The sequence below is a fragment of the Cricetulus griseus genome, chromosome 7 (assembly GCF_003668045.3).
Source record: "Cricetulus griseus strain 17A/GY chromosome 7, alternate assembly CriGri-PICRH-1.0, whole genome shotgun sequence".
NCBI classification, from domain to species: Eukaryota; Metazoa; Chordata; class Mammalia; order Rodentia; family Cricetidae; genus Cricetulus; species Cricetulus griseus.
Window position 1 is genome coordinate 64,051,276 of NC_048600.1, and position 144,179 is coordinate 64,195,454.

The window sequence follows — 144,179 nt, forward strand, 5'->3', positions numbered from 1 at the left end:
TGGCCAAGGACTTACACACAGAATTTATTAAAAAACAAACAAACAAACTCCTTGGAGATCGATAAGAAAAACGACAGGCACTAGAGCAAAAGATTTGAAATCCAAATGGCCAGTTATAAAAAAAAAAAAAAATGTGTTCAGCTTCAGTGGCAGTTAGGGAGAAGCCCATTAATACCATAATGGAATTCCAGTACAAGCTAAATAAAAATGAACGTGGGTGCCCACGCTGAAGACAACATACGTAGCAGTTTCATTCCTATTCAGTTTGTTCGTGCTTGCGTGTGGGAGACTTTAAAAAGGTCATCATCATCATCATCACTCTGGCCTTGAGTTTTGGCAAGGATGACCGGGGGCTGGGAGGTGGGGAGCGTGGGAACAATGTGAACAGATTAAATAAAAGCAAGAGACGTTGAAATCGTCATTGTCATCCGAATTTATTTTGAAATAGGAAAATTCTAGCAAAAGACCACAAAGAGAAAGGAAGTCTGTGCGAGAGCGTTTGCCAAAACAGAATCACCTGATAAAAAAGACTTATGAATGAGCTCAGAGCAAAAGTATTTGGTGGGGAAGCTAAAGCAAAAGCCAGTCCTCCAGGGTCGGAGGGTGTGGGGAGGCAATTACTCAGGTGCCTGGCTCCATTCACACTGGAGAGGGTGAGAGGCTTTGGCAGGGTGCTCGCTAAGACTTAATGTAACCCTGTTTTAACCTTATATTCGTTGCCACTTTTCTCATTGATAGAAGGAAAATGCAAGGAAACACCACTGTCCGGTTTTGTTCACTCCCCAGCGCCACAACGTGCACAAGGGACAGTGAGGTCACCTGCGCGCATCGCCCGCTCGCAGTGGCCCTTGAGGGGGTGCTTGGTGGCTGCTACTTTGGAACTGGGCGCCCTTGGCGTAGGCTGCACTAAGTGGGCACTCGCTCTCCTTACCCGGGCTGGATTCTGCCGGGGCGGCCTGCAAGGGACAGAGAGGGGCGAGGGGCGGGCTGAGGCTACCGTAACCTCCTCCCCCCCCTTCCGAGCCCCGCCCAGGGCCGCCTCAGCCCCGCCCCCGGGCCGCTGCCCGGTCCGCGCCCCGCCGGCGCCTGGGCGCGCGCTCTCACTCACTCCCAGCCCAGAGCTGCGGCCGCGCAGGTCCCACCCGCGCCCAGGGGCCGGAGATGCAGCCGGGCGCCGCATTGAGCCTGCGCCTGTGGCTCTGCCTCAGACTCCTCCACGGTGAGCGCCCGGGTCACAACCCAAACCCCAGCACCGTTTAACAGCCCGAGGGCTGCGGCGCGCCAGGGGCCAGTGGTGAGACCGCACCGACGGGGCGGGAGGAGGGACGGGCAGCTTGGGAGCCTGGGTTTGCGGACGCCTTCTGGAGCCTGGAGAGCCAGGAGGGAGCTGGGAGTCCGGACTGCGGGAGCTGGGAGTCTGGACCGCGGGGAGCAGGAAAGAACGGGCGGGGACTGCAGCCGGGTCACGGACAGGGTGGCGGGGCTGTGACTAGGTCCCAGTCTTGGGTCCACGGTCCGGGGTGAACTGCATCCTTAGCCTGGCTCCTTTGGGTCCTTACTCGCTCCCCAGGGAGTCCAGGGCGCACCACCTCTGGGTCCCGATCCTCCAGCGTGAATCATTTCCCCATTGATCCCCGCCCGACCCCGCACTGGGTGCGCACTTCCCGACGCCCTGCGTCTGCGCTGGAGGTTGGTCCCCCGAGATCCCCCAGAGGGCGCTCCGGACGGGCGTCTACCTTCTCCTGGGCTGGGACTGAGGACTCGGGACACCCCACCCCGCGCCCCACTCCAGGGACCCGACACAAGAGCCTTCCCAGGTGATCCTAGGTGCAAGTTGAAACCTAAGGCGAATTTTGAGTTCCGTAACTCCAGACCGATCCGCGTCATGGTGAAAGGCCGGGGCTCCTGGGATTTGAGGGGATCTCCGAGTTAAAACGGACAGGAGACTTGAACCATAAAGCAGGGGCTGCAAAGGAGTCTTGGGCAGGTTCAAGTTTGTGTTGAGAGCTTGGCTCTGCGGTGCTGAAGAGTAGCGGAGTGGCTGCGGCTGCGAGGAGGGGCCAGGAAGGAAGCACTGGGGATAAGGCATGGGATGAGGGGGCATCCGCTCAGGATCCGCTGTCCCTGGAAATCCAGGGTGGTGGGGTCATCACCGAGCCCCTGATGCTTGATGGAGGAGTGCTGAGAGGCCTCGGAGAGAGAGAAAAAATTCTGTATGCCACAGAAATTGACTTTGCATGTTTCATCTCTTATTCCCACAGAGTGTGGGACCTGTTTTATATATGGGGAAACGTATAACCTTACAAGTATAACGTATAACCTCAGGCATGGGCAGGATGGGAACTAATCAATGCCAGTCAGCTCCACTCTGTACCATGAGATAGAGAAGTCGAGGGAAATGCGATGGAGCCTGTGTATAGACAACGAAGGATGACGGGCCCTTTGGCTGTTTCTTGCTCCTCTGTCCCAACCCTGGGCCAGGCTTTTCACCTATGTCCTGAATGTGTTTGTGAAGAGTGTGTGGGAGAAACAAATGAGGCTCTGGCTGGACAAGAAGAGTGAGGAATGAGACTTCCCTGTGCCCAGGGGACACCCACCACCACCACCACCACCACCACCACGTTCAGCCAAGTGAGGTATCTGAGACTCTAGGAGGTTAGGTTAGCTGGAATGTAAGCTGTGCAAATTCTCCTCCCAACTGCTGGGATCCTGGGGCAAGAGGCCTGAAAGGAGGGGGGTGTCTTGGCAGACAGGTACTTTGTAAAGATGTGAGGACCAGTGGGGGCCAGTAGGAATGGGGGAGGGTGATGCTGTCCACTGAAGAAGCACCCATGACTCTGACCATGTAGGCTGTGAAGGGAAGGAGAGGAGATGGCTCCATAGGATGTCCTAGGATGGATGGGAGTGTAGGAAGGGGCTGCCAAAGGAAATAGAGACCATGCCTCCCTGAGCCCTGTGCCTAGTTCCACTCACTGTTGGGTCAGAGAGGACCCAGAAGCTCCCAGCCTGGTGGGGGATGCTACTGCAAGGACATATGCAGAGGGCAGAGTAGACAGTTCAGTGGTATAGAAAGAGAATCCCCTAAGAGCAGGCAAGCCAAAGTGGGAGACCTGTGTGAAGCCTGGGAACCCTAAAATGAAGCCCTCAAAGGCTGTGGACTCACACTTTTGTCTTATCTATGCCCTGAAGTCCTCAAGCTATGGCCTGAGCCCTCCTTTCCCCACTCAGCACCAATGTTTCTGCATATATTGTGGGCACAAAAGTAGACATGGAGGGGCTTCTTGGACTTGGGATGGACTTGGCTGCTTGGTGTCCTGATCCAGTCCCTTAAGGCTGACCCCAGAAGTGCCCTCTGTAAAAGGGCAGATGCCAGCTTCTCATTCCAGGACTTTAGCCTAGACGGAAGCTAGCTGGGGACCAGAAGACTGCTAGGCAGCTGTGCTGGCTACACCTAAGGATCCTCTGCCTTGCCATGGCCATATCAAACATGACCACCTATCCTCTCTGATGTCCCTGCTCTTAGGTATGACACAGGTCCAGGACAGTGAGGTCTGCAAGTGCCTGTGGCCTTTTGGGCCTAGCTCAGAGCTCCAGGAGCTGAAATGCAAGTGTCTCTCAGAACCAGTGTAGCAGAAAGGGCCCTGATCCCTCATCAGAGCCAGGCCTGTGATCACATGGTGGACAGTCTGTCGAACTCCCCAGTGTCTCAGGGAAGGAGACTGTAGCTCTGTGCAGCCACAGCCATATATCACCTGCTCAGCATGGCAGAAAGGACAGGCGCCCATCCTGCAGGGGTTTCCCAAGTGCCATACTGGTAGGAACTCTGATGTAGCATTAGGTATCCATAGTGTGGGGGTGAAAGTATTCAGAGAGACCCAGCTGCTGCCTATGGGCTGTACAGGAAGGCAATGTCACTTCCATCTAGGGCAGTGGTTCTCAGCCTTCCTAATGCTGTGACCCCTTAATACAGTTCCTCATGTCGTGGTGACCCCAACCATAAAATTATTTTTGAGCCTACTTCATAAGGGTAATTTTGCTAGTGGTATGAGTCGTAATGTAAATATCTGATATGCTGAAGGTCTTAGGTGACCCCTGTGAAAGAGTCATCGCACCTTCACAAGTAGAGAACTACTTATCTAACGGCTTCTCAGAGGGATCTAATGCCAGGAAAGGGAATTCTAAGCAGGGTGAGGAGTCCAGAGATAGGGATGCCCAGATGAAGACAAGTGAATGGCCGGTCAGAGCTTGGGATGGCTGGGGTAGAGAGTGACAGAAGAGATGCAGGAGCCATCAACAACAGATGACTGTCCAGGTGAGGCAGGGACCTACAAATGAATGGGACACTAGTAAGTGGGAGTGGGGAGATGGTGCTCCAGGGCTCTGGCTGGCTTAAGCAAACAGGTGAATGGTAAGGTCATCCATCTAAGGGGGACCCCAGGAGGAGGAAAAGGCATGGAGAAACATGGTCTCCAGATAGAGGCATCCAGCTGACTTTCTGGAACATGCCATTTCATGCAGCCAGGTCAGATTTGGAAGGAAAGTTGGGAGAACCTGAGTGCAACACTGAGGAGGGAAGGAAGAAAGTTCTCTGTCTAGCTTATTGTTCTGTGTTTTCCTCTACTGGTCGGGTGTCTCTCCAACATGGCTTGGCTTGCACCCCCACAGCTTCTGGGAAGTTTCTGGGAGTGAAAGGCAGGTGGGGAGATGTGTCCAAAGACCCTCTTGCCCTCCATCGGGACATCTCTGATAGAGAAGCAGCCGGCATGTCCCAGCCAGAGCCAGGGATTGCTGAGTTTTGGTCCTTTTCAGACACTGGCTTCCTCTGGGATCTCAGTTTTCCGGTCACACTGAGGGGACACGTCTGGGAGCAGGAAGGTGCAGGCACTCTACTGGAGACAACTCAGAGGCTCAGAGCTCCTGCCCTGCCCCTCTGGGCGGTGCCAATAGCAGTCACACCCCCTGCCCTGGCTCCTCAGCTGCCACCCTGTCTCTGATGGCCAGGCCTGGGCAGGCAGCAGGTTCTGGTGGCAAGTCGGGGAGCCCCCTGCCACGTGGCCGGCAAGGTCAGCAGGGGTTCATGGGAAAGGACTTGTCGGCCACAAGAGAGGACATCCTGCCTGCATTTCCCTCTTCCTGAGGCAGGAGCTGGTGGCCCCGATTTAGCAGCACTGGGGAGCCACCTCTGAGCCAGCTGGATTGTGTGATAAAGTGACTTGTCTTACCAGCCACTGAGCAGAGACCTGGCCCCAGGGTGTCCAGCACAACTAGCTGGCACAGCTGGCAATACCACAGCCACCCAGTGCTCAGAGCTCAGGACTTGATAGAGTTCCCTCCATCTTCTTCAGCACCCTAACAGAATATAGAGACAGCCTGCACTCCCAATCTCATCCCTGACTCTTTATGTCCAGCACCTCCCAGATGTTTGCCATGGTGCTTTTCCAGGGGACATCTCTGAAACATAAATCTAAATCTCCCAGAAGCCCCCAAACATAAGCACCAGTGGAGCAGACCCTTCCTTCTGGATTCCAAGGGCACCTGGCCTAAGAGACATCTAGCCTTCACCCACCTAGCCCCACAGATCACAGCCTGTACACACCCAGCCCCACAGATCCCAGCCTACACCCACCTAACCCCACAGGTACCCAGACTACACCCATTGCATCACTAACTCAATACTGACAATCCTTTCCTACTCCAGACAGGCCCCTAGAGGGTTACTAGAAGCTCTGGGAAGACATCTCTTCCACTGGAGGGGTCCACCAGGGTAGTGGGTTCATTCCTATTTTCTGTGTGCCCAGGAGTACAGATTCCAGGCTGCCAGGTGGGGCTTAGAAAGAGCCCAGAGTACCAGCTCAAAGCTTCCGTAGCTTCTCCCAAGTGGAGGTTCATCTGTATTAAACCACATGCCAATTACACACGAGTGTTCACAAACACACACATACACATTTATAAACACACACACACACACACACACACACACACACACACACACACACACGTCTAGGAGTGTCTAGGAGTGAGCTATACTTACACACCTCAGAATAAAATGATTCATCAAATCACCTCACATCAGAGTGTATGGAGCGAGTACCCTAGTGATATAGGTATCAATGAACCCCTTTTTGGAGATTTGAAAATTAAGGCCACAAGAGTGAAATGGATCACTAAATGCTAGATGCCAGGAGTAAATTGGTTACAAGAAAGTGACAGTTATCTGGTCCCAGATGACATAGAGACAAAATTGATAAGGGGCAAGCAGAGCACATAGGACAGCATTGGTGAGGGAGGCTGTTGGACTCCTAAGTGTCTGATCCCTCAGACATTGTCACTTTGATGTCCTCAGCATGTCCCCAAACAGTGCTGGGGATTATATTTCCCTCAGGTCTAGCTCTGGTCCGAGGTGCACTTTGGCCGGTACTACCTCCCTCCCCTCTGCATGTGCCCATGTGCCCGTATCTTACATAGTGTCCCCCAAAGCCAGCCATGGGTTAATCATTCAAAAAGTACATTTCATCTCGCAGGAACACTCTGAGGCTGCCACAATGAAGACAAATGAAAGCCCCCAATCTTGAACTAAAGAATTGTCAAGTGTGAGAAATCAAACTTTCCAAGAAGCTGCAAATGAGTGTGGGGACCCTGTGAAGGGAGCCTTAGGGAGGGGCGGGGGTATTGGGCTAATACATCAGAGTAGAGGAAGAGATTGTTACACAAAGATGACACAGGGGAAGATAGCATCTCTGGGGCTGGAGAGGGACAGTATGGGTGACTGGGAAGCCAAGAGCACCCATATTGCACCCAGCAATAGGGAGTCATGAGATAGTTTCATCTGGAAAGGGAGTTGTGTTCCAGAAAGATCCTCTGGCCATTGAAAAGATGAGAATATGCTGGTCCAGGGCTGGTGCCCTAATCTAATCCAGACAGCATAGTGGACAGGAGGGAGGATGGAGAGGTCAGCCCTACAGGCGTCTGAACTCTGAGTGTAAAATTCAATGTCAGCATAAGGGGAGGAGGGATCGGGACCTGGTGTTCCTGTCACGCTATCTTTGGTGTCCTCTTCCTGGTCTACAAAGCCTACTTCAGCTCTGAGAACAGGTGTGGTATAGAGACCCATTAGCTGTAGGAGATGTACAGTTACTAACAACTGGTAGAATGACCATCACTGGGCCACCAGCCTAAGCAGAGGATGAGTAGTGAGGCCACAGTTGACGGGAGAAAGCTGGTTCTCTCTCATAAACTGCAGAAGTACAAGTAACACAGACATCCGTGAAAGTTGACATAATCCTGTCCCCAATGGAAATCATGACTAGCTATGAAATTTCAGGGAAGTGCCTCAGCTTCCCCTTTGTACAATGGTGATAACTGTACCTAACTGGCACAGGGAGCATAGAAATTGGAATATAGTGTGTGAGCAGTGTGGTGCCGCACTGGTACTCAGAAAGTGCTAAATACGCATTTGCTTTTTATTGTTGTAACAGGATGTATTGGTATAAGCAGAATTTGGGGGTCAGAGTGTGTGAACATTTATTATTGCTGTGTGAGCCACTGCTTCTTCACATCCTTGCCAACCCCAGGAAGTGTGGGCTTTCAGTTCTTGTTCATCAGATGAGTGGACGCTCATGTGTTCCCAGGCTCCTGTGTGTCCTGCTGCTGTTAGACGTGGCCTGGGGCAGATGGCTGAGGGTCCCACTAGGACAGAAATGCAGGAGAGCTGTCAGGGAGGGTTGGGGAGCATAGAACAGGGTTGATGTCCCAAGGTATGCCGTTGTCCAGAGGACAGGGTGTATCCAGTAAGCAGGGCTCACCCACATCATACTCTCTGTCTCTCTCCCATCCACCTGATTTTCAAAGTTACCATGTGGACCAGTGCAAACTGCAGATGAGCTCACACAAATACCCTCCCTGGCCCCTATTGAGCAAGGCCCCCTCCCTGTGTGCTCCAACTCAACACAGAATGACTGGCAGGCACAGCAACCATAAGCCAAGCACTCAGCAGTCAGATGGTAACAATGAGTCAGTCACTATTTATTCTAAACTTGTAGTGTTTCTGGGCATGTATTTTGATATTTGTGGTCTGCCACTCAGTAATCTTAAGAGGAATCCACATCTCACAGGGAGACAATATGGAGCTTGGAGAAGGGAAGTGAAATCTGGTCCAGGCTGTTGTGGTAAAGAACCAGCCAGCTCCAAGCATACCCAATACAGCACCTTCTAGCCCTGGCAGCTTCAGTCTTACAGGTGGGGAATGGGAGACTGATGGCAACTTGACCCTTGATCTCAGAAGGCAAAAATGTCAGCCAGCTCAGGATGGAATATTCCTGCCAGGTGTCTGCAGTGCCAGGGTGAGCACAGGGGCAGCCCTGAGAACAGTGTCTAGAACCTGAGCTCCAGGCAGCCAGATATGCCCCATTACATTCCACCACAGCTTGTCAGTGGTCAACAGCCTGGCCATCTCTGTCCTCCTGGGCATACCTGCATCAGAGAATGCATGTCACTCTGACATGGACAAACCTGTTTTCCAAGTCAGCCAGGGGCAGAGATCCTGATATCGGCCCGTGTCAGTCATACTGGACCTGAGGACATATATCCACAGCTCCATATGGCCTATGGGAGCCAGGGACAGGGCTATGAAGCAGCGATGTCCCTCTGTACTTAGAAGCAAGCTAAAGGCCAAGGAGGCTGCTGGGCATCGAGGAGTCAGGCCAGTGCTCAGAGTGACAAGAGAGAGAGGGCAGAGGTTTGTGGAGGAGCATCAAAGGGTGCCCATTGGTACCAAACTCCATCATACCAACGTTCCTTGGCTGTATCCCAGGAACTGTGCAGCAGCTCTCCCAAATCCCTCAAACTCCAAAAGCCCCTGCAAAGAAGACCAACACTTTTCACACTCTGAAGTCCTAGGGTAGCTCCTGGCACATTCATCAAGTAAATGACTGTCCCCTCCCTTGGCTCCAGGCTTCTTTGTCTCATAGCCCTTTCTATAGAAATCCTAAGCATTCTTCATATTTTCTCAGCATCCTCTCTCTGGTCCCGCCTGGGTAGAACTCGGGGATATACCCAGCCCAGGGACAACCATGGTAGAGGAAGAATCCACAATAGCTCTCAGCAGTTCTTGTGTTTCATTGAGTTTCTCCTGTCCCTCTGGGCAGGTGCTTTTGAAAACGTGTCTTGACCAGGGATGGAGGTACATGCTGTAATCACAGCATCTGGGAGGCTGAGGCAAGAAGATAGAGAATTTAAGACTAGACTTGGCTACATGAAACCCTGTCTGAAAAGGAAGGGGAGGGAGTGGTTGGTGATTTAAAAGGATTTGCTGGTCATAAACTGGGCTGTGAAAGTAAAGAAATAGATGAACAGAAAGCAGAAAAAGAGAATGAGGGGGATGCTGTCAGCTCAGGACCACAAGGCTTCCTGCATAGGCTTTCCTATGAGGGGGTCTCTAAGTCTTTAGGTGAGGGCTTCAGAGGAAGGGAAAGCACTAGTTTCTGGCCAGAGGATCTTTGCCTGCCTTGGGCTCCAAAGCAGGATGGCCCTAGGCTCAGCCAGATTTGAGCTACCTTAAAACTATAACCTGCTACCTCAATCTCCTCTGTCTCCTCATTACTGACTGGATTCAGGGTCCTCTTCTCCCTCTAAGGCTGTTGTGAGTACTAAGTGAGATGCAGATAGACACGCCAGCTGCCCATTTGCCTGGCCAGTGCCCAGCACTTATCTGCTAGAAGATTTCCGTACCACCTGCTTGACCCTCAGCTAGATGCCAGCTTTGCCCTGGGAGTGGCTGCACTACAGTCTCTTGAGCCTGACGCCAGGGTCTCCATGACTCAAGGCTGGAGGGTGCCCCCAGGACTGCTGACAGCACAGAGAAGAGGAGGTATGCACTCTGGCCTTACTGACCCCTGTCTGGCGTCTGCCTCTACTGCTCTGCTGCAGCCTTGGGGGCCAGGGACCTGCTGGCCAGGGAGGAAGAAGCCAGTTCCCGAGTCAGGAACAGGAAGGCAGGGGGAGCGCAGCAGAGGCCAGGATGACAGTGCTTCCTGCTGCGGGAAAGGAAGGACAGCAGAGACTGACAACAGCCAAGCAGGAAGGATGCACCCTTTTCAGGGTTGCATGTGGGGGTTGGGTAGCCACAGAGCCTCTGGACACAGCAGTCCTCAGGCCTAAATGGGCTGAGTAATCTGGGGCTCTCTTACCCCTTCAAACCTGGAAGCACCTCTTGCAAAAGAGCAGCAAGGTCCTACATAGTTCCAGCCCCAAAAGAATAAAGCTGAGATCTGTTTAGCCATCTTCCATCCACCCATCCACCCACCCACCCACCCACCCACCCATCCATCCACCCATCCACTCTTTCATCCATCCATCCATCCATCTACCCATCCACCCTTCCATTTATCCATCCACCCATCCATCCTTCCATCTACACACCCATCTATTCACCCTTTCAACTATGCTTTTCAATCAATGTACCAGGCCATCTATCCATCAACCTGTCCACCCTTCCATTTATCAGTTCACCCACTCATCTATTCCTACAACAAACCATGTCCTTCCATCCATGTACCATCCATCCAATCATCTGTCCATCTACTCACCCATCTACCCTCACTTTTGCCTGTCTGTCTGTTCATCCATCTGTCCTTCTATTCACCCATCCTTCCATCTACCCATCCACTTAGTCATTCAGCAAGTGTTTATTTTGCCAGGTGCTGAACTAGGCATGGGAGGGATAGAAAGGAGAATTATCTTGTTCCTTACCCATTGAAACTTATTTCAAATGGAGGACCATGGAAAGCAGGGACAAACAGATGTTCACAATTTGTCATAAGCAAGCACAGGACTGAAATGGAACCCGAAGAAGGAACTTGGGTTTTGTCACATCTAAGCTGTGACCTGGAGATAAGCAGAGCATGAAGAGAAAACTTGTGTAGAGGACAGACATAGCCCTAAGGTAGGAATGAGCCTGGCACACTGCTGAACAGCATGGTGGTTGGAGGATGTGGGTGTGAGGCAGGAATGAGGTGTGAGTGTGTGTGTGCAAAGGTGAGCAGGCGCCAGGCCTCCGTTAGGAGTTTGGATTTCCCCCAAAAGGCAGTATGAAATCACAGAAAAGATTCAAGGGCATGTGTGATGTGGCTTCATTGTGATACACACACACACACACACACACACACACACACACACACACACACACACACACCAGAATATGTTATATTATAAAGTATATTTTATATTACATTTAATATATGTCATTTTTATGTGTAAGGGTGTTTTGTACCACTTGCATGCCTGGTATCCACAGAAGGCAGAAGAAGGTATCAGATCTCCTAGAACTGGAGCTGTGGATGGCTGTGAGCCAACACGTGGGTGCTGGGAATCAAACCCAGTACTCTGGAAGAATAGCCAGTGCTCTTGATCACTGAGCCATCTCTCCAGTCCCTCATTGTATGCATTTTTAATATTACTAACATATGCATGGAGGAAATCTTGAGAAAGACAAGAGCATGCCCAGGAGACCACTTTGAGGCAAATGTAGCTGGCAGCCTCCCAGAAGGTGAGCACAGACCACATATGTAATGCATGGGATCTACCAGGCATTATGGTATATGAAGTAAAAAAAATAAATAAAAGGAGGTGGCCATCCATGATGATTCCCATTTGGAGACATTGAGACTCTAGAAAAAAGGAGCCTTTGACAGGGATAGAGGAGTCTGAGTCTGGCCTTTAGATAAGGAACATGGAAGTTGGAGTGTCTGTGGAGCCAAATCCAATGTGCATCTGGACACCTTTAGCTGAGTTGAGAGAATGGTCTGAGCTGAAGATAAAGATTTTTTTTAATTATCTGGAGAGTAAAAGCAGGCAGCGGCAGACAGAGGAGACTAAAGAATACGAGGAGAAGGTGAAGTCAGGGGAGCCACCAAGTGTCCTGAGTGACCACTGGATCTGAGGTATGGGACTCCTAAGTGGTGGGGCTTCTCCCCAGAAATGCACAAGAGGGTGTGAGGGGGAGCTTTGGCCACAAAGGAGAATATAGAAAGGAACAGTAGCCAGAAGCAAGTGGAGAATTGCTTCGCTGTTTCTTGTATGAAGGTGGGAGGTGTTCCCATAGACAAAGACTGGTGATCATAAGAGAAAGGAATTATCTGTGACATTTGGGTCTAGGGACTTAGAGTTTGGAGCACACCAGTGAGTGTGGTTTGAGAGCAGAAGTTCCAGAAGCCCTTCCGTAAGGCGGGTGTGGCTTCCGATGAAGGACAGTAAAGCATTCCGTCTGGTGTCTTGTTTGTGAATGCTGAGAGTGGGGGGAGGAAGGAATATTCTGGAAATATTAATCTGCTTGCTCTGCAAAAAGTAAAATCAATGGGACATGACCAGTGTGAGGGGCTTCACCTAGCAGGGTTGAGTTTCTCTGGAATGTGGTATCTTGGCTTGGAAGAGAGGACAATCAGAGTGATGGGCTATGGACAGGGGCAGAGCAAGGAGAGGAGATGGAGCGATGGATGTTTTTGATGAAGACAAGAATTTATTAATGGTGAATAAGAACACCTGAGCAAGAAAGAAAAGAGGAAGTAAAACAAAGGAAACCTAGGGTAACAGGCATTCGGGATGGCGTGGTTACTGGTGGTGACCACATCCAGGGTGTGCCCCTGGAAGCCAGTGGCTGAGGGGGAGAGGAGGAGAGGATCTCAAAGCTGAGGGGGGGGTGGGTGAGTCATCCTGTGGATGTTGAAGTCATGGAGAATGGCATGAGTTGGGGTGGGGAGGAGGATGGTGAGCCAGGAGCTATAGCCCACAGAGAATGAAAGGAAGTGAGCAGGAGAGAAGCCGATGACAGCTTTAGTGGAGAGAACATGGTACCATCAAAAGCATGAGCCTCCAGGGGTGGCTACAGGGAGGGGAAATGGCCAAAAGGCATTCTCCATCTGGAATATGGGGTGGGGAGGAGAACCCAACGGAGGAAGCGGTGTCCTCACTCAGGTTTCACATAAGCAAGAGGAAACAGGATAGATAATCTTAATTAGGATGAGTTCCTACTCTGGGGATACAGTATGGATGGGGAAGCAGCTCCTTCGGGCTCTATTCTTTCCTTCCATCTATCTACCTGCATTCTCCATTCATCCATCCATTCATCCACTCATCAATCTATGTACACCATCCGTCTATCGGCCTAATCTCCCACCCATCCCATTTATTCACCTGATGACCCATCATGTGTCTTATCTCTTTCCATCTGTTACCCACCAACCACTCTTTGGTCCATCTTCTGAATCTTTGCTTAGAGGAAGATGAAAGCTGCAATTCAGGCTAATTACTATTCTAACAGCAGGAGCCCTGAGGAAGACAAGGCGGAAGCCTGAATGATGATGACCACTCCCTAGGGAAGGGGCATATTGAACTCAACTAAAGAGGGATATCCCCAGAAGGGAAGGAAATGGGAATGTCCTAGACTGCAAGACAAACTAGCTGCAATGCCTGTGCCTCTTAGGAGATGAAGCCAGAGGGACAAGGAATAGCCAGCAATTTGGCTGCTCCTCTACTGTCTCAGAAGCTTACATAAAAAAAAAAAAAAAACCACCAAAGAAAGCTGAGCTTCCAGTTAACCACAGTCCTGCAACTGGCAATTGCCAGGAGTGTGCACAGATGTACACTCCCAATTTCACTGGGGAAATGTCCTCTCTCCGAAATGGGGTTGAGGTAGATGGGCACTGGCCATGGAAGCTCTCTTCATACACCACATGTCACCTTCACCCTGACCTCCATCAGGGGCCATCAGTAGGGAACAGTTCTCTCACTCCCACAGCTCAGTGGGACATGCCCAGCACACCACCTCCTTCTGTAGCTCAGATTATAGACCACTGTCCACTCAGTCATCTACGTGTTTGCCCAGCTGTTTACCTAGCATGGCCTTATTCATTTTTCAGTGCTTAGCAAGGGGGAAAAAACTACTTCAAAGCCTAGCTCCACAAAGACCCTCTTGGGATTCCTTCAAGCCCTGAAGTTGAGCCTTCTGCAAGCTCTCTCCCCAGCACAGTAGATGTCTCCTCAGACTCAGACCCAGCTGACATGCATAGAAGGTCAGGTACCCACTCGTTTAGAGAGCAATCTGCGGAGTCCAGACCCTACTCGCCTAAGAACCTAGAAAGCTGTGTCCCAAGGCCAGGGCTGCTGGTCTGCCTGTCAAGAGCTGAGCACAAAAGGAAGGCCTTGGCAGCAGTCACAGCAGCTGGCAAACAGGCAAGCAGCTACCTTCACAGGACAGAACTTCAGTCCAGTGGAGGCCTCAGTTTCCCTGACTGCACCATGGGACTAGATACTTAATAAGGTCCCAAGCAAATTTGACTGGGAGGTGATGGGGATAGAAGAGAGAAAATAGTTCCAAATTGTAACCAGAAGGGAGGGACCAGCAGGTATTGACTGGTGGCCCTGCTGTCTGCGTGATGCTGAAATGAGACCATGGTGTGTGGAGTGTGTTTTCCTGGCATCGTACCACTGGGTCAGGTGACTTGTCGTCAGGGTGTGTGGAACCATCCATAGTGGGATGCTCCAGGCTCTCTTCTCCCTCCCAACTAGCTATAAGGCAGGAATCTGGGATACAGAACCAGCTGAGGAACCAAACAGTCTGAGTTGCTGCTCCAAACCCCAAGGGCCTGTAGGACTAAAAGGGGCTAAGGGCAGGAGAGTGGGCCTTGACCACCATCCCTGGAGGACAGGGAATGGGGGGAGGGACAGGACACAGCCCTGGGCCTCTAGCCACACAGTCCTCCCTTCCTGTTGTCTCAGGATGATCCTGGCAGGATACATCTGCCGAAGTTCCAGGGCCAGATCTCCCCCAGGCCATGCTCCCCACTGCCCCCATCAGGAATTCACTCCCTCAAGTGCGTGTATATGCAATGGAGAACCTGTCAGAGATACATAACCATGCACACTTGCGCACACATCACTCAGAGATATGCGTATCAAGACACCCAGGCCCACAGACACAAATGGATGTGTTTACACAGAAGACGCCACTTGTACACATGTGCAGACACACGTATGTGCATGTCACATACACATCCTCCTAAAAGATGGATTATGGGTACAGAACTGTGTGAGCCACAGAGGTGGGATCCTGTAGAGCAGAGAGCCCTCACCTAATCAGCGTAGCCATTGAAGGCAGAAGGTGGGTTTGCAGGCCAAAGCAGGTTCATTTGCATATCCAGAGAGGAGCACCATGGGAAGGCCTGAGGATGTGGAAGAGACCTGGGCAGGCAAAACCCAGAGGAAGCTCAGATGGGCAGAGTGGAGAGAAGCTGGCAGAGCCTAGAAACCGTGAAGAAAGGAACCTGGGAGAGGGCAAGGTCATGGGCTGAGCATGGGCCTAAGATACATGAACCCCTCATTAGCAGTAGGTATGGATGTCGGATTCAGGACAGAGTGGGATCTCAGACAAAACTGGGGGGTTTCCTCACTCTTCCCCAGTTCTCTGCTACCCCCATCCCATAGGAGGAGACCTGGAGGTTCCTCCTCTTCCTGCTTCCTGCTAGCAGCTTAGCTCATTTAGGGTCAGTTTCCCTGACTGCACCATGGGACTAGATACTTAATAAGGTCCCAAGCAAATTTGACTGGGAGGTTTTAGGGTCAGAGGTCAGGGCAGCAGTCAAAGTTAGTTGGGATTGGACTCCATTTGTGGACAGAGACAGGGCTTTGATGAGGACCAGTGGCCTTGACCAGAGTGAGGGACAGTTTGTGGTGGAGATTGACAGTTGTTGTGGAACCTTTGGGTTGATGCTGTAGTCAGAATACCCTGGGGAGACAAGGCTATGCTGACTGAAAGCCACTCGGCTAACCCTGCCTTGGGGAAACATCCCAGAAGGCCCAACTGTGCCTGGACAGTGTGGGAGCTGTCACGTGAACCCATGATGTAGCACCCCTGTAACCTTGTCTTTCACCCCAGATTTGGCAAATGGCTACTCCATGACCCCTCCAACCTTGAACATCACAGAGGAGTCATATGTCATTGACACCGGGGACAGCCTATCGATATCCTGCAGGTATGGCTCCTCCCGACCTGGCAGTCAGTCCATGAAGCCTTCCCTAGACTGGGACAAGAGGCGGCTGGCTGAAGAACCACAAGGCCCCTTTTCCACTGAACATAGGCCTAGAGATGTGGTCTCCAAGAAGCCCTCAGAAAGGCACCCTGCACTCATCCAGCCTCCCCTAAAACCTCTTCCAGGTCACCTACATCCATCCTCAGCCACCTGTCACTAGCCTCTGAGGTCCCAGAGCCTCCTCACAGTACCAGCTATTGGAGAAGGCTTGTGTTACTAGCCTGCCCATTTATAACTCCAAGAATTGTGCAGGGAGCCAAGGGCTGAGGGAGTGGATCTGTGGAATATACCCCAAGCCTGGGTTGCCATTCTCTGGGAAGAGATAATGATGGGCAAAGCTCTTAGCACTCCAGGGAGGCTCCTTGGAGACTAGAGCTCTAGGCTAAAACTGGGGCGGAGAAATCCTTACTTCTGCTATCCTCTGCTAGGGGGCAGCACCCCCTTGAGTGGACCTGGCCAGGGGCCCAAGAGGTACTGACCACAGGTGGGAAGGACGGTGAGGAGACACAGGCTGTGCAAGACTGTGAAGGCACAGAAGCTAAGCCCTACTGCAAGGTGCTGCTGCTGGCCCAGACTCACGCCAACAACACGGGCAGCTACCACTGCTACTACAAGTACATCAAGGCCAGAATTGAGGGCACCACAGCTGCCAGCACCTATGTGTTTGTAAGAGGTGAGGCAGGGTCCTGGAGGGAGTAGCTGGTGCCTATGCACTGCCTCCAGCCTGCTGACGCCAGGCTGGCAGGAGTGAATATGGGGCTGTACTGTGTGTGCTCCACACAGAAGCAGGAGACTAAAGCTTCACCACCCTGGCCCATGAGGCTCCCCTAAACTTCCCTCACCCCAGCCCTAGCCAGAGTCACCCTGGGCCACATGGCCTTACCCAACTCCTACTCCATCTCCTCAGACTTTGAACAGCCCTTCATCAACAAACCGGATACGCTCCTGGTCAACAGGAAGGACTCAATGTGGGTGCCCTGCTTGGTGTCCGTCCCCGGCCTCAACATCACACTGCGATCGGTACTGTTTCCTTCCCTAACCTCACCCCAGGTTCTCACCCTCCTGTGCCATCCCTGGGAAAGGCAGCTGACAGTTACTATGTCCCTCCAGCAAAGTTCAGTGCTGCACCCTGATGGGCAGGAGGTGCTATGGGATGACCGCCGGGGCATGCGGGTACCCACAACACTGCTGCGTGATGCCCTGTACCTGCAATGCGAGACCACCTGGGGTGACCAGGACTTCCTTTCCAATCCCTTCCTCGTGCACATCACAGGTAAGGGTGGCCACTTCCATCTCATCCCAGTCACCACTCAGCACACCAGAACAGGGCAGGCGTACTGTAACTCTGTGTCACTAGTTCCCAGTGGCAGGGCTGTCCGTAACACAGGTGGTCTTATTACCCACTGCTCTGCACTCTGTGTGTGTTGAGTGTGAGGAATGAGAAGTGTGGGAGGTGACACTGTGTGTGTCACCAGGCAATGAGCTCTATGACATCCAGCTGTTCCCCAAGAAGTCACTGGAGCTGTTGGTTGGAGAGAAGCTGGTTTTGAACTGCACGGTGTGGGCTGAGTTCAACTCAGGTGTCACCTTCGACTGGGATTATCCAGGGAAGCAGGTAAGGTCAGCGGCTCTGCCAGGTAGCTTCTTCCCACTGTCCTGTCCTCAGCACCACCCCTAGGACTCACCATGCCCATGCTACCTGTACCTGGCCCATACTGGGCCCCTGTGTGGAGGAGATACAGACTCAGGAACCCAAATGTGATAGGGAAGTTTTCCATCCCAAAGCCAACTCAGGCTGGGCATCCAGAGCTACTTATGTTTGGGCAGGGGTGTGTGCCTTTGCTGGGTTGGATCTGCCCCTGCCTGCCTGCCTGCTGATCCTGGGCTTCCCCTGGGTGTGGCAGGCAGAGCGGGGTAAGTGGGTACCTGAGCGGCGTTCCCAGCAGACTCACACAGAACTCTCCAGCATCCTGACCATCCACAATGTCAGCCAGCATGACCTGGGTCCCTACGTGTGTGAGGCCAACAATGGCATCCAGCGGTTCCGGGAAAGCACAGAGGTCATTGTGCATGGTATGACCTGAGAGACTGAGGTCATTGTGCCCAGCATGGGGTGGGATGGGTCTAGAATCATGGAGCCTGGAGAACAAGGGTCCTTGTGCAGTGTGGGTCAGAGGTCATGATGCACCTGAGCCGCAGGGGCCAGCCAAAAGGAAGGAAGGGCTGTGAGGGGAAGCCCTGCCCAGCTTCTACCAGCTGGACAGCCAGGCAAGCTCCAGTCTGCAGGGGAAGGCTGGGAAGCCTGGTGGATGGTACTCAGCCCCACATTTACACTCTTACCTCCTGTTTGGCAGAAAAGCCCTTCATCAGTGTCGAGTGGCTCAAGGGACCCATCCTGGAAGCCACCGCCGGTGACGAGTTGGTGAAGCTGCCTGTGAAGCTGGCAGCATATCCCCCACCAGAGTTCCAATGGTAACATCCTGGGCCCCCTCCCCTTGCTGCCCTGCCAGGCTTAACACAAGGACCAGCCAAAAAGTGAAAAGAACATGTCCTTCCACATTAGATCATTAGCCCTGGGTCTCAGAAGGGGCTCGGTCCCTGCCCATCAGGCCCTGCATACCCTGAAACCCAGGTGGAACCCTTACAGAACAGGACCCCTAAAGGGAAAGCACATATTCAGCTAGAAGGAAGGATCACCTAGGAGTTGCTAAACTTCAAAATGTTTAAATACCAGGTTCTGATATGTAGAATGCAATGGACAGTATGGGGTTTTATGTACCTGCTTCCTGCATTCCCCCAGACTTCTCCAAGTCCTGGCCAACTGGATCTCCTCACTTAGCAAACTCAGAGCCTGCCCTGTAGTAGCTTGTTCCCTGGGCTCCTTCCTATAAGAGTTCCTCTCTGAGGACTTTTCTGACTCACAAATTTGAGATGTCTTGAGACTGATAAACTGTTATGGAGCCTGGCTCTGAGATGCATGGTAGTGAGAGGCCTGCAGGAGAACTGAGAGCTAGGCTTTCCCTACAGTGTGTGCCCAGGGCACAGGAAAGGACCCTCAGTGATGGCTGCATCCTTCTAGATGCTCCCCAGGAGACTACAGCATCCTCCCAATCCTCCCTTACACTCTGAGCTAAGGCCTTGATTCAATCATGATAGATCCTACTGCAGCCTCTGTCTACATTGTACAGATACGGAAATGGGCCAAAAGAGAGACAAACATTCCCACCTGAGCCCCAGGGCTCCTGGGAGGAGTCCCTGTTTTGTCTTTTCTTGTCATTCCAGAGCAGCCCTGCCCTTCCAAGCTTGAGGCACCTCACACCTGGTAAGAGGTTCTCAGGACAAGCAGAGGCCCCAATGTCCTCAGCCAGGACCCACTAGCCATAGGCAAGAAGCTGGCTTCTGGGAAGGCTCAGGGTGTCCCAGTCATGCGCCTTATGGCCCTGAATCCTCCTCCATCTAAGGCCATAGCTTTGGGCCATGTAATACTACATGCCATAGTACCAGAAGCCTCAAGGGAAGGTCCAGAGGCACTGATGAAGTGAGGAGCATGTCTTGCATAAATGCAACTTTTAGAGTCTTCTGACCTCCAAGGCCAGCAGCACTGAGCCTGCTCTCAGTGTAGCTTTCCACAGGAACGAACGTCCCAGGGCACTTGTGTTCATCACAGTTCCACAGGTGACCACTGTTCAAGTGGCATAATGATGGAATTTCTAAGTCAGTGAATGATGGATGGTCCAGTAGACAGACAGACAGGCTGGGTATTTGGCCTAAGGTGCCCAGCAAGGTGCTGGCACTGTTTGAGTGAGCCTTTGAAATTCCTGCAAATATAACGCTCCAGTTTCCAGATGAAGACGTTGAGGCTTGGGACAGTTAAGGGATCTTTCCAGGGTCACACACCTGACAAACTAAAAAGCCTGGGGTACCAGAAGCCTTCTGCAACACAACAAGGCAGATAGCATGGCCTTGATTCTGTTCCTGTCCTACTTGCCCTGCTCTGTGATCCCAGGCAAGTCACATTCCTCTCTATGCCCTGTTTGCTGTCACAGTTGAGCATGGGAACCCTAAATCTGTATTACCTTAGGTCTTTACCTAGGAGACATGCCTTTTCAGGGCTGTAGAGTCATGGCTTAGCCTATCCAGAGGGGAGGGACCTTGGAGAACCAGCTCCAAGCCCAGGACTCAGGCTGCAGAAAAAGTACAGAGTATGAGGCATTTGCTTGCACATGCAGCAGAGGTCTGGAGTGATCACACATGCCCAGTGGGGCATTATGTAAACAGGATACAGTAATGAGTTGTCACTGTCCTCACTGAAACCCACAGCCCAGTGAGAGGAGAGTCAACCAACAGGTGGTGCACACCTTTAATCCCAGCACTCAGGAGGCAGAAGCAGGTGGATCTCTGCGAGTTCGAGGCCAGCTTGGTCTACAGAGAGAGTTCCAGGACAGCTAGGACTGTTACACAGAGAAATGCTGCCACTAAAAAGCCAACAAGAAAGAAAGAAAGAAAGAAAGAAAGAAAGAAAGAAAGAAAGAAAGAAAGAAAGAAAGAAAGAGAAAAAAGAAAAAACTCAGTATGCCAGATAGGAGTGTAACTGAGTGGCAGAGCACTGGCATGGGGTGTGGAGGTCCTAGGTTTGATGTAGAGGAGAAGGGAGGGAGGGAGGGAGAGAGGGAGGGAGGGAGAGAGGAAGGAAGAGAGGAAGGAAGGAAGGAAGGAAGGAAGGAAGGAAGGAAGGAAGGAAGGAAGGACAGGGAAGGCAGGGCCAGATGACAATCATCTTTGAAGAACCAGTACCCCAGCCCCAGTGAAGGAAGGAGAGAGCCATACAAGTTGCCATCTACAGAAAGACCATTCAAACTAATATAATAGTAAGCCAAAAGCCCTGTGAAGGCTCTGTGTCTGGAGAACTAACTCATGGAAGCATCCAGAGCCAGGTGTCAGAGAACCAGGCAATTGCCACTCCATGTGCTCGGTTGTGGCTGTCCCTTCACTCATCGTCTTGCACTGTGAGAAAGAGGAGGGGCCCACTGAGGACATTGTAGTCAATCTCTGATGCTCAAGGCCAGCAGATGTGGAGGGATGTCATGGGATGAATTAGCAAACTGCCTTCCTCGTCCCTAGGCCAAGCTCACAGACAGGATGAAGAGAGGGTAGCTGCCCTAAGCAGAAACTGGTTGCTGGGTACTGGGGGGATATCAGAGAATTTAAGGGTGAGTCCAAAAGTGCCACCGCAGATCTCATAAAGATCAGTGACATTGCTGAGCTGGCCACATAAGTTATGACAATGGGTTGATTCGGCCTAGTCCAGAGCTTGTGTCTGCCTCTCCTGAGACCAGGGACTTCTGTCCACCCCATACTCCTGCTGCCCTCCTTGGTCTGGTGCAGGAGAGGCCTCTTGCTCTAGCCTGACCTATCAAGACAGACCACGTGGCCTTCTCTTCCCACATCTAGCTGTATTGTGGGCCCTTCATATATGTGTATTCTGCAGCCACAGAGCCAATGAACCTTGGATGGAAAAATATCTTTTCAAACGTGTAGCAAGCAGAAAGACAGTCTGGGCCTTTTGTGTTTGACACAGTCCCTGAGCATGTGAATATCACAGCCTTTTATGTAACACAGTGTCTTGAGTATCAGATGTCATCTCAAGATGATTTACAGTATATAGAGGGTTGTCTATAGCTTATTGCAAATTCTATAGATGTCATCTCAAGATGATTTACAGTATATAGAGGGTTGTCTATAGCTTATTGCAAATTCTATGCTACTTTACAGAAGGGACTTGAGCTTTGGGTATTTCTTGTTTTACTTTGTCTTGGTTTATTTATTTTTAATTAGCATATACAAAGTATAGGATTCATTATGGCATCCTCAGACAAAATTTGTTCTTGTTGATGTGATCAGGTATTTTAGATTGATCATTAAAGATTTTGGTGACCAACAGGAAACCGAGAACCCCTCTGATTGGGGGGCTTGCAAATGCCAACACAGAGCTGGCATGGGGTCCACAGAGCTTCTGAATTCCCTTCCTTTGCCAGGTTCAAGGACAGAAAGGCGGTGACTGGACGCCACAATCCACATGCTCTGGTGCTCAAAGAAGTGACTGAGGCCAGTGCTGGCATCTACACTCTCGCCCTGTGGAACTCTGCAGCTGGTCTGAGACAAAACATCAGCCTGGAGCTGGTGGTGAATGGTATAGACTGGAAGGATGGGAGAAGGGATGGTCCCAGGGTGTGTGGGGTGGCGATGAGAGCCAGCTGACTGGCTGTTTGCCTATGCCCTCAGTGCCTCCCCACATCCATGAAAAGGAAGCCTCCTCACCCAGTATCTACTCCCGCCACAGCCGCCAGACTCTCACCTGCACCGCCTATGGGGTACCCCAACCTCTCAGTGTCCAGTGGCACTGGAGGCCCTGGACACCGTGCAAGACATTCGCCCAGCGCAGCCTGTAAGTATGTTCCCCCACCACACCCTATTCTCCTCTTCTACACACAAAATCTTAGCTCATCCATGTCATCCATTTATAGGTGAGGAAACAGGACCAGAGAAGGGAGACAAATTTCCCAAGGTCAAAGCTGTAAGCAAGAGAGCCTGCCCAAATGCTGAGCCATGTTCCCTATACCCAGCTCAATGTCAAAAGGACAAGAGCTGAGTGGATGTGGTGGCACATGCCTGTATCCCAACACTTGGGAGGTAGAGGCAAGAGGATCAGGAATTGAAGGTCATCCTTGGCTACATAGTGAGCTCAAAGCCAGAATAACAGAAAACAAAATGGACAGGGGAACCTGGAAGGACATTCCGGGCAGAGACCAATTAGACATACAAAGAACAGGAGAGGAGGAGGGTGCCACATGAGCAGGAACTTTGAAGTCATTAGGGGAGCCAGTGAAGGGCATTCAGCAGGAGAATGACAAGTCAGATTTGCCATTTAGTGAAAGACTCTGTGGTCGGTCACATGCTAGAGAATGAACAGAAGCCAGGAACCTAGGCAGGAAAGGAGTCTAGCCCCACCTGCTGGCCCAGTAGCTGTGGCTCCAGAACAATCAGTGGGAAGCCTAGAAGTGACCTGTGGGCCTGGGAGAGCCTGACATATGCAAAGCTCTTAAGGGACTCTTGTGAACCACATGGCCTGCAGGTCACCCTGGTACCTCTATCTTTGCCCCTTCTAGTAAGCCACTATTATGCTCTGTGTCCAATGACACAGTGCTCCCTCCCCACTCTTCAGATAGGGGCAGACAAGATCTCCTCTTGCCCCCTTGCCTCATCTCAACAGAAGACTGAAGCACTGGGCATGCCTAGGAGGAGATGGGGTTCGTGGGGCTGAGTGTTGGCTGTGGTCCTCCTGGAAGCTGAGTGAGCACATCCAAGCTGGACTCTGGAGGAAGGCACACAGCAGTAGTAGGACAAAGCAGTGTTGTTTGAAGGAAGGATTGCAGGGCTGCAACAATGGTCCAGCCCCTCATTGCCCTTGTTCCCAGGCCTGAGGGCTGTCTCTTAGTCACTGTGGTGGGAGACAATGTCTGAGGATAGCAAAGGTGTAAACCCCCCTCACCCCACCCCCGCCACTTTAGGTCTTTCCTGTCCTTATTCCTGATCTACGCTTGTCCCTCTTGATCCTCGGCAGCCGGAGGCGGCAGCAGCGGGATGGCATGCCACAGTGCCGAGACTGGAGGGAGGTGACGACTCAAGATGCTGTGAACCCCATTGAAAGCCTGGACACCTGGACCGAGTTTGTGGAGGGGAAAAACAAGGTACAGACCACATGGAGAGAAAGCCCCAGGTGCAGAAAAGCTTTGACAATGAGAGTGGACTAAGAGGAGGGAGGCTAGGTGTGCTCCTTCTGCTTGGGCTCAGTTTCCACCTGACCTGCAGAGCTTGGGGAGCTGCAGCTGACAGCCAGGTGACTTTTCTGGCCTCTCTGGGCCCCAGCTTCCCTGCCTGCATGTGAGCCAGGCCTTCCCAGATAAGGAAACTGAGATCCAGGAGGAGAACCCAGCTGCCCACAAGTCCCAAGGCTGGAAGGGGATGGGGCTGGGGGCTGACTAGGTCTCCATAGAAGGCTGGTGAGCTGTTGACCAGGAGGGGGAGGGGGAGTGAACAAAGGCACCCACTTCCTACGGTCACTTCCTGTTTTCCTACACACCTCCAGAGCCTCTTCCTGTTCCAGGCCTGGCCAGGAAGTGCCCGGCTTGGGGTGGGGGTGGGGGTCTTTGGATGGTAGGCAGGGCCTATGGACTGCTCTTCTCTCCTACTTTTCAAATTTCCTACTCCCTGAGGGCAGAATTTTTCTAGAATCCTGGGATACCTCCATACACATACATATACACTCCTCCTCTACTACCCTGGACCTTGAAAAAATGTTATGTGCCTTTGGACTAACGTGGGCACATCACAAAGACCTTGAACAGGGACCAGATACTAACCTTACAATTAACATGTACAATTTAAAGAAGCTGGTCCTGTTGTGACTCATTACAGTCTGAATTTTAACTCTTGCTTAGAGAGTCCCAGTTGCCGAACTGGCTCTTGACCCCTCAACATAGCCACAATCTGAGACATAGCACAGATAAGTCCCTCTGCTCCGGCCAGCTGTCTACACATTGTTTCTTGGCTTTTCTGAGGTGACACCTGTCTACTGCCAAAGGACCTTGCCTTATCAGTTGTGCTGTCCCTAGACTTTGGCCACTGTCAGCCCAAACCTGTTTCCCCATTACTAGTGGGCACGATAGCCTCTTTGAAGAGGAGGAGGGTCTGGGTAGGCAATGGAGCCTTTTGCCTCTGTTCTGGGTAGACGGTGAGCAAGCTGGTCATCCAGGATGCCAACGTGTCAGCCATGTACAAGTGTGTTGTCTTCAACAAAGTGGGCCAGGACGAGCGTCTCATCTACTTCTACGTGACCAGTGAGTAAACAGGCTGTCTCCCAGGGAGTACCACTTCATCTAGATAGGCCTGGGTGCCAGGAATGAGCTTATGAGTTTCTGGTGATCGTGGGAGCACCCAGCCCATGGGACTACCACCACCATGACACAGAGTGGAAGAGAGAAATTTAGGGACGTTCAGCCTATAGACTGGGGCTGGTGCAGTGGGATGGAATGGCACCCTGTACCCCCAGCAAAGAGAAATCCTACCCTTTCTCAGTTTAGAGTACTGTGATTCGTGTGTGCATTTTGGAAAAATTCCCATCATTTACTCAGATTTTCAAAAGGGCTGGTGACCTCTAGAAAGAAGGGGTCACAGGAGGTGACACTTACTGGGTTCAGGAGTATGGATGAAGTCACCTGAAAGGGCAAGTGGAAATCGAGAGAATGGCGCTGGCAAAAGCTAAAGAAATCATTCCAAGGAAAAGCCAGGGTCAGGATGTAGTTAGTAGCAAAAGAGAATGAGGTCCACTGGGTCTGGTGATGAGAGTTTAAGAACCTGGAAGTGTGTGGACAGCTCCCTGATTGGACCATAGCTAGAAGAGTCCAAAAGGTAGGGATGCAAGAGGAGCTCAACCCTATGGGTGGGGCTGATTTCCAAAACGTAGGTGGCTCCTTTGACCAAGGAGGGGAAGAAAAAGGAGGGGAAGTGGGCTCTAGACAGTGTGAAAACCTGGATACACACTATGTACACCCTTGATTGAGAACTGATTGCGTTGCAAGGTCAATAGTGAAGAGAGAGACCCACACTATAGCTGGGGTAGGTGAGCAAACACGGAGATGGTGTCTCTCGGGTTCCTCTCTCCTCCCCAGCCATCCCGGACGGCTTCAGTATCGAATCAGAGCCTTCCGAGGATCCTTTAGAAGGCCAGTCCGTGCGCCTCAGCTGCCGGGCGGACAACTACACTTACGAGCATCTGCGCTGGTACCGGCTCAACCTTTCCACGCTACACGATGCTCAAGGGAACCCCCTATTGCTCGACTGCAAGAACGTGCACCTGTATGCCACGCCCCTAGAGGCCAACTTAGAGGAGGCGGAACCTGGGGCCCGCCACACCACCCTCAGCTTGAATATCCCCCGAGTGGCGCCTGAGCACGAGGGTGACTACGTGTGTGAGGTGCAGGATAGGCGCAGCCAGGACAAGCACTGCCACAAGAAGTACCTGTCCGTACAGGGTGAGGTGGGCGTGGCAAGCCAGAGAGGGCGGGGCCACGCTTCTCAGCATTTGCCTCTTCTACCTTTGCCACCTGGTCCAACAGAAGCCTGCAGCCCAACCTAGCCGTAGAAGTGCTCAATCCTTCGCATGCTCAGTCCCTCAGCGCCATACCACCCGTCTCACCCTTGCATCTGCCACTACCCCTTCCCTACTTCCAGCCCTGCAATGCACCATCCCGAGGTACCTTCTTAGTTTCTGCGCCCTCATTTAGTTCCCTCTCCACCCTGCCCCAGCCCTGGAAGCTCCTCGGCTCATGCAGAACTTGACCGACCTCCTGGTGAACGTGAGCGACTCTCTGGAAATGCGATGCCCGGTGGCCGGAGCGCATGTGCCCAGTATTGTGTGGTACAAAGATGAAAGAATCCTGGAGAAAGAGTCTGGTAGGGGAGGTAGCCTTAGATGACAGGCAGGGTCCGGAGGTCTGCATGGCTGATGTCCCTATACCAACCTGAGCTGGAACCTTCATCCTACCGCTTGCAGGAATCGACCTGGCAGACTCCAATCAGAGGTTGAGCATCCAGCGCGTGCGTGAGGAGGATGCGGGTCGTTATCTGTGCAGTGTGTGCAATGCTAAGGGCTGCGTGAATTCCTCTGCCAGTGTGGCAGTGGAAGGTGCGTCCCTGCCTGGCTCTGTTCAGCCCACCTCACACACCCAACTGTGGCCACTTAGTGAAGTGGTACCCAAGCACGAGGGGCCCTTCCTGTTGGGTACATCCTCCCTCTCACCCAGCCACTATCTATCCACACAGGCTCCGAAGATAAAGGCAGCATGGAGATTGTGATACTCATTGGCACTGGCGTCATCGCTGTCTTCTTCTGGGTCCTTCTCCTCCTCATCTTCTGTAACATGAAAAGGGTGAGGGTCTTCCCCCTGCCGAAGTTCTCTCCACCACCTAACGGGGTTTCCTGTTTCCCCATTCCATTCTCATCCCAGCAAACCCTTAAGATTCCCATCCTGGTTTACCTTTCAATGTCCTGCCCTGGGAATCTTCCCCACCCTTCCGCGCTGGGCTCCAAACCCAGCAGAGGTTGTCTGTTGGCCTGCCCCCCTCCTTGATTGAGAACTCAGAAGCAAGTGCCATTTGCCCTAGGCAAAATATATCCAAGCCACAGTGGTATGTCCAAATCAATGAGCTGTCTCCACCCCCACCCCCAGCCTGCCCACGCAGACATCAAGACGGGCTACCTGTCCATCATCATGGACCCCGGGGAGGTGCCTTTGGAGGAGCAGTGTGAATACCTGTCCTATGACGCCAGCCAGTGGGAGTTCCCCAGGGAAAGGTTACACCTCGGTGAGGCCAGCACCCAGCTTGCCCCACCCAGCACGCACTGCCTGGCAGAGACAGTGTCAGCTGCCATGGGGTCAAGCAGGCTGAAGTGACAGAAATCCTTCCATTCTTAGAACTTGTGCCAGGATGACCCTCCTGGTCCCCACCTGGCCTGACCAGTTCCAACTGGGCCTGAGTCCCCAGAACCACAGCCAGGGCTCCCAGTTCCCAGGCCCCCGGGGTCATTTCCTGCTGCTCTGAGCAGGGTGGACCTGTCCCACCTGCCTGGAGAGGATGCTGGGGCCTTCCTGTCTGTCTCTCCTCTGTTCTCCAGCTTTCCTTCTCTAAGACTCCACTCCCTATTCCCTTCCTGTTTGGCAGAGAGGCTTCCATTCTCCTCCTGCCCCAAGCTCTTGGGACAGGTCACCCCTGCTGTCCACCCTTCTCCATCCTCACCCCTCAACCCCTGTACAGCTCACCTGGAACTGGCCCCCCTGCCTCCACAGGGAGAGTGCTAGGCCACGGGGCTTTCGGGAAGGTCGTGGAAGCCTCAGCTTTTGGCATCAATAAAGGCAGCAGCTGTGACACCGTGGCCGTGAAGATGCTGAAAGGTGTGGGGCCTGGCGGGCAGAAGGGGTTGTGCAGCTAGAGGGAGGGCCAGGAGCTCTGGATGGGACAGTGATGCAAGAGCAAGAAAGAAAACACTCCGAGCTACAATCCCAGCCATGATTCGACAGAAAAGCATAGGGAATCAGACCCAAGCCTCTACCTCTGTAGGATCAGCAGCATGTGCTAGGGACCCAGCACAGCCGGCACTCGCAGCACCAGGGCTGAACATGCCTTTGCTAAGTTAATGTCTCTGGAGGGTTGAGCAATTTGGGAAATTATCAGGGCAGTTTTGGCATCGTGCTGTGCCCCCCTTTATCTCCTCCAGAGGGCGCTACTGCCAGCGAGCACCGTGCTCTGATGTCAGAGCTCAAGATCCTGATTCACATCGGTAACCACCTCAATGTGGTCAACCTCCTGGGGGCGTGCACCAAGCCCAATGGTATGGAAATGAGATACCCTGGGGAAAGGACCGGGCAGTGGGCGCTGGCACTCTCACTACGGGTGGGAGGAGCCATGCGGGTTCTGGGGTGGGCCCATGTTGGAACCTGGCAGGGTGTAGGAAGGATGGACCGTAGACACGCGGTGCCGCTGAGCTGCTGGCATCACCAAGTGCCTGGCTTCTGCTCCGCGGTGTCATAGGCCCCCTCATGGTAATCGTGGAATTTTGCAAGTACGGCAACCTCTCCAACTTCTTGCGTGCCAAACGGGAGGCGTTCAGCCCCTATGCGGTAAGTGGGCACACCAGCCTGTTGCTGGAGCGCAGTTACAGAGCGGGTGGGCAGCAGGGTTGGCTAGGGATGGAAGTCCCAGAAGCGGTTAAGAAGAGAAGCAGGCCAGCTTTGTACTTCGCTTTGGCAGGAGAAGTCTCCCGAGCAACGCAGGCGCTTCCGCGCGATGGTAGAAGGCGCCAAGGCTGACCGGAGGAGACCTGGAAGCAGCGACAGGGCCCTGTTCACTCGGCTCCTGATGGGCAAGGGAGGCGCACGGAGGGCTCCCCTTGTCCAAGAAGGTAAAAGCCCGGCTTCCTCTTGCCAGTGTCTATCTGGCCCAGTTACAGCCTCGCAATTGGCACCCAGGGATAACCTAGCCTGCCACCCTCGGTGCAGGGGCTTCAATGAGATTTAACTTGCCTATTACAGGATAAACAGCAATGCCTTGCAGACAGGGTCAGGGGTGGGGAATATAAAGCCAAATAGCAGGTGCAAAAGTGGGTGCCTCAGAGAGCATGAAGGTAACAGGTATAAACAGGGGGCATGGTGTCTGGGGTCTCCGGGGCCTGGCCAGGAGAGCCGCGGCCAGGGGTGAGTGAACAAATGTTAATTTTGGAGCTACTGTAGAAGCACCTCCTTAGCTCCCCTCCTTCTGTGCAGCTGAAGACCTATGGCTGAGCCCACTGACCATGGAAGACCTTGTCTGCTACAGTTTCCAGGTGGCCCGGGGAATGGAATTCCTGGCTTCCCGAAAGGTAGGTTCCCAGAACCCTATCAGGCCCTTTTCAGAGAAGGGTACACACCCTTGGTATAGATGTGCCTGGTCATAATTTTACTCCACAGTGGCCTTGGGATCAATTCAGATATGTCCCATTTTGGAGAAAACTCAGTCCAAAGCAAGGAATTCCCTGCTCCAGGTCTCGAGGCTAAGCCTTGGCCATGGAATTAGCATGTCTGAGTCCCTAACTCACTGCATTGTGGTCAATTCATGTGTTTTCTTCCATTAGTATCTCTCCAAATGAGCAAGATGCAGGCAAGGCAGGATATTCCCTAGGACACCTCTGAGCTCTAGGCTGAGATGTCACCCTGGGGGTTGAAGCTAAACTCATTGTAATCTCTCCTTTCACCCCTAGTGCATTCACAGAGACCTGGCTGCTCGGAACATCTTACTGTCAGAAAGTGACATAGTGAAGATCTGTGACTTTGGTCTTGCCCGGGACATCTACAAAGACCCTGACTATGTCCGAAAGGGCAGTGTGAGTGCAGACAACGAGGGGCAGAGGATTTGGGGTGGGTGTCCACTTGGTCTGCCAGGCTCCATGCCCAGCTACTGGAAGACTCACTGTTCCTAGGTGCTCACCAAGTGTGCTGGTTGTTTGTCTTATTGCTTTGATGAAATCAACTTGAGGAGGAGTTTATTTTGGTTGCAAGCTCCAGGGCATAGAGTATATCGTGGCATAGATGGCATAGGGTCAAGAACAGGAGGCTGCTGCTCATGTGGTGTCAGTCAGGAAGAAAAGAATGATATGTTTGTGCCCAGCTCAGCTTGGCTTCCTTCCACTCCTCGACGCATGTCTGGCTTCTCTCCTCTCCTCTTATTCAGCTTGAGACCCAAGCACACAGAATAGCACAGCCCATATTTAGGCTGGGTCTTCCCGTCTCAATTAGCCTATTTTAGGCAATCCTTCGTGGACAGGTCCAGACACAGTGGTGGGGCTACTGGCAGAGCTCAGAGAAGGATGCTTGAATGAGTGACCATAGCTGAGTAAGGGCTTATGCCAGGGAAAGGAAGAAAGATTGGTGGAGAGAGGAAAAGATCAGGGTGAGTCCAGGGTGTGGTATGATAGCCACCCTACCCAGAGTCATCACCCTGCAGATGGTTTTTGTCCTTCATGCTGACTCACAGGTGTGGGAAATCAATGCAGGTAGGGAATAGGTGTGCATTTCTGACCCCCCCCCAGAAGCTGTTAGAAGAAGGAACTAGGTTGGAAGCAGAGGCCAGTCTGGACGGGCTCCCAGATGAGGCTATAAGATGGAGGGGGACAGATAATGGGGGAGCATCATTAAGAGTTTGAAGGCAGGAGAGGGAATGAGAACTCTCCTTCCTGTGTGGAGACAAATGGAGTTGATAAGTGTTTGTCAAGAGGAGATGTCGGTGGTATGCAGGGATGCGTTACCTCAGGAGGCTGAGTTAAGTCTCTACAATTGGAGGCACAGATCTAAGATACATCCTCAAGAGCGTAGGGATGCATGTCTGCGCTAAAGAGGATGGGGCAGGAAGATCACAAGTTCAAGGCCAGCCTGGGATGCACAAGAAAGGAAGAGGTGGGGAGAAAGAGGAGAGAAAAAAAGAAGAGGGGAGAAGAGGGGAGAAGAGGAGAGGAGAGGAGAGGAGAGGAGGGGAGGGGAGGGGAGAGGAGAGGATGGGAGAGGAGAGGAGAGGAGGGGAGAGGAGAGGAGAGAAGGAGGAGGAGAAGGAGATGGAAAGGGAGATCTGGGCACCCAGGACAACTACAGGGAAGACACTTTAAATCCTCACAGAAGGAACTTGGGATTGTGGGTATCCTGGTGTCTAGCCTTAGCCCTCTCTCCTCCACCATCAGACATATCTCTTTCTGCCACTCAGGCTCGACTGCCTCTGAAATGGATGGCCCCTGAGAGCATCTTTGATAAGGTGTACACCACGCAGAGTGATGTGTGGTCCTTTGGAGTGCTGCTGTGGGAGATTTTCTCCCTGGGTGAGTCAGGGGCAAAGTGAGAAAGGGGGAGGGGATCTCCTGCCTCTGGGGGCTGGTCACACAACTGTAGCTGTGTATAGATATATTAACCCAGGGCCTTCTAGGGCAAATGACGGGTCACAGAGAACCCACCCACTCACCTGCCTCTGCCCAGCCTGGCCTAGCTGTCCAGAGGACTTTGCCCACAAAAGAGGCTCTCTTGGCACTACTTTGGTGCTGAGCAGGGCAAAACCTTCATTCACATGGCAGCCTCTCCACCATGGATCCCAAATGGAGTTCAGTACTCATTCAGTCTTAATCACTGTTCTGTTGCTGTGAAGAGAAACCATGACCAAGGCAATTCTTACAAAGGAAAGCATTTAATTAGGGGCTTGATTACAGTTTTAGATGGTTAGTCCATTATTATCATGGCAGGGAGCATGGCAGCATGATGCCAGGCATGGCCCTGGAAAAATAGCTGAGAGCTACATCCCGATCCTTAGAGCAGACAGAGAAAGAGTGGCATGGGCCTTTGAAACCTCAAAGGCAACCCTCAGTGACACACTTCCTCCAACAAGGCCACACCTCCCAATCCTTGTAATCCTTTCAAAGAGTTCCACTCCCTACTGACCAAGCATTCAAATCTATGAGCCTTTGTGGGCCATTCTCATTCAAACGTTACACCTGTGTCCACAAATCCCACACAGAAACAGGATGAAGGCCTCATGAAGGGCAGAAGAAGACAATGAACAAAACATAAATGTCACCAAATGGCAGCCACGAAACACTGTTACTAAAAACGGGGGCAGGAAGATCCTAGGAAGCTCAGGGGCCCCTGGTCTGCTGGGTGAGCCAGAAGGACTGGGAAGGAAGCAGGCCACATGAAGAGGGGCTGGAGTGCAGCTCAGTGGCTTTAGCATGCATTAGGGGATTCTATTTCTAGCAACACAAACAATTCACAAATAAACAATAGACAGGTCGGGTAGAGGCAGGTGGCCTAGAAGGATCAACGGGACACCAAGACAGTGGTCCCCATGAGTTGGAAGTGGGCAAATTATGAGTAGGATGATCAAGAGTTGCAAAGGGACTTTGTTGGACAGGTTCTGTGAGACTGTACTCCTGTCCCAGGAACTAGTCTCACAAATGCACGTTGGTGATTGTGGTGCCCTAGCAAACGAGCAACTTCACCAATCCTATTCTCAAGATTTATTTTTTTAATTTGTGTGTGTGTGTGTGTGTGTGTGTGTGTGAGAGAGAGAGAGAGAGAGAGAGAGAGAGAGAGAGAGAGAGAGAGGATTTGCCCAGCTGTGTGGGGTACATGCACCTGTGTACACGCACTTGGCGGCCAGAAAATGGTGTCAGGTGCTCTGTTTGTTCCTCCAAAGCAGGGTATCTCCCAGAACTGAGGCTGCCACTTTCTTGGCTATTCTAGAAGCCAGCAATCCTCAGTGATTCTCCTGTCTCTGCCCTGATGGCATCTGGGGTTACAGACATGTGCCAGATGTCCAGCTTGTCACATGGGTGTTGGGATGGGAATTCTTGCCCTCATGACTGCACAGCAAGTGTTCTTAACTGCTGAGATATCTCTACAGCCCCATTCAGCCCCTTTTAATTAGATGAAGAACTAGAGTGGGGGAGGGGCGCCCTGCAGCTAGCCCAGCCCCTGGGTAAGGACATCATACTGACACTAGTAGCAATGTAGAAGAGAAGAGGGGACAAGTTAGGCTGGACTGAACACAGGGCAGGCTGTTCCCCACCTATCCTACCACCTTTCTTCCATCAGGGGCCTCTCCATACCCTGGGGTGCAGATCAACGAAGAGTTCTGCCAGCGGCTGAAGGATGGTACTCGAATGAGGGCCCCAGAGCTGGCCAGTCCTGCCATGTGAGTCTCCGGGCTTGCCACACAGTTGTTGGGGGACAGGCATCGAGAGATAAGTGTGCAGTCCCAGGGAATAGGGAGAGGTGGTACAGACCGTGAGATGGAAGGCAGAAAGCGGAAGTCTACATTTATGGAGGAGGGTCTCAGGGCAGGCATGGGGACACTCAAGGGAAGGGGGTCATGGAGTTGTGGGGCAAGAGGTAGAAAGAGCAGGCAGGCAGGAGATGGCACAGGGGCATACCATCTGTGGTAGACACTGTCTCACTCCAACACTGATCCATCCATTCATCTACTAACATGCCCGAGATCTGGATCTCACTGCTGTGCCATCCTCAGGAAACCCAGAGCCCATAAAGCAGGCCAGGTCCCTGCCGCTGAGTGTACACGTAGATGGTAGTCACATAATGAGATGAGACACAGACACCCTAGAACACCTGAGAAGCACTACAAAGTCAGGTGGTCAGGGGAAGAGAGGACACTGAAGTGACACTTGAGGGACTGGAGACAGCTAGAGAATGATGGGGGACAGGCAGGAGGGACAGCCAGTACTAAATCTGAAGTGGGAACAGCAGAGCAAGTATGAGGGACAGAGCTTTAGTCCATTTTGTGTTTCTGTAGTACACTGGACATGGAACACTTTATGGGAGAGGGGAAAGTTTGTTTAGCTCAATTTCAGAAGTTCAAGAACAGACACCCTCCTCTGTCTACTCAGCCCTGGTGAAGACCTTCCGTCTGCACCCCACTATAGCAGATGGCATCATGTTGGGAGCACATGAAAGGGACAGTATCACATAGTGAGACAGGAAACAAGGGAATTTATATACAACAGCCTCCTCTCAAGAGACCCCACCCCTCAAGATCAGCATTAATCCAGTCATAAACCCCCTTGGCCTGTCAGTGGGCCCCATCTCTGACAAGTCCATGACCTCAACAGTGGCCAACCACTCTGAGGACCAAGTTCCCATCACATGAACCTTAGGGAATAAACTGCCATAGTGATCCAGGCAATACAGGAGTGATGGGACTGACTGGTGGGAGGGTCATGGTGCACTCAGACAAAAGGTCAACAACCAGCTGCACCCCACAGACGTCACATCATGCAGAGTTGCTGGTCTGGAGACCCTAAAGCAAGGCCTGCCTTCTCTGAGCTAGTGGAGATCCTGGGAGACCTGCTTCAGGGCGGAGGCTGGCAGGTGAGCCCCATCTTTGTCCTTGCCTGCTGCAACCATGGCCCAATCCTGGGTTCCTGCCTTGTCGGTCTTTCCAAGTCCCTCCAAGCACTGATCACCTGTCAGCTACCAAGCAAGGGTCACAATGTCCGACCACTGGCCCACGAGCCTATCCTCCCACTGTCCATGCTCCATCTCACGCAGTATGAAACTGGCCAAACACTACCAGTGTCTACTCTAGCTGCCATACAGATGGTCAGAGGTCACCTTTACCCACAAGGAGTCCCAGGCTAGCCCACACTGAGCCTGTAAGGCAATATACTGTCTTAAACAGGATGGCAGTACATTCCTTCACCTTCCAGCACTAATGAGAACAAAAACACTGGACTTGTGCATCCTCCATATCTCCCTTCCCAGGGGTACTTCCTGAGGGTAGCAGCTCGGGGCTGATACCTCATGCTCTAGGAGCTGAACTGAGGATGCTCAGCTGAGGCCTGTCCTGTCCCACTTGCCAGGACCTGGTAGGGTGGTTGGAAGAACTGGACAAGGCCAGCCCAGCAGGCATTTAGCAACCTTCATGCTTGGCCTGCTGTGAACATTGAAGTGTGCTAAGGCATACCATGGGCCCACTAAATTCTCAGAGTACTCGATCACACACACAATCCATCCTGACCCTATGGCCAGGGTCGGGACCACAGTAGCCCTGAGTGCAGCATTAAGACTGAGGATGGGCATGTGGTCATCTGACGCTGGAAATTTCTCCCATTCCTGCCAGGAGGAGGAAGAGCACATGGCCCTGCACAGCTCTCAGAGCTCAGAGGAGGGTGGCTTCATGCAGGCGTCCACCACAGCTCTGCACATCACTGAAGCTGACGCTGACAGTAGTCCACCCAGTGTGCATTGCCACAGCCTGGCAGCCAGGTCAGTTTTCCTCTCCCCCAGGGCTGGGCACAGGTCTGATGGTGACAGCAGTTTGGGGATGGCATCTTTTATGAGTCCTCAGGGAAACGCAACTTACTTGAGAGATCTTTTCCCAGGAGTGTCTTAGCCCATTGCTATAACAAAATACCTGGGGCTGAGAGCTTTAGAAAGAAAAGAGGCCCATTCAGTTCACATCAATGGAGATTCAAGAACATGGACGGTATCAGCATTCGCTTATCTCTGGGGAGAGTATTGTGGCAGGTGGCATTATGATAGCAGAAGTACGTGAAGAAGAAAGCATATGGTGAGAACAGAAGCCGGAGGAAGCCAGAGGCCCTCACTACTCTTCTTACATCTCAGTCTCTTGAGAACCAACCAGGGTCATTAGTCCATTCTGAGGTGGATGCTCCCATCCACTAAGCCTCAGCTCAGTGTCCTCACGAGGCGGATGAAGCTTCTAGCACATGGACCTTGGAGACACACTATAACCATATCCAAACCACAGCAACCAGCCTCCTGCAAATCTCTGTGCCTCTCTCTCCTTCACTCCACTTTCAAGGGAGTACCCATCCTTAGCACTTTTCCTTTGGGGACACAAAGTAGGATAGGCTGTGTCTGGGCCAAGACCCCTCCCAGGGTCCATCGCCGTTTCATCTCCAGAGTATGTCCCCAGGACCACAGGCAAGGCCCTAAGAGCAGTGAAGACCACACACTCACTATATTCAGGAGTGAAACAGCCTGTTTCTAAAATCCTGGATCCAGGGCTCTCACCCTTGGCAGTTTACACATCTAATGTATTATACCATCCACATTCTCACCAACATGACAGAGAGACTGGAGCTCCAGGGCTCCTGTCCCATGTGCATCTCCTGTCCCATGTGCTCAGGGCAGTGACATGCCTGGGACAGAACAACAAGCTGGTCCTTGCCAGGCTGCTTTCACCAAGCCCCCAACACACTGCACACTGACACTTGTGCACATATATGGGCAGGCCAGTCAGTGGTTAATGGCCAGCCTTGTCTCAGTGGTCCACCCTGAGGAGAAGGTCATACATGCCACTCTGCTTCATGCCCCATGCCATGCTCGGCCTGGGGATAGCTACCCCACTCTCCTTCTACTGCAGAGCCCCAGCAGAGGATTTATAATTCTCTTATGCAGCAGAGAAAATGCAGTGCAGGGAAGGAGCCAGGAGGGGCATACCAAGGTCAGCTGAGCTGTGTGATGGACACCAACGTGGGATCTGAGGACCAGTCCACACCTTGGACCCAGGCCCCACCCATACTCTGCCACCCGGCTGGAAGACCTTCCTCATGAGGAAGAGAAGCAGCCTGAGAGGTAGGAGAAGCTAGGATGAATTCATCAGAACCTCCTGTGTCCTCCCCACAGATATTACAATTGTGTGTCCTTTCCCGGATGCCTGACCAGAGGGACTCAGACTCCAAGTTCCTCCAGGATGAAAACATTTGAAGAATTCCCCATGACCCCTACAACCTACAAAGCCTCCGTGGTAAGAAAAGGTGGAGGGAGGAGGGATGAGCATGGTAGATGGGGCCAAGGGAAGCTAGGAGGTGGGGCACAGTATCAGGTATTCCAACACAAGTAACAGAAAAGCAAGCAAAACTTCTAAAATATTTTTGTTTAATTTCTATCAATGTGTAAATTGTACGTATTAATGGATGCAATGATATTTCAAGACATGCATCTAAGATTCACTAATAAAATCCAGCCTCCCTTTATCCACTTCATCCCCCCCTTCCCAATCTCTACTAACGGCTGTTCTACTTCCAAGTCAACCATTTTCTAGCTTCCACCTGAGAGACCCTACCATACTCATCTTTCCATGTGGCCTATTTCACTTAATGTGGTATCCTCCAATTCCATACATTCCCTGCAAAGAACAGTGCCTTATTCTTCTTTGCAGCCAAATAAAATCCCATTGTATGCATACACCACATTTTCCTGTTCCTTCCTCTGTTGACGGCACCTAGGCTGGTAGTTGCTCACCTACTGTGAGCACAGTGCACAGTACCTACTGTAGGCCACAATACACAGGCATGAAGGTGTCTCCTTGGGAAAGTCCTTGAAAATCTCAAGTCCAGGGAACACCTTAAGCTCTTTTGCATCTTGGTGATCACTCCAAGCTATCCTCCCGCAGCTGCTGGTCATTCTCACATGTGGCCTCCCTGCCTATTTTATCCCAGCTGTGTAGAAAACGTAGCTCTTAAGGAAAGAGACAGACAGACAGACAGACAGACAGACAGACAGGGAGAGAGAGAGAGAGACAGAGACAGAGACAGAGACAGAGACAGAGACAGAGAGACAGAGAGAGTGCTTGGAGCCAGTGAGACAGCTCAGTGGATAAGCTTACAAACTGGGTTCAATCCCTTCCACATGGTAGGAGTTGAGTCCAAGTTGTTCTCTGACCTCCATCCCATACTGTGACATTCATGTATATTCATATATATACGTATATATGAGTTGTGTGTCTGTGGAAGAGAGAGAGTGTGCTTACATTCCAACAGCCTAAGCCACAGTTGACACTGTGGGTGGTGGTTGGCATCAACAACCCGGAGAGTACGAGTGTCATTGAAAGAGGTTAGGATGTGGGAACAGGAAGCTTGCAGGGGGCCACTCAGTTGCAGACCCCTAATGTCCTCAGATCAGGTCACACATAGCAAAACTCGGTGAAGCTCAGCAAGTGTGTCTGTAAGTGATGAGACTGGCTCTCCAGGCCTGAGCTCTGGTGGCCAATGGCTTGGAGTCAATGCTATAACTTCAGATCTAAGTCCATCCAATAGGGGGCATGGATCCTGGACTCAGTCAGTGAGCTGTGACCCAAGGAGGGTGGGTGATAAGGTCATCAGGGAGGGGCCCTTGAGCAGACCACAGATACCTAGGCTTATGTCTTCAGCACTCAATGAAGACCTTTGGGAACTGGAATCTCAGAGCCTATTGCCTTCCAGTCTGGAGTGTCCCATGGCCTGACACAGCTCCTGCCTTCCAGACCTCCACCATCAGGCCACAGTGTCTCCCTTTATGTAAGAGGTGTGGCCTTCTCTGCACATTCTGATGGGCTGGAATCCACTCCCCTAACTGGTCCCCATGGGTATAAGGCCAGTAAGGCTCAGGTTCCTCGACACCTGGCCAGGCTGGGACACAGCTGCCCTGCAGGATAGCCTCACATGTGGCCGACAGGCTTGGCTGGTTCTCTCCCCACAGGATAACCAGACAGACAGCGGGATGGTGCTGGCCTCGGAGGAGTTTGAGCAGATAGAGAGCAGGCATAGACAAGAAGGCAGCTTCAGGTAAGGACCTCCAGAAGTGGGCACACCATCCTCGGGAGGGCCCTGAGCGGGAGCCTGCTGATGGAACCAGGGCCTGGCACTCAGAAGAATTTGTGCTTCCTATTTTCTCTGTGTGTTCAAAGTGAGCTTCTCCACCCAGTGCTCTGCCCCACTACCCACTACCCACCATGCACCACCAAAGGTAATGTTGACTGCTATGGAAAACCAAATCTCCACTCTTCCTTAAAAAAACAATTCCTTGAAAAGCAAGGTGTGTGTGTGTGTGTGTGTGTGTGTGTGTGTGTGTGCGTGCGTGCGTGCGTGCGTGCGTGCGTGCGTGTGTGTGTCTGTGTCTGTGTCTGTGTCTGTGTCTATGTGTCTGTATGTATGTGTGTCTCTGTGTGTGTGTGTCTCTGTGTGTCTATGTATATGTCTGTGTGTCTGTGTCTAAGTGTCTGTGTGTGTGTGTGTCTCTGTGTGTCTGTGTTATGTCTGTGTGTCTGTGTCTATGTGTCTCTGTGTGTGTGTCTCTATGTGTCTGTGTCTGTGTATGTGTGTCTGTGTCTGTGTGTCTGTGTGTGTGCCTCTGTGTGTCTGTGTATGTCTGTGTCTCTGTGTATGTGTATCTATGTAAGTGTGCCTCTGTGTGTCTGTGCATGTGTGTCTGTCTCTATCTGTGTATCTGTGTCTATGTGTGTGTATACGTGTTTGGGTGTGTGTTCTTGACATATCGCTCCGAGCAGAATCAAGCCTGAGCCACAGCAGGAGAATTAGTTGGGGATAGTCCCATGAAAGCAATGTGTCACTGTGTCACACAGTCAGTAAACAATGGAGAAGGCTACGCTTAACAGAGAAGAGCAAAGACCCTGGCACAAGTCTGAGGCTCCAGAGGCAATTATCTTGGGAAGGAATTGCTTCTGACAGGTTGGTAAGCTGGAAGGGGTTGCTGCTTGGTGATAAGGAAAGAAGAAAATTCTAGAAGATAATGACCCTACAAAAGTAAGATAATGTCCATAATTCAGAGAAAGCTAGGGAGAGGAAGAGGCTAGAAGAGAAGGAGGAGAAAGCATTGCAGAAACAGCACCTCACCAGGAGAGCAGCAGAGGGTGCTACTGTTTGCACCGGTTTCTCTGGAAATGCATTATGATAAGCCATTGAAAGGAGCAGCAAATCACAGGGCAGGTGCTGATGAATAGCAGGCTGAGGATGGGCAGAGTCTGTAGGGAGGAAGAGTGAGTTGACTTGCCCAGGTCTTTCCTCCCTCTTTTAACCCTTAGGCTATACTCTTCCCATGGGACATCAACTCTTCCTCACTTCCAATTATATCATTTTTTTCAAGCAACCATTCAGGATACAGACCCCACACTCTGCAGAGCCATGTTCCTCCAAGTCTGGGGGGTGGGGGGAATCTTGAACAGTATAGGTTTGGATTGGGCAGCATGACTACAGGGAAAGTGACAGGTTGGCTGTGGGTATTGATATAAAGCAGGACAGGGTAGAGGCTTTGGAAGGTATGTGATCAAGGGGACCAGAGGTGACACCAAAGATGTGGGTCTGAAATGATGCTTTTGGATGAGGAAACCTAGGAAGCCATCAGCATTAGTTTACCTTCTGCTGCTGTGACAGCAAACCTAAGCCTGGGTGACTTAGAGTGAGCAAAAGTGTAGTTGACTTGTGTCCCTCAAGGCTGAGAAGTCTGAAAGTAAGGTGCTGGGGTCTGGAAGAGCATGACCTCACAGCAATGGTAAGAGTAGGATAGAGAGCTGGAGAGATAGCTCAGAGGTTAAGAGCACTGGCTGCTCTTCCAGAGGTCCTGAGTTCAATTCCCAGCAACCACATGATGGCTCACAACCATCTGTTATGAGATTTGGTGCCCTCTTCTGGTGTGCAGATATATATGGAAGCAGAATGTTGTATACATAATAAATAAATAAATAAATAAATAAATAAAATCTTTAAAAAAAAAAAAAAAGACATGAATGCCGAGGCTAGAGAGATGGCTCGGTGGTTTAGAGCTCTTTCTGCTCTTACAGAGGACCCAGGTGTGATTCCCAGCACCCACATGGTGGCTCTTGAGAATCTGACACCCTCTTCTGGCCTGTATGAGCATTTCACATACATGGTATACACATACACATTAAATAAAACAAATAAATCTTAAAGGAGTAAATCAAACACAATATGTCAATGAGAATGAAATATGTAAAGAAGCAAACACCAAGAATCAGAAATTCTATAGCTCAAAACACAAATGGGTAACAGAGGAAAGAAAGTGAAAGATAAATCCTCTTAAAATGAAGACCAAGGTACTCCAGGACAATATAAATGACCAGATGTATAATGGAAGAAATAAAAAGAACCAATAAGCCAGGCAGTGGTGGTGCATACCTTTAATCCCAGCACTCAGGAGGCAGAACCAGGTGGGTTTCCATGTGTTTGAGACCAGCCTAGGCTAAAGAGAGAGTTCCAGGAGAGCCAGATCTACACAGGAAAAACCCTGCTTCAAAGGAAAACAAAACAAAAAGAACCAATAAAATTAAACTAAACCAAATAAAGAGATAAAAGGATCAGAAAAAATAGGTGTAGAAAATAGGCGGAAGTGTGGTGGGCAGTGTGAATAAATTAATATTTCTCTTAAACTTGTAAGCCAAGAACAAGTTTTCATTTTTATATAAATAAAAGAGGACATGAATCTGCTTATTAGAAGTATGTCTGGGTGCTGGAGAGATGGCTCAACAATTCATAGTACTTACTGCTCTTCCAAAGGACCTGAGTTCTCTTCCCAGCACCCACATCTGGCAGCTCATAACTTCCTGAAACTCCAGCTCCAGCGGCTCTGAGGCCCTCTTCTGAACTCTGAAGGCATACACACACATAACATACATAAACATACATATACACACACTACACACAAACTTAAATTTTTAATTTAAAAAAATTAAGTGTATCTAAATAAGTTGACCTAGAAGAAAGAGTAAACTCTAATTTCCTATCAGAACAATTCAGTTTTAAAGATAAATATTCTGGGGCCAGGAGATGACTTAGTCAACTAAAGCACACTAGGCCCAAGGACCTGAGTTCCATCCTCAAGACCCACATGGAAAAGAACATAGGTTGTCCTCTATTATCCACATGTGTATGTCTGTGTGTGTGTGTGTGTGTGTGTGTGTGTGTGTGTGTGTGTGTGTGTGTGTGTGTATTTCTCTCTGTATGTCTGTCTCTGTCTCTCTGTCTGTCTGTCTCTCTCTCTCTCTCTCTTCTCTCTCTCTCTCTCTCTCTCTCTCACACACACACACACACACACACACACACACACACACACACACACTAAATAAATAAATGTAAAAAAATAGAGACCAAATTACTATGATGAAGAAGAGATATCAAGATTTTCTTTTACAGGAGGATCCAAACTTTGGTCCTCATACTTGCACAGCAAGCACTTGGGGCCCTTCCCCCAGGCCCCAAAGCTAGGATTTTATCCCAAGAGTGACCCTTGGAGGCATGGCAGGAGGAGACCCCAATGTCACATCTAACCTTAAAGATCTCTCTGAATCCCTTCCAGGAGGGAAGTGGGAATTGATGTAGAGACATATGCCAGGGGAATTACCACCGAGTAGACAGTGATGCTAACCCTGGAGTAGGGGTCTGAGGGTAGATGAGTGTCAGTGGAGGTATTTTTCAGTTAGAATGGAGGGTCTCTGTACGGACTGGATATGAAGACTGAGGACAATCAAGGACCACACTCAAGTGCTTGGCTTGACCTAGAGAGAACACTAACAGCATTTGTTGAGAAGAACAACACAGGGACAGCTGTCTTGGGAGCCCACTGCTTCAGAATAGGTTGGGAGCAGGAAGGCTGTGCTACACCTTAGGTGCTTTGTGGTGAGGTAAGAAAAGAGTGGAGGGAAAGTAAGAATCCTAAGGAAGTGGGTATCAAAATTTCAAAGACAAAGAGGACTTTTCCCTAGAGGTGGCAGCAGAGAGCAATATTCTCTGTACTGGTTTTCCTAAAACCCATCAGAAGATGAATGCATGAGGTTCACCTGCCCACGGCAAGTAGATTCACTTAGCCTAAAGAAGCAGGGTTGAGGGGATGAAGTTGGCTATTTCCAACACCCTGTGCGGCTTGCGGCTTGCGGCAGCAAAGTTGCCCGTCGCATCAGATGATTCTGCTGCGCGACTGATGTCAAATCTGTTTGCGTCTCAGAGCCTCTGCGCATGCGTCATGCTCTGCTTGTGTCTGGTAATTCCAATCAGACCCTGACCCAGGGTCCTCTCACTTTGTTTATTAAGACCATCCTCCCTGTCTTGGCAGCTGTAAGAGTCCTGGCCAGCACATGGATATTCCCAGAGGACACCCTGATCCCCAGGGGAGGCGTCGGCGGCCCACCCAAGGGGCACAAGGAGGCAAAGTGTTTTACAACAGCGAGTATGGGGAGGTCTCCCAGCCATGCAAAGAAGGCGACTGTTCCCCGTCTGCTGTCTCCCCCTTCTTCACAGACAACAGCTACTAAGGAAACACTCCGAAAGGCCTCCTGTCCCTTGCTGAAACCAAGATCTGGCAGCTGGGCAGGAGGTACACCCTCATCGGGGCAAGACTGGAGGCCCAGGCTGAGAATCCATCTCTAGCTCCAGCCCTGGAGGAGTTTTCCATTCCCCTTTACAGCATCCCTAGCCAGGAAGAGTCAAACTCAGACACAAGGGTTCCCTTGAACTCTTCACCATTCCTGTGCCCCTTCATCAGGCAGTCATCCTCATCCCCACATTCGGTTGCCTGGTAGCAGCGTTCACAGATGCTGGCCCTCAAATAAGCACCCTGGCAAAGAACCTTCTCCAGCACTTGCTTTCGCCACCCTGGTGGGTAACAGGGTTCTGATAAAGAACACATGTGTCTGAGAGTCACACAGTAGAGCCAGGTAGAGTTAGACCACAGTCTCCATGTCCTGCCCAAACCCGATCCCATCCACTTGAAGTCCCCCACTCCCTTCCGTGTTCCTGATTCTTTCTCCTGGTCCTCCGGGGCTGAAGAGAGACCATTTCATTTCCATCTCAAAGCCCGGAAGTGGGAATGGAAGAGTCCTCGAAACACCTAACTAGTTCCTGGCAGCTGTTTGTATGCAACAACAAATCACAAGGAAGCAACAGCACCTCCCCAGGTGTTGAGAAGACCCATGTTTTATCAGAAGATCAGGCGCTGCTGTGAAGAATTTACTCATTGGAGTCCTGTGGGAAAGAAGCCCAAGGACAACCCTTCTGAATCTCAGTCCCCAACAACTGAAGGGCAGTCACAGCACGCCAGTCACTACAGCTCTTGGCCCCTCTCTTGAAGGCTCCCAGGCTCCACATGCATGGCCTAGAACCTGAGAAACCAGCTGCTGTTCTGGACCTCCCTTGCTTGGGTCTTTCCTCTAGAGTCAAGATCTGTGGGTTCTGTCCAAGGAAGGCTTCTGGGGCTGGCACAGAGGACACATGGCCTGATTCATCCATCACTCCGTGTCCCCAGGCTGCCCCTGCCTTCTGCTAACCCTATATTTGTACCTGAAACTGACCCCTGAATAAATCAAGCTTTTGTCCTGAGAGACCTCTCCATGGAAGCTGGAGCCTTTCTGCCCAGAACCCCTCCAGCCCAGCTCACACTGCCCAACCATCAGTACCAGAAGAAAGCTGCACAAAGATGAGTCCCACCAATCCCCAGACTCACCCCACTCCCAACAAGAACGCTTGCAGGACAGGCGACCAGACAGCAAGCAGGGGCTTGCTCGGCAGACCCTCCCCACTAAGTGTATTGTTCTTCTATGATATGTTGAATGCATGTATGACTCTAGTCCTCTTTGTTCCCTGTGGCCCTCCACCGCCCCATTCCTACACATCTAACCTGACTGTGGGATTGAGTCTCAAGCTCGCCTCATGGAAGCAGAGAGACTGTTCTCTCAGAGGACCAAAGGCTGCAATGGGGGTGCCGAGTCCTCCTCAACTCTCCCCCACGTGTGTATTACCTGTCTGTATCACCTCTCTTGACTTGTACACACATACGAAATGGGGAAGAAAAACATACTCTACCCTTTTAGGCAGTGTTCTCTGAAATGATCTAAAATATTTAACGAAAGATAATAATAAATTTGATGCCAGTCTTTGAGGTATAATGAATGGACTCTAAATAAGCTGTCTGTCAAATTCTGGTCCTAACCGTACAGTCCAAGAAGACCTCTGGGCTCAAAGGAAACATGGCTTGGTCCCCTTGACAAGGCTATTGAGCCTAGATCCCCATCCCTCCCTAGTTCAGTTCACATTCCCCAAAACTGACAGCAGAGGGCGCAGAGGAGACATCAGGGTGCCTGCTCAGCTTTCACCTAGTCTGTTTTCACCAGCTTGCTACACACATGTTCTCCTAATATTTACTTCATCTATAATGTAAAGCAGTGCTTTCTTGTCACCTACCGAAGTCACGAGTAGCTCCCTGAGCACCAGCAGTGGTAGACATGGAAGGCTCAGCTCCAGACAAGTCCTCTGCACCTGCTCCCTATGTACTCTTCCGTTCACACCAGGGAAGCAGGCCCAGCACACTCCTGGAGGTTGTCTCCAGGTCAGATGTCTCAGGGGCCCAGGAGGGAAAGCCAGTGATGGCAGCAGGCCTGTCAGCTGGGCCAGGCTGGAGGTGGACTTAAACACCCAAGAACAGGCAAACAACACAGTCAGATGGGCCTCTCTCCCAAGAGGACAGAAAAGAGCCCGACAGAGGACAGAGACAAGGGCAATACCTTGGTGGGCCAGCTGCACATTCTGGGCCTGCGCCGTGATTTTGTTGTCCACTGGCTGTCATCACTCTGGTGGGAAGAGCCCACTCCCATGGAGGCAACTGCTAGTGGTAGGGGTGCTTTGTTTTGTCATGGCTTCTATAATAAATCTAAGTATGAACAGAGAAAAAAAGCCACACTGAACACAAATATTTTGACACTTATTGTGCTATAATCAATTGCATTTGACCACAGAATTGGAGACACTAGCCTATCCCTAGGACTAGATCTCCTCTCTCACTAGCCAGAAAGGCAAGACCAGGCTGGACTGTGGGGTTGTGCAAGGCTGAGAGTGGAAGACAAGTGACCAATAAGAGATGCTTGTAACCAAAAAGCTGCTACTGAACTATTACATTCTAAGCTCTTATATCATTCTCACTTTGGGACAGCAGTGACTCCATCTTGGATGTGAGCAGGACACTGGGCTGGGGTTTGGGATGGAATTTCCCCAGGTACCTAACACACCAATTCGAATGACTCTAGGTCCTAGTGTGTGGAAACAGCATAGGGCAGTAGCTAATAGGGAACCTTCCTATGAGGGTACTGGGCATGAGACAAGCTTAGCCCTGATGTAGACCCTGTTCAGAGGACCTCAGGCATCTCACTGATATTTGCTGAGCTTTCGTCTACATAGTAAGGTAAGCACATTCACTCCTCACCACTCCCCATTCCAGTCAAGGGGCCACTGTGAGCCCTACCTTCAATCCAGGAACTCAGTAGGACTTCATCCTAGCCCAGTGTGAGCTCTACCTTCAGTCTATGAACTCAGTAGGACTTTATCCTAGCCCACTGTAAGCTCTACCTTCAGTCTATGAACTCAGTAGGACCTCATCCTAGCCCAGTGTTTTACCTTTAGTCCATGAACTCAGTAGGACTTCATCCTAGCCCACTGTGAGCTCTACCTTCAGTCCATGGACTCAGTAGGACCTCATCCTAGCCAACACAAAAATAGAACACAGGCCTTCAGAGCAGTGAGAGCCCACTGACACCTCCAGGGAGGGCCCTGAAGATGGAAGTCTGTCTTGTTTCCCTCAGCCTGAATCACTGTCTCTTGTTTGGCATCGCTAGCTGTTGACTTGTCACCCCAGAAAGGACAAATGGAAAAACAGGAGCAAAGAGATAGCTGAGAAATGCAAGGTCCTGTTGAAATCAGCTGAGCTTGGCTCAGTGGCAGAACCGTCCTTGGAATTTCAGTCACTGCTTATTGCACATGTATCAGCATTTCTGCCACCTTCAGCAATACCCTGAGCTCTCCCAGCAAGAACCATGCTCACAGTGTTGTCCCACTCTCTCCACTACAGGGCCCTTTGTAGGGGGCCTTGGGAAAGGAAGAAGAAAACTGAAGTGCTTGAAAAAGCCAGATCAATATTGACCTAAGTGAAGGCGTCTGTAAAAGTGCCAACAAGACACATTGCAGACACAGCTGTGAACCTCAATTTGGCTAGGCTATGAGGAAGGAGGAAGGAGGCCACTGAGGAGGGCATGCTGGCAGAGATTCATGAGTGGCCTCTGAGGAGGGCACGGCACATCTATGTACCTGGTGGTGAGCCAGGGATTCTGGAAGAGCTCAGCAACCCTCACTGCTCTGGCCCTGCTAGTGGCCCCAGCCATACCAGATAGATCCTGGCTTCTTCCTCAAGCCACCTTTACCTGGTAGTAACAGAGTCCAGGGCTCTGCTGTGGTGACCTCATCTTAGCTGCCAGTAGAGCCTGGATGTGCCCACCTGGCCTTGTAGTGATTACTCAAGCAAGAGAGAGATAGAAGGATCCAACCCTTGGCCATACAATTATCACAACCCAGGAAGGTGGCCATATTGGTGGGAAGGAAGGAAAGCTGAGATCAGACATCTCCATAGACTTAAGAAGGGGCCCAGGATCTTGGGAAGAGGCTACACACTGGCTCACTCCAGAGGCTGTCCATCCATCACCACCTCCTGGTGAGAAAAGAATGCAGAAGGAATGAAGAGAAACTCAATACAGCCCATTTGTAAGCTTCGGCCTTCGTGGGCTTTACACAGAGATGGGAGTGACTTCTATAAGACCAGTCATACAGTACATAATGATCACAAAACAGAGGTCTCACCTATCTAGTCCACAGCAAGGCAACATGGCAATGAGTCATGGTAAAAACTGAAAAGGTCATCATGAAAGTCTCACACCCACCCCCAGACAACTCCCATGATGAGTAATGATCAAGATGCCTGGTCTGAAGGTCAGAGAAGCTGGTCTGCCTGCTCAGGCAGGGCAACCATACTCCTCATTGAGAGATGAAATTGGATCCATAGTTTAGCTAACAATGTACTTAAGCCTGGGTATCAGAGGGCTCCAGAGTGGCAAGTCTTAGTGACTGGCAAAATTAAAGTAGAAAAAATAAGAAGAGGCCTTTTGGGACCCTCCTGACCCAGGTGTGCAGGGAGCTGCTTTGCTGGCCGTCTCAGCCCACATCTAAGCTCCATCTCTGCATGCCCATGACAGCCACACTTTGGGCCCAGGTGTGCACACATGAATGGAGGGGCACCAAGTGTGGAGACCCTGGAGCCAGACTGGGCATTGGGTTGGGCCTGGGATAGGAATCTGAGCATGGGGAAAGAATGATTGGGCCCGGGGGCTTTTCAAACGGGGGACTGTTGATAGACCTTGAAGGAACAGACAAGCCTCTGTCATTGTTACAGGTTCAGTTCCCTGAAACCTGCTGTCTTTGTTTCCTGGGGCACAGCACTGAGCATCCTGCCTGGACAACCTCCCCCTGGTGCTTCTTGAAGCCAGGAACCATGATAGATGCCCCATCTGCTGGAGCACCCCATTGGCTGAGCACCCAGCTTTGAGGTCTTCATGCTCCTTCCACAGTTCCAAAGTGGATATTTGGCTCATGCTCAGAGCCTTCAAAGTCACTGTTTACGTCTAGCACTTCCTGAATTCCCAGAGGATAGGCAAGGCATGAATGTTTGTTTTGGCCCATAGGATGTCCTGCAAACATGTCCTGGGACAAGCTGACCCTGTTATCTGAAGAAGTGCCAAGCACTTCCTTAGTATCATAGCCAGCACTCTGCCACCAGGGGACAGGCATACAGGAACTGGGTGGAGAAGGTCCAGAGTGGATGCTGGCCACCCTGTCCATCCCCCTCCCTGTCCCAATGCCAGGTAGGCTTTGACACCCACTGGAGACACTCCACTGGCCTGTGAGAGAACAGCACAGATATTGAAGGACAAGGGACATGGTAAAACAAATCGCCAAATCTTTTGAATGTCACTTTCTCTGGAGGGTTGGCAATACAATTAAGCTCATTATTTTGAGACAAGCCAATTCTCCTGGGTTATCTAGGTCAGTCCTAAATGCAATCACAGGTAGTCGTAATGGAATGGCAAAGAGTTCACACACACACACACACACACACACACACACACACACACACACACACACAATCTGATGGCAGAGACAGGCACTAGAAGGATGTAGCCAGAGCCAAGGAATGCCAGGAGCTAGAAGAAGCCAGGAATGGAGCTTCCCATAGAGCCCCTGAGGGAATGCAGTCCTGACAACACTTGGCTTTCAACCCAGTGATACTGGACTTCTTGGCCTCCAGAAGAGTGAGCAAGGAACTGTGCACTGTTTTCAGCCACCAGGGATGTGTTGATAGCAGCCTCCAGATAATTCAGAGGCACTTCATCTGGCCCCATGATGTACACAGATCTCAACTATCCCCATGGACTAGCCCTGAGGGTGGTCACAAGGACAGTGCTAAAAGCCAGTGTTAGGTGAAGGATTGGGTCTGACTGGGATAAGTCCTGGCTTGGATGATTGCAACTGGAGAAAGTGTGTGGGAGGGGGCTATAATGACAGACATGTTGTGAGGACATATCTTGGTGGTCATGTGAAGGCCTGTGGTCACACTGCAGGCTCATGGGAAGTCAGAAAGAAATCACTCAATCTATTGAATCAGGAAGGTGGAAGGAGTTGGGGGTGTTGCTGGTTTTGCTTTGTTTTATTTTGTTTTTTTGTCATTTTTCAGCATTGGAGATCCAATCTGTGGCCTTCCTCTTGTGAGGCAACTACTCTGCCAGTAAGCTACCGTTCAGCCCCAGGAAGGTTTGTTTTGTTTTGTTCTGTTTTGTTCTGTTCTGTTTTACACGGGGTACTATTATGAAGCCCAAGCATGCAACACCACATCCTGCTGGAAGAACAAGACAAAGAATGCCAGGAAGGGTGTGCAGGGAGCCCACTGGACTGACACCAGGAGTCCACGAGCTGTTGGAGCCTCATGGATGACAGGCCTATACCTCCTCTTGGTCTTTTAGGTCATTCGGGGCTTTGCCTGAACTTGGTTGTAAGCCAGCATGGTGAAAAGTAGAGCCAAGTTCAGCTCCTAGATGCCCAATCTGATCACTTGGGCCACTGGAATTCTGCAGGAAAAGAACACAGAGTGCCAACGAGGATATATATGCACCGATTTGTGGAAATGCAAAATGGCACAGCAATTGTGGAAAAGAATGGTGATTGCTCAAAAATGACAAACAGGATGATCCAACAACCCCACTTCTATTTACAGCAGCCCCTGATTACCTGAAGTCTTGATCCATGATATTAAAGCAGGATCTAGAGCTACCTAGGGACAAGGACAGCATGGTGATTTCTGACAACCATGAAGAAAAGAGGAAGAGGAGGCACGGGTTTCAGCTTTGTAAGATAAAGGGTTCTAGAGACAGGTGGGGGCAATGGTTGGAGTCATACCTTCAAAAGTCATGTAAGGGCATTCACAGATACCTATGTGGTGTGGATTAGATCTATGGTAGTTTTTAAAGTTAATTTTTAGATTAGCATCCAGAGTCACTATACATATGGCATCTTTATACATATGTGTCATTATACAGTGCCACTGCACATCCATCCTTCCCCCCCAGCCGTTTTCCTTTTCTCCTCATTATGCTCCCCTCTGCCTTATTTGCCTGTACTCTGTTACACTATGCTCACCTCTCAAGATAGCACCCTCCCTGTCATGATCCCTCTTCCAGTTTCCTGACAGCTACAGCCACCCTTCCCCAATACACATGCACACACAGAACACAGGTTTACATCTGGGATCTGCATATGAGAGAAGACATGCAGTCTTTTCTCCATCTGCTTATTTCACTTAACGGTGATTTCCAGCTGCATCCAGTTCCTGAAAACGTGACTTCACTTCTCTCTATGACTGCATAAAACTAGAAAGGATCTTTTACTTTTCTTTTTCCTTCGCTCTTCTCTTTTCTCATTTTTATTCCTGTTGACAATTTTGTTTCTTCCTTATTTTTTCCCCACTAACATTTTTCTTCATTAGTAACAGTATTACTTTAACTTTTCATTTATTCTACATTTTGTAGCCTTTCTTTAATATTATCAGTGGAAAAGTAGTTTTTAAATTTTAAAAGTAAATTACTGTATCTGATTTTTAATAATTTTTTATATTTACTTGTATGTGCATTGGTGTTTTACCTGCACATACATCTGTGTGAGGGTGTCAGATCTTGGAGTTACAGACAGTTGTGGGCTACCATGTGAGTGCTGGGAATTGAACCAGGGTCCTCTGGAAGAGCAGCCAGTGCTCTTAACCGCTGAGCCATCTCTCCAGCCCCTTGATTTGTTTTGAATGTGGTTGTTGTTGCCACTGCTTCCTCTTTGGACAGTACTGGGCATGGAGTTCTCCAAAGAAGCTAGTCACTGAGACCACCACCAAAAATTCGGCGTTATCCACCCTGACATACGCACAAGTCTCAGCAAAGAAACACAAGAAACATGGTGTGGGGCTAACATGACTCTTCCAGAAATTCATAGCTTTTCAGTAACCGAGAGTTCAAAGATACCAAAGTGGATGAGATGCTGGACAAAGAATATTTTTAAATGATCCATGAATTTAAAAAAAAACAAATGATTATGATTAGTCTAGTGAATTAAGGAGGTCAATACAGTATATGAAAGATGTTATTCTCGGCCTTCTTAATGCTGTGACCCTTTAGTACAGTTCCTCGTGTGATGGTGACCCCAACCATAAAATTATTTCATTGCTGCTTCATAACTGTAATTTTGCTACTGTTATGAATTGTAATGTAATATCTGATATGCAGGATATCTTGTATTCGACCTCGGTGAAGGGTCATTCAATCCTCCAAGGGGTCACAACCCCGAGGTTGAGAACCACTGCATTAGATGAACTGGATCTAACATTACAGAACTTTCCATCCAGCAGCAGCAACATACATGCTGCAGTTTTTTCAGCTCCTGAAACTTTTTCCAAAATAGATTTTTTTACACTCTAAAGCAAGTCTTAACAAATACAAAATAATTTAAATAATCTCTTGCATCTGATCAGATCAGAATGGAATAAAATCAGAAACCAGCAGCAAGAGACGTAACAAAAAATATACAAACACAGACTAGATAATATGCTTTTTCATGAATATTGCAGGCTTTCTCTTATACAGGGAATCCAGAATTGCAAGACACACAGTTGAAAGCAGAAGAGGCAATACTAGGGTACAGCAAGGGGGCTTGGGTGGAGGAGGACGGGCAAGAAAGAGCACTGGAAGAGTTGTGGTCAGTGCATCATACATGCTATATGGAAATACCACAGTGAAACCAGTATGACAATCTGTATTTATAATTACAAATTTAAAGATTAAAAAAAAAGAAGGAGAAAAGCAAGGCAGGTTCACCTGGCAAAAATCCTAAAAAAGCTGAGAACTGTTACTCGTGGAATTCTCTGTTTAATGTTCTCAGACTACAGTTACCCCAGCAAGTGAAGCCACGGCTAAGGTAGACACTGCTGTCCAGCCAGTTGAGTTAGGCTTTTCAGGAAGGTGGCTGGTCAGAGCAATGTCCATTTCCCAAATGTGACCCTCCAAGAAAGAGGCTCAGGGTATTCTGGGGGTGGCAGTGGGGCTCACTATCACAGTAACACAGATGGTCTTGACACAGACTCACAAGCATTCCTCCCAGGAAACCGATCAAAATGAGGTGTAACCTCACAAGTTCAAGACTCATTTCCCACTGAAATTATGTCTATGGTGACTAATAAAAGCCTCCCAGTTAAACAACAAGGAAAGATATAAGGGATGAGCAGGGCAGTGTTAAAGAGCCACAGACTGAAAACAGGTGGGATTTTACCACTGTGGGTCTTCACCCCAGCTCGGGGGCAGCTGGAGACCAAGGCAAGCCTCAACAGTTGTGGTAGAGACATTAAAAAATCCTGGAGCCGGCCGTTAGTGGTGCACGCCTTTAATCCCAGCACTCGGGAGGCAGAGGCAGGTGGATCTCTGTGAGTTCGAGACCAGCCTGGTCTACAAGAGCTAGTAACAGGACAACCTCCAAAGCCACAGAGAAACCCTGTCTGGAAAAAGCAAATAATAATAAATAATAATAATAATAATAATAATAATAATAATAATAATAATAATAAATAAAAATAAAAAATCCTGGACGTCAGAGCTCCCCATTACTGAGCCTATTGGAAGGGTATCAATACTTTGTTCTCTGCTACATTTCTGCAGGTGGCAGAGAAGAGAGGGCTTTTAGAGAAACTCTAAATACTCGAAGCTCATATGTCACCTTTGAGAGTGATTTCAAAGACAGAGAAATGTCCCGACCCCCCACCCCGTTTTTTTGCAGCATCAGCTACCTGTGGCCCAACTAAGGGAATAATCAAGAGTAAGGACTGGTCACCCAGCCAGGCTACTAGGCTTTGCTTTCCAGCTCCAACACACCAGGGCTTCCAGACCAGCAGAAACTTAAAAGACTGCCACTGTGACATTTCCATAGTCTAGGACCAGGGACCAATAGCTCCTGGGGTCCTGGGGACCTGCCGATTTACACTGTGCTCTTTAGGCTTCCAGCCCCAGAGCCTGCATAATGGTTTGACACTTTCACACCTTGGGGAGCCTGTTCCCACCAAGCATGGGCCCCAGACCTGGACTGTGGTGACATTGAGGTGGGGTCAGACCACAGTATCTAGGTGTAGGCCTGGGTGGGTCCTATGGAGACAAAGCACATCCCCAGTTCCCGCTCTCAGGAAGAAAGGCTCAGCACTTGAGTTCGGGAGACCCTGCCAAGAGGAAATCCCCAGGACTGAGGTGGGATGTGCAGTCCTCCCAGGGTCTACTGCCCAGAGGAGGAAGTTGGCTGAAGCTCTGTCTATTAGTTGAACAAACAAGACATTTCTCAGGAGGGTGAGGTTCCACCACTGGATATATGAGGAGACCCTCAGAAGCAGGCTCCAGGAAGAGTGTCTTAGGAGCATCGTCTGGGTATTGTTCCGCCATGAAGCTTACAGCCATCTTCCTAGTGTTCTGTGTGGCTCTGCTCAGTGACTCTGGTGAGTTCCCTTGGGGCTTGGCATCTCCTATGGAGAGACTTGCCATCGGAACCTGCTCTTTCCTGAGCCCTACCTACTCTAGCTGCTTTGGGCCTTATAGCCCCCTACTCTTGTGCAGTAGGCTGCTGATGGTAGTTTTTGTAGCAGCAGTGCCTCCAGAGGAAGCCAGACACTCCTCTACCTGCCCCTTTGAGGGTTTCCTCTCTCTTTCCTGTGGCCTTCAAAGCCTTCTGCTATCAGACCCACCCGAGCCCTCCAGCTGCCTCTCACATGCCTACTCACCTTTGGCAGCTTCTCTTCACCCGCCAGCCAGATGACTGAGGCAAAGGCCAGCCCTGGCTTGAGAATGCCCATCTCATCTGTTCTAAGCCTGATAAATGTCCCCTCATTCATTAAAGGCACAGTAGGAATGGACCCAACTCTGAAATCCTCCATCCTCCATGGCTCTCTCTGCAGCCATCTCCTCTCTCTGGGCCCATTACAAGGTCCTTTCCTCACTTCTGTTGGTGTCCCCTTTGACACAGGGCAGTCACCAATCAGGAAGTAGGTGGGTGGCTGTGAAGTCTTCCTTGGCTACCCTCCCTGGAGGAGTTGGGTCTTCAGGATCCTTGAGAAGGCCCTGGACTCTGTTTGTGTTTGCAGGTTTTGCTTTCTTCATGAACTCAGTGGCCAAATCTGTGGTGGAACCCGTGGCTGACCTTGCCCCAGCTGCAGAGGCTGTGGCCGGGGCTGTACCTAGTCTACCATTAAGTCGCTTTAGCATCCTGAGGTTTATCCTGGCCAGCCTGGGCATTCCAGTGGATCCCCTCATAGACGGTTCCAGGAAATGTGTCACTGAGCTGGGCCCTGAGGCTGTAGGGGCTGTGAAGACACTGCTGGTAATATGGGCATCTTCCCTGCATGGCTCTCCCTCCCTGTGTGGGTACCCCTCCCCAGTCACCTTCATAATCATATAGGAGGCAGCCCAGGCTCTATCAGGGAATCCTGGCTTCCTGCTTTGCTCCAGCAAGCCATATCCTAACCAACCTGCGAAGAGCCCAAGGAGTTCATCAGGGCAGACCTTTCACACATGGCTGCCAGCAGGCCATGACACTTGTCCTAGGGCCCCTTCCCCATGGGCTTCACAGGAACTCTCCCCAGAATCAGCAGTCATGCCTCTATGTCTTGAGTAACCTTGTGTGCCCAGGTCCTCTCCTCAGCAATCCTTGGTAGCAATAAGGGCACTCTGAAGCTTGGCTTCTCTTTCCCAGGGGGCCCTGACAGCATTCGGTTGAGGTGAGCCTGGAATGACTCTGCCTGACAAGATGTACTCTTCGATGAGAGATGGAAACCCTAGTGCTGGCAACTTTCCTCTACCTTAATAAACATGGTCAGAGCAGCTTTGCAGTTGGTGTCTTCTCGTCTCAAAGTCAATCCTTATAGGAAGGCAAAAATATCGTGTGTGGTGTGTGCGTGTGCGTGTGTGTGTGTGTGTGTGACACACACGTGCAGAGAGAGACGGAGATGAAGATGGACACACACACACACACACACACACACACACACACACAGACAGAGAATGTTTTTGTCTTTTGTGGTTTCTGGTGTCTTTGCTCAGATATCCTAATGTCTTTGATTTCCTCTATTCTACCAAAGAGACCATGATGGTCTGACCCTAATGTTCATGGAAAGGCCCCACAGAACTCAGACACTGATACCCACATCAAGGGAAATGCCCCAGTAAACTTCATTAGTAACAGCATTATGCTTCCTGGGAAGAGCTTCACTCATTTCTTTGACTACCTACAAACTGAAGCTACTTAGATTTTTTTTTTTTAACACTAAAACATAGGGCTTGAATTTTTCCATTCCTATTATGATAAGAATAATCAGGGATTTAAACTTTCCAATTTGGGGAGACGATGAGCTCACAAAGTAGAGTAGAGGGAAAGGCTACCTGGACACAGATGAGGTTTGAATCTCATTTTCAATATATTGTCCCTACGACCATCAAGGGGTATGGATCTTTGTGGAAGACAGTGGTCTGAATAGTCACCAATGGTAATGAGTTTTTCATCTCTGGTGAAGGGGGTGGAGACACCCTGACATGTCCCTGGATAACAATAACATGTCCAGACTCTGTAGACTGACTGATAACCATGCCCCGAGTTACATGGAAACACTGTATACTACAGAAGCTCACTAGAACTGGGGAGTGGGCAGGCTTGTACCAGATAAAAGAGCCATTCTGGGCCAGATCTGCTACCCTCCTTAACTTGTGGATTCTCCCCCAGGACAATGAGAAATGCTTAGAAGTGACCTTAGGACTGAAGCCCAAGATCAGCTCCTGCAAATTCCTAGGGAAATGAGACCAGCATAATCCTGAAGAGGCTGGTCCCCAAATGGGTTAGTTGAGAAGCATGGAGAGTACAAAGGGGTGAGCTGTACTGGATGCTGCAACATGTCACTCAGTTTCCCCTACAAGAGGTCCTTCCCATAGCACTTGAGAGTGTTGGCACTGACAGCACCTAGCTTAGTTGCTTTCTGAGAACTGCCCTCAAAGAACTGCAAGGTCACACTCTGATCCAAAGGAAGTCTGCATTCTGTTTGATGTGGGATCTATTTATTTCTGTGTCACCAGCTCTTTGGAGTAGGTCATCAAGACCTGGACTCTTGGCTTCGAGGGGGAACAAATCAGAAGGGTCTTCACAGGACCAGGGTCTTTACACTCCCATGGAATACTCTGAGAACTTTGTGATTCCATTACCTCGAAACTTCCCCTTTGCCCAATATTAATTCCTCATTTTTCTCCACACCACCACAGAATTGTTATTAACGTATTCTAGAGGCTGGCTCCCCATTCATACAGGTGTCATCTGTAACCTGGTGCCTGAATTTCATCTTTCCCTTTTTCCTTATAAATGGTTTGTTTGTTTGTTTGTTTATGTCAGTATGTAAACATTCATGCATGTGACAGTCCAAGGAGGACTGAAGGAGACATCTGATTCTTTAGAGCTGGAGTTGCAGGTGATTAAAAGCTGCCTGACCTGGATGCTGGGAAATGAACTCAGGTTCTCTGTAAGAACAACAAGCACTCTTAACCATCTACCTTTCCAGATTCCAATTTTCATCTTTCAAAGGTTACACCATTTCATCTTCTCCAAAAGAATTCCTGCACACAAACCTGTGTTTCAGAGAACTCACTGTGAGACAGGTTCTATTTGTTTAAGAAAGGTGTCTCTGTTAAAACAAACAAACCAAAACAATACAGGCTAAAACAGAAACCTACTAAAATCAATCAGGAAGAAAGAAAGAACTAAAAAGCTTTGTTTTCTTAAGTAAAACTTATGTTGCTAATTTACCATTGTAACCATGAGAGTACTATAGAAGCCAAACAAATACTTTTAAAACCATCTCTAAAACTTGACATTAAGAAGTAAATCTAATTTTGTTTCTGAGGATAACAATAGAGATAATCCATATAATAGAAAGATAGCAGGAAATGTAAGAGAAACAGCTTTTCATATAAGATAGGAAGTTACCAATAACTTCCATAACCAACTCAAAATACATGAATGTTAATAGAAATAATTGAAACAAATACCTCACCCAGTGTTTAAATTCATGTTCTTATTAGATAACCTTTTGTCAAAGGATTCAGGGAAACCTATTATTTTGAAAATGGATAAAAGAGATAAGAATGTGTCTTATCTTTCTGAATCCAACACAAGAAATTATTTGGTGAGGGAAATGTTTTTACAAAATGTAAGCAAAGCTACTATGGGGTAAGCTTTTCTTATTTTTATGCTACTATATATTTACTTATTTATTAACAAATGCTGGATATAGGATTTGAGATAGGGACTCACTGTGTAGCTTTAGCTGGCCTGGAACTCATTATGTAGACCAGGCTGGTCTCAAACTGAGAGACCCACCTGCCTTTGCCACTGAGTGCTAAGGTTAAAGGCATGTGCCACCATGCCCAGTTAATTGTAGGATGTTATCAATGGCTGTTAATATCACAAAAAGACAACTATCAGAAGCTGAAACAGTAGAACTCTTGTTTTGAGGTATCATTGTCTGTTTTTCTTTTAAACTTATATTTTATGTGTATAAGTGTTTTGACTGCACCACATGTGTGGTGTCTGGTGCCTTGAGAGACCAGGTGTTGGTTCTCTTGCTGAAACTGGGTATACAGTCAGCTATGAGCTACCATGCTGGTGATGGAAACTGAACCCAGGTCCTCTACAAGAGCAGCCAATGCTCTTAACCACTGAACCGCCTTTATGTATGTGCACTCATATGAGTGCAGGTGTTCTCCAAGGCCAGAAGTATCAGATGACGCAGAGCTAGAGAAACAAGTGGCTCATTTGATGTGGGTGCTGGGAACTGAGTTTGGGTCCTCTGCCAGAGCAGTCCATGCTCATAACCGCCAAGTCACCTCTGCATCCTATTTCGTCTGTTCTGATACTAACTCAGTGCCATTATTTGTTATATATATCTATTCAGACTTTAAGTCTCTCTTAAGAATGTACAACATTCTACAATATTCCACAGCAATCCTCTCTTTTCTGTAAGGTTGGTAGTAATGTCCATTTAGCACCTAATTTTGATATGGGATAATGCTCTTGTTCCCTGTATAGATTTGTTACTCGTTTGGGTTTAATAAAATGCTGATTGGCCAGTAGCCAGGCAGGAAGTACAGGCGGAGCTACCAGACGAGGAGAATTCTGAGAAGAGGAAAGGCAGACAGGCAGTCACCAGCTAGATGCAGAGGAAGCAAGATGAAAATTCAGTAAAGGTACCAAGCCACGTGACTAAACATAGATAAGAATCATGGGTTAATTTAAGTTTTAAGAGCTTGTTAATAATAAGCCTGAACAATAGGCCAAGCCTCTTTGTGTTTATTTGGGACTGAACGGATGTATGATGGGGTGGGACAGAAACTGTCTATATAATTTTAGTTAACAACTTTTTTCTCTTCTACTGACTTGGACATTCATGAATTTTACACATCTTTCCAAAAACACAGCAAATGCAAATTTTTATTTTCCATTTTCTATTCCTTATTCCATAATTCTCTGTTCTACTCATTCTTTGCTACTTTCTGCTTTGGCTCACCCTGTTATTAGATGGTTTTCTTCTTTAATGTCTTTGCACAGTAACTTCCCTCTATGTATTATTCTCACTGCATTCCTTGCTCCAATGTTATTTTTTTCATTCATTTCAGAGGATGTTGCTTTCCCTTTTCCTTGATCCACTGGCTATTTTTGGTGTTAAGTTTCACTTATTCAACTCCCCAACTTAATTTCATGTCACTAACTACAGACTAAATTTTGCATTAACTCAAACTATTCCGTGTACAGTTGAAAAGACAAGTACTCTATTATTACTGTCTCATGCATTTATTAGATCTAGTTGAGTTACGCGCTGTTCAATTTCCTACTACTTTATATTCTGCCCAGTTTTGTTTTTGACATGGAGCCTTGCTGTGCTGTTCAGTAACTGATGGTGCTGCTGGCCATTGGCAGCCCAGCACTTGAACATTCAACTATGACTTTCCCATCGTGTTGATTTTAGTCCATTAGTTTGGAGCTCTGTGGTCTGATGTGCTCATTACAAGCAACCCTTTAGTTTCTAGTAATGATTTAAGCCTGTTTTGTCATGATTGGCATGGCCACTTGCAACTTGTTTATGTGACCTTTTCATCTGCTTGTTTTCAACCTCCTTGTATCTTTAAACCTCAAACAGCTCCTGTTGACAGCATGTAATATGAGCCCTGTGGCTCTGAACTGAGGTCCTCAAGCTTTCCAAGCAAGTGCATTACTCACCGAGCCATCTCCCCAGCCATGTTTTCATTTTTTAGCATAGGAATTCATTTTTTTAAAACCTGTAGATCTCTTTAAAGCAGAACAAAGTGTAAATTGGGCAGTATATACACGATGTGCATGAGTGTCCTTGAAGAGCATTGTTCTCCCTGAACCTGGAGTTACAAACAGTTGAAAACCACTGTGCGGATGACGGGAATTAAACACAGGTCCTCTCCAAGAGCCCCTAACTGCCAAGCCATCTCTCCAGCCCGTCAATCAACTGACCCGTGGCACTAGGAGTCTTATGCTCTACAGAAAACTGCTGGACTAACTGCAAACATTGCACTTTCATAAGATAACCTGGTCTTTTCATAATTTTGCTGCAAAAATTTCCCTAACAAACCACTTTTCACCAAACCTACCATTTTCCTCCGGTTCAATGAGCCCTTTTATAAAGCTGGTTGACCTAGAAGCGCAGATCTTCAGATTTTTTTTTAAGCTTTGTAGGGAGAGACCCTGGATACCTGTACTGCTGACCACACCTGTTTGGGCCTGGCCACAGGGTATGTAGGATAGAGAGGAGGCACTCCTCCTCTCTCGGGGTTTAGGCCAGGTCTTGGAGGCATCAGAGATTGAGCTTCTCGGAGGACCAATCTGGTTATCGGCTACACATGTGAATTGTTCTCATTGTTATCATTTATAATATACCATCAATAACCATATCTTATGTACAGTTGTGCTCCTTTTCAAAGCTTTCTGTTGACTATCCTGATTTCATACAATTACCATCTACTTCTTGTGTTTCTCACAAGACAGTGTTTCTCTGTGTAGCCCCAGCTGTCCTATAACTCACTCTGTAGACCAGTCTGGCTTCAAACTCAAGAGATCCACCTTCCCCTGCCCAGGATTAAAGTCTGGGATTAAAGACATATACCACCACTGCCCAGCATCATCTTCTTGACCATTAAAGTTTTATAATATATATTTTGGTGAAAATTATCAATACTGTTCACATTAATGCCTGTAATTCTACCATTTTATACAACAAAGCTTTTTCTTTTACTCTGCTATAGTAAACTGTCATCCCTGTATATTTTTGTGACACACTATTGCTGTTGTAATTAATAGCTCTGCACACCCAAGTTCTATATCAGAACTCCAACTTGCCCACAGTTATAAAAGACTTAATACAAAGATAGCTACTACCGTACCTTATACTTCCCCTTTACTATACTAGGTATCTGCAGTGCCACCTGTACAAAATACTCAAATCAACTTTACAATGCTTTGGCTGGTAGCAATACATGTCTAGAATTCAATTATTTGACAGTGATAAATGGGATGTTTGTGTGTAATATAGATCAGCAACACGGTAGTTCCCTACCTTGCACAATGCAAGGGGTCCCATAAAGATGAGTCAAGGAGCCAGAGATGGCCAAGCAGTTCAAAGCATTTACTGCTTTCATATCAGGAAACACACAATTTAGCAATTTTTATTTTTGTGTTTTCAGGTTTCTCTGTGCAACAGCCCTGGCTGTCCCAGAACTCTGTAGATCAAGCTGGCCTCACAGAAATCCACCTGCCTCTGTCTCCTGAGTGCTCAGTGTGAATTTTTTTTAAATTAAAATCTTTTTAAAAAGTTAAGCTTCATAAATAACAAAACCTATTTCATGGCTCCCATCAGGGTCAGATTTCAGGTGCAGAATAAAGAGTTTCAGGTGCTTAAAAGCCATGGGTGGTTAAGGCTAAGAGCTAAACCCTTGCAGAAGAAAGTACATTTGTTTGATTTTGTGTGTGTGTGTGTGTATTTGTGTATGGCAGCAACATTTATTGCAGCTCATCATCTTCCAAGTGAACCATACTGGCCACTAATTTGTCTCATAATTCATCTCTCCTCCACAGTGCTGCTTATAATGTTTCCAGAATAAAAATCTGGCAACACTACTTGCCATTCAAACCTCCATGGGCTCCATATACCACTCATAAGACAAAGTTCAAACCTTCCATGTGATTCACGTTCTAAAGACACCATCATGTCCCAGCTGTTTTACTAGTGCACTCCACAGCATATGCCAAATCCACCCATTGTGGCCACAGACAGTCCATAAAGATTTTTCATAGAACTTCTGTTGTTCACGTGGGAAACAAGCTCTCAGTCCTTTAAAATGTAGCCAGAGTCACCTCTTGGCCCACGTTGTCAGTTGCTCCTTGGTGTATGGCATTTATAGGTTATAAGGACCAACAAGGTACAGAGATTGTACTGCAAATCTTCAAAGTGAGCATTCACCAATGCAATGAAAAATAGCCTAACTCCATAATTCATCAATAACACAGATTCCTCCCCACCCTGTTTACTCAGTTTGAGCCCAGAGGCTTAGACTCACTCTGCCTGCAGGCTGGAGAATAGTAGCAGTAAGAGCTGTTGAAGTCTGCCTCAGGTCATAGTTGACAGAAAAGCAATTTGTTCGGACAGACCAAAATAAATTGAATAGCTATGGAGTAGATTTAAGTTTGCAGCTCTAGGAAAATGAGAACACTGACATTCATATTAGAAGTGCTCCTGGAGACAGGGTTCTGACACCACTGTTACCCAGCAGTTTCCCCATTTCCTAGGTACAGACAGACTTCCAGGTTATACACATTCTGAGAACTAAGAACCTGACTTGGGACAAATGTACTTACAGTCCCCAAATCTTCCAAAAACCAATAAGAGCTGTCTTTTACAATACATATTCTTCTAATATGTGTTAGGTTAAACTTGTCTCTGAAGCCAGGAGTGGTAGAGAGCACCTTTAATCCCGATGGCTCTGGAAGGAGGCAGAAACAGATCAGGGGACCTCTACAGAAAACCTCTGGAGGATTTCTAACAGCTTATCTTAAAATCAATTTAAATCTGAATCTTGGATATACATTAACACTGCTACTTAAAACCTGAAAATGTTGTATTTCCAATTCATATTTTAGATAATTGTTCCCCAAAACCCACTAGGTTAGAAATTATAAAGTATACTTAACTTTTACACTTATTTGCTTTTTGCAAATATTAGACATAAGATTTATGAGGCATATTGATGTGAGATAATGCTCTTGTTCACTGTAAACATTTATCACTCATTGGCTTAATAAAATGCTGATTGGTCAGTAGCCAGACAGGAGGTATAGGCAGAGATATCAGACTAGAAGAATTATGGGAAGAGGAAAGGCAGAGACTCGGTCATCAACAAGATGCAGAGGAAGAAAGATGAGAATGCCATACTGAGAAAAGATACCAAGCCACTGGCTAAACATAAGTAAGAATTATGGGTTAATTTAAATCGTGAGAGTTTGTTAGTAATAAGCCTGAGCAATAGGCCAAACAGTTTATAATTAATATAAGCCTTTGTGTGTTTATTTGGAACTGAATGGCTGAGGGACTGGGCAGGACAGAAATTTCCATCTACATGTATGCTTACTCTAAGAACCTAACATCGTTTTCTCTAGCTGTCTGATTTTAAACATTTGGTTTTTTTAGTATGTATGTGAAGTTTATGGAAGTAGTCCTTCCTTCCTCTTTTTTAAGACTGGAACCCTGATTCACCTGCCTGAGCCTCCTAAGTATCGAAATAGAATGTCTAATTTCTGAAAAGAAAAATCAATGTTTTGTTTTTAAATTATAAACCCACATATGAAAACTTGGGAAATCAAAATTTTTAAAGGTTGTATGTGCAATGAAATTTAGAGATGTAACAATAAGACCCTTAATAATTATCATAACCCCAACACAATGTCTGCTACTGTATTTAAAAGCATTTATTTAAAATATATGTCAATGTCCTTCCATATCATGAGCCCATTTTTTATATCATGAGGTATATGGTAACAACAAAACCCCTAAATGCAAAAGGACTATCTGTAACCTAAATAGAAAACTGAACTTTGGCAGAGATGAGTGTTACACAGAGTAACACAGCCAATGAGGAAAGGTGTTCACACCATTTCACTGCACCATGCCCTGTCCCCACTCACTCCTCACCCTGTAAGAGTGAGCTGTAAGCAGCCCCAGAGAACTCTCAACTGTAATGTGCGGTCTCCTGATTAACACCTGCTTTGAAGCTTCAGCATTACAGCTGTACAAATTACACTTTTAAAGTATTTGAAACAGATATTGAATTTATTGGTTGGCTATGAGTAGGAAAATACATTGGTAAGGAAAAGAGACCCTGTATATAAATATAATACTAGCTAGTTACAATTTAACCAAGAAGATTCCACTGAAAAGAACAGTAAAAGCCCTTGTTACCACCAGTCTATATGGTGTAAATTCAGCTTCTCATCACCCTTATCAAAGAGCTGCCTAGGCAGATGTGACATTCTTGAGCTTAGTGCAGATAGTGTGCTGGGTTTTGTTACATGAATGGTAAACAAGAGTTAGTCCAGTACATTACGTAATATAATGTACTGTGAATAAAGACTACTCTATTTTAGACACTACATCAACATACCAGTTTTTAAGATTTATGTAACCAAAAGGAACAAAGTGAACACCTTAAAATACTGCTTATGGTCAAAGGACACCTGCTTATGTCCTCTGAATTATCTGCAACACCTGTACTGGATTCTGTGACTGAATCATCTCAAGACAAACTCCTGTAATTATCTCGCCTGGGTTAGATTTGTCCTATGACATAAACACCAAACTTAAAAGTCATGATGGAAATGGGTTCTGTAGTTTAAATAGTGAAAAAAATGGAACTCTAAATCATGAATGTTACTATTGGAAAATGAAATCTTAGATGTTTCAACTATAATTTAAGATTTGGAAGTGCATTCTACCCAATTTAATTATGTCTTTAGGTTTCAAAGTGCTAATACAAAATAAGCTTTCCTGTTTGTCAACAAATCAAGTAAAAGCACAAGCAAAAAAGCCAATTTCTTGGAGATGTTCTTCTTCCTGTGTTCTAGGATTATTAAAACTGCAACCAACAATTTACTTCTACAACTTCAGTTTATACTATGCTATAAATTAATTCCAATGAACATTATTTAAATTCTCAAAGCATAAATAATACCAATACTGTAAACTGTGCTTCAAAAGATTTACAAGGATTTGAGTGCTTCCAATTTTCTCATCTTTAGAACAGGAAACATATTCCAAACATTTTGTGAAACAATCCTAAAATGTATTTATCAGCAAGAACACTGAAATTACATTATAGCAAACATTACATATATTTATTACAGAATTTTCCAAAAATAATCTACATTATGAAAACAGACTAGTTTTATGCATTTTAAGGAGTATAGGTTCTTGGAAATTATTTTGGACACAAAGCATTTAAAACATAAAAACTTGCTTTAACAAAAGTATCAGTCTATTTTGGTGTGAACATTTATTCTCTATAGATTCAAAATATTTTTCTTTTGAAGGTTACACTTGTAAATCTACACTCTCGGTCAACTTATCACTATCTAAAGAAGGTGGAGGAGATGTCCAAACTGACCCACAGAATGCAGTATGCCCAGAAGAGGCAAAACAAGTACTTTCAAGACATAATAGGCAATTATATCTTACTATGCTGCCCCCAAATGCAAATATATTGTAGACAATAATGAATACAGATGAAACGTTTTGTGTAAAGCTCAAACCTTTAGCATCTAACAAGTGCACTCTAGTTCCAGCATCCATGGAAAGATTACATCTTCCATTAACAAATGCAAAAATGAGTAAGTGCTCCTCTCGGCTCCTCACACCACGCTCTCTGGACCTGTGGTTCTCTAAGCAGGTCACAGGAAAAGTGGCTTCCTCAGTCCCATCAGTCCAACCAGCTCCAGTTCATTCTCACTGGAAATTGTCATGATGCACACTACCAACACAGTGTTTATGAAAATCAAGTCAATACATCTTATATTCACACTTTACAAGAGAGAGACAGAGAGACACACAGAAGAAACAAAAAGCCATTTGAAGTTACGTACTGGTTCTACACCAGTGTTGATTACAGACTGGATGTGTTTGGTGCCAGCACAACTTGAACAAAGAGAAAACCCACAAACAAACAAACAAACCCACCATCATAATTAAGATTAAACAAACAAACAAACAAACAAACAAACAAAACAAAAACCTTAAAGGAAAAACAAGGTCCAAGACAGAGTCAAGATCAAGACCTTTTACAGAATTTCTTAAAAAGAGAAAAAAATTCATTTATTTAAACAGTATGTAATTTTATTTCCTCTTAAAAACAGCATAAGCAATTAAATGTTTTCTCATAAAATTGAGTCATCCAAAATGGCTCAGTCTCTGTATAAAACTGTTACTATTCAACAGTTCATTTTAGTGCCATACGGCGTCCTTCTGCTCCACTGCCTGCAGTTGAAACAAAAGCAGCCAGACAAGTTCCCTCTGAATTCATTTGATTTTGAGAGAACCAATGACTGAGAACAGAACATATACAAGTTAACTTTGTAAAGTTAAAGGTGACTTTAATTTCTAATATACTAATGGCACTATGGGCAAAATATAGGGTACAGTATAACTTTCATCTTGGTTGACATATTAAAATTCCTTAGTCACTTTAAAAATGATCTGAACAATTGTCTTAGGGAACCTGTTTTGAAAATCCATCTAATTTATACTGCTTCATAAACAGAAATTACTCTTCTTTTAAAAAAGGAATGATTTTTAAAAACATAGGAAAATAAGGAATACACATGATAGTGGTACTCTGGGTGCAATGGCACCAAGAAGCAGTGCTTGGATCTATGAGCAAAGACCCAGGACCCAAGAACATGTTCCAGAATGTGCTATCCAACGCTTCACAATGAGGAAAAGCCACAGCTCATACAAAAGCATTTCCATAAAAGTCTCACAAATGTTAGTTTTTAAAAAATATAAAAGATGCACAGATTTTCTCTGCATGCACAGGCAGTGCTTGGTGAGAACAAATTTAGGCAGGCACAGTGGAGACAGAACAGACATTGTCTCAGAAAGGACTTAGAAGCTGTACCTAAGCAGCTGTAATTTTTTTTTTAACTTAAAAAGTTAAAGATTTAAAAATACCAGAATGTACACATGTCAACTATCATATTCAGTTCATAAATACCTACAGATCAGCTTATCTGTCATGGTAGAAAGTTTCCATAGAAATTCAGGAATTCATACATAAGTTGCCTCTGGTCCAAGAAAATATCCCAAGGTCTAAGCAAACACATTTAAAGAGTAATGTTCTCAATTTAAAAATAAAGTAGTACAAAAGGGCTAACAAAACCCCAACAGTGCAAATCACTGCAGAGAAAGTCTGTTGCAACTTTGTTACCAGCTGGCCTTCAGAACATAGGACACAGGTTAAAAACAAAAACAAAAAAACAAACCCTAGCTTACAATTGTTTTCAAATTTGTTTTTTCTTTTTAGTACAAAATTTCATCAATCAGGTCTTCTGTGGATCATATACAATCATAAAGGCTAAACTCAAATTCTACAGTTTACAAACAAGTCTGAAAAAAAAGAGGAGAGGAGTAAAGTTTGGAAGAGTGGTCTCTGATGTGACTACTGGCCTCAGAAAACAGTGCTGCGATTTCTGTGCAAACAGCACACTGCTCACACGTCTTCCTATTTCAAGGCATGACAATATACATCAGAGAGAAGAAACAGGAAAATTACTGGTAACAAATTAAAAGATAGGTGTAAACACACCAGTCCCTGTCTAGCAGTATATAAAGCATACTGGGCTCAGAATTTGTCTGTTACTAGCACCTGGCTTTCATACTATATCCTTTATCAAATAATCAGACTGAAAATTCAAATGATCATTGAGAAAAATTCCTAGTGGCCACACCTCACTCCCCTATATTCAGATTTTCATGAGTTTACAAGTAAATCTGAGGTCCTCTGAAAGTACTTGACTACCTCCTGCCAGGAAGGTGAATGCCATTAACTTGGGGCAGGAAAGGCAGTAAGAGCTCCAATTGTGCAAAAAGTGAGAAGTGGTCGGAGGGAATAAGTGGATGTGGGCAGCAACTGATATTATTTTCAACTAGCCAATGGTGGTCCAGAGGTCCCAGGATGGCTAAAGTATTCAGCTGAGGTTTAGAATAGAAGATGTAGTCAATTATACCCTGAAAAACAACAATAAAAATGGTTAAGGCCCAAGCAAGAAAACATAGAAATCACAAGTGTTTTCAAGTCATATCCTTAGAAGTCATATTTGGTAAACAAAAGCAGTTTGCAAGTTTGAAGAAACAGCAGTATGTACAACCCCCAGTGCCACATAAGAAAAACTGAAAACAACCCTGCCAAACTCAAGCTCAGCATAATCAACCAGTTATAATGTGCTTTTTCAAACTGCCAGCCCCCAAATCATGGCATGGAGACTTATTAGTTATCAATGCTTATGCTCATTTTTACCTGGCTCTTATAACTTAACCTGTTTGCCTTTATTGATGTTTTGCCTCAGGGCTTTTTACCTTTCTTTCATTCTGTATGTCCTATTTTCCTGCTTCCTGTGTCCATCTGTCTGGCCCCTGGCATCTCCTTCTCTTTCTCCCCTCACTCCTTCTTTCTAGGGTCTAAATTCCTACTCCTCCTTATTCTCTCTGCCAGTCCCGTCTATCCCTCCTCTGCCTAGCTTTTGGTCATACAGCTTTATTAGACCAAATAAGTGCCATAGGCAGGCAAGGTGAAACAACAACACATCTTTACAGAGGTAAACACATACAGCATAAATAAATGCAACACATCTTTACACAGTTCTATTCCACAACAACTAGCCCTGTTTAAGTAAGCTCTTTCCTAACAACTTACACATACTCATATTCTTCTTGTCAACTGGCTAACTCCTTATCAACCATCAAACACTACTAAGTCCTGCAGTAATCTCTTAATAACCTCCTGCCCTGTCCTCTTCCCTTGCTAATGCCCACACTAAGATTTAAGGGCATAGTCATCTATATGGCTGAGATTGACTATAACCTTATTAAATGTCCCCCCCAAAGTCTGAGTGTTAAAGTAGTGCTACTGGGAGATGCAAAAGAACTTTCAGAAGCTGGAACCTTCTGGGAGGTCCTTAGGTCACCAGAAGTATACCCTTAAAAGGATTATGGATACCCAGCCTCTCTTCTTCCTTTTTCTTTTTTTTTTCTTGCTGGCAACTGAGGTGAACAATCTGTTGTCAAATGCTCCCAATAGGGAGGCCCAAAGCTATAGTAGTATGACTTGATAATGTACAAGAACCTTCAAAACTGAGAGCCAAAATAAACCTAAAAAAAAAAAAAAGCCAGGTGGTGGTGGTGCACAACTTTAACCAATCCCAGAACATGGGAGGCAGATGCAGGCGTATCTCAAAGTTCTAGGCCAGCCAGAGGTATTACACAGAGAAAGCATGTCTTGAAACCCACATCCCCCCAAAGAAGATAATCACAAGCATTTTGTTGCAGTAACAAGAAGCTATCCTATAGTACGCATGCTTTTTAAAGCCAAGTATGGTGATGTACACCTGTAATACCATCACTTAGGAAGCTAAGAGGACTAAGAATTTGAGACAAGTGTGGGCTATGTGGATGACTCTGTCTCAAACAAAAATAAGATGTTTTCTCCATTCGATTGGAGCTGCACAAGCACAGGGTATGTCTGTTTTACACATCTTCAGAAGTGCAAGGTACATCTAGCACACAGGAATTGATTTGCTGATTTGGGGGGTCTTTGCTGATTTGGGGTCTCTCCTCCATTAACTTCACCCTCCTTTCTCATGTGTTCTTATTTAAGGGCACAAAAGCATATGCAAATACCTTTTTCTATTTTTGCATCAGCATTAGAAATGGGGGAGTGGGTAAAAAAAATCCAACAATTTCTTCTCTACTTTGGCCACTAACTACCTTTATCTTCCTGTCAATCAACCTGCCCTTAAGAATCTAAACAATCATCAGTACAAAAATGATAGTCACTGACAAAAGGTGGCCATGCTGCAAGCTGTTAACTATGTAAGACAGCACATGACATACTTTAGAAACCAAGACAAGGGACAAGCTTAGAAGAAAACTTGCCTAGTAAACACTGGACCATAAATTCAATTCCCAGCACAAAATGCACGCATGCACGCACGCACGCACGCGCGCGCGCGCGCACACACACACACACACACACACACACAATGGCAAGACAGCTCAGTGGGTAAAGGCACTTGTCACTAAGCATGACAACCTAAGCCCAATTCTCAGGGGCCTATATAGGAGAAAACTGACTCCTCCAAGCTGCCCTAACATTATCACAGCATTGTGGCAACATGAATACCACCCCCGCCCTCCCCAAAGAAATAAGTAATGCTTAAAAGTGGCTAAGATAGGGGCTGGAGAGATAGCTTGGAGGTTAAGAGCACTGGCTGCTCTTCCAGAGGTCCCGAGTTCAATTCCCAGCAACCACATGGTGGCTCTCAACCATCTATAATGAGATCTAGTGCCCTCTTCTGGCCTGCAGGAATACATGCAGACAGAACATAATAAATCTTAGGGGACAAAAAAAAAAAAGTGAGCTGGGCAGTAGTGACTCACGCCTTTAATTCCAGCACTTGGGAGGCAGAGGCAGGCGGATCTCTGTGAGTTACAGTTTAACCTGGGCTACACCAAACTACACATCACAATATCTAGCTTTTAGTGAAACAAATACCAAAAAGGATAAAGAATAACCAAGAACTGCTTTACTGTCATATTTCACCCAAACTTTTCATTATAGAAACCATTCTGCTGGGTTATCTAGGATACTAACACCAATCATGTGGTTGTTTATGGAAGAGCAATGACCACTGCTGCTGGTAAATTAAGGCTGCTCAGTTCCAGCCAAAACATACACTGTTGTTTAGGACTTAAAAGATTATATGACTTGCTGATAAAAATAAGGTTTTGAAAGCTTACCAATTGTAAGACATACCTTGAAATCAAATGTGTAATTCGTGTAAGGCATCAGGCCATTCTCATAGGCACTCTTTAACTTGAAACCATGAGTGATCCTTCCATTGGTCATACCATTCTTCCCATTACAGCTGAAGTTTGTAAGACTTTCATTGTACCTCAGTTCCTTAAAGTCCTTATGATTTGTTTCTACCCCACCAGTGCTCAAATACTCTACAACACCTAAACAAACAGAAATGCACTTGTATTTGTCAAGCATACAACACAGCAAACAAAATATAATTTTAAAAGAACATGCAATAATTCAAAAAGCCACACAAATTCCTATTCTCTAAAATGTTTTTCCTATGTAATTACAATTCCCAAATATTATACATTTTGGTTTGTTTAAAACTATCTGACAGGGGCTGAAGAGGTGGCTCAATGGTAAGAGCACTGACTGCTCTTTCAGAGGACCTGGGTTCAATTCCCAGCACCCACATGGCAGCTCACAACTGTCTGTAATTCCAGTTCTAGAGGACCTGACACCCATGGCAAAACACCAATGCATATAAAATAAAAATTAATAAATTAAAAACAAAACAAACAAAAAACTTTCTGACAAAGATATGTGTTTACCCAAACCCTTCAATGGTTAAATAAAACAGCTGGCTGGGATATGCCTGCTAAACTTCAGGTTACTTCCACTTAAAGATGATATCACAATCAAAATAACATGCAGGTTTCTTTATATCCTCAATCATCTATAGGGCTATGCAACATTTTTTTTTTTTTTTAGTTTTATGTGTTATCTTACCATACTACCAAACTACAGAACAGAAAGCCATCAAGTGGGAGAGTAACTTAACTATTTTCTTAAATTCTTAATCAGAAAGTAGGCTCTACAAACAGACTTTAGCTTTTATTACATTACTTAGCAAGATCGAGCATTTCCTCCCAATGCTATTACAAATCTTCCCCCATCCCTCCAATACTTTGTATCTAGAGAGTAGAACAGCATATGGAGAGTCAAGAGTCTCCTAGCTGTTCATCCATCAGCAGTGATCCCCAGACAGCCTGGTTGCATGGGGCTAAAGAATTAGCTACCCTAGGGACTTTTTGTTGCCCTTGAAAACAAATTGGCTCTATCTATTGTGATAGCAATAAGGTTCACCAAAAGTCCTTGTGATAAGAAAAGAGCTGGAACACAGATGGACTGTCTAGTCTGCTACTGAAGGGATCTGGTTTAGTCTCTGTACTATTCACAGAAAAGTATTTAAGATTAGGCTTTCCAAATCATTCTACTTTATGACAAAAATCAAGACCCTTGCTCTTTTTGTTAAGATCAGCACACTTGTGTGATAGGTCTTATTTTCTACCTCAGATGTACTTTGTATTATTTTATAAAAGTCACCAGAAGAAACAAAATTTGGGATTCTGTAATATATTGTTGGTCAGATTTGACTGTGATCATATTTTACCACAAGCTGGAATCCCAAAGTTATCTAAACATCTTTTTAGATTATAAATGCCTTGGGGTTAAATTAAAAAGAGAGAAAAAAATTAGGCTTGTTAAAAGTTATTTCAATTATCAGCCTGGAGCTGAGGGGTATGGTGACATGTATCTTGTGGTTGGTTCCACCTACTCAGAGTTCTTGAGTCTAAGATCCAGCCTCAAAAAACAAGGGTAGAGTGAGGAATCAGGGAAGGGGACACACACAGGAAGAATGAGCAATATCTATCATCACCTCCCTAGGTTTCTAGACTCTTCCCCCTTGTCCACCTTATAAAAGAATTATAAAACTTGTTCATGGATGCCACTACTAAATGAATTTTCCTTTAGACTAAATTCTGAATTACCAAAACAAAACAAAAATAATACAGCAGGTGAAGGTGCTTGTCCTCAGATTACCCAAGTTCTATCTCCAGAACCCATGTAAAGGTAGAAGGGGAGAATCAACTCAATAAAGTTGTTCTTTGATCCCCATGCAAACTGTGACATGTACACACATTTGTACAAGTGCTTAGTATATGTGCACTTATACTAAGTTTTTAACAAATCACAGAAAAAACTTAGAAAGTCAGAAAGTACCTACAACAAATAAAATATTACTTTTCTCACCAGAGTCTGGCAAAGAATTCAGATCTGCACATAACACAAGCGGAATAGTTCCACATTCTCCCAACACAGTGGATTTGAGGCTCCGAGAGGCTTTATCAATAATATTCTTCACTTCTGAGAGGAACATCATAGTTTGTACCAACTTCACATCCGAGTATTCAGGGTCCCAATGCATATGAGCATTAGCCACAAGAATAAGCTGTTTTTCTGTTCCCAGATGTGGTTTTCCAGCTATATTAGATGAAAATAATACAGACAAAACCTGCATTGGTCTATAGCTTCTTACAGCATCTGAAAGCAAGTGAAATTTCTCAAAAGCACCTAAAATGTATCTAGTGGGTTCCTATCCAATCAATGAATCCCAAGAATTCTATCTCTAAATCTTTTTGAAACTTCCAGCAGCAAAGCCTACTTGGACAGAGACAGCCCATGACCATTATTTTTAGATATCCTAAAACAAATCTCTCATTTGAATCTAAACTCTCTTAGATATATGCTTTTTAGCAGTTATTAATTCTTTGGCTTTTGTTGTTTTTTGTTTTGTTTTTGCAGAATTAGAGACCGAATCCAGGATTTGTGCATACTCTGCAAGTACTAGCACTGGGACACAATTCCCAGTCACTAGGTTTTATCACTATTTTTATCTGTAAAATGAAATATCCCAAATTCCACAAGTGATAGAAGTTTCAGTTCTCAGCATCCAAGTGTGTGTATATATATATTCTTAATTTTTAAAAAGTCACCTTCCCCAAACTCAAGACCCTTACATAATTATTATAAGTCAGTCAGGAAAACTGACATAAAGTTAGCTTTAACAAACACCCTTGCTGACAAGAAATCACGGAAGTATATTGAATTCTTATCCCTGAGCAGTTATTTCAATTACTATTTACCTCAATGTCTCAAAAATATTTTTTTATCTTTATGCCTGTACAAGGCAATAACTTTTTTGGGCAATGGTTTCTTTTCTTTAGCTTTGCAGTAGAGAAAAAGATGTATGATATTTTAGAAAAGAAAAATACTCACTGAATTTCTGTAGGTATTAAACCAGACCATTAAATATGTAGTGAGATTTCTGTTTTGAAGATATCTAATCGGAACTATTAAATTGAGGGGGGGAGGGATGGGGGAGACCACTCACATGACATTTCAATCAATTCCTTTCGAAGTTCTAGCAGTACTGCAACTCCAATGTTATCTTTTGTCATGACTCTGTTCAGCATAGCTTCAGACCCTTCCGAATTCGCCATTGCTAGTTGGTTAAATTCAACTGTGTGTTTCTGAACCAAAGTAAATCTGAAACAAAGCATGTAATTGAGAATATAAGACATTAGTTCTGAGGGAAATGTCTTTCTCCCAAACTTCGTTACCAAATAAAATCACTTTTGTCATACCACAGGAAATCCTCCACAGTACCAAGCTCCTTAAATTCATTTAAGGTTGTTTCTAGTCTAACTTGGCCTGTGGTACTGAGGATCGAACCCACGGTCTTGTGCATGTTAGGCAAATTCTCTACCATTGATGCATATCACCTGACCCGAAACACTGATGTAAATACCTTAAAGTTGTTTTCAGTTTAATTCCTAGTACAAACAAAACCTGGAAATACCCTTACAACATAATACAGTATAGTCAGTCATCTTTACCATTAGTTCTGGAATATTTCATTTCATAATTTTTAAACAATTACCTTCCAAAGCATAGGTTTCTTAGAGGGATGTTACCTATATAATGTTTCAATAAGCAGTGGGAATTAAAGCCCTAGTAAGAAACCAAAAAACCCCAGCACTGTTAGCATGCCCCCAAAACAAGTTATTTCAAACAAAAGCAAAACCCTTTAAACTTTAAATAGTTGTGTTTTCTTGAATAATATAGCACTTCATTCTCTTATTTACTAATTAATTGCTACATCCTTGGCCCCGCCCTGCAAATACTGAGGACATTATCCTAAAAAAACAAACAAAAACAAACAAAAAAAGAAAGATAAAGAAAAAAGTAACAAAACATAACAACAATAACAAAAACCCAGATAGGCTTACTTTTCTGTCTTGAAGAATATTGCACAGCCATCAACATGCTTTCTTTCTTGTTCCGACATTGTCCTAGCTCTAGACTTAGGGCTAAAGAATCCATTATAGCCACGTTCTTTCAGTTCTACCAGAAAAAAACTATAATACTGCTCCGTTTCGACCTCCTGAAAAATCATAACCAGCAAAGTTACTTCAAAGACAAAATTCTGTCCTATACATTAACCCAGTCTGAGATAATATTTTTTCAAGAGACCAAGCTACAGATTAAAGAACAGAACATCTTGAAAATATAATTTATCTAAAACTAATCAGAAGACTTTATTGTACCAGATGCCAATGCCAGTTCTTTGTAGTTTAAGAGTAAAATGAAAGACATGTATACCTACACATGTAGATTTATCTTAGAACTGATGGAATGAGAAACATACAAGAAGAAATTACGTTGTCACATATTTTAATTCCAGACCCATGAAGAGAAACAAATTGACCAAAACTGTGTAAGTTATTATGAAAGTTGGGCTAAAAAAAACCTAGGTTACTGTGCAGACAGTCCAATCTTTTTCCATTTCACCCTACTTTTACTAGTAACAGTGCTGGTAAAACAAGAATATATCCAAATAGTGCCACAATTTTAGTGACTTTGCCACCCAATTCAAATACAGTAAACAGAGACATTGAAGGAAGAATAAAAAGTTACTGTCAATTTTTAAACCTAGTTGAACCCCTTTTGCTTAATTTGACAGCACAGGGCTGCAAAGCAAGATAGTTACTATTCTCAGAATTCACCTAAACAAGGTCAGATTTTTTTTTTTTGCTACATATTTCTTTCATTTTTCTTTTATTATTTTTTACATTCCAATCCCAGTTCTCCCTCCTCTCCTCTCACTCCCCCCCTCCAATCTGCTCCATGGAGAGGGTAAGAAAAGGCCAGAATTTTAAGAGCTAGCAACTGAAGCAAGGATTTCAAATATAATAGCATAATTTATTCTAGTATAATTGCTTTTTGTTTTGTCCTGGTTTGAAGGGTCATGAAACCTGAAGTCTTTTGCATGACTTACCTGAAGACTTATAATATCAGCATTGCAACTCAAGATTTCTTGAATAATGGCCTTTTTCCTGTAGTCCCAATTAAGTGCCCACGATGGACAGTAGCCGTATAACTGCCGGGTCGCATATTTATCACAAAGAACATTATAGCACATGACAGAAAACAAGGCTGTAGGAAAGATAACTGATTCACACACGTGGCAGAAAAAAACCCAACAACCTTAGTTATTTCAGAAATAGTCCTCACTACGTTAAGTCTGACTTCAACCACTCAACCTATCATCACTGAAAAGCTATTACTCTATGCCAGCTTGGAGACAAAAAGAAAAATAAGTAATGGAAGAACAGCTAAACGAACCAATTAGGATATAATGTGCTTGTATCTATAGCAGTTAAAAGACAAGTTCTTGAGTCTTAACTCCATAAACCAAGACTCCTTATTTCTTCTACACCACCAACTGTTAATGTAGGATGTGGAAACTTTACAGTTTCCATAACAGGCTGCCCAACTTTCTTTTTCTTATAGAGCAACTACAGACTAACTTGAAGATGGACTGTAAGTTTGGCTTCAGAACACTAAAATAGTGAGTACTGCAACAAAGCAAATCACAGAGGTTATTGTTAGCTTCCTGGGGCACAAAAAAAGTTTTTCATTATAATCTATAGAACAGCACAGTCTTAAACTCACAGACTAAGAAATAGCTTTTGCAAAAAAAAAAAAAAACTGTCTGAGCTACAGGAAAAATGGCAACAACAGACTGCATTGACATAGGGTTGCAACAAAAATGCACAACACATTTTAATTACCTATGAAGCAAAATAAGACAAAGTAACATGAAACGAGGTAGCCTGTGTGTTAATTCATGCAGACGCCAGGTATACCATCAGCCAAATCCTGTTAGAAATACCCTGAGAACTAAATTATAAAATTTAGGTTAAAAATAGATAGAGGCCATCAGTTCAATTTTTTTCCTCCCAAGTAAGAAAACTATCTTACAATTTTGCTAATATTACATTAGCACATAGAAACCTCCAATGTGAAAAGATTTTAGTGTATTTACAGCAAATTTAATGCCATAGGTCGGGTGCTCAACAATAGTAGTACTGACATTCTGTGTGGTTAGTAGGGGCTGACTAGGCCAGGCACTATAGGGTATTTAGCTGTGTCCCTAACTTCAATCCCTATATTGTTGTAGTATTTCTCCCACTTTTAACAATCAGAATTGTTAAAATAGATACATGTCCCCTGGAGATATAACTGCACCTGGCTAAGAAGCAATGCGTTACAGAATTAAATCTTTATCATTATTTCCAAAACTACAGTCTATAACAATACCGCCTTCAACACTGTTCATTATCCGAAGCATGTCAACGATACTTTCAGGCTTATCAAGACTTGGCCACATTAACTGTTAAAAATAGGGCTACTAACCTGTTGGCCTTGTTCTGTCCGGTTCTTGTAACATGATCCAAGATCTAGGAGGTGGTTGTTCTGTTGAAACTGGGTATATATATATATATATATGTAAAAAAATAATAATAATAATTAAGTGATATTCTTACATCTCTTCCTAATAAAACGTCTAAACAAACAGCCACTTACTTCTTTTTGCAGTACCTGACAAATTATCGAGCAAGTAGTTCAGTAGCCTTCTTGTTCCATCAGGCTCCAGACAGAGGTTCAATATATCTTGGGTAAGTGGATTTCCTGGGGAAATTTTAAACAGGTAAACTGTTTTAGACTTAAAAAAATTTATCAAAACAATCACCTAACACCACAAAAATCATCATATTACAACACTGTTATAGTTGCTAAAACTTACCAAATAAAAATGTCTTTTGAAAATTTTATATAAAAGTTTGTGTTTTAAATTTTGGTCCTTTAGCCAGGTGTTGGGAGGCAAGAGGCAGTTGGATCAAGGCCAACCTGGTCTACAAGAGTTAATTCCAGGACCGCCTCTAAAGCCACAGAGAAACCATGTCTCAAACCCCACCCCCAAAATTTTTCTTCTTCTAAAGATTTGTTTTATGTATATAGGTGTCTAGACTTTGTGTATGTGTTTGCAACATGGGTCTGCCTATGCCTTTGGAGGCAAGAAGAGAAAAGCTGGATTGGCTAAAACTGGAGTTACAGATGGTTATGAACCACCATGTGGGTGCTGGAAATTGAACCCACGTCCTCAAGAAGCCAGTGCTCTTAACCGGTAAGTCATCTCTCCAGCTTCAAAATTTGCACAAGTACTCAAAAAGATGAGTAATAGGTTAATGTTAATACAGACGTGCTCTGTATCAACTCTGAACTGGAAGGACATACAACAGCAGCTTTCTGACATAATATGGACTTGAACCATGTGCAAAGCTGATGGCTGCTAAAAATTACATATATATAAATGTGCACTTTGATTTTTCATTTACTTCTCGAACAGTTTTTATGATATACCAAAGGGACTTACAAGAATATAACCTGATTCTGTGACTATCTTTTAGAAAAATGAATGCAACTCTTAGAGACTTTAGCCAGAAGTCTTCCTTTAGGAAGACCTGCCCAGACTGGTGAAGAACTAATTACATTACAAAACATGTCCATATCTTGACACTGTAAAAATGTGATTTGACTCCTTCTGGCTTATGACATTTTACAATGGTTCCTACTGCATTATTTATGCCCTCTTCCCCATTTCCAACACTAATTAAGGAACCATAAATCAACTTCTTTTGTAAAAAGAAATCCGCAAAAGCATAATTTTTAGTACTAGGACCAAATCAAAAATTTCCATTTACTGGGGAAATTTTCTTTCTTTCTTTATGGTACGCTGCACTCTGATTTGAACATAAGGGAAAAGCTGTTATATCACGATGAGAAAGCATAGCATAAGTAATGTATTATTAAGATAGAAACTAAGAAAGCAGATAGGTCAACAGCAAAAAAAGAACAAAAAGACAGACAGCCTGGAGTTGAATAGTCACAGAAACAGAGAACTGCAGCATAGCTAAAGCAATAGAGCATGAGGTGACAACACTGCCTGCCAAAGCATCTCCTGGTAAGAATTCTTACAGCTTTGACTATTACCATAAGAAAAAAAAAAATGAAATCCTACCTTTCAGGCTTAAAGTCTGCAACTGAAACAGTTTTCCCAGCTCAAAAGGTAGAACTCGTAACTGGTTGTAATTTAAATGGAGCTCCCTGTTGATATAAAAAAGACATGTTAATCTTAACCTTAACAGCTAAAATCAACAATGTTATTTCTAGGAAAGTATGTACCTAAGCATGACAAAGCTTTATACATTATATTCCATTACCTAGCCTTGGCCTTCCTATGCAGTTAAACAACAACAAAACTGCCAGAGACCAAACCTTTAGTAATACACAGGAAAAATAAAATAAAAAAGAAACAAGAACAAAGTATGATGCAAGCTTCAATTTTTAAAACTTGTTAAATCCATGAATACATAAAATTACTCTCAACTGAAATACCTCACTCTAGGCTAGAAACATGGTTAGCAAGAAGCAAAGCAGTGCTGGTTTAAAAGGCACATGTGTGCTCCACTAACTGCTTAAGAAAGCAGAAAGGATCCAAGAGTCTAGGAGACAGATCTCAAAGGTACAACTGTGAGGATACTTCCAGAGAGGTTAAACTGAGAATGACTCAGCCTCAATATGGGTAGTACCATAGCACAGGGTGAGGGATGTCTCAACTTCACTTCCTGATGGTGGATGATGCTATGTCATCAACTGCTATGCATTACTGCTACCGTGTCTTTCCCACCATGATGGACTGTATCCCCTCAACCTTGAGTCAAATGATATAGCTTCTCCTTTAAGTAGTTTCTTGTTATGTATTTAGTCACAGCAGCAAGAAAAGTAATTAACACAAAGCTATCATGAGGACTGTTTGATGAACTTAGTGATGGCTACACAGTTAAGCTTATGTTTAGTAGTTCTCCAAATTTACAAGTAATTTCAGTTTAAAAGTAAAAGCTAGATAAACAAAAGACGAATGTTTTTATAATCACAATATCTCATAAGAATCTTCCAAGAAAAAAAGGCAACCAAGCCCCTAACACCAAACTGAGACACTGTCAAGTTTCTACGTTAACTCTTACTAACCAAATTTTAGATGAAAATAAAGATTTCCACTATCCTTGTTTCTTTACAAATCTTGGTTGTTTCTGAGAAAACTGAACAAGAAAAACAAGATCTGAGTAATTGGTATCCTATTTATTTCTAAACACATCATATGGGGAAAAAGGTTCTCTATATCATTTTGTTTCCAAGGATGAAAAACAGTCATAGCAAATACTCAATAACTAAGTCTAGAAAAAAAAAATGTTAACAGGATGATGTAAGAGTTTGTAAAGACAAACTTCCATCAGGTCTTTATTCCTGATGTCATGGAAACCACTGTGCAGGTGTGCTGGGTTAGCTTTATTTTTATGAAGATCTTATCTACCTTCAAAGGTTAAAACAAAAACAAAAAACACCCAGTAATTATCATTTGCTGAAACATCAAAGCTGGACAGAGTTAGTTGTTTTGAACTTATCATCACCAACATCCCTAACCTCTGGCTAAGAAGTCCGTCCAAGATTATATAGTTTATAAATGCCAAAGTTAGATTCCCAAAGAAATAACATCACTACAAATTCTACCCACGAAGCTACAAGGCTTCTAAACACATAACTAATTCTAGCTTTGTTCATGCCAGAGCTTTCTGACTATGGGCAACAGGTTCTGAGATCCAGTGTTATTAAGGATGTTTGCATGGTACCAACAGCTGGCCACAGGCAAGTCCATCAAATAACATGCTTTACAGTGTTTTACATTTTCTGGTTCAGACCAATGACTCATTGCAATGAACATTTTTCAGGTGAGGCTGGCTGGACAAAAAAAGATTGGTATAATGCACAACACACCACAGCTCCCGATGAATAAAGAGGTACTGGAAAGACAGAGGAGGGAGGTGGGGGCTTTTTGCTGTTGTTTTCAATTAATTTTTTGGGGGGAGTGTGGGGGAATGCTACAGTGGTGAGGGGTAGATATGGTGGGATTGGGAGGTGAGTGGGATTGGGATGCATGATGTGAAAATCTCAAAAACTTTTTTGGTTCAAAACTAAAATACGTAACACAAAACACAGAAATAAAAAATTAGGCAATGTCAGGAAACGGTGGTACATGACTTTAATCCCAGCACTTGGGACGCAGAAACAGGGGGATCTCTGAGTTTGAGACCAGCCTGGACAGCCAGAGATAGACAAAAAAACCGTCTCAGAAAAACAAAACAAAACAAAACCCTAGCAATGGACCTGTTTAATTTTTAATATTGAACATTCAATTCTTACCAAAATCCTTTCAATAAAAGAAAGTTATGATGCTTCCTTTCTTTAAATATAAAATGGCTTTATTTCCTAACAAGATATAGGCAGCATTTGTTTTGGGGAACCAAAATATCCAGTACTGAGTCTGCATACCTGAGTGATACCATGTTTCCGAGTTCTGCCGGTAAACTCTGGATTTGGTTATGGGACAGGTCCAGATATACCAGATTGTGAAGCTTGGCAATGTCTGAAGGAATACAGGACAGGGAATTGTCACTCAGATGCAAAGCTGTCAAGTGAGTTAGTGACCACAAAGATGAGCTTAAGCTTCTTACTTTTCCTGCAAAACAGAAAAAAAGAGGAAAGGATTATATAGTGATATCCAAGACATTTGGTCCATGTGTTACATAAAATTCAGATGTTTTAATTAGGCACTTAAATTACTATTTTAAAAACTTTGAGAAGGCTTAGCGAGGAAGATTTCATCTATTTTAGAACAATTCACTGCATGCACTGAATAATTAACTCTAATTAGCAGATTAAAACTAAAATGTAAACTTTTAAAGTTAAGTGTCAATACTTGAGACTATCTCATTTTAAGAGCACACTGGAAAGAATTTATCCTTTAAATGACCTCAGATATGATAAAAACTATAATAATTCACACCAATGCTAAAGCTAAAATTTGGACACTACAAAAGATAAATTTATGTAAGACAAAATCAAATACTAATGTCTGAAAAACTTTATTCTATACACCAGAAAATAGGAATTCTTCCTAAAAAAAAGAAAAGAAAGGAAGTGAAGGTATTCTCAAATTAGTTGAGATTAGGGACAAATTACTCAAATGATAACCGTATCATACAAAAAAAAAAGAAAGAAAAAAGAAAAAAACTAATCTGTGTAATGTGGGGCCTTGTAAAGCTGGGTGTGGTGATGTAAACCTTTAATTCTAGCACTAGAGAGTCAAGGCAAGCAGATCTGAGGGAGTTCTAGGCCAGCCTGGTCTACATAGCGAGATCTTGTCTCAAAAAAACGAAAAACCACCAAGAAAGAAAGCCTGTATTGTTAATGTACAAGTAAAAACAGCTGTCCAAGAACTTTTCAGTGTGAGGTTCTAACTCAATATAGGCAGTGGCATGACAATGCACACTAAAGTAAGTCAAACATTCACACATCAATATATTTCAAAAAGAGGTAGGAAAACAAAATGTAAAACATAATAGGGTAATTAAAAACTAATAAGATGGTGGGTTTAAGATCTAATCAGTCACATTAAAATGTCTAAATAGCCCCCAATAACATGACTAATTACCAGTTTGCATTTTTTAAAAAAAACTTATATGCCATATTCAAGAACTCCATCTCAACTACAAATAAATACATAGGGATGAGAGTACAAAAATAATGCTAACACCAGAAGAAAGCTGGAGTAGCTGTGCTGCTAACAGACAAAGGAACCAAATCCTATCATAATAAAGAAGTCAACTTAATCAGGAGTACAGACTCCTAGGTACTATGGGACTTCTAAGAATGTTGTGAAAACACTTCGGCAAAACCTGGCAAGACTATAAGGAGAAGGCAATCAAGGTTTCAGAACCCTCCTCTCAATTAACAAGACAAAAAAGATATGGAACATACTAACAACTCGACCAACGTAACTTCACTGGTTTTAATGGACCACACAACAGCAGCAAAGACAACTTATGTCAAGTGTAGATAGAATGTTTTCTAGACAAGAGTCCACAAACTCAGAAAGACTAAAATAAAAGAATGTTTTCTATCAAAATTATGTTGGTATTAAACTTAGAAATCAGGAAAGACAGCTAGAAACTACCTCACTGGTCAGAAGCAATTAAAAGACTTCCATATTGAAAGAAAAATATGTTTCAAATCAATGAAGGAATGGATCTGGTTTCTGTATTAATAAAGTAGAAAAGTAATTTAATCCAAACTTGTAATAGTAAGAGAACAGATTAAACCAATGAACCAACAGCTGGTACTTTTGAGAAGCGCTCTCTCTCTCTCTCTCTCTCTCTCTCTCTCTCTCTCTCTCTCTCTCTCTCTCTCTCTCTCTCTCTCTCATTCTGTTGTGGGTAAAGCCCGCAAAGTGTCTGGGTTCAATCTTCCAACACCATGTGGGAAAAAGGAAATAAATGGGTCATGAAATGAAATTCCAGAAGTTTACAGTAGTTTTAACAATCATTTCCAAAACCAGGAAACCATTTAGCTGTCCAAGTAGGAAATGGATGATGTAACTGTTCTAAGCAGGCACTGAAATGCTAACAGCGAGCATTTACACAGCTTTGAATATTAAGTGAAAAAAAGCTGTTTTTTTATATATCATGCCAGCAGGACATGATGTATGTTCAGGTCACCAGCACTCTGCCCTCATGAACAGACTGATGCTTATATAATGGGTACAAATTCATCAAAGTTTAGTCTCTCCTCAACCTCTCTCACACACAGCCTCTTGCTATGCCATGTTTTCACCTATGCTGCATCACTAGATGCAGCCCTTTGATCTCAGCCTTCTCAGCCTCTAGAACTGTGATTCTCAACCTGTGAGTTGAGAACCCCCTTGGGAGTCAAATGACCCTTTCAAAGGGGTGGACTCAGAGCATGGGGAAAACTATGTATTTACATAATGATTTATAACAGTAGCAAAATTATAGTTATGAAGTAGCAACAAAAACAATGTTATGGTTGGGAGTCACTATAACATGAGAAACTGTATTAAAAGGTCGAAGCATTAGGAAGGTTGAGAACCACTGGTCTAGACTCTGATGCTATAAACTTCCAACTGTTTATAAATTATCTAGCCTGTGGTGTATTTTAAAAAATGACTAAGACAATAAAGAACTTAAAAATACTCTTTTCAAAAGTACAAGATTTAAACAAGACACTTCAGTAAAAAGGACAGATGACAGAGTCATACTGAAATATGCTCAATATAAGCAATAATTAAAGAACATTTATTAAAGCCACAATAAGATAGCACTACACACTCAGAAGGATAGCTAAGTCTAAAACACTATCTGCCACTTTTGCTAAGGGTGTCAATCAGACATCTAGTGGAGGAAGGGAGGAGAGGGAGGGAGGGAGGGAGGGAGGGAGGGAGGGAGGGAGGGAGAGAGGGAGGGAGGGAGTTTCTCAACAGTCTCAAGAGTTTCAAAAGTTTAAAAATACACTACCATTTGACCACAGATATTTACCCCAGAGAAATAAAAGCAAATGTGCAGTGGCCTTATTTGTAATGGTCAAATACTATAAATAGCTCCTATATATTCAAATGGTTAATGGATAAACAAATGCTGCCACATCATGCAGAATACTACTTCATTAAAAAAATAATAAACCAAATGAAAACCAGCACAAATGAACCTCAAAATAAGCATGAGTAAGTAGAGGAAGAGCAAGTCAAAATAAAAAGGTATACATCAGAGGTGAGGATGTACCTAAGGAGCACACATGTAGTCCTGGGTTTGATTCCCAGCATTAACATATACCAGGTATATAGTGCAAAATGTGGCTGATCCCAGAATGAAGGACACAGGGACAGAAAGACAAAATTTAAAGTCGCCCGCAGTGGCGGTGCACACCTTTAATCCCAGCACCCATGGGCAGAGGCAGGATTTCTGTGAGTTTCAAGGCCACCCTGGTCTACACTCTGGACAGCCAGGACTGTTATGTAGAGAAACCTTATCTCAGGAAAACAAAACAAACAAACAAAAAATTAAAGTCATCCTTAGCTACATAGCAAGTTCAAGAACAGCCAAGGCTACATGAAAACCTTTCTACCAGGAAAATGAAACAGCAAAAACCATATTGGTGTCATTTACATAAATTCTATAAACACAAACCTAGAATAGGAATGAGGGAAGACGCACAGAAACAATGGACCACAGATTCTCAGGAATGATGGGTACACTAAAAGGCACATCTGCAGGTCAGAACATACCACTTTATTACAATATGTATAAACGGTGATTTTTAAAACACCTTATTTTTAATTATGTATATGTGAGTGGATTTCTGTGTGGGCATGTGATGCTGGCGAAGGCCAGAAAAGGGCATCCAATCTCGTGCAGCTGCAGTTACAGTTGTTTTCCAACCACCTGATATGAGTGCTAGGAACCGCACTTGGGGTCTTCTGCAAGAGCAGCATGTCACCAAGCCATTCTCCAGCCACCATACACGCTGATTTTTGCATGTCAATTATACTTTGGTAAAACTGTGACTACCTTGATCGAAGAGCAATTCTCTAAGGTGCCACAGTTAAGTAGAACTGTACTCCTTAAATTTCAGCCTGTCTTAAGCCACTAAGTTGGGTAAGAGCCACATTCTAATAAGTGACTTCATTCTAACGTTCCCAGAATATTTTATTGCTAAATATCAGGAGACAGGAAGAATTATTCTTCGCTAAATATCAGGAGACAGGAAGAATTATTCTTCCCTAAAATCAGAAGGTGGTGATTAACAAGCAAAGGGACTATGTTTAATTAATGAACCTACCAAGAAATCCAAATAACTATACATTTATTAAAGATTCTGAGAAAAAAAAAATCTAAACATCTAACTGACATTCTAGAAGAAGTGGGAATTACAGCTGATCTTTACTGTTTCCCAGTTCAGTACTTCTTTGATTCTCCCACAAACATCAAGTCAGTCATTCAGATATGTAAAGCAGTTCAGTACCGTTTGCCTGCAAATAAACCCTAAGGGACTAGGCATAGTGAACCTATCAAAGGATCAAAGCAACTAACTCAGAGATTTACAAAGATTTAGAAAACAGTTCATTCCTGTTAGCATATAGAATACATCTATTAACCAATAGTTTGTGCATGTAATAATCAAATAAAACAAATTATTAATCATACAAACAAAAGGTAAACTAACTTGTAGATATAGTAAGTATGTAAAACTGATAGAGAAAAAGAGTAAGAAAACCATCATAACCATCTTAATTTATACAATAACATGATCAAAACAAAACAAAAATCTCCAGGATGATACCGTTTATTGTAAATCGGAGCAATATAAAATAACCTATTGTTGCCAGGTAGTGGTAGCACACACCTTTAATTCCAGCATTTGGAAAGCAGAGGCAGGCAGATTTCTGTGAGTTCAAGGCCAGCCTGGTCTACAGAATGATTTCTAGGACAGCCAGGGCCACACAGAAAACGTCTCAAAAAAAACAAAAAAACAAAAAACAAAAAAACCCAAAACAAAACTCTTCTTCCTCAGACGCTGCAGCCTATGAGATGTTGATGCCTAAGAACCAGACTGCCATCTTTCAGACCTTTCTAAGGAAATAGTGATGGTTGCCAGAAAAGATGTCCATATACCTAAACACCTAGAGCTGGTAGACCAAGAATGTGCCCAACCTTCATGCAATAAAGGTCATGAAGTCTCTCATGTCTCAAGGCTACGTGAAAAAGCAGTTTGCCGGACATTTCTATTGGTATCTTATGAACAAGGGCATCCAATATCTCTGAAATTACCTGTACCTACTCCTGGTGAGGTGCCTGCCACCTGCATTACAGCTGTATTGCAACTGGCAGGCCTCAGCCCAAAGTTCCAGAGGGTGAGTGACCTGCAAGATTCACAAGAGAGGAGGTATACAGAGACACCTAAAGAAGCAGTACTGTGTCCCCTGGGACTGATAGGAAAGCTGAGGCTGGGGCTGGTTCAGCAACTGAATTCCAGTTTAGAGCTGGTTTTGACTGTGGACATGGCCAGCCACCTCAGTGAAGCTGGAGATTGCACTGTGTTGAATAAACTTCAAAGAAGAATATGGGGGTGGGGGGGAATATCTATTCAAAATATAATGTTAAGAGGAAAAGTTAATAAATACCTACACAGATATATTATTTTGCATTAAAAAGAGGCATGGAATAACTTGTTTATGTGTTTGCACAAAGCAACTCCAGAGGGATGCAAAGTAACATGCAGAGAGGACTTTTGCTGTGCACTTTTTAAAATCAACATAATTTTTATTGATTCTTTGAGAACTTCATATTATACACCCCAATCCCACTCATTTCTCAGTGCTTCCATGTCTACCCTCCATCCTTGTAGTGCACCCCAAAAAACAAACAAACCACTTTGCTCCTTCTTTCTTGTTTCTCCACCACATATTCATCTGTCATAGTGGTATTGGGAGCTGTAGTGTGTCAAGAAGCATATATACCCTTTTGTCCAAAAAGCTTTAGTTGCAAATGTTCATTGCAATGAGTTGTTGGTCTTGTTCAAGGCCTCTGTCTTCCAGAACACCACCAATACCTCACCCAAACTTTTCTCAGATATCCTGCTATTGTCTTGGGTCATGGAGATCCTGTGGCTATGGTTCCACAGCACCAGTACCTTCACCCACTCTAAGCAGATCATACAAGGGGTAGATCTTGGTGTGGTCCAATTCAAAGCCCTGGATGTGGACCTAGGTGGTAACTGAGTTGGTCACTGGGCCTCCACCAGAACTGTTCCCCCAGGCGAGAGGCAGAGCCAACTCTCCCCAAGCCTGAGCCGCCTTGGCAGCAGGCTGGGGGTGGAACCAGCTCTCTTGCACCCATGCCATATGGGCCTGCTCTCCCAGGGCTGATTCTCTAACCTTGCTGCGAACCTTCAAAAAAATATTTGTGTTCCTTTTTGTAAAGTGCCCTCATCTCAATTCTATTTGGCTTATATCACCATCTCAGTACTCAGCTAGTCTAAGGTGCTTTCCTGCCAAGCTAGTACAACTCAAAGATAACACTTCAAACATTTGTGTTCTGTATTTATCAGTTTCATAGCTATCTTGTTAGGGACTCCTATAGTTGGTAAAATTCTGGAAATCTTTATATTTAATTGCCTACTCATCAGTCAGAAATGAATGGAAGAATAAATGAATGAATGAATGAATGAATGAATGAATGAATGGCATATAAATAATCAAGTAAGTGATCATTTAAAACTACCACTCAACAACTGCTGTCTCCACTTGGAGTTTCTTCTCTCCCATGTTAGCCTGATCCACTCTTAATTTCTATAAATCAAGCATTGGAAACAGAGCAGACTAACCTGATGAAATATAATGAAAGCTACCTGATTCTCAAGTCATACTTAATAGCTACCAAAAGAACACCATATATTCTTTTTAAAAACTGTAAGTTTTGAATTCAGTATTTTAGTCACAGTCTTTTATTCTCCACAAGAAAGTAAATCTGAATCAAGTTTTCTCAATAAACTCAAATGTTACACAGTATCACACATAAAAAACTAATGTGTGGGCTTCAATAAGTGCCAGTAAGTTCAGATCCAAGCCTGTATCTCCTGGAAACTTCCTGCATATAGTCCTGGTAGTGCATTTCTTCCTGCCCTACACTGATAACTTAAAAAGGCCTGGAACAAGTATCATTGTTGAACACTACAAGTGTACCTCAAAAGCAGGTAATCACAGTACTCCCCCCCATTAAAATGGGAACAAAAGAGATATGAAAGTAACTTGGTGCAGGCCGGTGGTGGCGCAAGCCTTTAATCCCAACACTCAGGAGGCAGAGGCAGGCGGATCTCTGTGAGTTTGAGAGAACAGCCTGGTCTACAAGAGCTAGTCCTAGGACAGGCTCCAAAGCTACATAATGAAACCAAAACAAAAAAGTAACTTGGCATCTTCAAGCAGAATTTTTTTTATAAACATCTAATTTTAGATTCCTATTAACAAGAGTTTGTTGGTAGTTGGCAAAAAGCCCCACCCCTAGGCAAGAAGCTATTGGCATTTGATTGCTGCTGGGTAAGGCAAAGTCAGTTTTCTTCAATGACATATCAACCACATTCCAGGGCAAGCCTCACATTCAGGAGTAATTGGCCAATACAAACTGGACTCCATGTCTTGTTTGTTTTTTAAGAGAAAGAAGGAGAACATGGTAGGGAGGTAGGACAAGACCTGGGAAGGAGTTGGGGTGGGGGGTGAGTATGATGAAATATATTATATTAAATTTAAAAATAGAAATAATTTTAAAGCACCTGTTTGTTTAACAACATTGCTGTTAGCCAACTGTTGCACTGGAAAACAACAAAGGCAGCAGTGATATGACAGGAAACCTGGAGAACAGGGAAGCAGGAATAGGTATGAAGGGGAATACTCTCCAGATTATCAGTTCCAGACTCACAAACAGCAGCTAAGAAGTAAACTAAAGTAGATACTGAGGCCAAACAGAACCCAAGCTATCTTACATATTCAAGAAGAGGAACTCTGAAACCTCAAGGAAAAATGGCCGGTTAAACCAAGATTCCAGCTGGGAGCTATAAATGGAACAGGGATGATCCAACAGACATAGATTTTCACAACCAGGGAAATCTGGCTCAAGTCAGATCAATCTCTGATTAAATCAAGGTCACCCAACCCTCTCCACAATTAGCTGAAAAAATAAACAAGTGGATTTACTCCCAAGGAAAAGGACATGAAATTTCCATTTCCAGCAACTATCAAAGGACTGAAAACCACAAGAAAAAGAGAAAAAAAAAGAACAAAACCTCCAAGAGACTCAGAAGAAGGGGGGGGGGGCATTTCCAGATGATGGGCACTAGGTAGCACAGGGCAGCAGTGACAGATGGGAAAGAAAGGCAGCTCATATAGCTGTTCCAGCCTTTTGCCTTGTGTCCTGAAAATATGTAACAGTACAGAACACAGGCAGAGTCTGATTGTCTATTTAATTTGAGATGAAGCTGGAGTCTGGAAAGGTTAGGGCAGGAGACATTCACAGGATGGAGCGATAAAAAGAGATCTGCACAGAGACATGAAGAAAGCCCTGTGAGTTTTCACATAAGGAATAACCCTGACATGAAAAGGAGAGCAGAGAGAAACTGACAAGAATAGAGAAAGCAATCTTTGGGATCTCAAAGACCAGAACAATTTGATTTTCCATCAGCCAGAATGGAAAACCTTTTAGCCAGGTAATACCTAGGAAAGCACTACTTAAAAGCAAACTACAAGGAAATCAAACTGTTTCCAAGATATTGAACTCTACCTCAGAACAAAGCTCAAGAGTATTTCTAAGAATATAAAATTATTCAGAACTCAAAAAGTAAACCTCTGTACTTTCTGTATTCAAACAAAAATTATGAAGCGTGCAAACAGGAAGAAACGAAATGACTTTAAATCAACCTAGAAATGAAGCATGACAGAAACAGTGCCAAAGATGATAAAAGTTGTATTTGATATATGCTTTGGAAAAAAAAAAAAAGGAAATGTTATGTAAAGATATGGTAAACAAATTCCCACAATCTCTAGTGTTGAAAATATTAGATGATATCAAAAGGGAAAAAATTAGTGAGGGGAAAAAAAAGAAAAAGATAACAGTAAATGAAGCCTAACTAATCTATAAGACAATTTTAAGCAAGCTAAAATACAAGTAACCACACACTCCAAAGAGACAGAGGAGGAAAGCAGAACAAAAGTATCTGACAATAGTGGTGTAAACTATAAACCCACAAATCCAAGAAGCTTGACAAAATCAAATCACCAAAGAAAGTGTGGGGGGAACACTACACCAGACACACCATAATCATGGTGCTTAAAACCAGTGACACAAGTCTGGGCAGTGGTGGCTCATGCCTTAATCCCAGCACTCAGAAGGCAGAAGTAGGCAGATCTCTATAGTTTGAGGCTAGCCTGGTCTACAGAGTAAGTTCCAGGACAGACTCCAAAGATGCACAGAGAACTCCTGTCTTGAAAAAACCTAAAACAAACAAAAACCCTGAAACCCTGTCTCAGGGGGAAAAAAAAAAAAAACACTGGTGAAACTTAAGTGGACAAAACAACTTATTATTTGGTATTTAATGAAACAGTATCAACATACTGTAACACATGGGTAAAATTTAAAAACCATAAAGGAAGACTTAAAGTCAATCACTCTGTTTGATATGCCAAAATGAATAAATGGAATTCAAAGTAAAAATACCACCATTTACATGTGCACTAAGAAAAAGGAGAGATACAAAATGAGGAAAAGTATGAAATTCCATAGAAAGAAATCAAGTAACAAACAATGAATAAATGAAAAGACAGCCCATGTTCACAGCTAGGAAGACTCAATATTGCCAAAAATGTCAGTTCTTCCCAACTTATATACAGATTCAATGCCATACCAAACAAAAGCCATTTAAATATAAAAAATGCCTGCCCTCAATTATCAAGAGAATGAGAAGATAAGCCATAGGCTGGAAGAAACTATTTATAAAAGGGGACATCTGGGCGATGTAGTTTTGTAGAACAACACACTTAACATGCATGAGGCCTTGGACTTATTCTCCAAAGTGAAAACACAAGCGTGAGACAGATATCTGATTAAAGACTTGTATCAGTTCTTGTTTTGTTGCTGACAAAGCAATTTGAGGGAAGAATGGGTTTGTTCTGGCTTATTGTTCTAGTCCAGTAATTCTCAAACTTGCTAACGATATAACCCTTTAATACAGTTCCTCATGTTGGTGACCCCCAACCATAAAATTATTTTTGTTGCTATTTCATAACTAAGTTTGCTACTGTAATAAGTTGTAATGTAAATATTCTTGGAGACAGATCTGTCAAAGGGGTCACAGCCCACATCTTGAAAACCACTGTTCTAGGGGTTCATTCCAGCATAGTAGGAAAACATGGTAGCAGGCAGAAAAGGCATGGTGGCAAAAGCAATAAGCCAGTACAGCACCTCAGGAAAACAGAATGAACAGAAAATGGAACCAGGCTAGATATAGCCTCAAGGCCCTGCCCCAATGACCCACTTCCTCCAGCAACACTACCTCCTACAGCCTATAGAACTCTCACACCACCAGCTAGAGACCAAGTATGTAAACACAGGAACCTAAAAGGGGACATTTCATATTTATACCACAACAGAACTATTATTTATAATATATAGAGATCTATTAAAAAGCTAAACAAAGGAAAAAACTTATTAAAATGGTCAAAAGATCTGAACAGATACTTTATCAAAGAAAACACATCAATGACAAGCACATGCAAAGATACCCAACATTGTATGTCATTAAGAAACTTTGAATTGGGCTGGGGGTGGGGGAGAAAGTTTGGGGGTGAGGGGAGGGAGAGGGAGAAGGGACTTGAAATAAGCTTGTTCCCTAACTAGAACTAATAAAATAAAATAAAAAAAAAAGAAACTTTGAATTTAGAAGGAGATAACCACCATATACCATTACGACGGCAAAACTCAAAAGCACCGAGGACACCAAATCTTAAAGAGGCTACAAAATAGGTATTTTTGTTCACTCTGGTGGAAACACAGTACACGGCACTTGAGAAAACTTAAGCAGTTTCTCATAAAAGCCAAGGATACTCTTAGCACATGAGCAACAACCATGCTTCCTTGATCCTTAGCAAAGCCTACAAGCAGATAGATGTTCAGAGTAGCAATATGCAAAAATGCCCAAACACGGAAGAACATAAGTAAGCAAGAGATGACGGTACTTCCAGACAGTGTAGCATTATTCAAGGCTAAATAGAATGAATTAGTGAATCATAAAAATGCATAGAAGTCTCATGATTCAGTGAAAGAAGACAATCCAAGAAGGATACATACTGTATGATTCCAATTATTCCACCTTCCCAAAAAGAGTCAAAACTATGAAAACAGAAACATCACAGTTGCCAGGCATGAATATTCTAAAATAGAGAATTTCTTCGTCAGAGAAACTATTCTGTGTGATACTATAATGATGAATCCATTCTCTACACCAGTGGTTCTCAGCCTTCCTAATGCCGCGACCCTTTAATATAATTAATTCCTCATGCTGTGGTGAATCCTAACCATAAAATTATTTCATTGCTACTTCATACCTGTAATTTTGCTACTGTTTCAAATCATAATGTAATATCTAATATGTGAGCCCAAAAGGGTCCTGACCCACAGGGTTAAAAACTACTGCTCTATACAATTATACAGAACATCACAGGAAACCCTAATATAAACTACAGACTGTGAATGATGATGTGTCAATTTACTGAATGCTGTAATAAATGTATCACTGATATAAGATATTAACAATGGAAGAAGCCTATTGCAGGCAGGGATACAGGAACTTCAGACTTCACTCAGTTTTGCTGGCAAAGGTTTTCAGTAAAAGACCAAGCCTCAAAAATAAGGTGGAGAACAATTGAGGCAGATACCTAGTATCAACCTCTGGCATACATACCTACAAAAAGACACAAGACACACAGTCTTTCTTTCCTATACAAAATGTATTATCTGTGGTAGTTTGAGTAAAAATGACCCCCATAGTCTCATATTTGAGTTATAACAAGTGGCATTAGGAGGTGTGGCCTTGTTGGAGTAAGTGTGTCACTGGGGGTTAGTCTACTTTGAGATTTCTCTCTTCTCTCTCTCCCTCCACACCTCCCTCTCATCCTGCAGCCTGCTGATCAAGATATAGAACTCTCAGCTACCTCTCCAGCACTATGTCTACCTGAATATGGACTAAATGTCTGAACTATAAACCAGCCCCAATTAAATTTTTTCCTTTATAAGAGTTGTTGTGGTCATGGGATCTCTTCACAGCAATAAGAACCCTAACTAGGACAATCAGGCAATAAAAAGTAAATGGAAGAATGTCTCTTTTGATAAATGTATCTCAGATAATGAAAAACATTATAGCAAAGAATCCATACTACAATCCTCAAAGAATTAATGGCTTTGGCCAGTAAACAGTAATAGGAAAGCTTTCAGGTCTTACATTGCTCCTAAAGAAAACGTACTGTATCCTCTGCATGATGCCACCCATGAAACACTATCTTAATTCCTGTCCAAAAGCTTAAACCTCAGGTCTGCTCTAGACTCTGGACCACCCAGCCGTCCATCTGTAGAAAATACCTAAGATGAAGAACATACTGAGCTGCATTTTGAGTATGCAATCTGAAAACTACAGGCTGGGAAAACACAGTGCTTGATTGTCAACACAAACAGCAAGAAGAAAATTTGGAGGGAGATCCTGTAATAAAGAAAGATACTAGATAAAGGAGGAGGAGAAGGGCTGGAGAGATGGCTCAGAGGTTAAGAGCACTGACTGCTCTTCCAGAGGTCCTGAGTTCAATTCCCAGCAACCACATGGTGGCTCACAACCATCCATAATGAGATCTGGTGCCCTCTTCTGGCCTGGAGGTATACATGCAGACAGAAAGATAAACTGCTTAAAAAAAAAAATTAAAACTACAAGGACTGACCAGGGATGTAGCCTGAAGAGTGCTGGCAATCAAACTGCAGTTCTCTGGAAAAGCAACACAAACTCAGAAGCAGGGGCCATCTCTACTACAGAACTTTTAAATATACTGTCTTTAAGAAATTTATGCCAGACAGCTGGGCAGTGGTGACGCATCATGCCTTTAATCCCAACACTCGGGAGGCAGCAGCAGGCAGATCTCTGTGAATGAGACCAGCCTTGTCTACAAAAAGAGTTCTAGCAGTTAGGGCCACACAGAGAAACCCTTTCTCAAAAAAGAAAAAGAAAAAGAAGAAGAAACTTGATGGGGAACATTCTGTGTATATGTTTGTCTTATTGGTTGATGATAGGTAGGACTAGGAGACAAGGATTCTGGGAAGTGTATGCAGAAAGAAGTCATTATGTGATCCCAGGAAGTGATGTAGCTGGGCAGAAACTGCCACTAGCTAACCATAGAGGTCTGGAGGTCTGTACAGACAGGAAGAGATGTAGCTAGGCAGAATCAGGATATAAGCAGGAATAAACAGGAAATTGCTCTCTTCTCTGCGGAGACACTTAGGAGGGAAGGTGTGTTGTGGCTTGCTCCTTCTCTCTGATCTCCTAGCATTTCCCTCTATATCTGACTCCAGCCTTTTATTATCTAGACCAATTAAGAACTCCTTTTACAAAACTTATGCTAAATTATCTCTATGAAAACAGTCTCAGCTTTAAGACTTCAAACTAGACTGTTTCCACATACAAGCTTATCTATTACAGACCAAGACAACAAAGTGATCATATTAATAAAAACCCTAAAATCCACAGTCCCTACCCTCAAGAGTTCATGACAGGGCTAGAAAGATGGCTCAGTGGTTAAGAGCACTAGCTGTTCTTCCAGAGGACCGGGGTTCAATTCCCAGCAACCACATGACAGCTCATAACTGCCTGTAACTCCAAGATCTGACACCCTCACACAGGCATACATGCAGGCAAAAATACTGATGCAAATAAAAATAAATTATAAAAAAAAAGTTCATGATATTTTAGGAATTGAGAAGAGGAGTATGCACATGTAGAAGTTAAGTAGTAGGCAGTCAATGAGATTTAAACTCTGATTCAAATACAATGTTTTCTATGTGTATTAGTAATAGAAAACCTAATTTTCCACCATACTTTTAATTTCTATACCATAAATTCATGTTTCCATGTCTTACCACTTATTTCAAGCTCTGCCCAATGTGATTTCTTTCCATTTGCTGCTTCCTCAGAGGACATAATTGTGTACATCCTCCGAGGGTCAGGGGGCTCGTATTTTTCTTTGGGCATGCCTGTTAAATAAATGAAAAGAAACCAATCAGTACATACTGAAGAACCAAATAAATTAAAACATCATTTCTTAAAAAGTAGACACTGGGGGCTGGAGAGATGGCTCCAGAAGAGCACTGACTGCTCTTCCAGAGGACCCAGGTTCAATTCCCAGCAACCACATGGGAGCTAACAACTGTCTGTAACTCCAAGATCGGACACCCTCACACACATGCAGGCAAAATACCAATGCATAAAATAAGAATAAATAAAAAATTTTTAAAAGCAGACACTTATATTAGGATTATTAAATAGGATTTGCTACCAAAAGGAACTAGGAGTTCCATGTAGAAATGGCTATTTTTAGTTCCAGGATACAGCTGATTAAAACCAGGAAGATAATAAAGATGTGATAGCTGAAGAAAACATAGCTGTTAGCTTAAAAAGGGTTCCAGTGGCTAAATAGAAAACCTGAACATCACACAAGTTAACTACAACTACATCAATATAATCTGCGTGAATTCATAATTTCATTGTTAATGTCTTTTACATTTATCTATGTGCACATGTGAACACACACAGGTGCCATGCATATGGAGGCCAGAGGGAAACTTGCAGAAGATACTCTCTCTTTCTACCATGTGGGTCTCGAGGAATCATGCCTTCATGTAAAATACTCACATTGCATACACTTAGTATGCTGTTTAGAATATACTGTTACAGTATCATAGTACCTGTATTTAAGTATTTTATTTACTAACATTGCCAGATACAAGAACAATGACCACTCAGAATTTAGAAAACAAAGATGTAGTAAAGTATTTTCTTTGACTTAAAATGTGAAAGTTCTCAACTTTAGGAAAAATAAATCCCTGCTAGCTTTACCATTCATCTGTTATTAATCTAATATGCTTAATTTAGAAAGCAAACATTATGATAAGTATGTGTGTGTGTAGAAGTGGACATATGATATACATAGGATTTGGTACTTTTAAAGCCTTAGGCATCCACTGAGAATCTTGGAATGCACTCCACTATCATATGGGGAAACTTTTGTTTGTTCTTCAAGGCAGGGTTTCTCTGTAGCTTTGGAACCTGTCCTGGAACTTGCTCTGTAGACCAGGCTGGCCTGGAACTCAGAGATATACATGCCTCTGGTTCCTAAGTGCTGGATTAAAGGTGCACACTGCCACTGCTGAAACTTCCTACACTCTATAGATAAGCCACTTACCCACCAAATTGCTAGTATCTGTACTGTTGTGCCTTGGGGCCACTTAGTAAAATAAGCATTACTTGAATACTAGCCACTGTGGTACCATCATAGTTCATCTAATATGCCAGACCAAATGATTAAGGGGCAGGTAATATATACAATATGAATACACTGGATAGAGGCATTATTTATTTCCTGGGTGTGGGACAGCACAAGTATTCGCCATGCTATTGAAATGGCTTGTGAGCTAAAACTTATGAATTTATGCTTATTTCTGTAATTTGCCACTTATTTTTTGGAGTAAGACTGACCACAGATAACTGAAACTTCATAAAAAGAAACTACCAACAACATAAAGTTCTTTGCAAGATAGCTGTAAATATGGTACAAGAAATATACGACATGAATCAAGGGCATCTTTTAGTGCCCAAAATCAAAATCTAATGGGAGCTTTCATGGCAATACTATACAGAACTAGCTAAAAGGAACCCTTTTTACAGATTATACTAATAATTTAGTAAAAAAGAATCATAATTAGACTAAAAGTCAATAAAATGAGTACTTCAAAGACAAAATACTAAAACCAGAGGAATTAACATGATGCAACATGTCCTACAGAAAAACATAATGTAGAAGTTGAAATAATAGCAGAGACATTACCACAATAACCATCAAGGCAAAGAGAAGAGGGAGGGAGCAGGAGAACAGAGAGAGCAAATAGCAGAGATCAACATATAGACTAGTCACTCTGATGTAGAAAAATCAGAGAACTGATACCAAAAGAGAAAGGCCTGCCTAGTTATTCTTTCAGAAGGGAAGGGTATTCAGAGGAATCAAACCCCAGCTAAAAGAAAGCCCTACTGTACAAAAGAATGACAACTAACTGTCTGATTTTGTGGCTAGTAAAAGGTTAAGAGCCCTGTCTGTTCTTCTGAGGGTTCAATTTCCAGCACCCACATGGTGGCTCAAAACTGTAACTCCTGTTCCAGTAAATCTAATGGCTTCTTCTGGTCTCTGAGGCACACAGTGGTACAGACATATATGGAAGGCAAAACACCCCCATACATATTAAATAGCAGGGTTCTCTCTCTTTTTCTGTTGCTGTTGGTTTTTTGAGACAGGTTTTTCTGTGTAGCCCTGGCTGTCCTCCAATACAGAGATGAGTCTACCTTTGCCTCCAAGTACTGCTATTGAAGGTGTATGCCACCATCACCTGGCTACCCTATCTTTTCAACTTCTGCCCCAATACCTTTCTTTGTACTTTTTGACAGAGCCAGCAAACTGACATCCTTCTTCAGATATGCGCCACTTTCATCTCCAAAATATTAGTTCTGCCATTTGCACACTGAAATCCCAGCTATTATTCATAAGCTTAACTGGTGGATCACAAACTGTTTTTCCACAACAAAGAACCATGAATACACACACCAAACAAAATTAGGCAAGACAACTAAGAGTTCTGTTGAATGTCCTTGAAGGACATTCCTAAAGATTTACTTCCATTTTATGTATATGCAAAAGTTCCTTCATGTTTGTGCATCACATGCATGCCTGGTGCCCACAAAGAACAAACTGAGGTGCTGGGTGCCCTCAAACTAGAGTTATAGGTAGCTGGTTGTAAGCTGGGAACCAAACCCTGATCCTGTTTAAGAACAGCGAGTGCTCTCCAACTCTATTTGTTTGTTTCTAGGCTATATAGCCATAGCTGGCCTGTACCTCAGCACCTCACTATATCATTATGATGTGTTTAGTTGCTATCTCTGGGTGGCCTGCTCTTTTCTGAAGAGCAGTGGACCACAGGGGAGAGGGGAGGTAGGGAAGGATAACTGAGAGAAGTAGAGGGAGGGAAGGCTGTGGTTGGGATATATTGTATGAGAGAATTACACACACACACCTTGTTTTAATATATATTAGTTGTATTCTAAAAATTAAGATGATGCCTTGGCAAACAGTCCTAACTTACCTTATGACTCCAATTTAGTTATGCACTTTTACTACACACTTTAAACCTAAAATCATCTTGACTCTCAAAGTCATCTTACTGCCCTATGTACTGCTGAAAGCTTGTATTCCCAGCACTTGAGAGGTAGGGGCAAGAGAACCAGAACCAGACCAGTCTTGGGAGAAGAAAAAAAAAAATCACATTTGTTTTCTCTTCTTTCTAGGCAGGTTTCCATCACATACTTTACAGATAAGAAACCTCATGCAGGAGCTGTCCTCAGTGGAACTTTTAGTACACTGGTGACACTAAGTTTTCTAAGACAAAAATGAGTATTTCAGACTCCAATTCTATCATAAATTTCTCACCAATTCTGCCTTAAGCCCTTCAACTCTTATCTAAGTTATCCACAGTTGCAGATTCATTTCTTTGTTCTATTCTTCTACCTTCATCCATTCTAGGTATCATCTTTGGTGACTGCCCCCCAAAATACATTTTATTTGACTCTCACTGAACCTGAGACAAAAGTCTTTAATACAGTTGTCCCAAAGTATCTGCCAGGGATTGATTCCAGAATAACTGGCTCCAGAAACACAATGAATACTCAAATTCCAGGATGTACCCTATATAAAAGATCAGCCTATCGATGAGTGGTGGTGGAGCACACCTTTAATCCCAGCACTCGGGAGGCAGAGGCAGGTGGATCTCTGAGAATTTGGGGCCAGCCTGGTCTACAGCTCGAGTTCCAGGATAGCCAGGGCTACACAGAGAAACCCTTCTCAAAAAAGCATTAAAAAAAGAATAAGGGCAAGAAAACAATCTGTAAATTTTGATACGGGTATATTTTTTTCTAATTTTATGTCCATGGTTTGTTGAGTCTACAGATAAGGAAGGTAAGCTCTACATGAAGGAACAAAAAAAGCCAGGTTCATTGATTTACAACCTTCCCGTTTCCTCTGGGCTCATCACAGATCTCATTGCCCACTTAACCTCTCTAAGGAACCTCTGTGCTGTAGTGGATGCTATTACTTCTGCCTGAAATGCCCCAGATACCTCATAGTCCCTAGACTTTGCTCAAATGCCAAGCTGGATACCTAACTTCAAAAGGATGGATTATCCCTCCCTAACAGAGGAATTTACTATCTCTTGTTCTGAATTTTTCCTAACCTTGAAAATTTGGTCTACTGCTGTATTCACCAATCTCACCTTAATTTAAACCTACCTATTACAGTAAGCACTCTGTGATTTTATTTATATTTTTAAATATTTTTGTATGTCAAGTGTCTAGCAGTTAGTTCATAGTCAATGTTTATGTGAATTCAAGGGGGAAAGCTGTGATAGTTTAACTAAAATACACACACACACACACACACACACACACACACACCCCAGAATATGAAAAACTTAGTATCTAGGCTTCAAGTGATGGAGGCAAAAATCCAGAGAAGTCAGACAAAAGAACCCTCCAACTGAGATTACTGCTTCAAGGACAGCGTAGGGCAAGAAGCAAAAAGTCAAACCAAGCAAACATCAACAGCCATAATAACAAAAGAGTTGGACCCCTGCCTTTTTTTTTTTTTTTTTTTTTTTTTGGTATAGTCACTACTTTTCAGGCCTATCAGGCACTTCACATGTACTGAAATAGTAACCCTCAAGCAAGTGTGGTGGTGCAGTCCTCTAATAAATACCATGCATCGGCAGACTAGACTACATTGCAAATTCCAGGCCAGCCAAGGAATCTGGCTCTACATAGGGAGACTTTACCTCAAAAATATAAATAAACAAATAGTTTTTTAGATCTCAAAAAGATTAGCCTTTGATACAATTAGCCTTGATACTCAACACTATTACTCTACACATAAAAAAAAGGAAAATCTAGAAAATGAGAAATAGGTATTATACAGTATCTCTATTTTCTTAATTCTCATAGCAACCTATAAAAACTGTTCTTTCTTTACAGAGGGAACTGATACACAAGAGTTTAAAATAAAACATATGCCCAGTGTTGCACACTTTCAGTAAAGCTAAAGAATTTCTGAACCATAGCTCACTGCTTGTCTGTCACTAATTCCAGTACTTTCAAAATTGTTGTAATAGTTTGCTAGCTTTTCTACCCTCTATTAGAGTTGATGTCCATATCCTTCGATTAAGACCTAAATGATCTCTCTAATCCCAGTATCCTGACCTCTTTCATTCAAAATCCCTATTTTTACTACCTGCTTCCTAAATATGTCACACGAAATATCTCTCTACCCCTACTTGGTGAGTTCTCATCATATAAAGTCAAAGCTGTTCTTGAATTCTACTCCTATCTCTCATCCTTGTAACCTATGCTGAATAGTCCAAATTGTGCATGACTTAACTGTGGACAAACTGCTTTCTCTGAAATACCCTATTCAGCCTGCCAACCCTTACTCATCTTCTAACTGCAGCTGAAAGAACTCTGAAGTAACTCCTTCAAAGTTCCCAGGCAAAATGAGATTCTTCCTAAGGACACACAAATGTTTTATATATTTCTAATTACCATATAACCTCATTATGTTTATTTTTCATTTGTCTTTCTCTCTCCACCACTACAGATCCACTTTGAATTGAATAATACTATTTTCAAATACTGTGTTCAAGTATAAGCAGTCCTAACATGTGTTTGGGAAAATGTGAATCTGTTCCTACATGACTGACTTAATAGTGAAAAATCTGAGTACACTGTACATCTCTCGTTTTTTATGTGCTTTTTTATCTGTGTGTGTGGGGGGGAGCACTAGACGAAGACAGAAAACTGCCCCAGGTGAAACTGATCTGTTAAAAAAATACATAAGACACACACAGGAACATTAAACAGCAAGTCAGCTCCTCCAGTGTTGTGGACCACACCCACTCAATTCTGGTGTCACAGCTTTCCAGGCTCCAAGTACCTCTCCTAGCAATTCAGAGTAACTTATAAGCAACAACCCTGCAGATGTGCAGCCACTCAAATAAACCAGGTGGTTTTTGAATACCAGTTATTGTAATATTTATCTGTTTCTTAACCATTAAACAAGAAAAAAAATGCTACTATTGTAGTCAGACTTTCCTTTGGACCTCCAGCTCACAAATAACTTGGAGATTTATTATTAAGAGCTTGGCCTTAGCTTGGGCTTTTTCCCAAGTAACTCTTATAACTTAAATTACCCTGTTTTTTGTTTGTTTTGTTTTTAATCTAGGTTCTGCCACGTAGTTTGGTTACCACTCCTCTTTATCATATGCCTGACTTCTTCAGTGTCTTGCTGGCATCTCTCAAGTGCCGAGACTCATTCTGGGCTCCTCTCTGCCCAGAAGTCCTGACTATTCTCTTTTGCCTCGCTATTGGCCATTTAGCTCTTTATTAAACCAATCACAGTGACACATCTTCACATGCTGTAAATAAATATTCTGCAATATTTCCCCTCTTTTGTCTAAGTAAAACTATATACAATTAAGAACAATTATCAGGTAAGAATTAAATTCACCATTTCTAGTCCATTTGTATTTTGCAAATTCAGAGAAACTACTCCAATATCTATCCTCTCTTGATGAGTCCAAAATTTTGTACAGAATTTACTTTCTATTATGACTAGGGAAAACTCTATCTAGTCTTCAACCCCATCATCAAAGATACAAGAAATATGGATACACTATTACCTTAGTAAACAAGTGCAGAGCAAACAACTTTCAAAACTAAGAAAAGGCTGAGACATCTGGCTGCCTGGACAGTCACCCCTGGGTTTCTCTGCAACATCGGGGCACCCATCTTCAGTCTACAGGCCTAAAATATATGACAGACTCTATTCTATGAAGCAGGAATTTTGAGGGACTGTCTCACCTAGTCTTGGAAAAATTCAGCAGTTGCCTTTGTGTCCTGCTTGTCCAATTTGGACAGCATACTGTTTGTTAGCAGTCAAGGTAAGGGCAGTATCTTTGCCCAGTGACTAACTTTGCCACAAATGAAAGCAAACTCCATATGAAGGTTTTTCAATGTCCATCTTTTTTGAAGTAGATTGCTGCTGTCAGGAGCAGACATTTCTCACTGTCATAAAAAGCCTTATGTTATTAAAACATCTTAAATGCCATATTCTGTAGGTCTCTGAAGTGTTGGAAGACTGTATGTAAAATATATATCTGTTCGACCTTGAAAACATAGCTAACATGACTGCTAAGTTTGATTGTTATAGAAGACTAACTACTAACTTGTATTTAATTATCCTAAATAATGTGTAATAAAGCTTTTAAGGACTAGAACTATGCATTACATTTTTAAATGAGCTGTACAAGCACAATACCTTAGACAACAGAAACTATACAGTGTAACAAAAATAAACTCAAATTTGTATCAATACACAGAAAATTCATACCAATGTAAAATGAGATTAACAGTTGCTTTTTAGTTTAAAAATAGATTCAATAATCTGTCTTTTTATCCTATCATTCCTATAGCTTTTCTTTTGTTTTTTTGATACAGGGTTTCTTTGTGTAGCTCTAGCTGTCCTGGAAGTAGCTCTGTAGACCAGACTGCCTGCCTCTGCCTCCTGAGTACTGGCATTAATGGCATTCCCACCACTGCCCAGCTCCTATGCTATTCTTAACAAGTTCCCACTCTTTTTAGTGATTTAGGTGTTGTACCTAATTCCACTTCCTCCGAAGTCCTGAGATTTCCATACAAAACCTGTAACAACAGCTTTACTAAGAATTCTATGACAGGGCAGTGGTTGTGCATGCCTTAAATCCCAGCACTCAGGAGGCAAAGACAAGTGGAGGGATCTCTGAGTTCCAGGAGTGCCAATGATACACAGAGAAACCCTGTCTGGAAAAATCAAAAGCAAAAATATAATAATAAAAATAAAGAGTTCTATGACTTCATGGTCTCAATATTATCCTTCCAGGAATTGAGGAAAAAACTCATCTTTCCCCCAAATTTCACAAAATACTTACTATATCCTAACAAATCATAGTAATATTTCTAAACAGCCTGACTACTTTGAGTTCTACTTGAGCTCAGGGTTGACTATTCCATTTAAGTTCTCTAGCCTGCCTGAACCTCTAAGAAGCAAAGTTCACAAATCTCAAGTTTTCTGTATACCATTTTAGGGCTTTCACTGTTTTGGCTGCTTTTAACATCTTCCAAAAACACTAACATTATGATTTTACATGGTCCTTTATTATAAAGCAATTGGGCAGTCTTCAAGCCCATTACAAAAGGAGCCACACACACACCATATCAAAGTCAAAGTAAAAAAAAACAAAAAAACAAAAACTTAGTCACTAACTCAGTATTATTTCAAGTATGATTTGAATTTTACTTGCAGCCTCTATTCCCCACACTGATGCCAAGCTACCTTTAAATCACTTTGTTCCTTGCTTAAAAAAAGAAAGATTAGAGCCTCCTTTGCTACATGAGAAAGGAATAAACTTTTAGCTTAGCAAGCACAGCCCTTCAAAATCAAGGCTAGACACACCTTTGTAAAGTTGTTCAAGTCACTCTCACTGTACCAGTAACATCTTACCATTGGCCTTACCCCCAAACCTGATACCCCAGTACACTCACTGTTCCCTTTGTTTAGAATGATCCCCTTCTTCAACTTGGCAAGCTTCTAGTTAGTGTTACTTTTTTTAAACTGGTACCACAACCTCCATAAATTTAATCATTCTGCTGTTCCTTGAAGTACTTTGTGCACCCATTACTCCTACGAAGGACAGGAAAGTAGAAACCGAATATGGTCACCTCTGAACTTTCATCAACTACCTCAGGACCATCACATGCTATTCCTGTATGTGCAACTTATCAGAAAAATATAAATGGACAAAAGAAAAGTAAAACCCAGAGGGTAAAAGGCAGCCCGAATGAGCCTCCATCTTGGACTCAAATGACCATTCTTTTCTTCTTTAATTACTTATTCAAACACCAAACTCAAACTCTACTGCATTCCACTGTACTCAAATGCACATGTAGTTAGATTATACTTGGGTTTAGTCTGCACTTAACTTACATGTAGTGTTTATTAGTCACATTTCATTATAACAAGGTTACCTCCACAGCCTGATAACAGGCACAATTAAAGCAAAAAGATTTTGTAGAAACTAAAGTTTGAAAACATTAAAACCAGAACTTTCTTCTCCACAACAAATACCACTACATATTTATAATAGAAATCTTAAGTATACATTTTTAGATGAATATATGTGGGCATTCTCAAAAGTGACAAAACATCTAAGCCAGAGTTTCCTAACCAGAAGATCTTGCACATAGGAGAGGGTTGCAAACGAACTGAAGATTTTACTCTCTCATCACACAAGGGCCAAAAAATACAACTATAAGCTGCTTCAACCATTATTCCAGTATCTTACACAGATTACCTTTCTGGGCTGCACTGTATAAAAAACTTAGTTGTGGTACTGCACACCTTTAATCTCAGCACTCCAGAGACAAAGACAGGAAGGCCCACAAGGACTACATAGAGATCTTTTTTTCTTTTAAAGTTAACATGGGTACAGTAGATGCCTAAACATTAACCAAAATACTAGTTAAAATTACATGTATAATATCTGTTCAAAAAAAGAAAAGAAAAAAAAAAAAAAGCCTGAAATTTCCCAGCAACCAGAAACATCTGAAGTTACACACGGACTGACTTCCAAGGAGACATCTCCAGTCACACAAGAAAAATGGCTTTTTGTCACATACATTTTGTCCATGTTAGCAAGCACCTTGTGCACTTACTAAGAAATGGCCACATTGATCTACCTCAAACAGTATCTATTGGCTAAAACCCTTTCTTCTCAAAAAAAAAAAAAAATACTTAATAATTATACCGCAATTACATGTCTTCACAAATACAGAAAGCCTGATGTTTACCCTCACTCACTGCAATACCTTGGTCGAGTCATCTTATTCTTTCTAGGGTTCGGTTTCCTCATGGGCAGCGTAAGACTAGACCACTAGTTCCATGTAATTTTAACTCTAAAGTTTATTCTAGAAAGCATCAAATTCAAAAGGCTGGCAGCAATTACAAAAAGCAAAATATGTCTTCACAACCTTTTGCCTACAGAATTGCTGTGGAATGAATGGTGGAGAATTCTAGGGAACTGTGGAAAACGGTGCTATTACACACCAAATTGGTTTTCGCTTAATTCGTAGTCCCTCTCTTCTCCAAACAATCCCAAACAGAGGCAACAAAGAACTTAGCCCTAGCAATAATCCGGCAGTCTACCTGCAAAACAGGTTTGCCTGTACTCAAATTCAAGCAGATTATTTAAACACAGTAACAAGACGTTGTTCACAATGTTGTCACTTGCAGTTAACAGTTAAAAGCAACGATTACAGTTGCTTGTGAGCAGACTCCGAAGACTATGTCAAAGCAGAAAGAGTCAAAGGGGGGAAGCCGGCGGGGGAGGGGGGGAATGTTACCAAAGAAAATAACCACTGGCGTTCAAACATGAAAAGTCTAGGTTCGCTTTAGTTAAACTCGGGAAAATTTCTTCAAGGAATTAGTACTCGAGTCCTGAGTCCAATAATCTCTACATCTGATAATTACGTCTTTGGCCACGTAATCCGCTCCGCCCTAACAGTAAATATCTGCGTTAAAATGACTTATTTAAAATACTCGAGGAAGGAAAAGGTGAGCGCTAAGTTTGTCCACGGAGTGCCAAGTTCCACGCCGCACAGTGCGCCACCCCACACAACCACTTCACCGAAGTTGCCACCGGTCTTGGCCCGGAGTCCCGGGACACCAGCTCCTTCCTCTCCAGATGCGCATGGCCAGAACCGGGGGTCCGAGAAGCTCAGGCCCACGCCACCGCCTCTGTACGCCACCACACTGCCGTCAATCAACACCCCCACCCCCGGCCGAGCCCCGGGACTCCGCGCGGGGGCGCGGCCCGGGGACCGACGGGATCGTGACTGCGGCGTCCAGGAGGGGGACCGGCAGACGTCACTCCGAGAACTACTAAGTTGTGTGTGAGTGCGCGCTCGAGGTCCCCAGGGCACGGCCCCCGGGGGATGGGAGAGCGCAGGCAGCCGAGCCTCGGCGGGACTTCGCAGAGCCCGTCGCGCTCACCTCTCGAGCTGCGCCGCCTTCCTCCGCCGCTGCCGCCGCCTCCTCCCGGTGAGTGCAGCGGGGTCTGCCCTGTGGAACCACCATACCAGTCCCGCCCGCTGCTGCAGCGCCGCCGCCGCTCCTCAGCCGCCTCAGCCGCCGCTCTTTGTTCCCCCCTCAGGCGCCGCTCCTCAGCCGCCCGCCTCGGCCGCCCGGACCCCACGAGCCGCCGCTACGCTCTGCCGCCCTCTCGGCCCCCGGCCTCGCCCTCCTCGCCCGCGCCGCCGCCGCCTTCGCCTCCGCGCCGTCGACGCCGCCGCCACCGACGCCGACGCCTCCTCTTCCGCGCCCCCCTCGTTTTCATTGAAAGCAAACAAGCATCATGGCGGCGGCCGCCGTCCCCCTCCCACCCCAGCCAGCGAGAGCCCCGCTCACCGCCGCCTTGCCAACATCCTGGCTTCCCATTGGAGGATACTGCTGGGCGCGACCATTTCGCGTCAGGCAGGGGGGTGGATCTTCGTCTCCGTTCCCCCGCGTCGCGGAGCAGTGAGCCGGCCCGGCGCGCTCCTGCCCGCCCGCCCTGCCTCTCTTCCCGCTCTCTTTGCGCCTAGCCTTCTCCACGCCTACTGTCTCCTCCTCTTCCTAACACCGTCCTAACGCCGTTTCAGCTGCTCCCTATTCCCTTCTCGCTCACTTTTATCTCCACTTTCCCCTTGATTTTTCCTCCTCTCCATTCACTTTTCTTTTCCTTGACCTGTCAATCACTTGGAAGCACAGATAAGCACTCAGACTTTTAACCTATCCAGTGTCTTGATCTGCCCAGAGACAAAACGTTCAATCTTGAATACTCGACTCATTGTTTCTGCCCTAACTATGCAGAAAAAAAAAAAAAATAATCAGTAGGAGTTTTTGATGATAAAGTCCTAGTTTTAAGTAACGAACCATAGCCGCATTCAAAGGCTAACACAGTCTTATCTCTTCTGGGTTATTACCTGCAGACGGTGGTTGCAGGTAAACCAGGAAAGAAACGGGCTGACTAATGATGTTTACGTCAGGAAATAATAGTTGACTGGTATTTTGGGCTCAGGGATTAATCAGACTCCACCTTGTCTTGAGTCAGCGTTGCATAGTGTATGGGCAAGAGTAATATCCGGCAGACAAACTGCACTGGCTATGCAGGATATAGTGTGAAGGAAAATAGCTGCCCCCTACCTCGTGCCAAATCAGCCCAAAAGATATGAATGTCAAATGGTTTCCAGAAACTAACAAGGAAAAAATAAATAAATGCTTGTCCCTCACCGAAGTCTGTAGGAAATGGGTGGCTATTGCCTGAGGCAGAGAGAGCTGGGAGAGCAAAGCTCCCAGGGACAAAGGCTCTTCCAAGAACCAGATGTTCTGTTCAAATCAAACAGTTTGTGTTTGCATGGCTCCAGCATTGCCTTGAGATGATCATTGTATGCCATCTGCCAGGATAGCAGTGCCAGTCTAGGCCTTTAGTGCAATGGGTCCCTACACAAAGTTAAGGCAATGCAAGCACCCAGCATACATGAAGAATTAGTAAGAACAGATGCATACTACCTACCTGAAGATATTTCTCCATAACCTCCAAGCCTGATCTACTCAAGTTATTCAGTGCATATTTTATACAAAGGGTGCCAGACTGAGGGGCCACTCATTCTGCTGGGCCACTCCCATTCCAATGCTGTATCCTGGTAACCTGTGCTCCAGCCTAAAGAAGAGAGTTCCTCTTTGTAATTCATTTGCCTAATGGGAACTGCCTGTTTGAGAGTGACTATATGCCTCCAGAGGAGAAGTCTAGTTGTGTAACAAAAACCTTGGCTTCATTAAACAATGGTTCTATTGCAATTCATGAATCAGATGCTCAGTAGACAGTTCTGCTGGTCTCACTTGTGGTCTTTCATGCCAGTGCCTCAGAAAAGTGGATGGATCTTAGATACTTGGCACCTCCATGTCCTTTGATAAAGCTCCTACTTCTGTGTTGGAAGAACTTCCTTTGTGGATGAGGTCATCCTAGGTCACTAACAGGGCAACTCAGGGCTCTAAAAGGAAGAAATAGAAGCACTGGGGTCTTCTAAAGTATGTCTCTTCCTCTGTGTTCTATCCACCAAGCAATCACAAGCCCAGTGTGGATTTAAAAGAGGGCACGAACTGTGTGCACTCAGAGTGGTGGACTTATTCAGCATCATTGAGGTAGACAAGCCCTGCAAATACTGTGGTCCCCAGAAATGCATGTTATTGTTCAAGCTGATTCCAGTGACAAAAAATGTAATGAAGACTATCCAATGAAGCCAATCTTGACAATCCAGAACTGCTAAGGAACCAGAATGCTTATGATGTAAGATCCATGGTTCTTCTAGTGAGTAAGTACAGGGAAAGCCAAACTGTACTAGACACCAGTGATCCTAATATATGGACCCTGGTTAGCTATTCAACTCTGAAAGTCTGACATGTCCTCTGTAGAGCTGGAGACTTAGTATCCAAGGACAATCTGAGTCCTTTTTCCTTGTTTAGTACTAAGGATGTTATATATCCTTGCCATCCACCTCCATTTCTGTGGGCTTAGGGCCACAGTTTTCTTCAGTGAGAATCTGGTATTAAAAAGCTACAGATCTCCACAGATCTTCCTTATATTATTTACTGTCTCTAGTTGATGTGGTAGTATGAATGTAATTGGCCCCCATAAGCTCATAAGGAATGGCACTATTAGGAAGTATGGCTTTGTTGGAGTAGGTGCAGTCTTGTTAGAGGAAGTGTGTCATTGTAAAGATGGGTTTTGAGGTCTCATATATGCTCAAGATACTGCCCAGTGTCTCAGACCATTTCTTGTTGTGTGCACAATATGTAGAACTCTCAGCTACTTCTCTAGCACCGTGTCTGCCTGCGTGCTGCCATGTCTCACCAGGATAATGAACCGGACCTCTGAACTGTAAAGCCACTCAGCTAAATGTTTTCCTTATCAGAGTTATCATAGTCGTGGTGTCTCTTAACAGCAATAGATACCCTATCTAAGACGGTTGGCTCAAATAGCTTTAAAGACCAGGAAAAATATGCTCTTCAGGTGTGGCTTGATCTGAGGATCTAAGCTCCGCTCACTTCCGTGGTGACGATATCACCAGGAGCCATACTGGATCAAAGTAAATACCATCTTCTACAGGATTTAAGACCAGCAGGAAAATAAGAGTCTGTCCTGGATTGGCTTTCATTTCCATTCCTGATCCAAATACCATGTTCTGGGGAATGTCCTGGCCAGAAAGAAGTCACATTCCAACCCATCCTACCCCATCCCATGTAATTGAGCTGGTTCCAGCCTCACCTAAAGAATATAAGGAACAAATGGAGAGAACAGACAGAGTGGGAAAATGGAGATGATGTTGGGAAAGAAAGGAACAGAGGCAGAAAGGCAGAAAGACACAGAAACCTAAGGTTTATTCTTTGTCAGGTCTCCTACACAGAGAACCCCTGCTAACATCTTTTCAACATGCCTCATTTGTCCTGGCTTCACTCCTAGTAGGTGGAATTGGGAGAAGATGCCTGGAAACCTTATAGACTGGGAAACGGGCTTCCATTCTGAGCTCAATGTGCTCTCTGAAGACTCACCTTAGAGGATCAACCAGAAGGGGACAAGGCAGCAGCAGGTTTGTTTCTGCTTTTAGATACATACATACATACATACATACATACATACATACATACATACATATGTCACAGTTTCCAAGAATTATTAGGGACTTGGAGGACACCTTGGGTTGCAGCACTTGCCCATTGTGCATAAGGCTCTGGCTTGGATCCTCACTAGAAATAAATAAATAATAAAAATTGTTAGACATGAATTTGAGGGGAAAAACACTAAAAAAAAAAACAGAAAAAAATAAAAAAAAAAACAGAAAAGAGAGCTGTAAAGATGGCTCAGTGGTTTAAGAACACTAACTCCTTTTCCAGAGGATCCAGGTTCAATTCCCAGCACCCACATGACAGCTCACAACTGTCTGTAACTCCATTTCTAGGGAATCTGATACCCTCACATAAATGCACATAAAATAAAATTAAATAAATTATTAAAAAAGAAAGAAAAGAGCCAGCCAGTGTTGGTGCATGCCTTTAATCCCAGCACTCAGGAGGCAGAGGCAGCCTGGTCTACAAAGCGAGTTCTGGATCAGCCAGGACTACACAGAGAAACCCTGCCTCAAAAACAAAACGAAACACCCAAAAGCAAGCAAACAACAACAACAAAAAGAAAAAAAAAAACAGAAACATGAAGAAGAAGGTATGTTTCACCCTGGTTCCCACCTCAATCATACCCCTAAAAGATGAGCATTTGAATTAATTATTGGTAGACCTCAAGCTTTGTCACCAGTTAAAAGTACTCCCAAGATGAGAAGTCAAACTGAGGTGTCTGAACTCCTAAAGGTTTCATGCCCTATGACATGTGCTGAGAATATCAAGAAACAAGACACGTCTTTAAAGGTCTTCAATCACATTCCAAATAATATGCCCAGTATGTTTTTGTTTCACTACCAGATACCATTTCAGGTGAGTGAACCTGTAAATTTATACCAGTGAGGACATCCAGAAGGGCAGGGTGGAGAGATGGTTCAGTGGATAAGAGCATTTCTTGTGCAAGCATGAAGATGACCACCATCTTTCTTACCTCCTCATGGGAGCAACAAACACACCCTCCAGACACCCTGATTCATATTTACTGTACTTCTCCCGGGATTTTCTGATGGTTTGAGGTGTGGGGTGAGAGGCAGAGGGCAAGCAGGTATGGCTTTCAGAGATTTGGCCCTAGCAACTGGAAGGTGATTTGGGGTCATCTCTGATATGTAGGGCAGAGGATGGAGTCCAGTGTTGGCAATGCCGGAAAGGTCTGGAGATCCCTCCCACCTCAAATGTAAGATGCCAACCACTACAGGCAATTAATCATCGATCCTCTCTTAGGTGAAGAGCACTTTCAGCTACATTTCTCCTTGTTATAAAACATAAGGTGTTCGAGTGGTGGCAGGAGCCTGAACTGGGGAGTCTGAAATATGTTTAGAGAGAATGGCCTGAACATTGAGAGGACTTTGTTGCTGGCAGATAAACTTCATTAAGTTTCTCCTGCATCCTGTGATGTCAGTTTGACTGGGTCTGGACTCAATTAAATGGCAGGCAGATCTCTATGAGGAATGCTTCTTTTTGCTTCTATCCATGTATTTGTTTTGAGACAGGGACATACAGTGCAGCCCTATAAGGCATGGAACTCGCTATGAAGACCAAATTATAAGAAGGTTTATTAGAGGCATCAGCTCATGGTTGCCTTACTCCCACCCCCATTGCCTTTGTGCCAGAGGCAAGGTAAAGGGTACTTGGTAGTGGGAGTGTACAGTGGAGAGAGCTACTGGTGGGTGGAAAGTAGAAAGAGGGACAGGAAGGCACAGGGGTTAGTATATTCTTCTCAAGGGCATACCTCCAATAACCTAACTTCCTCCCACTAGGCCCTACCTCCTAAATCAGTGGGCATCGCTAATGCTGTGACCCTTAAATTCAGTTCCTCGTGTTGTGGTGACCCCCAAACTACAAAATTATTTCATTGCTACTTCATAACTGAAATTTTGCTACTGAATATGTATGAATTGTAATGTAAATATCTGATATCTGATCCCTCATAGGGGTCTCGACTCACATGTTGAGAACCACTGTCCTAAAGGCTTCACCACTTCCTATCAGAACCACAGATTGGTGACCAAGCCTTTTAACACATGGGCTTTGGGTGAATGTACCAGTTCCAAACTATAACACTCAAGATGTCTTCGGACTCTGGCATCAAGAAGGCATGGGCCAGACATGGCCCTTCAATATTGATCTGAAGCATGAGCTGAAATAAAGGGTTCCCCTTTATAACTTACTGTCTGTGGCTTTATGATACTAGCAAAAGAAAAATAGACTAGGACAGTGTGATGCTGGTATTAACTGGCAACATGACCAAATTTAAAATGACTCTAGAGATGGGCATCTAGTCAGGCCAATAGGTTACCCTGATTAGGGGAGCTGAAGTGGGGAGACCTGACCACTGTGGGTGGCACCATTCCCTGAATGGGATCCTGGACTAGGTAGCAGTATGCATTCATCCATTGCTCTCTGCCTCTAACTATGGTGCAATGTGGCCAGCTGTCGCAAGCTCATGCTGTTGTGACTTCCCTGCGATGATGGCCCTAACTGAAACCTGGAACTGTGAGCTGAAGTGTTATCTCAGCAACAACAGAAACTAAGTACAGGTAGGAAGTCCCAGGAAAGTGAGCAGCACCTCTATCACCAGTGGAAATTCAAACCATGTATTTTCATTTTCTATCCAGTTGTTGGGAAGCTCATTTTTTTCTTCAATTAATTTTCCTAAGACAAGAGTCTTATTGTGTAAAAGCTAACCACTTTAGAATGTATAATTCAGTGGCATTTAGTGTACTTGAGATATTGTAAACCCACCTCCTCTGTCCAGTTGTAAAACATTTTCATCCCATAACAGAGTACATTGGGGATGTCTTGAAATACTGCTTCTGACTCATTTACTGCTGTGAAACAACAGACATTAGACTCACCAGAAGATCTTACTATTGATTACACTACTCAGTGTACAGCTGGGGGCTGGGGAGTTGCTTCAGTGGTTAAGAGCACTTACTGTTCTTCCAGACATCGTGGGTTCATATATGAATTACTATTACCAACCATTTTTTTTACATTTTTGCATGTGTGCATGTAATGGTGAGGAACATGTATGTGTGTGTGCATGTGGGCATGAGATTGCCATAGCATGTTCCTGACGTCAGAGGACACCTCCAGTATTGGTTCTCTCCTTCCACCTGGTATGGGATAGGGCATCTTTGTTGTTCTCCACTGTGTCTGCAGGACTAGCTGGCCCTTGAGCATCATGGGGATTCTCTTGTCTTCTCCCATCTTGCATTAGGAATGCTTGCATTACAGAAGGACATTACTGCATCGAGTTTTTATGTAGCTTCTGGGGATTCAAACACAGATCCTTGTGCTTTTGAAGTAAATTCTTCACTCACTGAGACTCCTCCTAGACTTTTTTTATTATTAAAGACAGTCTCCTGTATCCCAGACTGGCTGTGGACTTGCTATGTAGCCAAATATTATCTTAAACTTCTTCATGGTTATCTTGTTTTAGACAGGCTCTCATTGTGTAGCCTGGAACTGGCTATGTAGGCTGGGATTAAAGGAATGCATCACCACACCTGGTTTATCTTATTTTAAATTATGTTCATAGGGGAGGGAGAGGGAACTGGGATTGACATGTAAAACAAGCTTGTTTCTAATTTAAATTTAAAAAAAGAAAAAATAATGTTCATGAGAGAGATAAAGAGAGAGAGAGAGACAGTGTGTGTGTGTGTGTGTGTGTGTGTGTGTGTGTGTGTGTGTGTGATTTGTATATATGAATGCATGTGCCTGTAGAGCCCAGGAGAGGACATCAGATGCCCTGGAGGCTGGCGTTACAGTTAATTTGTGAGCCACACCTAACAGGGAACTGAACTTTGGTTGTCTAAAAGAGCAATACATGTTCATAACCCCTGAATCATCCCCTCTAGCCCTCATATTTTAACTACATTTTTATAGTATGGGTATGTGTGTGTCAGGGCACATGTGTGGAGGTTAGAGGACAACCTGAGGGAGTTGTTTCTCTTCTTCCATCATCTGGGACCCAGGGATTGAACTCAGATCAGCAGGCTTGGCAGCAAATGTCTTTACTCATTGAGCAGTGTCACAGGCTGGGACCTTGAGCTCCTGATCCTCCTGACTCCTACTCCTCCTCCTCAGTGCTCAGCTTATAGGCATGCAGCACCACTGGTTTATGTGGTCCCACGTATCAAACTCAGAACTTTATGCACCCTAAGTGAGATGGCTAATCTTGGTTGTCAACTTGACTACATCTGGGATCAACTAAAACCCAAGTAGCTGGGTGTGCCTGTGAGAGATTCTTCTTGATTGGATCTTTTGAGGTTGGAAGATACACCCTAAATTTTGACCACACCTTCTGTGGCAGCTTATATAAAGAGCATAAAAGAATGAAGTTTTGTTTTTTGCCTGCTTGCCCTCACTTTCTCTGGCAAGTTCATCTGAGGCATTCCTTTGCTGGTAGTAGAACCTACTTCAGGATTCCAGTGAAGACTGAAAGACTAGATGAGAAACCCAGCCTTGTGGACTGACCCACTACCACATTCTTTTATTTTTTTAAGATCTATTTATTTATTTAATATGCATACAGTGTTCTGTCTGCATGTATCCCTGCAGGCCAGAAAAGGGCACCAGATCTCATTTCAGATGGTTGTGGGCCACTATTTGATTGCTGGAAATTGAACTCAGGACCTCTGGAAGACCAGCTAGTGTTCTTAACAATCTCTCCAGCCATTTCTGATCCATCTTTCCAGCCCTCCCCTACCAGAGTCTTGGCCTTTCTGTCAGGAGACAACTATTGTTGGACTGGATGAACCACAGTTTGTTAGCCACTCTAATAAATCCCATATATGTATGTATGTAGAAATAGGAACAGAGGGATTTGGGGCTGGAGAGATGGCTCAGCAGTTATGAGTTCTTATTTTTGCAGAGGATCCAGTTTTAATTCCTAGCATCCACATGGACCCACAACTGTCCATAACAGGGCCAGAGGATCCAACTCCCTCTTCTGACTTCCTTGGGCACCAGGCATACACACGGCACACAGACATACATTCCAGCAAAACACTCATACACAAAATTAAATAAATCTTTAATATACTCATTCATTCATTCAATCAGTTCCTCTGCAGAACCCTGACAACTACACTAAGCATGCACTTAACCAACTGAGCCCACAGACACAGAGTTTTTATCATGAATGTTTTATCACAAATACATGATGTCTTCAGCCAAATGCCTCTTCTGCTTAGGCTGACACAATCATATGACTTTCCTTGTTGATTTTCAAATACTGAAACATCTTGTGTAACTGGGATGAAGCCCAGTTAGTTGGGGCATGTCATTCCTTTTGTACATTCTTAGGTTTGATCTGCCAATGTTTTCATTCATGTATTTACATAAATTTCAGAAAAATATAGATTTGTGGTTTTCTTTTTTGTGCTGTCTTTGTATGAAAGTGAAACTGATCCATAAAAATCAGAGAAGTACTCCCTCTTCTAGTTGGAGGAATAGATCTTATGTTTGGCAAAGTACGCCATCTCAGCTTGGGATTCCTTTATCTTTTTCCATCTGTTTATTTTCTTGACTATGCCAGTTTTCTGTTGCCATGGGGAAGATACTTGAGGTAACTTACAGTGGCCCATGGTTTCAAAGGTTTCAATACATGGCTACTGGCCCCATCTCGTTGGGTCTCCTGGGATGAGGCCCACCATGAGCATGTGGAAGAGGACTCCATCCACATAATGGTAGCTAAGAAGAGAGAAAGAAGAGTAAGGGACCAAGATACATCTTTCCAGGGCACAACCCAGTGACCTGCTTCCTCTAATGGATCCCACCACCTGCTTTTTACCACCTCCCAACAATGTTGTCATGTTGAGAATCCATGAAAGATAAGCCCATTGCTTAGGCCAGAGTCCTTAGGATTCAATTATTTCCCCAAAGCCTACGAGCCACCAAGCCCCGACTGTAAGAGCCTTGAATATATGTGGGGGGACATATATTCAAACTATAACAGTTTTATTTGTGTGTCTTATAGGTAACACAGAGTTATGTATAAGATCTGTCAGCAAGGGGGATCCTGCAGGTGTCCAAGCAGGGAAGCAAGCCCAAAAAGAGATGAGAATGAAAACTCAGTTCAGATTGACTTAGTCAACCTGGATCAGACTTTGGGGAGTCTAATGCCAGGCAATTCATTGTCAGCATCTTCAAAAAACAGTACAATTTGGGAAAAAGTTTCCAGGCAACAACAATTCCCATTCCAGATGCACAATAAAGCTCAAGGTGTGACAACTTAGACAGTGCATGTGGCCATGAAGATGGGTTCTGTAGCTAAAGGGCCTAGAATCTAGTATGGTCTCTGCCTGAGATAGCATAGAGGTCAGAAGGCCATAAAGTACATGATATCCCTCCCACTCCCACTGCCAGTCTCTAACTGTTGTTCTTTTGTGGGTAATTGCCCCCTTTCTCTTCAGCTGCTTTAAAATTTTTAAGTTGTTTTTTTTATTTGAGAAGTTTAATTATGATGTGGCTTATGGCTTTCTTAGGGCTTCTATTTGAGAGTCACTCCTATTCTTGGACCTGTAGATTTACAACTTTCACCAGGGAAATATTCAGTCATTCAGTGAGTACTTTTGTGCTCCCGCCGTCTCGTCATCTCCCTTCCAGAATTCTTATGACGTGAATTCTTTTCTTCTTTTCTTCTTATCCTCAGAGTTATGTTTCCAAGACTTACAGCGTGGATGTTTAAAACTACAGTTTATCTACTGTGTTTTCTCTCCTATACATGTATTTCTATGGTAAAACTTAAATTTATACATAAATCAAATTGTTAACTAGGCACAATGAGGTAACTAAAAGAACAAACAGCAAAATTGGACAATTACAACAAAATCATATAATGCAAGTTTGTATGTCGGAGCCATTACTAATTAATATAAGGGTTACCTGAACTTCAATACCACAACAGTTCATCTGATAAGCAAAGTGTCTGCTAAGTGAAAAGGGGATGCTTCATATCCTGGATGGTCCAGACCAGGGTGGTGTGCAGTTTCACCATGCCACTTGGAATGGCATGTAGTTTAAAAGTTATGAACTGTTTCTTTAAGACATTTTCCCCAAATGTTTCCATACTGCCCTTGACCACAGGACAACTGAAACCACAGACAGGGAAATAACAGGTAAGGAGAACTGATGCTGAACCTCGAGTTTCAGCTTATTTTTCTTTTTCAGTCTGGTGTCGTTCTCCCCACCCCCACCCCCGTTATTCAGACTGAGTAACTTCCCTCAGTCTGTCTTCAAGTTTAAAGATTCCGGTCACCCATATGAGGTTTTGAGAACAACTGAAATCAGGTAAGCACAGTGCATGGCGTTTGTCATCTTCATGTGACTAAGTCTGTCCCATAAGCTTTGAAGTTGCGATTCTTTGCATATTCCAGTTTTATAATTTCTATTTTTTAAAGCTTTTTCTTTGTTAAGATTTTTCTCTTTTTTTCCTTAATGTTTCAATAGAATTTGTAAATGACCATTGATGCCCTTTTATGATGGGTACTTTAAATTCCTTGTTATATCATCCTAACATCTGATTGAGTCAGTACTGGCATAGGTTGTCATGTCTAATGCAAATTGTTGCTTTCCTGGTTCTGGGTATGATGAGTGATCTCTGCTGCACTCTTCATATTTTGGTCATTGGCTGAGAGAACCCTTAATCCTCATCCAGGTTAGCATGCACTTCTGTCTTCCTCTGTGGGCTTTAGCTCTGATGATAGCTTGGCTTTTGAGCTCTTGCTGTACCATCCTGGTCTATTTTGTTTTCTGATATTGCCACGCCACCTCCTCCCCCCACCCCCACTCTGTTCTTGCTCTTATCATCTGTGACAGCAGAAGGCACCCTTCTACTTTGGTTTTTTCCTAGGTGGCCTTTTGGAGAAAGAAGGAAGAATCTGCAGTCTCTTAATGCCACTGTAAGGAGGGTAGAAGACATGGCTTTGCTGATGGCACTGCCTTAGGTCTATCTGGTTGTAGAGTAGGGTCTGGGACCTGCCAAGGTTCTGCTACCGTTGCTGCTGAAGACAGTGGCCTTAAATAGTGCCATAGCTAGGGCTCTGGCTGTGGGACAGCACTATGCTTGGTCCTGAAAACCTGACTAGGAATGGTGAGGGAATAAAGAAGGACACAGACACACAGACACAGACACAGGCACAGAAAAACTGGGGTCAGGTGGGCTGTGCTGATGGAGGAACCACAACAGGACAGAAGCTCAGTATGTCTATTATATACAGTTGGACAGGATTATTATACAGAGCTAAACAAGAAGGCAGAGTTACATACAGATAACAAGGAGACATTTGAACGTTGCATACAACTGAACAAGGAGGCAGATTCAGCTAATCTCTGTAGGAACAGACTCTAATGGAGCAGTCTTCAGCCCATAAACATCTGGAAGAAGAAAGCCACACTGGACATTTTCTACACTGTCAACATTCACACTCAAACCAGAGGAAGTCTTTGCTGTCTCTCTAACCTCACCCAGGGAAAGTTTTGCCGCTCCCATGTGTCTGATGCAGGTGGATTGTATGGTCCTGGCTGTAGTGCAGTATATGCATCTTGAAGGTAGGTGTGTGTGTGTGTGTGTGTGTGTGTGTGTGTGTGGTGTTGGTGCATGGTGGTTTGTAGATACAGAGGTCAAAAGAGGATGTCAGATGTCCTTTCACTCTCTGCCTTAATCCATTGAGATATGGTCTGTCACTGAACCTGGAGCTAGGATGGCAGCCAACTAGCCCCTGGTGATCCTGATGTCATGTCCCTGTCCCTCCAAGTGCTGGTGTCATAGACTCTTGAATGGGTGCTGGGGATTTGAACATACCTTCTCACACTTACCCACTGAGATATTTCCCTTGACCCAATATATTGAAGTTTTAATCTGATTTTTCAACTTTGTTTATATGATCTGAGGTCTAAGACAATTATGACTTGTGTCTCCTTTTTAGCTTCTATATTTTTGTTTTCCCCCTTCCATTCTCCCTGTTTGGGGAGAGGGTTGCTCTTCTGTGTTGATTCTTTTATTGTATTTTTCATGGGGTTTTTTAAGAACAAATGAAATTGGGTCAGTATAGTCAACACTCCACCTTAAACAGAATTTGCACAATCCTTTTATAGATCTATAGATGGCACCCAGGCCTGTTATAAGAACCAAGTGTTCCACCCCAGAGCTCTACACCCAGCCGTCTTTCTGTGTCTGTGCCCATAGTCCTTTCCTCATTCCCAATATTACTTACTTCTGTTTCTAGATTTTCTCTCTCTTTAAAGACTAGGAATCCAAGTTTTGTCTCTTTTATTTTTATTGGAATTTCAAAGCAGCCTTTATTGAGGTCACATGTGGTTTGTATTTCATTAGCTTCATTTCATTATTAAATTTCTCCTTCTACTCTCTTGGTAATTATTGTCTTCCTCATTTTTTACAAGTGAAAGAAAACCCATCTCTTGTTTTCAATTGTCTTTATTTTTTAAAACTTCACAAGACTATTTTTTCCCTGGGTTGTTTTTGTTTTGGTTCCTTTTGTTTTGTTTTTTTTCAAGACAAGATTTCTCCGTGTAACAGCTCTAGCTGTCCTGGAACTAGCCCTTGTAGACCTGGATGACCTTGAACTCACAGAGATCCGCCTGCCTCTGCCTCCCAAGTGCTGGGATAAAAGGCATGTGCCACCAACACCCAGCCTTTCCTGGGTTTTCTTTTGGGTGTACTAAAGAGCTTTGAACACCCAATATTGTAAATGCCATTACTTCAGGAATTATTATTGCACTTTGTGTTTCTTCTTTAGAAAATGGTTATCTATGCCATCCATAAAGGCACCTGCCTTTTGTCCCAGCATTCAGGAGGCAGAGGCAGGTGGATCTCTGAGTTCAAGGTCTGCAGTCCAGGATATCCAGGACTACACACACACAAAAAAAAACTTTGTCTTGAAAAAACAACAAAACAAAACAAAAATCAAAAAGAAGACGAGAAGAAGAAAACAGTTACTTGTGAAATTTAAACTTCTGACTGTTGTTAGACTTATGAGTAGGGAGGCAAGAAGACAAGGACGGAGCATAGTGAAGCTACATTTTGTACCAATTTCTCAGTTATTGCTTCATGGTAAGGAAACATAGAATAACTCCTACATTTTTTAATTCACTTAGATGTCCATATGGCCAAGTAAAGCGATTATGGTAATAGCTTCCTGCATATTGGAAGAGAGTAATAGTCTTGAGTGCTCACTGTGTTATGTGGATAATAAAGGAAAGAACCTTCATTGAAGCCTTGAAACAGGACTTGTTTGGGTAATGCACTTCCACTATTTGGGCTTTGGAAAATCTTTCTTGTAGGGGCTACTCTGTGATACAACCCTGTACACCATAGGATGCTTAGTAGCATCCTTTGTTTCTAACCTAACTGGATGCCGGTAACTTCTCTACCAGTTCTTTCATCCAGAAGTATCTTCGGATGTTGCCAGTAGTCCTCTGAGTACCGAATCACCTCAACTTGGGAGCCAGAACTGCTCTAAGTTTTCATATCTATGAATTACATTTAATCCATATCATAAATATATAGTATACATCCTGAGTTTACAGTAACAATCAATAAACAGAATTAATGTCCACAAACAGAAGTCCCAGGGTGTTAAATGTAATCTAAGCATCATTTATAATTCAAACAGCACCCAAAACAAACAAAAAATCAAAGCCAGGGAGCTGGGGAAATGATTCAGTGGGAGTTAGAAGACTTGCTGTGCAAGCATGGGGACATGAATTCGAATCCCAAGGATACCCATAAATAGCCTGGTGTGACTGAGTGAATCCCAGGGCTGTGGAGGGGAGAGATGGGAGGATTGCTAGGGCCTGCTCCCTGCCAGGCTGGCTTCAAGTTCAGTGAAAGACCCTTTCTCAAGATAATAAGGCAGACTGTTAAAGAACAGGACTCCCAGGGTCCTCTTCTGGTCTCCACATGCGCACACACCACAGACACACATGCATCATAAGCACACACAGAAAGAACCCAGAATCAACTTACATGCCCTTCAGCACATAATGAAACATGAATACAAAGGAATATGGAACAAATTAACTGCTTGACTTTTTTGTGATGATTAACTCTCAGAACTAATGCTGAGAGAAAAATTAAGGTGCGGACATCTTTTAGCTAAACAGAATAGTTGGCGTCACTTTTCTCATCTCTCTGTTGTGGATTCTAATTGGCTTATTAGCTTTCTTTGTCATTTATTTTCCCACTTCTGGATCTGTCCCCACGACTATGAGGGTCATGGTTTTGATTCCCCCTCCCCCTTTTTGTCCTTCCTTTTTCAGGAATCTGGCTTTCCACAAGTGTCAATGGCTGGCTCTTTTCCTCTTGTTCGTATTCATGCAGAAGAAAAAAGCAGGATGTTGGAGGAGGATTTGTTGACTGACAATGGTCACTACAGGACAGAGCAGGACTGCAGATAGTAGACAGCTTTCTCCCAAGCAGCAACTGTTGAGCATTGCCAAGCAGCTGGGAATGATGGCAGAACTGACTTTGGTTAGATGGCCTTGAGGACCTCAAGGGTGCTGACACAGCCCTACTTACCTACTCCCCACATCTCTGTGGGGTCCCTTAAATGCTGGTATCCCCTTTCCTTTGTGTTAGGATCCTAGGACCTTTATGCATGGACTTCCATTTCTATGAGATTTTGAGAAAACAGCAGAAAAGCAATGCACACAGCTAAGTCAGTTGCCATTCAAGAATTTGTTTCCAGCTCCCAGGTATTGCTGGTGTTTCCCCCTTCTTTTTTGACCATGCTTATAATTTCATGTGTGTGCAAAAGCACACACTCATCCCTCCATATTTTGGGGGAATGGTTACAGGACCACTCCCCCAGATACCCAAACCCAAGAAGGCATAAGCCTTTTTATAAAATGGCATATAAATTTGTGTGTGTGTGTGTGTGTGTGTGTGTGTGAACATGCACACTCATGTATATCCTCCCATAGACTTTAAGTTAGCTCTAGACTCCTTGCAATATCCAATACAATGTAATTACTGTGTAACTGATTGCTGTAGTATATGGTTTAAAGAGTAATGAAATAAAAATAAGGCCTGAAGGGTTGTTCAAAGCCTATCCTTGTCCAGGTCACCCACTGTCCTGGATGGCTTCTTCCAGTCTTCATCTATGTTAAGTACATGCTTGCTTAGGAAGCCAAAAATCCTCTTTGTTACCTGGGACCCTAAGATCCACCTAGGAAGGGGAAAAAGACAAGATCTCCTGAGGAAATTGGGAGCATGGGGCAGAGGTGGGGGGTGGGAGGGTAAGGAGGATGGAAGGAAATGGGGTAAGGGAAAAGGTATAGCTCAATAAAAAATGGCCCCCCAAAAATCTACCTGCATGTGAGTTGTCCTAACAGCCTCACCGCCAGTTCACAAAGGCTGCCTGAGTAGTTTTATTTATCAGCCAGATTTATAAGCCATTGGCACAGACAACAGAGCTGGGATTAAGTTCTCCTCGGCATCTCAAATGTGTGATTTTTAGAGATGTCACCTCAACTGTTTGCGTCTTTCCCCATTAAATGAAACAAAGTTTAAAGTGTCTCTGCAAGTGTTGGGACTATTAGACGAGATAGTCTAGGTCCAAGAGGGGAAATCGCCTTTGGGAAGGTGGTGTAACTTCTCTGAAGACCACCAGGTGGAGCTATTGGCATCCTTGACTTAGCACAGCGACGCTCAAAGGAGCAGACAGCTGCAGCTTCTGCCTCTTTTCTGTTTTGTTTTAAAATGATGGCTCCCTCAGGGGAGGCAGAATCCAAGTCTTTGGTGTCAAAGCCATGCACACTTTGAAAATTATCAAATAATATCTGAGTGTTTACAGGGTACAGCCTGACACATTGATGCATGTTTACGATGGGGAATGACTAAAACGGGATGATTAGGAAATCCATCGCTTCACATGCTTATCATTTTTGAAACTGAAAACACCTAAAACCTGCTCCTTTAGCAATTTTGAAATTTGTGATGCGTTATTGTTTATCCTCATCATGATTTTGTTCAACAGAGCATGTATATTTTAACAAATGATGCTAGTCCATGCTATAATAAACTTTTCTTTGTACATTGATTGTCTCAGGCATTTTGTCACGGTGACAGAATTCTAACATGCTACACTGGTACCTGTACCTCCTACCAGGTCCCTGATTCTGCATGTGCCTAGAGAGGACACTGCTACTGAGTGTTGTCAGGCTTTCAGAGGCCTAAATGGAACTCAAATAATCTCTCTCTCTCTCTCTCTCTCTCTCTCTCTCTCTCTCTCTCTCTCTCTCTCTCACACACACACACACACACACACACCTGTTCTCATTCCTTCTCCTCCATCCTCTGCCAGAACCCTGGTTAGTTATCCTACTAGACCAGGGCTTTTTAACCTTGAAGTTATGCACAGACCACTACACGGTCTTTCGAATTCTGAACATGTGTTGTAGATAGTTAGAGTGAGGTGGTAGAAGGGACTCAGGAAAGTGGGGGACACTTGGAATTCAGGATAGGCTATGTTTCTTGTGTCCTTGGTGACATGTGTGCTCTGTGTAGGTTCTTCTGTGGAGTCACCCACTGGCTCATGCTCACCACCCCCAAATGAGCTCACAGCCTTCTCCCCACTGCCCCATCTGCTGCCTAGGTTCCCTCAGTGGATTGCACACAGAATCAGGCATGTTCAACCTGCTTTGAAGATAACATCATGCCGCTACCTGGTCACTTCTGCTAGAATCCCAGGCATCCCTCTTCCTTGTCTCCCAAGTTTTGTTGATGCTGCTCCCCAAATACACCCACTTCTCATTACCACTTCAACGAAAGTGATGTCCTGGGATCTGGTCTTGACTCCTTCAACCCACTCTGCCCCTCTCAGTCAGAGAGATATTCTCCCGGTGTAAGCTATGTTACAACATGCTTTCAGATTGAGTGGTGGCTTCCTGTTGCTTTGAGACCACAACTAAAACTTGTCACCAGGTCCTCAGCGCATGAGATGAGGAGCAGCTTCTCCTGCTCTCCTGGGCCACTTTTAAAGTGCCCCACAACAGACTCCTAGCTTTTCTCCTCCATCCCAGCAAGGCCAGTTCTCTTCAGCTCCAGAATTTCCTAAGTGTCCTGGAACACCTTCTGTGCCCAAGCCAGAAGCTTGCCTACTCTAAGAATACTGAGTTCTACATCATGGATTAGGCCAATCCTATATTTAAAATATTCAAAGCTTTTGTCCGTACCCAACACATACAGATTATTTTCTTGGCCCTGTTAACTAAATAATGCAATGTAATTTGTTTATGGGGTCAGCAAGATGGCCCAGCAGGTAAAGGTGCTTGCTGTTAGGCCTGATGACCTAAGTTCAATCTCCAGGACCCGAGTGATAGAAGGAGAGAGCTGAACTGACTCCCTCTGACCTCCACACACATGCCATGGCACATGTGTACCTACTGGTAATACACACTCTCACACAAAAATAAACAAAATGTAATATTGTATTAGATATAAGTCATGTTGAGATAATTTAAAGGATATGGGGGTGTATATAGGTTATATGCAAAAATTTTATAAGAGATATCTGAGCATCTGAATATTTGGGAGGAAAATTCTGACATACAGCACCAAATGGACCAAGAGAATCCAATGTGAGCACAGACACAAGGAGAGAGGAGCTCAGACCTAATAAGAGCCAGGCTGTGGGCTAAGGGATCAGGGTCTGGGCATTCTTGAAGGAGGGGTCTTGCTTGGAGTCCTAGAGTTGATCCACTAGGACATCAATGGCCAGTGTGTTTCCATCATCATAGATGTCAGCATTGTGACAGTGAATTTGATCATTCCCATGGCTACTGTCTGTCTCTCCCTTATGACTGTCAGTTCCATGCATCAAGGACACCAGATGCCATTTTCCCCAGGATGGCTGGTGCCATATCCTGGAATTCATGCCTGCGTTGAGTGACTGGTCAATGTGTTCCAGGTTCCAGAGACATTCCATGTCCCTCTGGCTGGAATGCTCAGGAAGAGCTTCCTGGAGGGCCTTCATGAGATAAAGCTGGGAAGGGGCAGGCTTTGTGTAAGAATAGACTATTTCAGGCAGGGTCAAGTGTGAGAGATGAGACTGACATGTGCTTATAGGGGAGACTGGCCCATCTAAAGGGAGACCATGGGAATGGTTTCAGGGGTCAGGCATATCAACACAGAAGGCACCAAATGGCAGGGGCAGGGGGCTGGACCCAGGAAACCCTAGAAGCCTCTGGGAAGAGTCACAGTACTGCTGGACCACCTAAGCTCTGGTTCTGATGCCCTGATCTTGACCCTGTGCTCTGGGCCAGCTGCAGCTTGGCTCATGCTGGGACCCACCCAGGTCTGAGCTCACCCTGGATTCTGCCTCAGTCCCTTTTGTGTTGCTCTAACAGAACAGCAAAGATTGAATCATTTATTGTGAACAGAAGTTTATATGGCTAATAGTTCTGGAGGTTGTGACATAGGAAGTCATCTAGTGAGGGTCTTAGGTGTATCCCATGGCAGAAGGGAGAGGGGCAAAGGAACCTATGGGGGGGTGGCTTTTATATAAGCCCATTCTAAAGATAATGAATCTATCCCATGATAATAGCATCCATACATATATGGAAGCTACGCTTTTATGACCTAACCCTAGAGACCCCATATCGCAACACCACTGCATGGAAGTTGAAAGACTTTTTTAAAAAACAAAACAAAACAAAAACGTGTGTGTGTGTGTGTGTGTGTGTGTGTGTGTGTGTGTGTGTGTGTACTCATGTGTACACATGCAAATAGAGGTCAGAGGACAGCTTGCAGAAGTCAGTTCTCTCCACTGTGTAGGTTCTGGAACTCAAACTCAGGTAAACAGGATTGACTTTTACTAGTTGAGCCATCTTGTTGACCAGAGAGATGAAGTTTCTAACAGATGAACTTCAGGGGCCACTTTGAGACAATAGCGACCTCTCTGCTCTGACCCCCATGGCCTTCCTGGACTCTCCACCTTCTTGTTCCCTGTCCCAACACAAGCTGATCAGGCCCTCCATCCAATCCAGAGTCAGTGGTTGGGGACCTTGGGTTCTTCCCAGTCTACTCCCACTTGCCTGATCCTACTGATGCTTTAACCATACTCTGAACCTCGGCTTTTTTGTCTGGATCTGGGGAGAGGACATTTCTTCTCTGACCATGTGAAATGCATTCCCCATCTTCCCCTCCTTCAGGTCCTCTTGGCCAATAGGGGAGAAGAACCAACCTGGAGAAGTCCCATAACCACAAAACAGTCCCCTCTGGCCTGAATATGAGCAAGTCAAGCCTCTCTCCTTGCATCATGCATCCTGACTCACTATCCCTTTAGCCCCTCAATTCTTTTTTTAAAGATAGATATAGATATAGATATCTATATAGATATATATCTTTGTGTGTGTGTATGTGTGTGTGTGTGTGTGTACCCAGCCAGAGTGACAGGTGATTGTGCACCACCATGTGAGATGTGAGTTCTGGGATTTGAACCTGGGTCTTGGCAACAGCAGCAGGTGCTTTTAACCACTGAGCCATCTTCCCTTGATTCTTATCATGAGTGCAGAGCAGACATGGCCTCATCTTGGAGCCCCAGGATACCTCTCCTTCCTCCTTAGTTTTCCCAGTGCATCTCAGTTCTCTGCTGAAGACAGGGTGTACCAGCTGTCTGTAGCACCCGCCCAGGGCTTCCCCGATGTGGCCAGCACAAGCGTTCAAGACTGGAGAGACAACCCACTCCACCCCAGTTCTCTGACTTCTGGAAAGCTCTGGGGAATTCCAAACTCATCACTGGCTCCAGCCCAAGCCACCACACCCTGCCTCCTACAACACTGCATCCTCGCCCACCTGAAAGCACCCTCTGCTGTTGGTTTCTGGATCCCAGGCCTAGCTTCCTCCTTCAAAGCCTCCCCCCATGAACCAAAAACCTAGGAGTGGCTAACATCTAGCTTTTACACAACTTCATTCACGGAGTCAGTGCTTTGTTGGGGGGCAGGGTCTCCCCTTATTGTTTACCCAATGCCTGGTCCCTGGGATGGCATGCCCCTTCCATGCTCCCTAAACACATAGAACAGAAAGCTCAGCTGAGTACTATGCAGCCTCCCAGAGTCCCCCTGAGTGAACAGGATCAGGTACATGTGAGAGCTGTCCTGCTTTGTACTTGTGGCTAAGGAAGGTGTCTGGGAACCCCCTGTCCTCTAGCCTTGCTCTTCTGGAAGTGGTTAATACCTAAAAGTCAGGATTTGGCGCAGGATGTTGATTATTCATAGAAACTGCTGCAAATTCTTAGCCCTTCCAGACTGGGGCCGGGTGGGGTGGAGGTAGAAGAGACTCTGCAAATGAGGTTATCAAGGGCTGTCTGGAAAGAGGGTGTTAGAAGCTCACTTAGAGAGTTACTTGGCATAGAGGGGCCTATTATTGCTCCTAGGATGAACCACTTGTGAATTTGTCTCTTCTTAACTCTCAATCCCATGCTCCAGCAACCCCTCTGTTTGTCTGTGGCCTTTCACACACCAGGGTGTGTCTTGCCAAAAATGAACAGGCAGGTGGGCACCCAGTCAGTTTGGTGGAATTCATCCCAGAGTTGTACATCTGGCAACCTGGATCCAATCCACATCTTCCAAACTACAGAGGAGCTTGCACAGAACATCCACAGCCAGCTCACATCTCCACATTTTGCTTGGGCTGGCTCCAGCTTAACAGTGATTTCACTTAATGGTTGTTTTACTTCACAATAGTGTGGAAGCAATAGGCATTCAGTAGAAGGGCTACTTCAGATTTTGACTTCAGGCCTTTCCCTGGGCTAACCACATGAGGTTCACTCATCTCTTGATACTGAGTAGTAGCAATGAGTCACAGCTCCAAGTCCAGAGTGAGGAGTAGGAACAGATATGCCTCCATATTCTGTTGCTTTGGTCAGTGTTCTATTGCTGTGAAGAGAAACCATGGTAATTCTTAGAAAGGAAAGCACTTAACTGGGGCATTTTACAGTTTCAGAGATTTAGTCCATTATCATCGCCATGGTGGGGTGGGGGGAGATGGCAACACACAGGCAGACACAGTGCTGGGGAAGTAGCTGAGAGTTCTACATCTGGATCCATAGGCAGCATGAGTGAGAGAAAGAGAGAGAGAGAGAGAGAGAGAGAGAGAGAGACAGAGACAGAGACAGAGACAGAGAGACAGAGAGAGAGAGACACAGACACAGACACAGACACAGACACAGACACAGACACAGACACAGACACAGACACAGACACAGACACAGACACAGACACAGAGAGAGACAGACTTGGCTTGGTTTGGACCCTTGAGAATCTCAAAGCCCACCACAAGTGACACATTAGCTCCAACAAGGCCACACCTAATCCCTCTCAAGTAGTGCCACTCCCTGACCAAGCACTCCAATATGTGAGCTTATGGGGCCATTCTTATTCAAACTACCATAGCTGTGTTGCTGAACTACATACAGCCTTCTTTAGGTGCACTGAGGGTGGGCTCAGCTGAGGATGCTTCATTAGGACAGAACTCCAATGTAACTTTCAGGGCACCTGCACTTAACTCTCCAGGGTGCATAGTAGACATAGTCTGTTCCTTTGCCCCCTTCAGCTAAGGGAATGTTCGTGCCATGCCCCAGCTCTCTCAGGCTGTGGTTGAAGCAGGAACTGGCAATGGGATAATCCAACCAAGAAGCCCTACAACTCAGATGGCATGGCTGGTGGCCTGGCAAGGAACCAGAGCCAGATCTGGAAAGCCTGTTGTTAGCAGTGGGGATTTGGGATGTGGTAGGGCAACCTACGGTTAAATTCACCGTGGATTTAACCATCTTTTGTGATGTACCTACTCTTCCTGCCACCCCAGCACCCAATCTCCATTAAGAATCTTTTCAGCCTCAGACTTTGTATATGGGTTTCCAGCAAGATGGCCTCTCCCAGGAGCCCACACCAGACACAGAGAAAAGATCCAAAGGCTGACTCGGGGATTCTATTCTATTCTATTCTAGAGTTGTTGCCGCTGAAGTGGGCAGGAGTTCAGATCAGCAGGGCTCAAGGACTGCGGGAATTCTTTTCTGTGGGCTTAGTAAACCCACAGAGAAGGAAGTCTAAAGTGCTGGAACCTGCACAGGAGTAGAGAAAGCACAGACCATCAAAGCCAGGTGACAGCTGGGCTGGCAGTAAAGTGTACATGTTAAGGTTGGAGACAATGATCGCCGATGCCTGGGATCCACAGAGGGTTTCCACTAACCCAAGCAATGCAGAGTCTTGTCTGGGGTCCAGTTTTCACTGGGTTTCCAAGAGGAGTCCACTGAAGCCGAGAGTCCAGGGGCTAAGGCCAGAGCATCATGTTCCAATGGTGCATAGTTGTGGGAAGCCACGAGGGAAAGCTGTACATGAGATATGGATAGAAGAGTGGCCTTGGAGGTAGGTATACATGGTGCAAAGGGACAAGAGAGTCAGGAATCAGAGCCAAGAAAACTAAGGAAGTTGTCAGAACCTAGAGCCTGAAGAATAGGTACTGGAGAGGTCCAGAGGTTCTTCAATGCCAAACACACAGGTTTCCATTTCATCTGATGCCTAGGAGCGTAGCTAGCAGTGGGCAGAGGAGGGGATGAAGCAGAATCTCAGGTCAGGGAAGGAAACAGACTAGGAAGGTGATGCTGATGACTTCCTGGGTGAACCAGCTTTCTGGAGAACTGCAGACATTGATGATGCAATACACAAGTAGGCTTACCCCTAAATCTAGGTAATAGGGGGACACAGGAGCTGGATCAGACTCAGCTCTGCCCTTGTTCCCCAGAGATCACAATGGGAAGAAGAGACAGGCCGGTCCTCACACTAGCCACCCAGTATCCCTGCCAACAGAGTTCAAGGCATACTCTACCTAGGTGTTATGATTGGGATGATATTTTAGTATGTCCCTTAAGCATTCGTGTGCTGGAAGCTTGCTCCCCAGTGTTGCAATACTGAGAGGTGGTGGCACTTTTAAAAGTTGGGACCTAGTACAAGTCCATTTGGTCATGTGGTTCTACCTGGAAGGGATTAATGCTGGTCTCTCAAAGTAATTTAGATATCATTAGTGAGTCATTATAAAGTGAAACAATACTGTGTGATTGATTTCTTCTGAACCCAAATGTTTCCCTGCTGCTTCTCCACCATGCTGTGATGTAGCCATGGGGACCCCCACCAAATCCCAGAAAAGATGGGCCCACCTCATCTTTTGTTTTCAACCTCCAAAAATTGCCAGCCAAATCAACACGTTTTCTCTATAAATTCCCAGACTTAGTTACTGTGTTACAGGAACTCAAATAATCTAGTATACTAGGTCTCTGCAGGAGCCGACTACCCCAAGATGAAAGTCAACTTCTACTGTTGCAGGAAGGGCACTCTGCCTCAAGGAAGCACCATCTAGGGACACATATGGAGGTGACATGGCAGATGGGTCTGGATCTGGGGATCTCAGAAGAAGCCCTGACCTGGAAAGACAGCTGAACACCAGATTGTGACCCTCATGCCCCACTTCTAAAACATTCCCTGAGCTTCTTAATGGCCTTTCAGGCCAGGCTAGGCAACAAAGAGGAACTGGGATCCCAGTGCACCTGGAAAGCAGGAATACCAACAGGCGGACACTTGCTCTGGGGGAGATCTGGGGGGAAGGCAACTTGTAAGATACCTAGCAACAGCCCTCAGCAGACATAGCTTCAACCTGGAGTGGAGAAGGAACTGGAAGGGCCACAGGTTTGATACTTTTTCTATAGCTTCTGCTGGACTCCTTCCCTGGCCAGTAGAGCAGCCAGACCATCAGGTCACAGCTCCCAGGAGGAGGTGCTTCATGACTGATAGAATGAGTGGCACAAATTTGTGACTTACCATGAATTTATTCTCTTGTAGTTTTTGAGGTCAGAAGTTCAAAATCAGTAAGAGTCAGAGACAGCCCCTGCTCGCAAGAGTTCCCACAAGAAGACCAAACTACACAACTGTCACATACATGAAGAGGGCCTAGGTCAGTCCCAAGCAGGCTCCCTGGTTTTTGGTGCAGTCTCTGTGAGCTCCTATGAGCCCAGGTTAGTTGATTCTGTGGGTTTTCTTGTGATGTCCTTGACCCATCTGACTCCTACAATCTCTTGTCTCTCTCTCTCTTTAGCAGGATTTCCTGCTCCGCCTGATGTTTGACTGTGGTCTCTGCATCTGTTTCTACCAGTTGCTGGATATGGTGGTTTGAAAGAAAATGGCCCCTAAAGAGAATGGCACTAGAAGGAGGTGTGGCCTTGTTGGAGTAGGTGTGTTCTTATTGGAGGAAGTGTGTCACTGTGGAAGGGGGCTTTGAGGTCTCATATATGTTCAAGATACCACCCAGTGTCTCAGACCACTTCCTGTTGCCTGTAAGGTATAGGACTCTCAGCTCTTTCTCCAGCACCATGTCTGCCTGCATACCACCGTGTCACATCATAAAGGACCTCTGAAAAAGTAAGCCATCCCAATAAAATGTTTTTCCTTTGCAAGATTTGAGGTGGCCATGGTGTGTCTTCACAATAGAAACCCTAACTAAGACAGCCATACATGTGAAGTCTCTCTGTTAAACCACCTCAGTGCAATACTAACCCAATATGACATAAAATGGGTCCTTGACACCTGCGTGTAGTGGAAATGTTAACTATGACCTCTTAGGGGCTGCCACAGGTGACGAAGACCATGCACACTTGGGCGTGGTCAGAGTGATGTAGCAAGACCTTAAATATGAGTGTCGCTCGCATGCACGGTGCTCTCTCGGTTCCCTGATCTGCCTAGTGGTACAAGACTGACTCTGTCTCGTGAGTACTTTTCTAATAAACATCTGCTCATCAAACTTGCTCTGACTCTGTCATGATCCAGATTTACTGTGTTTCACTTTACCTGTGTGTTCAATCAGTGTCCAGCTCTGGTCACAGGATTGGTCTGCCACTGATAAGAGAACTTTCAACCCAAGACAAGTACTGAGATCTCTTCACAGTTGGAAAGGAAAAAAACCACTTTCTGTCTGCTGCTGGAGCTGAGAGCTTCTGCCACCATCTGCTCAACTTAGGGAAAAGCTGGTCTGGTGAACACAGTCAACACATAGAAAGCAGTCCAGAGAGGGCAAGAGGAGGGAGCGGCGTGGCTTTCCCTCAAGGCCTAATTCTTCCTGCCCTTCCTGTGTATGCTACAGCTATTTGAATTGGCTTTTAAACTAGTTACATTTTTAAAATCTTCTGCATATTATGTTTTGACATCCAAAAACAAAACAAAACAAAAATAAAACCAGCTAAAATCCAAAACAATACCAAAGAAGAACAAAACAAAAGCTCTTTCTGGCTGGAAAGAGACCGGTTTGGGGTTCTAGCAAAACTTTTTTTTTAATTTAGATGATCTCACCATGTATCCCTGGCTGACCTGGGACTCCCTATGCAGGCCAGATTGACTCCAAACTCACAGAGGTCAGCCTACCCATGCCTCTCAGGTGCTAGGATTAAAGGTAGGTGCCACTTCGCCTGGCCCTGGAAAATTGTTAGGAGTAGCAAAGGCTTAGCAAGAAGCTCGGTACTCGAGTGCAAACAAACGGCTCTAAGGCACTGCCCTTCTATCTGGTGTGTATACCTCAGGTAGCAACGCTAAACAGAGCAGGTACCAGGTGACTAGAGACCATCCCATCCCAACAGTCAATCTAGGCAGCCCTCAGTCATTCACCCTGCCCAGCTTCAGTTTTTTCAGAGTGATATCAATAAAAGTCTGGTTTGTATTTTCACTCCCGTCTTCATCTCAGTGTGTGTTTGTGGGGGTGGTACCACTGAGATATCCCAGGTTCCTGCATCCCAGGACAAAGAATGGCACCAGGGTCACATGGTTAGAAATAAAAATAGAGGCAGTTTATTAAGAAATGGAAAGTACTCCTGAGAACAAGGGTGGACGGGAACTGAGGAAAGACATGCCTAAAATGCTTGGCCAGGAGCCTCAAGACCTCTATGGGTTATTTACATAGAATCTGCCTTCTCCTTTTAAAAGCCATTTTATTTATTTTAATTATTACATCTCTCTCTCTCTCTCTCTCTCCTCTCTCCTCTCTCTCTCTCTCTCTCTCTCTCTCTCTCTCTCTCTCTCTCTCTCTGTGTGTGTGTGTGTGTGTGTATGTGTGTGTGTAAGGAGGTTGTCAGAGGTATCAGATCACCTGGAGCTGGAGTTACAGGCAGTTGTAAGCTACCTGATGTGGGTGCTGGGAATTGAACTCAAGTCCTCTGCAAGACCAGTATGTGGTCTTAACCATTGAGCCATCTCTCCAGCCCTGGCATCTGCCTTCTTTCATGTTTACATATAGTGAGATTTTTAAGGGTTTCTAATCTTTTTGTCAGCTGACTTCTTTTACATATCAATTTTTTGTTGTTTGTTTGTTTGTTTGTTTGTTTTTTGAGACAGGGTTTCTCTGTGTAGCCCTGGCTGTCCTGGAACTTGCTCTGTAGACCAGGCTGGCCTTGAACTCAGAGAAGAGCCTGTCTCTGCCTCCCAAGTGCTGGGATTAAAGGCGTGAGCCACCACCACCCAGCTCACATATTAATCTTGACACTACTGTCTCTAGTACCTACTCTTCAGTCATAAAACCTGGTATTTCTCATCTGGCCCTGTGTGGCATGCTATGTCTCCTATGTCTAGAACTTGTAGGTCTTGGACCTCTCTTGTGTTTCCTTTTGGGATCATATCTGACATTGTTACTACAGCACAGAAGGCCATTAAGGGAAAACTATTAGCTCTGAGCCAAAAGAACAGGATCTACCTCTGGGTTGGGACATACTGTCACCTCCTTCCTGTAAGAGTTAATCAATTGGGTAGGTCAATCACTGCCCAAGGGACTACTCTGAGTAAGATGTGTTTACTTGGAGCCATTCTAAGGAGACAGGAGGAAAAATTCCTTAATGAGATAATGTACATTTCCTACCCAGAATTCCCACCCCTTGACTCTGTTGCCCCAAGTCTATGATGAAGTTCTTTTGGGTCTGCCTGTCTTTCTGAGTCCTGGTCAGAGCCTAAGCATGCCTTTGCTGGTACTGTGGGCTTCTTATTTTTTCTCTAAAGCTCCTGTAACTACCATGTGTCTGCTTGTCCACTGTGTATCCATGCCAGCTTAACTCAAATGTCCACCATGTGGCCATGTGTCTACCATGTGTCCATGTATCCATGCCAGCTTAACTCAAATGTCCACCGTGTGTCCACCATGTGTCCATGTGTTCACCGTGTGTCCACCGTGTGTCCATGCCAGCTTAATTCAAATGATACTGCCTTTTCCCTTTCTCCTCTCTATCTTCCTCTTAAAGCCAGCTGCTGGGACTTAAGACTTGCCTGCCCTGGGATTTTTCTTTTAAACACTAATAATACTGTTGCCAAGGTTCCTTTTGAGTCCATTCTCTTATTAATGAAACCACAAGAGGGAACCCTAACTTTCTCAGTATCAATATAACAGTTTAAAAACAAAACAAAACAAAAACCTCACAGTAACTTTCTCTATCTCCTACCAGAAAGCTCTTCCTGTCTTTAACAGAAGATTCTTCCTTCTTCTTTAAGATCCAGCTTGAGTGTCAACTTTTTAAAGAGACATACCCCATGAGCTTTCTGCAAGGGCTCCCTTTGTATACTGGAGTCCCGAAGGCCTCTGGAGCAGAGTTGCTAAATTTCCAGTGTCACTTCAAGCCCATCACAGTGTCCAGGAAATGGCAGGACTCCAGGTTCCACAGTGCTCACAGCATGGAGTTGACACAACTTGGAAGAGGAGCCTGGCAAGAACTTTAAAAACTGCATATAAAATTTTCATTTTAGTAATGTCTTTGAAAGTAATGTTTGATTTTACTTGTTTGTTTGTTTGAGGGTGTGTGTGTGTGTGGTGTACACATGTGTGGAAGTCAGAGGAAGACATTAGTTATCTTCCTCTATTGCTCTGCTACATTATTTAAGAAACCATAGAGAAACAGAAGGTGTGTGTGTGTGTGTGTGAGAGAGAGAGAGAGAGAGAGAGAGAGAGAGAGAGAGAGAGAGAGACAGACAGAGACAGAGAGACAGACAGAGACAGAGAGAGGTGTGTGTAGGTAGGAGGACCATGTAAATTGATGGCAAGGAGGCTCTTTTGTCACCCACATGTACAGATGTCCAAAATGCCTACAGAAGATGGGATGAGGACCTTACAAGGGAAGCTGGGAAGTGGAGGCTTTCAGCAGGAAATTATCGCTCATAACTCTGAGAGAGCATGAAAACGTAGAGCAGAGGTGTTACAGCTCTTCTTTTCTGAGGAGGGTCTTTTTTGGAGGGGGTAGTTCTGGGTCCATTGAAGAGGAGATCTCTGGTCACGTGGCCTGCAAGTGCAGAGAGCATTGTCTTAACTGATATCAGCTTTGATGAACCAGGCTGATTGCCATCCCATTCTCCTGAGGAGACTGAGAAATTAATTACTAGAGGGCTGTAAGCAGATGCTTTCCTGGGAAGGTTGTGGGAGGGGGAAGGAGCGGAGGAAGGACAGAGTGGACTGCTGAGAGATAGTGGGCTTAGAGTTGATTCAGGGTGACAGCGACTGGTCCCGTTGCCAGGACTGTAGTGCCAAAATGAGCTAGCGGAAGTAGCAGGGAGCTACAGAACATCAAAGGAAGGGAGCAGGAGAAATAATGTAAAGGAAATGTAATGAAAGGAGACTAACATAAAGAGCTGTATCTGGCACACAGTGAAGGAAATGAAGGTCCCTTTTATCTAGAGTTTCTCCATAGCATCTAAAAGGTCTCTTTGAAGATGTGTCAGGCAGGAACAAATGGAGCTGTCGTAGAGTGAGAGCTATGGGGAGAGCTGATGTTTGGATATAACATGAAAGTCAGTAAGTAAAACATTTATAAGACAGGGTAAAAACGTAAATGTGAGAATAATGAGGAAAGGTGTGATCCAGGGGAGGAAACATAGTGATCCAGGGGAGGAACCAAAATGCTCCAGGGAAGGAGTCCAGAGTGCTCCAAGGGAGGAGCTAGCGTGCTCCAGGGGAGGAGCAAAAGCGATCCAGGAGAGGAGCCAGAGTGATCCAGGGGAGGAGCCAAAGTGATCCAGAGGAGGAGCCAGAGTGATCCAGGGGAAAAGCCAGAGTGGGAGGAATCAGAAGCCTATACAGAGGAGGAAGCTTGTGGTTGAATTTTTTCTGATCCCTCCCTGTCCCTAGGTCCAATCTCAAACTAGATAGGATTGGTTGGCCTGCAAGAGCATGTTATCAGAGGAGAGCACAAATCCTATCCCAACAGTCAGATCTAGTCCTTTCTAATTGTGGAGTACTACAGCAGTCAAGGAGTCAAGATGGTCCTGAGGGATCTTAAGCTGGATCTGAGCTGGTGAAACAGAAAGATTGGTTGTTGCAAGGAAGGCTTCACTCCAGTTGTTGTAGTTCTGAGAACTAAAAACAATGTTCAGAGTGGCAAGGAGAGGAATGAGTTGAACGGCCCATCAGTCCTCTTTTCAGATCATCAGAGTTGCTTTAAGAGGTTTTGGGCTCTGATTTTTTTCTATAAACTGCATCCTGGCTGACAAAGCATGACGAGGGAAGCAGCAGTTAGAATGCCTCAGAAGAGGGTCCATCCAAGGGGCCTGGTACTGGCGAGTTTTATGTCAACTTGACACAAGGTTGAGTCATCAGAGAGATAGGGGGCTCAATTGAGAAAATATTTCCATAAGATCAGGCTGTAGGCAAACCTGTAAGGCATTTTCTTAATTAGTGATTCATGTGGGAATTGCCCAGACCATTGGTAGTGGTGCCACCCCTGGGCTGATGGTCCCAGGTTCTACAAGAAAACAGGCTGAACAAGCCATGGGGAGCTAGCGGGTAAGCAGTACTCCTCTGTGGCCTCTGCATCAGCTCCAGCCTCCAGGTTCCCGCTCTGTTTAAGTTCCCACTCTCACTGCTTTTGATGACAAACTGTTATATAGAACTGTGAGAAAAATAAATCTTTACCTCCCCAAGTTGCTTTTGGTCATGGTGTTTCATCACAGCAATAGTAACGCTGACTAAGACAGGCCATAATGAAACTTCACTTTTGGCAAATATCCAGAACATAAGTCAGAAGGTAATAACTGTACAACTTCGTGAGGAACATTATGAGACAAAGTTCATGAGGGAAATCTTACATCAAGATTAACACACGTTCATATAACAGAAGGATAAATTTAGAGTTAACATGAGGTTAAATGCAAGTGTACAACTGGACCACATACCAGAGTTCTGTAGTTAGCTACAGATATGGTAACTATAGTTAGCTGTTTGTTTACATCAGACTCTTGCATAAGGATCAAGCACCTTGAAGCTTTGTAAAAGAAGTCAGTTAAAGTTAGTATCTAAGGAATGAATCTGAACAAAAAGTGTCTAAGTGATATTCCTTGCTTTCACATATGATGAACTTTGTATATTTATTTCAAATGAACAAAACCAGAATATCTCAAGTAAAGTACAATTTTGGGTTAGAAACAATTTGATAAGGTAATTGTTTTTAAATGGGACTATTACATAAGATAACCTTATCTGGTATTTGGAAACATAACTTAATATGTATTTTTGCTAATATCAAATTGTTGTACCTATATACAGTGAATATATCTTTTTTAAGATTTTATTTATTTATTATGTATACAACATTCTGCTTCCATGTATATCTGCACACCAGAAGAGGGCACCAGCTCTCATAACGGATGGTTGTGAGCCACCATGTGGTTGCTGGGAATTGAACTCAGGACCTCTGGAAGAGTGGTCGGCGCTCTTAACCTCTGAGCCATCTCTCCAGCTCCAGTAAATATATCTTACAATGTCAGTCTACATAAAGAGACAATTTAATTCTAAGTTGTAATCCCCCCAAAAGAAATGATTTTTAGATAGGGAGATTAGTGGGATCGGAATGCATGATATGAAATCCACAAAGAATCAATACAAGTTAAAAAATGATTTTTAATTTTGAATAAAAAAATACTGCCAGGAACAGTGATTGCCTTGTTTTCTCATCAACAGGACACTAGATTCTCTCTAGAACACCCTAAGCCACTACCCAAGTCAGTGACCATCAATCTCAGAAGTAAATGATTCCTTTTCCAAAGCTTTCTTAACCTATTAACAGAACCTTTTGAAAATTATCTATATTTTCATTCCATACATTCAACCAACATGTGAAAGATGGCAGCAGTCATTCCTGTCAAATCTGTAATAAATAACTTACATAGAACAGGGACTGAACTGACAAAGACTAAAGACAACTCTTTATTCCTATAAGCTTCAAGGTGATAGTGCAGGCGCTGCTGCTGGAGCCCTCTACCCTGGCAGGGAGACTGGATTGTATTGTCAAGGCACCACAGGAGAGCCCAGTTGGAGAAAATCTCCTTCAACTAAGCCATCCCCTCCTGAAGAACCTGACAGCTTGGGATATCACTTGACAGAATGATTTGTTGACTCTACAGATATGAAACCAACTTTCAAAGACACCTCTTGGATATTCTCAATAACTTTCCAAAGTTGTGAGTTTGATGACAGAGTATCTGGTATCCTTTAATGAGGGAACATGGGTGGTTAGGCTGTGGACCCTGGAATTGTGCTTAGAGAAAGAACTGGTTGCCAGGGTAGAGGACATGACCAATTGAACCAGCACACAGGTCCCTTATAGTGCTTATATATGAGGCTCCCCTGTTTACGGCATCCTCATATGTCACTTCAGGAAACACTGAGGGAAGGATCATTGCTATTTGTCTCTTTGAGACATTTAGGATGTAGGTGTAGACTGTGAGGTCTTCCACTGAGCAAGAGAATCCACTCCCAGTCACGTGAGGCATGAGGAGTAATTCATCTTTACACATGGTTGGAGCTGGCTCTCTCAGCTGGGGCTGGGGAGCATAGGAGAGCCAGGCAAGTTTGGCCATGATTGAATTTGAGCCTCCAGTTTTCTCATCCCAGGTTTTGGCACCAAATGTTAAATTATTGAAGACATATTATATAGAGAGACAAAAGGTGGAAAGAAAGAAAGGATTGGTCTGACCTTAGGCAGAACCATGTTTATTCATGGCAAGAGGGCACTTTTGCCCTCTTGAGTGGATGGCCAAAAAAAAAAAAAAAAAAAAAAAAAGCCTACATAAGATGGGATGCTGCCCTTTATAGGAGTGGAAATGATTTCTGTAGTTCCAAAGGGAATCTGGGAAGTGTAGTCTTTCAGCAGGAAGCTGTTATTCTCCATCTTAGTCCCTTGAGATAGGGTCTTTCACTGGGGAGGTAGTTCAGTGGTCAAATACTTGCCTAGCACATACCGTAAAAATTATGGAGAGATTAGACAGGCCGTGGTGGTACAAGCCTTTAATCCCAGCACTTGGGAGGCAAAGGCAGGTGGACGGATCTCTGTGAGTTCAAGGCCAGCCTGGTCTCCAGAGCGAGTGCCAGGATAGGCTCCAAAGCTACACTGAGAAACCCTGTCTCGAAAAACCAAAAAAAAAAAAAATGTGTCCAGACTCTGGAAAAACCCTTTCAGCATAGACAAACTCATCCCAGTATAACTAGTTTTAAATTTCAGGTTGAGCATTGAACTATGCATATGCTCAATGGGAAAACAAAATCCTGTACAAATCTTATCACGAGCAGCAGTCTCTCCATTTATTCTTAGATCTTTCTCTTTGATCCTTTGGCATTAACTTCCATATTTCCAAATTCCATGCTTATTTCATTACTTTTTGTGGGCTTCCATTTGAGCCTTATTTCTTTTGTCTCCACAATATGCATGAAATTTTATGTCTTTTCTCTCTGTCCCTAACCCTCAAATCCAAACTCATCACTGCAGTTTTATTGTCATTTGGATTAGATTGCTATTCAGGAGTAACGCCATTGTGGCTATGTAAATTACACTCACAGCTGAACCATGTGTTGCCCTTAATTACTTTTCCTCCCCAGAACAGCTTTTTTGTTAGCACTGGAAGTTACAACTGGCATCCATGTCTGCCTGTATTTATCATCAATTTTATCCTCAAACTTTTCCCCACTTAGATAAATTGCTTTGGATTCTGTGAAAACACATTTAGACGTGTCTGTCGCTTAAACTCACTTTCTCTTAGAGCTTACGATCTGCTTCAGTCTTGTTACTTGCCCCAGAACCAGATGGCTCACCACTCAAAAGCCAGTACTTGGGGGCTGGAGAGATGGCTCCTCAATAGTAGTTAAGAGCATTGACTACTTTTCCAGATGATCAGGACTCTGTTCCCAGCATAGCACAGTGACTCACAACCATCTGTAACTCCAGTTCCAGGAGATCCCATGCCTTCTTCTGGCCTCCTCAAGAACTGCATGCATGTAGTGTACCAACTTACATGCCGGCAAACACTCATATTTGTAAAATGCCGGCAAACACTCATATTTGTAAAATAATAATAATTAAATCTTTTTTCAAAGCAATACTTGGGAGTTGAGGGGAAAGAAATCAGATTTATTCAAGGGCCATCCTTGAAAGGCACAAGGACTATCAACCTCAAAGCCATATCTTGGAGGACTCAAAAGTACCTAAACAGGCTTCCATGGGGGGAAGGTAAGGATGCTTGGGGGCAACACCAGGAAAGTCATAGGTTACATCCTGACCAGGAGCTGCGTCTTCTAAAATAGCGGTTCTCAACCTGTGGGTTGCAACTCTTTCACAGGGATTGCATATCAGATATTTACACTACAACTCATAACAGTAGCAAAATTGCAGTTATGAAATAGCAACAAAATAATTTTATGGTTGGGGGATCACAACAGCATGAGGAACTGTATTAAAGGGTCGCAGCATTAGGAAGGTTGAGAACCACTGCTCTAGTTAGTACGCATCTCATTTTTTTTTTCCACCCTCAAAATTGACCTTGCCCTTGTGAGGTTAGTTACAATCACATTACTCTTCTGCAAGTTAAACATCATAGCTATTAACATACTACGTGTTAGCTGACTCACAGGATTAAAGAATGAAAAGGCACATTGCGGTCTGAAGTTATCCGAAGGACTATAGTTCTAAAGAAAGACTATTTTGCAGGTGACATCTTAATCATTTGGGTGTGGTAAAAAGAGGAAGCAATTCTGCAATGGGCAACCCTTAGAAAGCAACTGCAGATTCAAGAATGGTTCCTGGTGCTCTAGACCTAGTTTTAATCCAGGAGCCATCTTCCTGGTGCTCTCCTGGGCTTAGACTCAATCCTGGATCCCACGGAGCCTTTTTCATAATTGTCTTCCTTATATTATGCACAATGAAAATTAGCCTTTAGAAACTAGAAGCATGTAAAGTAATTACTTTGAAAACATGCATTTCGAAAACGGGTAATCCAGACTCTGACACAACCACTGCTTCTGTTGAATGTTGGCATCTAAGCTGGGGGTGTTTTAGCACCCTCATTCTGAGGTGCTGTTGAAAGATAGTGAGACTGCCAGGCAGTGGTGGTGAATGCCTTTAGTCCCATCACTAGGGAGGCAGAGGCATGCGGATCTCTGTGAGTTCAAGGCCAGCCTGGTTCACAGCGCGAGTTCCAGGACAGACTCCAAAGCTACACAGAGAAACCCTGTCTTAAAAAAAGAAAAAGAAAAAAGAAGAAAGGAAGAAACATTGTGAGACCAAAACAGAACAAGAACAATACAACTTGCAAGTTAATAGGAGACTCAAACAGGAAAAATGCACCTTGTAGGTTAAGGGTTCTGCTTGCAGTGAAGACTCCAGTTCCCGTTTATCCTATATTTGTTTGACTCAACTGCACAGGCTGCACTTATCAGTAGGTGCAAGGTACGTGGGCTGGAAACACACCAGGATGTACACTTGCCCTCTGTGGATGTAGGGAGGTATCCTATGGTTTTGCCTTTTTAAACCTCACCAAGATGTGATTGGTCGCCATTTCCTGGGAGCCCAGGGATAGTCCTGGCCAGAGCCCATCATCCTGGCCTGGATTTAATTAAAGATTGCTTCAAATTTGGCTCAAAATTGTGGAACTGGTTTTTCTCCCTGGATCCTCACTAATGATATTTTTAAAAGAACATTTCCCTTCTTTCTAACTGGAGCCTTATACAAATATGCGTTTCTTTTCTGTGCTGACGTTTTACAAAGTTATGCTATGGCATCACTGCGTCTTTATCCTGTGTGCAAAGCCCTTGCTGGAAAAGTCATTGAGTTATCTTTTAGCTTTGTCTCCTCTGTTTTCTCTGTTCCTTAAATACCTCAATTCTTTAAACATCAGCTCTCTGGCACCGAGTTACAAATTTTTAGGTGATTTTTCCCCCCCCATATTTTTCAACTCTTCATTGAGCTTTGTGTTTCTGGGATTATATTTTTATTTTCTAAAACAATTTTTCTCTGAAAAAATTTTATTCTTTTAAAATAAAAATTTTGTTCTTGGACCACAGATGTTCTATCTCCCTAAGGATATGAATAATAGACTTCTTTGTTTTTTGTTTTTTTATTTTTTCCTATGCAAGCCTTTTGCCTCCTTCAAGTTGTTGGTTTATTTGCTTGTTTGCTTCTTAGTTTTAGTCTCTGGACTTAACATAAAAAGTTTTCCTTCAGTTCATGATGATTCTTAATTGTCCATTCATATTTAAGGAAGAGAAGTGGAGAAGGGGAGTTTTAAAGAGCCACCATGACAGAGAAGCACACATCAGGTTTCACCTTCCTGTCCTAGGCAACAACAATATCATAGAAAATATATGAATGCCACAGAGATTATTTCAAGACAAGGAGAACATGTGCTGTAAGCTCTACATTCATCCCAGCTCTCAGACCACAACTTTCCTGATGACAAACTGTTGCTGAGACAGAAAACGTTGGTCCTATTGATAGAAGAAATGGGGATTGGAGTCTATATCTGCTACATTATGCTTCAAGGCAAAGTATCTTCCTGAATGCCAATCATTTTGATGAGACACCATTAAGATAAACAAAATACAACACTCTAGCAATGAAACCATATAATCTAGCCCCATGGTAGAGACAGCATCAAAAATTTCTAGACATAGGCTGGTGGAATGGTTCAGCTGATAAAGGGGCCTGCAGCGCAAGCCTGATGACCTAAATTTTGATCCGTGGTTCTCACACCTCTCTCCCCCACCTCCTACTTCTAACCTTTTGTCACATGCCCTTGCTACCATGACATTCTGCCTCACCAGAGACCAGAGTCAATGGGATAAACTTCTGAAACTGAGAGCTGGAATAAATCCCACTTCTTTCTGACATAAGTCATTTCTGCTAGGTGTTTTTGTTAAAGTAGAGTCACTGCTATGATTAAACCTGACCATGTGATACTTAAGCCTTTGGAGCTGGTTTGTGGGAGGGCTTTAGAGGAGTTTGGAGATGAAGGCTAAAAAGGCCCTAGAATGCTGGAAACTTAGTTTAGTGAGCAACTTTAGCAGGAGCCCAAAAGACCACAGGGCCAACAGGAATACAGAGTAAAAACTAGTCTGTATGTTTCATATGGGAGCCAAGACTCTGTTGGGGGCTGAAATAAAAGTGTTCAAGCTCTGTTGTGGTAAAGAATCTGTCTACATTTTATCCATTCTAAGAATGTAGACAGCAAAAGTTAAAAGGTAACAAAATAACTAATCTGATTAAGGATGTATCAAAGCAGCCCAGAATTCAGGTTGTGGCATTGCTGTTACTAGATACTTGTAGCCAGTTTCATTAAGGATGATGAGTAAAATAGAGCAGAGACTTGAGAAACTTGTAGTTTGATCTGAAGAGGCCAAC

The 144,179-nt window shown here is 44.5% G+C and overlaps 3 protein-coding genes and 1 pseudogene across 5 annotated transcripts; 3 read left to right on the forward strand and 1 right to left on the reverse strand.

Annotated features, from left to right (window-relative positions):
• Positions 1-9,172: 9,172 nt before the first annotated feature.
• On the forward strand, positions 9,173-43,286 carry Flt4 (fms related receptor tyrosine kinase 4). The gene is made up of 31 exons (XM_035448107.1): positions 9,173-9,178; positions 9,446-9,515; positions 15,926-16,022; positions 16,508-16,752; positions 16,987-17,099; positions 17,190-17,352; positions 17,555-17,694; positions 17,984-18,152; positions 18,434-18,551; positions 22,115-22,269; positions 22,362-22,524; positions 23,701-23,827; positions 24,868-24,976; positions 25,808-26,170; positions 26,445-26,591; positions 26,692-26,823; positions 26,961-27,067; positions 27,368-27,503; positions 27,986-28,090; positions 28,414-28,527; positions 28,728-28,816; positions 28,947-29,097; positions 29,459-29,553; positions 29,932-30,054; positions 31,425-31,536; positions 33,299-33,398; positions 34,483-34,588; positions 35,340-35,485; positions 36,872-36,992; positions 38,705-38,790; positions 43,088-43,286. Exons 1-31 carry the CDS (start codon positions 9,173-9,175, stop codon positions 43,284-43,286), a joined length of 4,107 nt encoding a protein of 1,368 aa, XP_035303998.1.
• A 10,567-nt stretch (positions 43,287-53,853) lies between these two features.
• On the forward strand, positions 53,854-55,560 carry Scgb3a1 (secretoglobin family 3A member 1). The gene is made up of 4 exons (XM_035448108.1): positions 53,854-53,908; positions 54,551-54,786; positions 55,095-55,183; positions 55,506-55,560. The coding sequence occupies exons 1-4, from the start codon at positions 53,854-53,856 to the stop codon at positions 55,558-55,560; spliced, it is 435 nt and encodes a 144-aa protein (XP_035303999.1).
• An 8,265-nt stretch (positions 55,561-63,825) lies between these two features.
• On the reverse strand, positions 63,826-107,141 carry Cnot6 (CCR4-NOT transcription complex subunit 6). Of its 3 annotated transcripts, none has more exons than XM_027427660.2 (12): positions 106,771-107,141; positions 95,462-95,575; positions 81,222-81,408; positions 78,853-78,938; positions 77,358-77,462; positions 77,187-77,255; positions 75,766-75,923; positions 74,717-74,871; positions 73,819-73,973; positions 72,678-72,908; positions 70,596-70,798; positions 63,826-67,792 (listed from the first exon to the last, which is right to left on the reverse strand). In XM_027427660.2, exons 2-12 carry the CDS (start codon positions 95,571-95,573, stop codon positions 67,580-67,582), a joined length of 1,674 nt encoding a protein of 557 aa, XP_027283461.1. In that variant the 5' UTR covers positions 95,574-95,575; positions 106,771-107,141; the 3' UTR covers positions 63,826-67,579. The 3 variants fall into 3 exon arrangements, with proteins under 3 accessions (XP_027283461.1, XP_027283463.1, XP_027283462.1); XM_027427662.2 differs by lacking the exon at positions 106,771-107,141 and having other exon boundaries at positions 81,222-81,315; positions 81,404-81,408; XM_027427661.2 differs by having other exon boundaries at positions 63,827-67,792; positions 77,373-77,462; positions 106,771-106,900.
• Positions 86,333-86,822, forward strand: LOC100764666 (annotated as a pseudogene).
• Positions 107,142-144,179: the final 37,038 nt, after the last annotated feature.

What these genes read in the sequence shown, in the direction of transcription:
- Flt4 (XM_035448107.1), top strand. An exon ending in CTTCCTCGTGCACATCACAG is followed by an intron (nt 17,353 to 17,554) that starts GTAAGGGTGGCC and finishes GTGTGTCACCAG; the next exon opens with GCAATGAGCTCTATGACATC. An exon ending in CCTGGAGCTGGTGGTGAATG is followed by an intron (nt 22,270 to 22,361) that starts GTATAGACTGGA and finishes CTATGCCCTCAG; the next exon opens with TGCCTCCCCACATCCATGAA.
- Scgb3a1 (XM_035448108.1), top strand. Translation starts at nt 53,854, where the DNA reads ATGAAGCTTACAGCCATCTTCCTAGTGTTCTGTGTGGCTCTGCTCAGT. An exon ending in GGCTCTGCTCAGTGACTCTG is followed by an intron (nt 53,909 to 54,550) that starts GTGAGTTCCCTT and finishes TTGTGTTTGCAG; the next exon opens with GTTTTGCTTTCTTCATGAAC. An exon ending in GGGCTGTGAAGACACTGCTG is followed by an intron (nt 54,787 to 55,094) that starts GTAATATGGGCA and finishes TTGTGTGCCCAG; the next exon opens with GTCCTCTCCTCAGCAATCCT.
- Cnot6 (XM_027427660.2), bottom strand. Translation starts at nt 95,573, where the DNA reads ATGCCCAAAGAAAAATACGAGCCCCCTGACCCTCGGAGGATGTACACA. An exon ending in GGAATTGATTGAAATGTCAT is followed by an intron (nt 72,909 to 73,818) that starts GTGAGTGGTCTC and finishes CATCTAATATAG; the next exon opens with CTGGAAAACCACATCTGGGA. An exon ending in ATTACACATTTGATTTCAAG is followed by an intron (nt 67,793 to 70,595) that starts GTATGTCTTACA and finishes GTTGTTTTTCAG; the next exon opens with GGTATAATTGACTACATCTT.